Here is a 144,179-nt window from a genome sequence, read left to right as displayed (position 1 = left end):
CTTAAAAGAAAACTGTTGATCCTGTACGATGCGTTGTAGGCGCAGGACTACATGTTAGCCCTGCGAGCGTATGCGTTAAACTGACTATACGAACTCGAAATGCATGACCCGGCTAGGCTAGGCTAGGCCGGTTTGCTCGCTGGCTAACTGATAGAACTGCGACTGCAGCGCGAACGAGGGAGGATTTTTCGTTTCCTTTGCTGTCGCGCTGCTGCTTTATTGCTTACTTCTGTATTTTTTTGTTGCTTGAATGAGTATGTGCGCTGCGTGAGCCAATTAGACAAGTACGGAACGCGGTGGTAATGAAACGCTGCTGCTATATACATATGTGTATATTTGTAATTGTAGCAGGAATCGGAACAGAATTTGAGCCGCTAACCGGAAGCGGACGAACGTTAGCGCTAGAAAGCAGGCAGTCAGGCAGTCAGGCGAGTATGCAAGGTGTAAAGGTAAGCAAAAAACACAAAAAAAAAAATAAAATAAAGGCAGTCAAATAAAAAATCATATAAAGCTGGAAATTTTTGTTGTGTTATAATAGTTTTGTTGTTGTTATTATTATTACAGCAGTTCGCTAATGTTGTGTGTGTAATTTCCGTTGACGTCGTGGAGGCGAAACGAAAAAATTTCTAACGTTCGCTTTAAGCTGGAGTAAAATGCATGGCGGTATGCATGTGTATATAATATATGTATATATGTATGTATGTAATATATAATATATATGTATTTGTGTGGCTGTGTGCAATGATAGATTTGCTGCTATTGGCTTGTGACTTACTTTTAGCCTGCGCTGTCTACCGCACCTGTACAGGATCGTTGAAATTTTGAATTCTTCTCTCGATTTTCTTATTGCCGCCATATTCGTACTGCGCGTTTAGAGTAGCGCTGACGGCAATGACGTATGAGTGGGTGTGGCATCGTGCTTATCGCTGCTACTATTACATCCGTTACTAAGGTAGCCGCTAGCCGTTTCATATATAACGGTAAATATGTATGCATATATAGGTATATTAATGTTAAGGTAACGACATGTTTCTACATTTTGGCCGCTTATAACTGTAATACAAATTTTTTCGCTTTTTACTATTTTTTGTGTTTTGTTTTTTTTTCGTGTAACGGTAATTTGTGTAGTTGGTAGTATTTTGTATGTGTATGCATGTGGTCCGTTTTGATTTGGCTTTTCGGTAACTAAGACTACGCGAAGTTAATAATGACTGCGTGTCGGATTGGTGGCGCCTAACTAATTTCCCAACTTGCAAACGAAAAATCGAATATTTCACATACAAGCGAAAAACTAAAGTCGAATAAATGCGCAAAAACAAGAGCAACAACAGCACGAAATTATAGCGCAAAGTGCTGGCGCTAACGGCAAATACGATAAACGACGACGGAACGAAACGCACCGTATCCTTGACGACGAGTGACTAACTGAATTTTTATTTGCTAGCACAAAAACTTGAATAAAAAGCGCAAAATTACAAAGAAAATAAAAATGAAAATGAAAAAAAAACAGCAACAAAATCGTAAAAACAATTGGGAGTAAAACAGTAAAAAAAAAATTTAAAAAAAGAACAAAAAACAAACAGTGTGCGCACTATCCCTTGCCATTATCAACGAACCAACACTTTAAAGGCGACTACAAAAATATGTATACATATGTATGTATGTATTAAACATATGAGTATGTGCCTCTATATGTAAATTCAGTTTACCGCTGTTGTTGTTGGAATGACTAAAAAGAAGTAGAAAACGAAGAAGAAGCCAATAGCATTATAAGGTAACTGCTAACAAAGCGTTAGCGGTCAGCAAGTGGGGGGGTTGCACCAACACAAGTATACGATGACACACATACACAAGCGAAAATAAATAAATTGTTGAAAATACGCGGGCGTTGAACGCATTGGTATACAAATAACGCACACAAACAGATAAATATACATATGCACATGCATGCATACAAACACACATATATATATATATATTCATATATTTGTATGCATATTTACCATTTATTTGATCAAAGGTTGCGCCAACAATCGCACAAATATTGGTTAAGAAAACGTATGCCAATGTGGCATGCGGCATGTGGCATGAGCGAGTGACAACATGCAATCCTGCTGCCAACGCTGCATTAGCTGTTGTTGTTGCTGCTGCTGCTGTTGTTCGCGATAGCGCCAGCATTGGTGGTGGTGGTAAATAATAGTTGCACTGATAGTGCCAGCGCAGCCAATTATACCAACACTGCCACCGTGCTGTTGTTGCTGCTGTTGTTGTTGTTGACTGGTGGTGGTGGCGTAATTGCTGGAATTACCATCATCAGCTGCGAAGCTTACGCAGCAATGTAAAAATAAACCCATCAGGGCACTCATATACATTTATGAACATTGGCTATAGGGGTGCAAATGCTATGTTGTTGTTGTTGTTGTTTCTTACTTAGCTGTGTCAGGTGCGCGCAGGCCAGGTGAAAAGGCCGCGCTGATCGTTGCGCGACGATATGCATACCTATATATAGGTATGAATGTGCTTATTGCAACGCATGGAAGAGGGAGCGCGTGAGAGGATAAAAAGGGTCAGGAGTGATATGTGAGAATGTTCAGAAATTTGTTTGGAACTTTTGCATACTTAAAACCGTGTGAGTTACATTACGTTACATTAGGGTGTGTAGTCAACGACTTACGTAAGGCTTTAAAGCTTATTAGGCATCGCAGTTATTAGATAACATTTTTCAAATCTAAATAAAGGCTACACCGAGAATATTATACCCTTCACAGGTTAAATTTTTAAGGCATGAAAAGGTTTAAAATACGTTAATCGGTCAATATGTTTAGCTGATATATGCTATAGTGGTCTGATTTGAATAATATAATCCAAAAGTAGCGTAGCGTTGCCTTGAGCAAAAATCTGTGCCGAATTTCGTGAAGATAGCTCGTCAAATAAAAAAGTTTTCCATACCAAAAATTTATTTTGATCGATCAGTTTATATGGCAGCTACATGCTTTAGTAATCCGATCTCAACAATTTGTGTGTAATAATCTATGATAAATTTCGTAAAGATAGCTCGTATCTAAAATGAAAAACTAAGAAGGTCTGAACTTTATAGCTAGTGTCTTATGATAACTAAAATATCAGTAGGAAATGTTCTTCTGATATACCTAAAGTAGCTACTCTACTATTCCAAAGGTTCTTCAAACCCTACCTGCTCTATACTTTACTGTTATAATGAGGTTTCACATTGTCATATATGCCTTTAACAACATCGTGGTCAATTTTAGATATTTAGACTTTACACACTTAGCGATAATATCAAAACCCTACTCTAGTGCACCTTCGGATCGTGTTAGACGAACGACGTTGTTTACTTGATAACATCAACTGTCAAACTTATAGGCTGTAATTACTTATGATTCAATTATTTGTAACTGAATTGGAATAAAGTCGGCTCAGAAAACGTTTTTACACAGTAACAGTGTTGGCTGAGCCTTGAAAATTGTTTGAAAAGAAAAATATATAAATAATTAAAGCACTCCTATTCCTCCATACAGAAGAAAGAAATTATAACATAATTCATATCTTTCAATATTTGATCTTCAGTATGGCATATCATTTAGGGTAGAACTCAATCACACCATAACCCATGAATATCATCTCTATATACGAGAGTGTACCAGTAAGTAGTAAATCTAGATGACGACGGATATGTGAGCTGGTGCATTGTCATGGTGGAAGAGTACTTTTTTCTTCAACAAATGTTTCTAAAATTTGGTGTCGAAAGCCTAATAGTTTGGTAGAATAGATTCCTGTGACCCTTTTGCTCCTCCCCAGATAATCGATGTACCGCTCTGGTTGATTTTACTGCCAGATTTTCCTTCAAAAAAGAAAATACGAACCCATTTATTGTTTTTTGTTGTTTTTTTCCCTTTCTTTTGTCATGGGACGGTGAGTCTAAGTACTTATCGCACCACTTTCGTATAAGCCTATTTTGCATCCAAGTTACTAGTTATGAACTACCGCTACGAACGGCCTGTGACCGGCTACAGTTTCTGAGTGAAATTAAATATGTTAGGTCCAAACGCGAGCGCCTCTAAGCGGAAAACTATTTACCGATCAGTGCGTTTCTGATAGGATAAAGCCTCTCGGAAACGGTTTTTAATTTGTAGGATCCTTACTTTTTAACCTGAAGTATATTCTATGAATACAATAGTAGTGAAATTCCATCTAAACTGTCAAAAGCGTATGCCAAAATTGTATATATAATAAAAATTGAAAGGTTATCTCTTCGCTTAGCGTATTTTGAGCTCTTATTTTTTGTTATTGACATTTATACTTTATCTTAGTCGAGAAAATTATCCAAATATTAGATAATCCCTTTGTATCGCCTAATATTGTAAATATTTTTCTTTCTTCTTCCGACTCAGTTTGATTGTTAAACATATCTTCTATCTTGGATATTTATGGTAATGGACCTTGAGAAATCGAATGGCAATTCAGCATTCAGTGTTAGAGACATTTCACCCTCTCGAGATGGTTTGGCTTGACTTGAGATAAACCTGAATCTTTTTCGTTTACGAAGAGCCGATTATCGTGGTCATGGTACCAAACTTCATACTGTTTATTATTACCGGATAATTTTTATTGCGCTTAAACATCACAATCCGTTGCCAAGAGTATGCCACGGCAGCAGAGTATTTGTGAACTTTGATATGAAACTCATATAAGCCTGCTGTATTGTCTTCCATAAATAATTTTATTTCGCCAAATTTGACAGCAATATTTTTGTCAAACTTCAAACACAACTTCTTCAGCTGTGGAAAAGATTAATCAATACCCCGTTGTGTCAACGGTTTGAGCGGTACATTTGCTCAAGTTCACAGTGGTCGTGCCATGCCGTGTCTGTTGTGTGGCGCCAAATTGTGACACGATGGTTAGCTGTCGTCAAAGGAATTTGCAAATTCGCACAGTTGTTGTGGCTGCAAATATAATATAATAACTGCCACGATACAAAGTATAAAGTGAAATATAAATAAAGGAACTGGGATATTTTTAGTAAACTAAAAAAAGCAAATATTATATATAAACATATATTTACATATGTTATATAAAAAAGTAGTAAAAGAGTTTAAGTAGAAAATTGTAAAATGCGAATGTATATAGAATATTATAAGTAAAGTTAGTTAAATAGACAAAATAGTTCAAGCGAAATTGCTTGCTAGCCGAAAAACTGTGCCAATTACCAAAAATTTATGGCCTGAAGCGAAATTTCCCATTAACTTCCACACACTATTGTAGCAGAAGAATCATTGTCTAGCTGTAATCTGACAGTTGATAAAAATTTGTTAGTGTACGCTGCGTGTTTCTTCTATTGTTGTTGTTTGTTGGTAAGCGTATTCATTGTTATTGTTGTTGCTACCGTAACACGCATGAATGTCACACCTTACTCCTGGTAAAGACTCATGTGAATATATATATATATATATATATGTGTGCATACGTATATATATGTGGTATACATGCGAGTAGTACATTATATGTATGCATGTTGGCTAGTAGCGAGCCTTTTGCTCATTTATGTCCACCACCGGGCCACCAACACACACAATATTAAAATATTTTCAAGTCTAACGAAAATATTGCCACAAAGTTAAGAATTGTGCACTCCGCTTGCTGGTCACATTAGATGTTTCATCAAAAAGTGTTACAACATTTGAACACTATATTTTCCTTGCCACCACGAAATGGCAGTGAAAAGTTGGCAACGGCACAACAACAATGTGCTGTGTTTAATTTGTATGATTTTCGCTCTTTTACGTGGCGTTTGTGTGTTTTTGTTGTTTGCCTTGTATGTGGTTGTGTGTTCATATTCAATTCGTTAGTATATATTAGTGCATTAGTTGATTTTGTATTTGCTTTGGCTTTGTTTCTCCATACGCTTGTACAAACACAAAAGTGTAGCTTTATTGCGCAATGGGGTTCTGAATTATATAAGATTTTATTCCATTGATATCTAACACGACGCTGTTTACTTTCATATGCAAGAGACGTACATATATAGTCGAAAAACAATAATAAAATAGCGGTATATTGGATTTGTAATAAGCTAAAATCATTGTATGACGCTTGCCCTTTGTTAGAATATTGGTCGCGCTTCTCCTTCATTTTTTAAGTCACTCCGTTGTGCTTACTTCCTTTCGAGAATAATTGTGTAGACACTATGTTGGTGCCAATTTTACTCTACTGTTACGGATTCTCTCCATTTGGTATATTTTGTATCACGAAATATTATTTAGAAGTAATACAGAGTTGCATTTATGGCTTGAGGATTCCTAGGATCCATACTTAGGATAAATCTGGAAATATATCACCGAAACTATCAACTGATACTTGGTTATTCTTAGATGCCTACAGACTACATTTTCAGATCGCAGGCATATCATCATAATGCTAATCCCCGGGTCATCACCGAGATTTCAGTTTAAACAGCCGTCCTTTGCTATGCCAAAAAAGCTTTGGTGTGAGGGTCCTATGTATCAATGAAGAGCTTTAACCCTATGACAAATCTGTTTAGGCGGCTAATAGCGATTCCAGAAAATATGTTCGGTTCACCGAAGTTATTATATCTAAAAGTTTTAACTACAGTTTATCGAAAGCTGACCAGCGGAGATACTCTTCTCTCCAACGATGTCAATTTGAGAGCTCAGTTATAGTTATAGCGATCTTTTCGTTGCAAATTTGTAGCATAAAATCTTTATACGATCGCGTTCTAGATCTAGCAGATTGCCGAATCGTAAAATATTCACCAAATATTTTACAAATATTCTATTCAGTTTCCTAAATATGATCATATAGTTTTTATGTTAGTAAATTTTGACAATACTATCCTAGTATGAAAATTAATTTTGTTAATCTAATCTAGAAGCAAGGCTACCTTAAAAATGTGATAGAGAAGAAATTGGTAATATTAAAACTATTCTATAAATATTCATCGTGACAATCTTTCTTTTTTTTTATAGACAAAGCCTTCCTGTTTCGTCATCCTCGACAACCCGAACCGAGCTCAATATTTTCTTGGGTTTTTTATAGTCACAGCTTCCAGTTTCGTCGGAGTAGAAAAAGTTTGTTTACAACTACAGCCAAAGAGGTGAGTTCCACATTTCCTTGGAAAAATCATATAGGATCTATAATTTTTATTGAATCTTGAGTCAACGAAAAGTAAAATGAGATATCTGACAGAAAAAGAAGAAGTCTATTTGGGATGATGACGACTTTTTACATGGCAACCTGTAACTTAGTACCTTATACGAGTCAAAATAAGTTCTTAACTTCTCTTACCACCAAAAGAGTAACCACTGTGTACTCTTACTTATATTTAGATACACAACCTGCAGTTAGTTTGATCCTGTAAAATATAATTGTTAAACATAATGAATGCAATTTAAGGGATGTGGCGAGACGGCGCGTCAAGTGCAACGCGCCTACAGCTGTTAATTATTGTGGCGGAGACAAAGGCGAAGGCGTGAGCAAAGTGAAATGAAAAGGACTACGGCAAACCGGGAAAGCAAAGCAAAAGATGCATTGTAAACTACAAAAACATGCAACAACCACACTAAGGAATAAGCAGGCGACAAGTGGCTTGTACGGCACGGCTGCCACACTCACAAGAGTACATAAAAATATAAACACGTTGCATGTCGACCATATCCATGTTATCATATATATGTATGTACTGTAAGTAGTTTGCGGATGTAAGTAGTCGCTAAGCATGCTGTGTTTATTTTTGCTCTCGCTGCAGCCAGTCTGTCGGTCGGCGATCATTGAGGTCACTGTGGCGATCGGCGACAGCAGGTGGCAAGCAGAGAGGCGCTGTTGCAAATTAACTGGTGAAGAGATCATCAGCACGTGCCGGTTACAAGCTGTCGCAAGTAAACAATGAATTTATCAATATTTTCTATACTGTATATGAGATGTAATTTGAGCGGAACTTCTTCGAACGGCAGTAAATTTATTCGCTGTAATAGTTTAAACAGTAAACCGGGTTTCACACATAATCACACATGTTACTAAGGAACTAAGTCACTATTGGCAGTTATAAATTTGAAAAAGTGAAGGACTTTGTCTATTTTGGAACCAGCATAAATTCCACCAACAATGTTAGACTGAACATCAAGCGCAGAATAACTCGCCGAACAAAAATTATGCTCTATAAGTCTCTTATAATTCCCGTTCTCTTAACATATACGGCGCAGAAACAAGGACAGAACTATGATGAAAAATCACTTGAAGCATTGGAGAAAACTGTTCTTCGCATGGACTTTGGAGCCGTTCACGTAAGTGATAAGTATCAAAACAGATGGAACCACGAGTTGTATGAGCTCTTTGGCAACATGGATATAGGTTAAATAAAACGAACATGGGTGGACAACGGAAGCATGTGCGCCCACGCATCCAATGGGAGGACCAAGTGCATAGGGACCTGCCATGTGATTAATGTTAAGAATTACTACTCCGTTGGATAAGGTACAACCAAGTGTTCGGCTTTCGGCAGACAATGTCGAACCTTCCAGTGTCAATTTAGATGTGTTCATCTATCCGCCCGTTTGTCTGTATACACCCGAAGTTTTTGGGTTTTCATTCTAAAATTATGCACACGTCATTTTTTTTCAAGATGCTGCTCATTTCTCAGAACTGCCGCTGTCGGATCACTATAAGATTCGACTGCCATATAAACTGATCGAACAAAATCAAGTCCTTGTATGCAAAACTTTTTTATTTGACACGATATCTTCACAACATTTGGCACAGCTTATTTTCCAAGCCAGCGCTACAATTTCCGAATAAACTTCTCGAACCACTATAGCTGCCGTACAAACTGAAGGATCTAAATATGTTCTGTATGAAAAACTTTTTTCTTTGACAAGACATCTTCACGAAAATTAGCATATATTATTTGCTAAGGCAACCCTATAATCTCCGAACATATTGTTTGTATCGGACCACTATAGCATTTAGCGTCCGTCTCTTTAATTCAAGATAAAGATTTTTTTATACTCTTTTATGCTATAAAAAATGCACCTGTGAAGGGTAAGCTTCGGTACAACCGAAAATAAATGCTATACAGCGACCTTCGTAAGTTTGAAGCTCCCAATCGTCTTAATGTAATTGGCATGGCAATATCCAAGTTAATTATTGAGTATGACTATTTAAGAATGTCATTTAAGTGACAACAAAATGCCAAAGCAATTAATGCCTGCGTCTGCTGATGGGCAAGAAAACCATTAGATTAACTATTTGCCACCACAAAAGAAGACCAATAAAAGTGATTGCCACGATAGTGAACAACCAAACTATGTAAGATATGAAATTTTATTGTTTGCTTTCATTGTTGTTGTAGATCTAGTAGTTTAGTTTGTTGATTGAAAATGTCAAAGTAACGCCCACATAATTATGAAATGTCCACATTTGTGATTTGCATGTGTTGGTCTAATTGTCACACTCATATGTACGTGACTACAAATACGAATAAATTCAAATATTCTTATATACGAAATGTAAGTAATCAAAAGCGTTCGTAGTAAGTCGATAGACGGAGTATGAGGTACTGTTAAAACGATGAAAAGAACTACAGCAAGTCATCGACGCTTAGTTGGGAAAGTAGGTGGAGACAGGATTTGAGTGTAATGGAAGTTATAGGGTAGAAATTAGAAGTTATAAGGGTTTACCTAGAAACTCGTCGGTGTTCAGGTCGAGTAATTTAACGCTGTCGTGGCTCAGCGTCACAAGGAACCAATATTTTTTCGTGCAATAGGAATAACGCCTCAAATTATTTGTTGTTTTCGTGTTTGTCCATAAGCAAATGCAAATTGTTATACTTTGCTATAAGTGTGTGGGTGTAGATGTATGCATATGAAAGTAATTATTTACATGCATACTTCGTTAATTATTCAGCGTTGGCGACGATTGTTATGGGCGCCAATAACCACAAGCAAATCAAAAATTTATACACAAATTCCATGCATTTCCCTAATGGGTTTCAGAGCGGGGGTGTTTGTACTACCTACTTATATGAAGGGCGTTATGACGAAAATATTATTTGCTCATATATTTTCACAAACACACACACACACATATATAGATAGAGATATACCCGCACGGGTCTGAACTTGCCGTACGCATAAGAAATATTGGCACAGCCTAGGCGTTCTCGCACTCTGGGAAGGCAATTAGCCGGCGATTTGGTGCATGTGAGTTGTTGTAAAAATTGCATTTAATTGATTTTAGATTGAAGAGAAAATCAACAATAAAAATTGAATATGAAAATGTGCGTGTACGATATGATTGATTACCGTTAATGGTCGTCTTGTAAACTCAAATGCGCTGCGAATAAATTACTGCATTTTCATTGTAATTTAACTTACTTTAGAGCCCCTTTAGAGTTTTTGCTGTATGCAAGCTTCAATTGGTAGAACAGCCCTTTAATCATTATCCTAGTTCGACAGCAAATTTACGCCATAAATGAACACCTGCCGGTCGCAACACTTTAGTCTTCTCATGCCAAGTTTTCGAGTCATACTCGCCCTCACCTTTCGTTTGAACGCCGCTTAACCTCACGTGTAAGTGGGTGTATGCAATTGGTGATTAGTGAAGGCACGCATGGACTAGTTTCCAACTAGTAAAAAGTAAGTTCAATGATAGATAGCCCCATATACTGAAGTTCAATGCCCAGCTAAACCTTTTCAGTTTTGTTTTCCATTTCTATGTTAATCTTCAAAGGGCGGGTTTAAGGTTTGTGTTAATAGTATACTAGATCGAAAATAACTTCGTTTGTACGAAGACTTAAAAGATCTGCCTATAGTCAGGCGCTCAAATCTCTGTTAGACGCTTGTTTAGTCTGCTTTTCCATACTGTAGTAGACGTTTTGATAGCGTTTGAAAAATTCAGGTTGTCACAAGTTTTAAGCTGACTACCAAGTTGGGATCCCTATTAGAAAAACTGTTGTTGGTTCGAATAGCAATGGTATTCTGATGATGTATAGAAGTCGTTGGAGCCATTATTAGAAACAAGCTTCTTTTTGTAGTTATTCCGAACTGAGATCGAATTCTTATTATAAAAATTTGTCGCGCATATTTTTAACCTGTTCAAAATAGAGCTCATCCTCCTACTTCATACTATTTTTTTTATGACCGAAAACTTTAATCATTTTCACAGTCCAATTTGTAAAGCTTCCATGAGCTTAATGCTTTTGTAGCTTCTTCAACCACTTGGTTACATAAAAAGTCTATATTAGTAATCCTTTTACGATCTAAATTGGTTCGTATACTAATTTTCTACGTCAGTTGAGATTCGCTCACACAAACAACATTCTTGCACGATTATGAATGCGCCTTGACATGAAATCAATCATTCATTAACATAATAACACATGGACTTTGTGTCGAGCGGGTTTACGATTGCCACCGAATTGCTGGAATAAAGCCATTGGCCAACACATTTTTTAACAAATAATGGGTAAGTCCGCAGACCTATTTGTATGTGTGTATAGGAATCACCACCCCTACCATCACCTTGCCAAGGTTAAAATCGTTTTTTTATTTACCATGAGTCTTGTGGAAGCGTTGAAACGTTGGACACAATTCACCTTTGTATGAAAGTATATACAAACAATATACAAAAAAGTAATGACAATCTAAAACATGAAGCATGAATTACCGTTGGCCTGTCAAATATGTTAATATACGAGAACAATTGGACGGAAATATGTGTTAGGGGTGTTCAAAAACAGTTATAGGTATAACTTACACGAATTAAGAATGGGTTGCTTTGGACAGAAAAAGTGAACGACTTAAATTGCAGACGGAGCCAAATACGACTGAATATTATGTAAGCTCCGTAAAAGCTCTCTCTTAAGATGTTTTATGTGATGTCTTTAAAATAGCGCCGCAGATGGGAATACTTTTTTCTACAGGTACAAATTCATGAGATCTGGTCGAATTAGAAACGAATTGTGAAAGCTCGTTAAAAGCTCTTTCTTAAGGCTTTTCATCGTTTAAAATAGTATCTCCGCCACGGATATAAATTTTTGAAGAGATACCATATCCAATGTTTCTCATGCTTCCGGTAGATTTTATAAAACTAAATGCAGTTCATGTTCATATTCTTCAAAATCGGCTGAAAGAAACATATTAATGTTATTCAGTAACTCCGTTATGAACCCGTCGAACCGTCGCTGTTTTCCGGCGCTTTATTACTGGATGGTAGGTGCTTATGTGAGCTAGGTGAGCTGGTCAAATAGTAGCACTTGTGCGGACGCAATATTCTTCTTACCCGACCTAAAACGACTACTGAGCTCCTTGCCTTCAGCAACGTTCTTAGTTGTATTTTGGCTACCCCGAAGCGATCAACTTAAAATTTTCACACGATCCTCTTAACTACCATATATTTGTCAGGTATGGATGGAAGTAATACGATTTGGAGATTATTTTAAGCAGAAAAATCTGCCTCACAGATAAATATCTTTTTTCGGAGGTTCTCCTATGAGGTTAAGGCAATCCAATATTTTTCAAACCAAATCACCGATTTTTTAAGTACAAAATATTTTGTATATGTGTATTATTTTTCTATATTTGTTAAATAAAATGTCTCTTTAAAAAAATATAAAAAACGCGTGTTTTCGCACTTCCAAGTGAATATAACCCTTTAAATCATATTGGAATTGATGACGACTTCCTCTGAAGTGGATATAACACCTTAAATAGTCGTGATGCAAGATTCAAAAACGTTAAGTTCTCCTTGGAAGATATGAAAAGTAAATTTAAACCTTGGGTTAGCATAGCTCTAACAAAGAGAAAAAATTTGGTTGGAGAATTGTTTCGCTATCGTATAATCGAAATCGATGATGATGATTAATTAAGCATATGTTTTTTGTAGCTTTATACAGTTACTGGTAAGCCCACTTCGAAAAATAATAAATGCTGTAAAAACCTTATAGCGAGAATTAAAGTCAAATACCTGATTACCATCAGCGTTTTTACCGCCACTTGACGCGGCAACAGACTGTTAGCTCGTGCGGCAAACAGGTGCAGTAGATCAATGATCGCGACAAACTGCCAGACATCCCTATGCATGTATACGAGTAATATGAAAAGGCGCACAAAAATATACGATTAACGAGAGGTACAACAACCGTACAGCAGCACAGCGACAGTAGACAGCGCGGCAGGCAGTCGTGGCCGCTGCTGGAAACAGGTTGCGTTAGCCAAGGCAATTAAGACAACCTACATATGTACATTTATATGTATTTGTATGCAATTCGGCAGTTTCGCGCAGGCGCAATGCACTTGTCCTTTTGTGAGCGCGTTGAGCGCAGCGACGAGTCGCGCTGCTATTAAAGGTCGACTCACATAAATATTTGTAACGGCTGTAACGCGTTCTCCTCCGTTAACGAGGGTGCATATTTCTGCTTAATATATGTTTGTGTGTTGTTCAATGGCTAGAACCTGTTGTCGGTCGTTTAGTCTGCTGCCGCTTAAAGATTTCTACCCCTGCTTTGCGGTTGCTGACCTTAATTGTTTCAATAACTTGACTTGACTTATACTCATACATATATTTATGTATATTTATATAAAACGATCTACAAATTATATATATATAATATATGTACTACAATACATGTATATGTAATTGTAGAGAAGTGAATTTTTGAGAGATACGTTAAATTTTTGGCGGGATTGCAGTGGTCACATGTGCACTTGCGTGAATAATTTAAGGCCATAATGTGTACGGAAATGAAATGAAAATAAAAAAATTGAGACCACAGATGAAAAATAAATATTTTAAGTCAAAAAATTACAGTGTATTCGGACAGTTTATATCAAATTTGGGTAATGAAAAAAAATTTGAAGAATGTAGGAGACAAAAAAACGAAAACCTCAATTGTTTGAATTTTTCACATAAATTTTGAGGTTATGTGAAAAAGGTGTTAATACAGAAGTTGTAGATATTTTTATTCTCTACAACTTTGTCATTAAACTCCTTTCCATAAATCAAGATAAACCGTTTTTTATCCTTAAAAACTCAAACACGCCACTCCTTTCTACTCTCCGACCACAGATCGAACGTAAATTATTTTTTCTTTACTTTTTGGTGTATTGCTATATATACTATATATGAAATAATTAATTAAAAAATATCTTTTTTAGAATATTACCACAAAATTGTAAAGACTATATTTAAGTTAATAGTAATCAATTAAATAAAAAATTAAAAAGTATTTAAAAGTGTTAAGGACGATATTTTTCAGGAAAAAAAGTAAGTAAATTTATTATTAATTAATTTTTATCAAAGTATTGAATTTTTTAAATAATTTGTTTTTTTTTTAAATTCTATCATTTTTTAATCAATTAACTTTAATAAAATGTGTTTTTATTGTTTTAATTTTTAATTAATTAATTAACTTTTTTTTCGTCTCTAACATACTTGAATACAGTTATTTAATTATTATTACAGTTATTTATTTTTTGTTTTTTTGTCGAATATCACCATTCACATTGACGTATAAATATTTTTAGATATATTTTTTTTATTTTTGCAATATTTTTAAAGTCTGATAAAAATCATTCAGCCAGGATTTTTTATGTTATGAAAAATTTCCAGTTCATTTATTGTGTTTAAGCTAATGAAGATGAATATAAATATTTAAAAAAAAAATGTATAAAAAAACTTGATTATAAAAAAAAAAAAATTACTATTAGAAAATTTATTTTAACAAAAGTTTTTCAACTTATGTTTGTATAAAAATAAATATATAACTTTACAATAAAATATTATAGTATTAAAGATTAAATCAATTATTTAATTTAATTATTTAATATGTGAATTTTTTTATTTTATTATTAAATAAGTAAATAAAATAAATTAATAATTAAATATTAAATGAATTATAAAACTATTTAATTTAATAATTGAGCTACTATATAAATTTTACCAATATATTAAATGAAAGTCACAGTGCACTTCATTTTTATTGAGACGATTTTATTTTCCTCGTTTTAATTAATCATTCATATTTTTCAGTTTTATTTATTATTAATGTGTATTCTTTTGTAATTATGCCAAGCTTCTTTTCGGTTTTTTATTTACAAGTTTTATTAATTTTTTTTGCTGTTTTATTATATTTATTTTTAATATATGCATGATATACATACAAACTATTGAATCGATGAGAATTTTATTTGAAATTGAAATTGTTGTTAGCATTGCCTATATACTCGTAATTTTCACTAATTTAATTAATATCATTAAGTATTTTTTATGAAATTGCTTGCAAACATTTCGTTTTGCTGCGCTAATATTTTTGTTATTGGACTTAAAGTAATTTTTATAAACAATTTAATGGTAAATATTTGTGTTTATAAAATATGAATTTAACTAAAAGTATTTAACAAATGACAACGATGACTTGGTAAAAAATTTATGTAACAGTGTGTGTGTACACAATAACTTACTGTTGCCAGCGTTTTTGGGTAAAACTTAATTACTAACAGAATTGGTTTAAATTTAAATTTATTTATGCTTGCTTAGATAACTACTTTAGAATTTTAACAATGCGTAATTTTAAATAAAAATGCATTCATAATTAAAATTTGTTTAGTTATATTTTTTGTTCACGATAAATAGGTTAGGAAAAAAAAATATTTTTTATAATTATTCATGAATATATGTACGTGGTTTAAAAAAAATTCGACATTTGCAAAAAAATATTACAATTTATTTATTTATTTTTTTAATTATATAATAATATTTTATTAAATCTGCGCTATCTTATAATTGTGCATGTTAAATGACGTTGAAATATGCACGATTTCGTTAATAACAAATTGTTTTTAGTTTAATAATATATTAAAAAAGTTTTTTGTTCAGTTTTTGTCGCTACTGAGCTGAGTTTTTAGCGTGTTTTATTGATGTTTTACTGTATATGATTTATGTACAAATACAAGTTTTCATCTGCCGTTTTGTGTTAGCACGCAGCTTTCTATTAATTAAATTACTTATATTTTTTTTTTTGTTAATTAATCATACCATTAACCATCTTTAAACTAATTCATTTTCATATTTTAATTAAATTGAAATTGCCTGAAGCTCTGCTTTTATTATTTTTATTACACCTCTCTTTAGTTTCTCTTCTTCAACTTATACCAATTCGTTTCTGCATAAGCTATGTGCTTTGGTCTATGTGAGTTCGCTAATTTTTCAATTTTAATTAATTGAGTTCCATAATTGGTTTGTCTAAATTAATTTACGGTACTTTTAATAATTCATATAAAAGATTTATTAAATAAAAAGGCACTATTTTTAATGTGAATTAATTTTAGGCTTCTTTGGTTTATAAAAAATTATATTGATATCTCTCATATGTGTACTATAATCAGGTTTTCAATTAAAAAATTTTTTAAATTTTAAAAATTTTAATTCATAATTGAAAATTTATTTATTAATTTTAAACTTTTTTAATTAATTAAAAATAAAATTTTTATTTAAAATTTTTTCAATTAAAATCCAAAAAATATACATATTTTTTATAATATTTTATTAAATTTTGTATTTTAATTCCAATTTTTCAATTAAAAACTAAATTTTAAATTTTTAAACATGAAACTAAAAAGTCAAATTTACGAAAAAGCGAGATTTATTTGAAATGCAAAAAAAAACTGTTTAACAATTATATCCTGTATTGAATTATTCCGTTGCATTTGAATGCAACAGTTTGAAAGCACACAACTATAGTTTAAGAACTATTGTAAACATAAACAGTTTGAATAGCAGCGGTTTTACAATTACTGCATTGTTTACATTTTGTTTTCGCATATATCGCGTCGGTCGTTCAGAATTGTCGCAATTTCGTAAATAGTCCAATATAAATTCATAAAATCGACAAAAATTATGTTTATAATAATGTAGCGAGTGTGTGCAAACCATTTTCTACAATATTAACAGTGAATTACTGAAATAACTGTGTTTGTGTTGCTTGCACATGACAGCGCCATTGGTGCGCCGGGCGGCATTTTGAAACTAGTGAATAAAAAGCGTAAATCGCAGCAATAAATTGGAAATTAGCGAAAATTGGTATGTAATGAATGTGTGAAAATCGTTTTCTATAATAGTATGCAGTGAATTATTGAAGTATATGTTCATACTTGAGTGACAAATCATACATTAATTGTTAATAAATTAAGCAGCTGATTCCGCCATAATGCTTCGGGGCACTCATGATGGCACTTGCTTGATAATTTGTTACTGTTGAAAGTGTTTTCGCGTTTTAGTTAAAATTGTTACTATTTGGTTAATGATTAAAGACCAAAAACCAAAATATTTTAATAAAAATCTAATAAAGGTATGAAAGTTATATTAAATTTAAAAAGCGCTTGTGCAGTTGGTTGAACTACATTTACGGATTACGTTTTACAATTATTTTCTGCAACTTGGAGCATAACTTATGAGTAAATTTCGGTTGTAAACTAAATTGTAATGCAGTTGTTTTCTGCTAAAATACAAATATGAGTACGCGCTTACGATTTTTAAATAAAAAGTTATAAAAAAATATTTATATAATTTTTTTTTTATTGAACATTGCATCGTCATGCATAAAATTCGCCCTTTAATTATTATTTGTGCTGCCTAACACTCTAAAAGTATTCATAACATTCATATATATTTTTATTTGTATTCATATTAAATATTTTCAAATCCATTAACAAGGCTTTTCATACTAAAACTAAATAATCTTTAAAGCTTTTAATACTACGGGTTGGCAACTTGTGGATGTGTTTACTGAGTGAAGTGTTCCCAAAAAAAGTATTGTGTGTTTTGTGTGCTTAATCTTAATACAGGTGGAGTGTTATATAACAGGCTAGATGGTGTGTATGCTTGTGTTGGTGAGTTTTTTAAATTATTTCTTTTTATAATTTTCATTGTTTATTATCTATTTTTGGACGGGCCCAAAGGTGTAAAAAAAAATTTGAAATCCAAAATAACGAGCTGTACCCCCGAATAGGTCACTCCTCCGATTTGCTTCAAAATTATACAGATTGGCATAAAACAATTTCCTATGTGTCTTTTTGGGCAGAACTTTTTTACTTTCAAAAAAAAAAATTGTGAAATGTTGAATAAAAAATTTTGAACAAAGTTACTTTAAATAAATTTATATCCTATAAATAAATCAAAAAAAAATTAAAAATGAATTAAAATCTCCCAGTGCTAAAAAAAATGCTTAAAATTTTTTAAAAAGACACATACAATCGTTTTTGTGTACAATATTTTTTTTTTAACAATTTAAGAAACCCTCGTGTCAGTGTGGTTATTATGGTTATAATGAAGAAAACATAGTTTTTGTTTTAAGAAAAAAAAACTCGATTTTGTTTTCGATTTTTTTTTCAATTTCCGCCGAAAAAGACACATGGCGCCTTTTTCTAATGGCCTAAAAAACCTCTGTGTAAATTTTGAAGCAAATCATAGGCGCGACTTTGGACCGGAAGTATAGTCAAACAATTTTTCAACTATTTTATCATGGCTTAATAATTTGCAATATGTATGTATATATTTATTTTTATTATAGATTGTCTTTTCAGCAAAGTTTTGGTATTAAAGTAAATCGCTTTTATAAATACAGTTATACATAAATACATGTAAGAGATTTATATTTATAAAATTAATTATAAAAAAAAAAATAAATTGCAAACGCTTTTTTAACAAGTAGCGTAGCGTTAAAGTTGCATACATAAATATATTTATATAGAGTGTATAGCTAATATTTGCATATAATATATAAGTGCCACTCGAGTAGCGAAGTAAATAGTATTTAAAGGCATAAGTTCGTTCGAAAAAATATCATCGAAAGCAAAATATGCATAAATTTGTTTGTATTGTTGTACGGTGGCCAAAGGTTGTGTGCTTCTGCATATACATATGTACATACGTATATAACTGTAAGTGTACATATATACATACTTTTAAATGGATAAATTATATAGGTATACATTTGTATATCATTCGCGCCGATTTATCCATCTCATAGTCGATCAAAAAGCTCAAAATATTTGTTTTTTGTTTTGTTAATTATTAATATTTTTGCTTACGTGAGTGTGCAGCTATATTTCTATAATCTCATACAAACATTTATATTTGAAACATTTGTCAATATTATCATCAGCTTAAAATTACAGTTCGCTTATGTCACACAGTTTTTGTTCTTGAGTTTGTGGGTTCAATTTGACATGATTTTATATGCAAATGCAGTGATTATGTAACATTAATTGATGGCAGGAATCGAAAATTATATTCGAAGGCCTCCGGCCAGAACAAAATTTGAAAATAATTCATGCAAAAAATCCTTCATAAAATTCTTGCAGCTATTCAAGTAAGTTTTAGAACCTAAAGAGAAGGAGCGAGGCTGCCTTTAAAGCTATAAAATATTCGAATAAGCGAGTTTAAAACAGTCATCGCGGTCTCTCTGATTCAAGTAAATAACTTACACTCCTCAAACTGATTTATCACCTTAGCAACTGGTAGATCTTGTTGGTTCCATGCTTTTATCTCATGATCCAAGACCGACCCTTCCCCTATTTTGAATATTCTCAAATGTTTTTTCGTTCGTTGTTTTATTTTGCCCTGATGATCATGGCGGTTTCGCATATATAAGTAACTAACTAATAGTCCTCGAACTGACTTGTCACGATCCTTCCGCTATTTTGGGTATTCTCAGAACTTGTTTTTTCGTTCTTTGTGCTAGTTTTCATTGTGAAGTTCATTGTGATTTCTCATATTGTGCTAATTAACTAACATTCCTCGAACTGACTTCTCATCCTAGCAATTGCCAGATCTTTTGCTTTCTTGCTTTTATTTTCTTTCATATTTAGTATCATCAGTTCTACCTAAAATATTAAGCAGCCAATCAACGATCGCAACAATTAATTTTTTTCAAAAGAGGAACAAAAATAGGAAGTATAGAAGAGCAGTATTATTATCAAACTTCGTTTGTCTACTGAAATCAAATTATGCCCTCTCAATTGTGAAGAAAAACCGAAAATAGCTGATATAACGTTTGAAACGAAATCAAAAAAGTCTAGGAACACAAAGTTAACAACTTGTACACAAACAAAGAAAATAAAAAAAATTAAATGAAAATTGCCGTTTCCAACTCAGTATTATAAATAACCATAGCATTTTTAAAATGTGTTGAGTTCGTGTGACAAGCTTTTCTAAACTTTATAGCGTGATTTTATTCATTTATGTTATCTTTTTTATACAAATTTTTAGAATACTGTTTGCAATTTACATTTTGCCGTTGTTCATCGCATTATTTGACTCCTGCATGTTTATCCACTGCGAAGTACGCACATATTTCAAAAGTAAATTTTATAAAATTATGAGGCTTTGATATGTATTTGCATTTTTTTTGTTCCTATTCTCTTATTTTGTGTTTGCATTGTATTTTGTTTTTTTAAAATTACGGTATTCATAGCACTTATTTTTTTTATTACAGCGTTCTGAAAATGTGTGCTTCCGAAAAAAATAGGAAATCTAATGTAAAAAGTTATTATAAGCTATGGCTTACGCTTCGCTTAATTTCAACTCAAAAACTTAGAAAATTTCGCTTTTATTAGTCTTTGAAAATATTTAGTTCACATTTGACTTTGTCGAGAAACAATCCTGTTTTGTTTTTTTTCTGAATAATGATGAATCTTAAAAAGTTTTTAATTCTTGAGTTCCGCTCATTTGAGAGAGCAATATGTTTTATATATAAGCTGTAATTCACACTCAGTGAAGCTTGTGGGAGCCTGTAACTGTAGCGACAATAAGAGTTTGTTATAGAAGACGTCTAACTGCTTTTCTTGTATATACGACATGTGGGTCTACGGAAATGTAACGAACCGGTATACTTTTACGGCCAAGAGAATTGCTCAAAAAATGTCTGTTCTCAAAAGAGCTCATTTCATAGAACTTATTTGGAATCACATGAAACATTTTAAAGAAAATCTAAACTTTAGAGAAGCACCAACTCCTAGTAGCACCTAGTAGTCCTAGTACTCCTAGACAGCATAGTCTAATGCGCTGAAACTATACTAAATTTTAAAAAGGTGTTGTCTTCTCCGATTTGTTTTAAAACCATAAGGAGAATAATTTAATTTAAATAAAAAAATCTAGGTTGGATACTTCAGGCTCTTTGACTTAATATACACCGCGCATTGCAGGCTTAAGAGACACCTATATAATATGGATCTCGTCTCATCTGCAATGTATAGATGATGTGATATGGGGACTGAAACTCTGGAGCATCTGCTTCTAGCGTGAGTAGCAATCTGTAGACGCAGAGAACGCATCGACTCTCTAGCACCTAGCAGGATCCTTGAATTTATAAGGGTGTAATAGACGATAGGTCGCAGAGCTTATAACGAGTCTTCGTGAAAAAAGGAAGGCACAATAGACAATATGTCACAGTGCATACCTCAATAATTTTTTATTCTACCTTGAATACATAACACAAAAATTAGTAAAAATGATTTGTTGTTATATTTTGTGCAAAAAATTTTTTTTTTTTATACATTTAAGTCACTTTCCATTAGAATGAAATATTGATTATGCTCGTATTATTCCTCTGGAAAATTAAAAAAAATTAAGCGAAAACTAATCAATTATTGAAAAAACACGACAAAAAACCAAGCACACATTTTCATGTCATTTAAATTTATATTTTCTCATTTCATTAAGTTTTCGCTCTCAATCGTGACAATCCTAATTTTCACTGTACAGAGTTTATTTGCTCGGCGTTAAGTTTACTTCTATTTCCATTTATTGTTTTGAAGCAGTAAAGCTGAAAATAAATATATAGCTAGCTATATATTTACTTATTCATTGTACATAACTAAGTTTGTGTTTGCTTTTGTTTTTATAACGCTTTGTGATTTGCGCGCACAAAGTATGAATCTGAAGTAAATATTTTTATTTAGCTCATTGTTTTTGTTTTGCTTATTTTTTATTATATTAGTATTTTTGTTTTATTTTACTACTTAACAAAATCGTTTGCTTTTTTATTAGCAATTATTACATTAATAAAATTAAATATTTTTTTTTTATATAATAATTATCTTCTTTTTATTTATACATATATATGTTTGTTTTTAATTTAAAAAAGGCAGTCAAAACTTTAGTTTTATTTTTCTTGTATTGTTTTCTATTTTAATTACACAATGTACTTAATTTTTAATATAACGGGGTTTTAACTACATTTTACTTAGAGGTTTGGTTTTTAGCTTAATTTAGAATGTGAACTGAACATTTGTTTTGTTTACTATTTTTTTTGTTTGTTTTTTTGTTGTCAGACAAAATTTTCTATGCGGCTTTGAGTAATTATTAATTATTTTATGTTCGCTTAAATTTACATAAATATCTGTTCGTTTTTTTGCAGTTGCTTAGCGCTCCTTCGTTTATGGTTTTTATTTTTGTTTTTTCATTTGAGTTGAAATAAATTTATTTTGTCTGCTTGTATTCACTTATATCACTTTCTTTATTTGCTTGATTTGTTTTCAATGCCTGTTTTGAACTATTGAAAAACTATCGACTTTTCTCTGCACTTGTTAAAAGAATAAAAAAAAAATAATAAACTTAAGTGAAATAACATGACTTTAAATGAAATTAAAAGGGGCATACTTAAACTTTTTAAGAGAAGATTAGCTGTCTTCGATTTGCCAAGCGTTACTCTCCAGCAAACATGTCGTCTGACGCATGCGCAATGCTTACTCAGTGGAAAAATGTTTTTCTTTGGCGTTAAAAACGTTGCTGTAATCTTTCATTTTGGTTTTCTATAAATTATTATAATTGATTTTATTCTTAAGTTTTAAAAATACAAGAAAAAAAAAGAAATTTGTATTTTCATTAAACCATATTTTCATTTGAACCTTACACATTAATACAACTGATCTAAAATATGCAAAACAAAACTTGGCAGCACTGAAGATAGCGGCTACACTACATCAATTATGTATCCGCTTACTCTCTTGTACGAATTCACCACGCTAACGTTGTTGCTGCTTTTACATGTAATTTTTTTGACAAGAGAGCAAAAGCGAGCTGAGTAATGTCGAATCGAAGACAGCTATTGTTATCGAGAATTTTAAGTAATCATATATTTTCTGACTTTTAACTTCAGTCAGCTTTTTCATGTCAGACATCGGTTAAAAATTCCATATTTGAAATATTGACTTATTTTGACAAGAAACTTTAGTTGTAAGTCAAGTATTATCAAATCAGACATATACTCCCTCATAACTCATTATTCTCCCAAAAATTTTATTAATTTCTACTGTTATAAGTTGAAAGTATTCTTAATACCATATAAAAGAACAAAAGTTTGTAAGGCTTGGGTTTTAAAGTCATTCAAAATATTCGCAAAAAGTACTAGAATGACGTGAAGAAAGTCACTGCGAAGTGCAAAGTTTTTACCAGCATTATTTTTGGTTATACAAGTATATATGCCTCGTTATTGTTTTTTAAAGAACTGTATTTAGTGAAAATTGATGACCCTATATTATTACCAGAATAAGATCTCACAAGAAAAAGTCGTTCATTAGTAAAACAGACAACTGAGCTGTAGGATGGTATGGTTTTCGGTCTCTTTGGCTAAACAGCGCGAAACGGATTTTGGCGATTCGACTCAATGAGCGTACCAGCGGTTCATTTTGGAGAGAATTTTTTTTGCAAGATTGTTGCTTCCAATAAGCGACATTTGGAGTTGTAAAGACATTAATTTAAATTTGTTATCAGAAAATTATTGGAAATCCGACCTTTCGGCCAACATATGTATGTGATTTGTGAGCGATCTTTCTGTTTGAAAATTTCGACTAGCTGATTTTCGCATTTATTGATGGGTCAGGTTTTGGTATTAGAACGTGATCTATCTTGAAGTAACATTTTGACCATGTTTTTTCTTAGCTTAATATATCTGCTATGTAGCAGGAAAAGTTTTCAAAAAACAATTAACGTAAATAATGTATTGCAATAGCTAATATATAAGTAAATAAAAAAATAATGAAAATAAATTTAATACATATTTCTTTATTTACATTCATTTTTAGTCTTTTAAATCTATGCCTCTTCTTTGGTTTATTTCAATTAATCCCTCTCTCTAATCTCTTAATTCACCACCAACGTGGTGTGTTCTTTTGGCATTAATAAATTAAATATATCATAAATAAATAATGAAATTATATTTCTATTCAAATTTATATAATATTATTCTTTATCAGTGCGTCGATTTTTCGTATTTTTTATTACATATTTTATACATTTCAATATGTTTTTTTCATAAATTTTTAATAGCTTCACACAATTTCCTCTTGCCTTATATAATAGAATATCATTTAAGTGTGTGTACTTTTTTGTTGTTTGTGTTTTCAATAATGCTATGAACTTTTTTCGCTAATTAATTTTACTAATTAAATTTGCTAATTCGCTGTGGATTTATGTGTGTAAATATGTGAATTTTGTTGAATGTGTACATTTATGTATGTATATGTGAGAGTGTTTGTATGTGTGTATGTAAGTTTATCTTTAAGTTGTCTAAATGATTTCCATTGCACTAATTTTTATGAAAATCCCTTATAGTGTACGAAGAAAAATATTAGAAAAATTGCGTAGGCGGTTGGAAATGTAATTCGAGCGATGACATCGATTGTTTTTGCTATACGTATAGGATGTGGCGGTTCCTTTTTGCGCACTTGGACGAAGCAAGTCTGTAAAAAAGAGTGGTATAATATATATATATATTTTTGTTTTTTTTTTTTGTAAAAAGTCATAAGTTAATATTATTATAAGGGTTTTTAAAAAGTAACTGCGCTGAAGCGTTGTGGTTAGTTTGTTTTCTTTTGGGTAGTACTGGGTTCAGCAGCTCAATCTTGTATAAAATATATTGCGTTTTGGCTTAATCAGAGCGAAGTTGCTGTTGTGTTGTTATTTACTACTTACACATGATTCTCTACTTCGTGCGTCTTTTTTTTGTTTATCTGTCACTGAGTTTAAGCGGATTTATATTTATGTATTATATACATATATATAATATATATACATATATATAATACATTTCAATATCACTCGGGCAACCATGAAACTTGCCACATCAGACACGCGTGCTGTTTTGAACGCGTAAATATACATTTGTAGGTCAGATAGACTGCGGTAAATGAATAGTGGGGCATGATTTTATGCATATGACAAAAACGTGACCAAAATTTGCAGGCTCCCCACAAGTTTTCGCTTTTGTGCAGTGAATTTGCGCATATTTTTCATGGCGAAATTCGTTTTCAGGTTTGAGTGCCAAAAGCGATGAGGCACGTTGCCACCCGCAAGGAACTAATCGAATTTCGAATTTCCCGCACAAATTTGCAGCAGACTGCACACAACGTACGGTATAAAAATGCGAAAGGGCATAAAAGAAAGAACACAGCAGCAGACGTGTATGCGTCAGCTAAATTAACCCATATTTTAAAGCGCATAACCAACTTTTATAACTCGAACTTCTTTTTTGCTCTGTTGTCAACTTGCATAATCTTTGTTTGAACTTACAATACCGTTATTTTTATATGCTATGATTTGTTTTACCTCTGTTGCGCATCCGTTGTTGGCCGAGTGCGTGCACGGGCTGCTGCTGCCGCCACAAGTCGTACAGGCGACGATCTCGTTGGGGGCGCGAACATCGCGTCGCTTCTCACCCTGATAGATGGCGGTAAATTTGAAAAACTTTTTATGTTACAAATTTGGAATTTGGACAAATATTTGAGCAAATTTATTTTATTGATTTGGTTTTTAAATTTAACAGTTAAACAATCGAAAAGGGCGAATACCAAAATAATTTTCACAGAAATATGTCAAAATTCAAAGCAGGAAATTTTGTAATTCAATTCAAAATCAGTTAAAAATTGACAAACGCATAAACGAAGGAATCAAGTAGAACAGAGCAGCGAACGAGGAAATTAAGAGAAAAAAGGAATTGATTATTCAAAAATTCAAACTGTAATTGAATGGTTATTTAAAAAAATTAAAAGGTCAAGTGAACAGAGCTCTAGGCAACATAATTAGTAACTAAAAAAATAACGCACGTCTAAAATAAAATTATAAAAAAGAAAATCTTACCTAACTACTAAAATATTATATAATAAAAATAACACAAAATACAAAGTGGTTTAAAAAGTTATTTGCGCCTTAAAGTATACTACGGTGGCCATCTTCATTCATTATAGAAGCAAGAAGGATAGGTATAAAATAATTTTTGTTTAAAGAACTGTATAATTGTACCACTTAGTAAAGTGACCGTTTTTTCGTTAAACATGAGCTTTATACCATACATTGTGCTAAAGATCATGCTGATATCGATATTTTCTTTCGATAATTTTTGATAAATTAAAACTTAACTGTAACTGAAGCTTTTAGATGTAACAATAAATTTCATTATTAAATATTATCGATATATATAAATATTTCCTATCGATAATTATCGAATTATAGTAATAATTAATTTAAGTCGCTGTCATTTTGGTACACATCATCTTTGATATAACATATATTTTCCGATACACTTCGAGCTGTGCTCTTTTTGTAGTCTACTTTAAGGCGTAATAAGCGTTTTTACATCTCAAGCATACTACATAATGTGATATAATACTTTCCAATTCCATTCCATATACTTACCGGCTGTTTGTGCGTTTAATGTAAGCCGTTAGCGTTAAGAAAGTGAGAAATAGAGAGTTCATATATACATATATACATATATATATATATATACATATTGTATATAATTAAACAAATAAATTTTATATTTTTGTTGTAAATTTGTTTATTTGCCAATTTTTAGCATTGAGATTTGAAAGAAAAAATTCGTTTGGCAAACATATGCACATAAATATAGAGAAGTTTCGAATTCAAAATTATTAAATGAAAGCAAATTTATTTTCTTTAGTACGCTTTTAAATACAAATACTTTAACGAATTTGTTGGTATGAACTGAGCGGCGGCGGTGATGATTAGTTGGAAGGCGTTAGTACGCGATTTGGTTAAAATTTTGCAACAAACAACCAATTTTTTTTTTTTAATTATACTAGTTTTTGTATATATTTTTGGCGCAAAAAGCATTTAAAAAATTCAAAGTTAGGTGAGAGCGCATGTGTAGGCGCCGTGGTCGCATGACTTGATGATTGTTGATATGTTAGTGGGTGTCTAGTTGGGAGTGGTATGAAGTTTGTTATTTTTGTGTGAATGTGGCAACATTGTATGTATGTGGCTGGCAAAAGTTTTGGCAATGTGGCTCATTTTACTTGCTAGCTAATAAGTCTAATGCATTGTTGAGAAGCAGAAACTGTGTTTATTTTTTAACTAAAGCTGGAAGCACTTAAAAGTTTGGGTATACAAATGAAAGTAGAGAAAAATTGTTAGTGAAATGTATAAAATTTAGAAATAATTATGTTTTAAATGTTGAGTGGTTAAAAACAAAAATACAAAAGTTTTATATTGCAAAAATAATATTTTGAAGCAGAATTGGAAAACCAATAATTTTAATATACAAACTAACCGGAAATTATATTTTCTAAAACTAAACTAACTAAACAATGCTGGTAACATAACTACAAATTCTAGTTTAAAGTACTAAGTGTACGAATTGTTAAATTTTTTATAACACATACATATTTATTGTTCTACATGTTGAATAATGTTCGAAAAAATATGTTTTTGTAAACTTTTCTATTTTATAAAAAAAAAAAATAGTTTGAAAACTTGCAATAGTTTATTTTATTTTTGTAACTTCAGCTTAATATACAAAAATACTGTAAATATGCATTAAACCATCTATCCTCCATAAGTTAATTAAAAAATCTGTCTAAGCATACCTATGTTGGCTAAATCTGCCAAGTTCCAGACCTCGTACAAGAAAAAAAAACTTTTAAACGCCTTAGGCCTTCCCGGCTCTAAGTTAGCTTGTTCTGCCAAGCTCCAGACCTCGTACAACAACCAGTTTTAAACACCGTGAATGCTACAGGCTCTTCGTTATTTGATTCTATGTCCGTTTGACAGACAAAATCCAGTGTTAAAATAGATTTCCGATGTTCTCCAAAGTACACTGTATACAATTTTTTACTCAAACTCGTTGCATGTTTTAGTATGTAACTGTAGTGGCACCCTTACTTCAAAAACGAGTTCTATAAAACAGCTAGATTTGATAAAGTTTAAGCGAAAATTTAGACAATTGGACGTGGGTGGAAGTAGGTCCAACAGAAGAGGCCTAAGATCTACACAGCAGATTTCTTATTGCTTACTACCATTATAAATATATAATACAATTTTTATTTTCGAGTACTGTCGAGAAAGGGAGAGATCGAGCGCTGCTTACCTCTAAAGATTCGAAAAAACTCTTGTATCCAGAACTGTCTACGAAAGTAAACAAAGTATTTTAAATTTTTATAAGTAATATTTTGATATATCTTTTTAAGCATGGGTCTTTCAGGTATATGGCATATAATAACATCTGATTAAATTTTACCCGGATTGACAAAAAAAAAAAACATTTTGACACATTTTATTACAACACAAGAAATTTTGTTGCAACTGAGCCCCGCGATAAGGCTTCTATATACGCAGAGCTTGAGACATCAAAATCTACGTTTTTAGATTACAAATGCATTAGAAAGGATTTCTTTGAAAGATAAAGTATAGCGTCTTTTAATAGGAATGGCGTGATTTTGACAGTTCGTGGCGGCCATGTTTGTTTACGGAATTGTGTCAAATGTTGTAGTGTGTTCAGTGGGGTTTGCCATTTCATCATGTCACGTTTCATTTTGGTACAACGCTTGGCAATTGTTCAAGGTTATTACGCAAATTCACGTTCATCAGGGTGGTTACGTTAAGAGCTCTTCGCGCAAAATCGTCTCGATCGTCTCAGATGAGACCCATTAATGGCTTAATAGCTGCGTCAACAAAAATCTATTAGTAGGTAGTAGGTCTAATTAGGTGAGCCAAATTCACTTATTTTTCCGGAAACGCAATGCATCATCGGGCCTTAATCGACGTGAACGATCTCTATTTTTATTTCTTCTCGTTCCCACGACAGTCGGGTCTACGTAATCGGAACGGAACCGGATTTATTCCAGCCAGGGACTGTCAACTCGGCAGAATTCTGCCGCTACAACAACAACAACAACACCTCTAATAAGACGGTGCGCCGTCTCATGTTTCACGTCTAAACATAGACACATTGCCTCTAGATTATTTTCTCTTAAATCAAAGGTTTACGCCAATTAACCACGAACGCTCGAGGAGCTCGAAGAAATGCTGTATCGGGTTATCGAAAATTGGTGTAAACGGGTGGAGATATGCAAACGGAGCAGTGGTAGCCATTTGGCCAACATTTCGAATTGCGTTGATACTTAGTTGTTCTTTTTTGATATTTTTGGCGCTGCACTTAAGTTCTTGAGACTTCGTTTTTTGTTCAAAACCTACGCTTTCATATCGCAACTTGTCACTTGAACTTTTACTATTGCTTACAATAAGAATATTTTTTAATGCAGAGCTTTAATTTGTTATATAATGCTTTATTGTCTATATAAAAAAATATAAAAAAATAATAAAATCACTTGAGAGCTTTTTAATCAGCTAAATTGTTGTAATGAGTCACTACTTTTGTCATTAGCTTACCTGTACTGGTATATCCCAATCTTCTAAAGCTATTTTATGCTCAATTCTATTCTACATTTTTTACTTTCTCATAGTTTATATCCTTTTGTTTAGCGGATAAGCACTTAATATCCCTGCTTGAGCGTCATGAAAATCAACAAAAGCGCAGTTGGATTTAGTTGCTTTTCTTTTATACCACAAACACACATACAAATCGACTTTTGTGGCGGTTATTTGTGAAGGAACAAGGAGATAAAAGTAAAGCTCAAACTTTTTGATGAGCTGAGATTTTGTTGTATGTACCTACGTTCTTCGTTGGGTCTTTAAAGGGCTCAAATTAAGCGTCTTAACGCGGAAATTCGTTTCGGTTAGTACTTGAGAAACTTTTGGCATGCGCAAGTCGATGCTAAGTGCAAGAACACTTGACCTTTTTGTTTTTGGTTAATGGGAAATTCATATTTATAGTTACACTTACAGTTTCGGCATTCATAGCGCCCAAGCCATGACCATTGGCGGCTTCCGGCTGCGCCACCTGCTCATAAAAAGGTACCGGCGAACTGGAACGCGATTGCTTGCGGCGCGGTGGCTTCACCGGTAAATGGCCGCTGGCATCAGCCACACCTTGCGTATCCAACGTGGCGGACGTCTTTTCATCTTCCCCCGGCATTTGTAATGTCGCTGCGTCCGTATTCGCCATCGAAAGTTCGGCAATGCTGGAGGCATTTTCATCTTCTGCCTGCTTGCTGCCGCCACCGCTTAGTATCAGCGGCGGCGTGTTTGTTGAAATGGAACGACGCTGCTGTGTCGGCGCGGCTAAAGCTGGCAATGTGGACTCCACTTCAACCGTTACTGTAGTCTCAAGTTGCGGCATGTTCGCGCCCTCTGCGGTAGCAAAAGTTGGTTCCGTGTAGACTGGTTCGATGACAGTGGACATGGTGGTGGAGGGTGTTTTAGTGCGCCCAGCCTCTGTGTCCACGTAAGAGCTGGTCGCCGATGTTGCCGAGCTCGGTGAGCGCGTACGTCGACGTATGGAACGCGCACGTAAATTTTGCATTGCCACACCAATTATGCCGCCATGTTGTTCCTCCCAGCGTATACGCGGTGCATCAACGGTACTCATGCCGTATGACGTTGTTGGCACGGGTGGTGGCGATGGTGGTAACGGTGTTTGTGTGGTAGACGTTGATAGGTCCGTATGGTAGGGATGCATCGGTGTGGGCGTGACGGGTATGCTGGTGCCGGTTGTAGTGCTGCTGGCCGCACCCATTGTGGCCTTTTCAGACGACAAAGCAGCATGAAATTCTCGTTCGATTATACCCTACATTTTGGTACTATTACTTGGTACACGTACATATACAATTGGGATTTGGATTTGAATGGTTTTCATACAATTGATTGTGTGTCGAAATTTGAGTTCAATGACATAATAAAGCGGCGATTTTGGCTTTGTGGCTGCATGAATTTGCAAAACGCTCTGAAAACTGGGTAATATTGTTGGTGTAAATTTGTGGTAAGGCAGCAGAAGTTTTTGGTGGATTAAGAAGCTCTTCGAGTGGGCTGTGGTTTAAGTTATGGTCGGTGGGTGGTAATCGTTTATCGAGTTTTAATTATTTAGCAAGCATTAAATAGGGCGGCTAGAAATATTAGTGGTTCATCTGAACACAGGCTAAATATAGTTCGTTATTATTTGGATATCTGCTCTAATTGAAACAGGACAAGCACAGGATAAATGGCTTTTTTTTGTTAAGGTAATATGTCAACATTCGTTTCCAGTTGGGTATAGCTAAGTTCTTAATTGCGCTAGCAGCAAAAACAACAATATTAAAATCTTAAGATTGAACATAGTCAAGTCATTAAACAATTATCTTACAGAACTGTTTCATATTTATTAGTAAATATAATTCTAAATTCTATAATAATTCTTTATTAGTTCTATATAATTCTGTAAATTCAGTATTTAGATTTCAAGCTCAAATTTTTAAATTCATATCAAAAAAACAAAAAAAAATGTCAAAAATCTAAAATATTGTTGTCGCTTTTTGTGTTCATTTTATTATTCACAGTTTTGGACAATTTGGGTAAAAATATTTTCTTTAAAATTTATATCTTAGTACCTACATCTAAATACCTAATGTTTTGGACACTATTTCCGATATTCTCCCTAGACCAGACACGAAGACCTTTTCTTTCTGAGCATTGTTTCTGTTAAACTCATTCAACTACGGCTATTTGACATCACCTTAATTGAGTCAATTAACTAATTGCATACAATAAGATTTAGTGGTAAAATTTCTTATCAAATTAATTAAGGGTCAGTTCCACAAGTTCATATAAAGCTTAGTTTTCTTTAACTTAAAAAAATACTATCAAGCTTCTCAATAGAAAACTAAGTAAACATAATAAAGAGTTTGATGTAGACAAATTTACTATAAAATCAGTTAATTTTTATTAAATATTTGTAAAAAATAATAAATAAAAATATTTCGGCTGATTTATATCTACATTAAGAATTAACGTACTCACACATCTAAAAATTAGTTAACTAAATTTTTTGAAATCAACAAACTGATGTCTGCTATCAGAGATCGTGGGAGAGACTCAAATATGAAAATATTTTCTATTAACATTAATTTCAAACTAAATATTTTTATTATCATGATTCCAAAAATTTCTTGCCAATTAAATTTTTTGACTGCTAATACAATGAGCTTTATAGCGGAACCACGGCGCTCAATCGATAGTGAGAGATAAGAGAAAGCGAGAACAAACTCATTCGATCTTTTTTGTGATTAAACTGTTACTTTAAGTTTACCATAGCGTCCAAGCACCGAAAGGTTCCCATAAAAATATTGTAGTACAAATTTATCGACTTTATTTTCTGATGAAAATATGTCGATATATGTATATGAAATCATTGATTATGCACAAGGAATTGCCAACCCTAGTGAAAAGCATAGTGACCAATTCCTGAAAAGGTATGAAACAGATGTATTTAGTACAAATTTAACGTTTTCATATGAGTTTCTTCGAATTCAATGAATTTAGGGAAACATCGATATACAAATACAATCAATATTTTCGGATGAATATATATCGATATACATATATACGAAATCAGTGGTTATTCGTAAAGATTTGCCAAACCATTCACTCTTTTTTGTCGTTAAACTGATACCACATGCTATAGTTTTGACTACCATAGCGCCCAAGCCCTGAAAAGTTATCAATGGATATTTAAAAAAAAAAATGTATCAGCTTTGTATGATTTTTTACGAATTCAATTATTTTTGGGGAAAAATCGGTGTACAAAAAATCGATATTTTCAGATGAAAATATATCGATATATTCAAAATTATTCGCGATCGCCAAGAATTGTTAACCCATTTGACCATCATTCCGCCCAAGCCTTAAAAAGTTAGTGAATGGATGTTTTTTAACAAATTTATCGACTTTATACTTTATAGAGTTTCTTCAAAATCAATGATTTTGGAAGAAAAATCGGTATATAATTAATCGCTATTTTCGTATGAAAAGATATCGATATATTGGTAGTTATTTGCGATTGCCGAGAATTGCAAACCCATTCGACTACCATAGCTTCAAAGCCCCGAAAAGTTATTGAAAGTTACCAAACGGATAATTTAGAATAAACATAACGTCAGAAAAACTCGATATGCGAACAATCAATATTTACGGTTGAAAATATATCGGTATATGGGAAATAATTCGTTAAGAATTGCACACCAATTTGACTGCCATAGATCCCAAGCCATGAAAAGTTACCACACCGATGCTTTGGCATAAATTTATCTATTTTGTATACATTTGTCAATTTTATATAAGTTTCTTAGAACTTAATGATTTTAGAAGAAATATCGATGCTTAAGCCTTCCATATTTTGGACCAAAAATGTATCGTTAAATATGAAATCATAATTTTATCGACTTAATATAAGTTTTATCGAGTAAATTGCATAGTTATGATCCATAAGAACATCAATTTTTTCGAACTCACTTTTCAGGGAACTCACAGGTCAATCCTCTATTTTGGTTTTAAGCAAAATTTGACTTGTAACGAGTCGTACCATTTCGAATTGATAGAACACAGCAAACTCGCAATAATTATACAGAGTGCGAAACATATGAGTAAACAAATGAATATCTTTTCTGGGTCGTTATTTTCACCATTAACTTATTAGTATATATACATTTTTATGACTAAGAAAATAATGCTTTATAGAAATTTACAGCAATACATTTGCTTCGAAAACGATAACTGCTAATTGATACATAATCCATTTTTATCGTCTTATAATTAATATTTTTCACATTAAAAGCAGCTCCCACGATCTATCACTACTTAAAAACTACTATTTTTTCATACTACGTGTACTACATTTAAAAGCGTGTTATCACAGTATGCAAATTAAGTATGCAAACCGGCCATGAAATCAAGATTAGCAGCCAATTTCAACAATTCAAATATTATGACAAAAAAATATTACGAAAATATTATATCTAACGAAAAAACTTATGATCTATGAAGTAATTGAAAATAATCAAACGCGAATGTTTACAGTAATAATTAAAGTATTAAATTTTAATTATTAAACTTGTTTTTGGTATACTGTTATTGAAAAAATGTGGACTGAAGCACTTACTTGTTAGGAATTCGCAAATCAATTGATAATTCGAATTGTTTTTTTTTTATATACAAGACCTGGATCGGTAAGTCATATAAAAAGAGTGTGCACGCGCCTTACGTAAAAGCTAAAGAATTTCGACGCTTTTATTTTTATTGCACAGTTTCATAGGGGACTTCACAACAAAGCTAATACAAATCATAAGATAACACAGCAGTAATTATTGAAAATATTCTTAACTGAAAAAAAAATACGCAGCTAGAAATACAGTGGAAGCTAAAAAGCGTTGTTTCAGCAGTTTCGCAGACAACTCTTTCTCCACCTGCACCAATTTTTTGCAATATTTTATTTATTTTTTGTTTAAAATTTTTTCAATACATAACATTTTTCCCAATTATAAGTGACCTTAAAGTGTGTTTTTTTTCACCATTACGCTGTACTCAAGCCATATTTGAAGCGACTATTTAAATATCGATAAATATTTTTTAATTCATTTATAACCTATAAAATGCATTATTTAATGTGTGACACAAAAAGAAAAAAAGAACGAATTTGACAAATACATACAATTGTTTCAAAATTCAGACAGTTAAATGATCAGAAGTAATTAGTTTCGTAAATTAAAACCAAACATTGCCATAATCAAACCAAATAAAACAACTGTTTAAACGAATATCGGAGTATCGAAAACCGAAGCACAAAATCGATAGTACAAAATGCAACAATGTACAATGCCAGGCTAAAAATGTAAACTGAGAACAGAAGTAGAAGAAGCGCATAGCTGACATTGAAAGCGTGCAACTACGAGGTGTTTTTTCAAAATGTTGGAAACCAAAAGCGGAAAAGAAATAAAAAGAAAAAAAGATACTGGAACTTCCAGCGGCGAACTGAAGTATATTAATACGAAAACAAGATTTAAATTTTGTTTCTTTAATATTGAGAAATCAGTGGCGAAAATCACATGCCGTTTCAGTGGAGTGTTGTGGAGTATAGGAGAGTCTTTTGCACTGAGAAAGGATTTGGGAGAGAAGTGGCAAAATTGTTATGAATTTGGAAAATTTTGAGCGGTGTTATCGATACCAGTGTGTATGGGGAAATGAAGAGTGTGAGTGATATAGGAAAAGAGTGCAAATTATGGATAGTGTGAGTGATGGAGCAGAAGTGTATGAATTATAGAAAAAAAGTGTGTGAGTTATGGAAATTAGATGTTAAGAAAATTGACACTCGAACTGCTGTACTTTTGTTCACGAAATTAATGTTGACATGACATGATGGCCTCTGATGACTATGTGCATGATGAGTGTGATGAAAAGAATAATGATGCTCATGATGAGTATAATTATGATGATGCTGTGTTACAGGGATGTACAATTTTTACAGATGACATTGCTGTTGCTGTTCATGATAATAAAGCAATGAATGTTGCTGCAGTTGCAGGCAGTTTTTCGGATGTGGCGCTTGAAGAGAGAATTTAGATTTTGCCAAAAACACATAAACTTGAATTTGTTGTTGGGAAAAACAAAGCAACAAACTTTTTGTGAAAATTCCAATAGCTGCGGCGCCTTGTAATATTTACTGATGCAAATTGGAAAATAAACCAAATTTTTGTGAATACTTGTATTTCAAATATAAATTTTAACTATTGTGCCTTTTTTGAAAAACAAATATTTATTAATGCTGCCAGTTTGTTGTTGATTTGTTCATCTTTTGTTGTGTTACATTATCATTTTTTTTTGTGTGAGGTGCATGAATTTTTAATTTGTTGTTGTAGGTTTTGAATATTTTTTAAATATTTTTTTTTGTGTTTTTTTTTTTTTTTTGAAATAGCTTACCAAAGGACTTGCAAGAATTACTCCAATCCTGCTTAGAACCGCTGGAAGACGCTGGAAAAATTTACACAAAATAATTCTAGTATTCATACTAAAACACACTTTAAGTTTGTTTTGTTTAAAAATTGAATTGAGCTTGAATTGAAAATTGAAATTTCGGCATTTGGTAAAAAAAAAATTTTTTCTGTATGCAAAGCAAACCTTTAGTCAGTTTGTGAGCATTTTTAATGGGGATAATATTTTTATGTTTATTTTTTAGTTTTTTTGTTTAGTTTTTTAAGATATTTTTTTTAAATTTTAGTTTGTTTTTTCATTGCAAGCACACTGTGCAAAATGCAGCTTCTGCTTGTGGTTACTGAATGGTCGATTGTTTGCTTGATTAATTGTTTATTTGTTTGATCATGTCTTGTTGCGATTAATCACGAAAATTGGGAACAATGTTAGTTCTGCTTATAATATTTGCTATTTTCAATAAGTCATTTAATTTTTCAATTACTTTAAATGCTTATATTTTTGGCTTACACGTTTTTACTTTGAACTTCCATTCTTTCTAACGGAGCTGCCGTGCAACGTTACAATTTGGGGTATTATTAGTTTTGTTTTTGTTTGGGAGGGAACGCTGTACACAGTGGATAGTAAATAGTTTTTAGGTGGGCTATGTACCGCTGGATTTAAAAAAATCTGGTATATTTGTAAATTTCGATAGAAAAAATATAAAAAAACATGATTACTTGTAAAAAAAAAATTTTTGTTTTGGGAAGTAATTTTGTAATATATTTTTATTTTTATTTTAGTAATTCTTTTTTTTTAATTTTATTTAATTATAAAAATTAACAAAAAAATTTTTTTTTTAATATTTTATGAATATTATTTTTAATTTTTTTTTTAAATATTTTATTTATATTATTTTTTTATTATATAATTTTTTTTTTTAAATATTGTTTGTAATTTTTAACTTATAAATTGAGATACCAAATTGTTTACTATATTTTTTTTGCGTTACCTAAGGGGTGAGTAATGTAAATTTTATTAAGGACAATAGTACAAATTTTCTGTTTTTCCGAAAACACACATTTGGTTAAACTGTAATATAAACTTATAATAAATTTTATTAAAACATAATAAATGCAAACAGAAAAAAAATTAAGAAAAAATATTATAAAACACATAGCAATGGAATTTTGTAGGCCAAAATATTTTGGAGTTATGCAAACATGACATTTGATTAATAATTCGTACAAGACTGGCATTATCACATAAAATACACATACAAATAAACAGACGGAATATATATTTTTTGAGTTTAAGTGAATAAAGGTGTGGAATAAATTAGGAAATACAATGTAATGCATGAGTGTTACAAAAAAAAAAAAAATTCGGAATTTTAAGAAAACAAATAAATTTAAAAAAATATAAGTTCAAACAAAATCTTATAATCTTCACAAAGAAATTGTAAAAAGTTGTAGAACTAAAAGTTTTTAAATTTTTTTTTAAATTTAATTTTTAAAATAAATTTAAAAAAATTAAAATGAAATTAAAAAAAATTAAAATGCATTTTTTAACAACATTTATAAAATATTTTTTTATAATGTTTTTAAAAATATTTTTTAAATAAAAAAACGTAAGAGCATGTACCGTTTTCTTTAGATAAAAAAGATGAAATAGTTTAAAAAAATATGCCGAAGTCAAAAAAATAAAGACAGAGTTTTAGATATAAATGTTGAAATATTTTAAGATGATTTCATATGTTGAAATCAAAAAAAAGAAGATTGAAATATAATTTTAAATTGTAAAGCAAAAGGCTTGAAGAACAAGCCTATAGTAAAATACTAAGGCTGTCACTCATACCGTACGCATATTTTTAAAATGGACTGTCGATGATTTTTGTATGTTTTTATACTAAGCAACGGGTATGTGAAATATGGGCATACTTTTCAAGACATATTAATAGAGAAACAGGCGTTCGTAGCCAAGTTTAAATACGCTAATAAATATTACTTCGTTTAATTGGAAAAAGTATAGCAAGTGTTTTAGAAGAAAGTAGTAGATTAAGTGTTAGAAAGTGTCAAATTAAAATAGTAGGAAAATTAATAAAATATAAAATGATATTAGTTATTAAAGCGGAGAGTAAAGAATGGACGCTGCTTGGTATGGAATTTCGACTGTGATTGGGTTTTAAAAAATACATGTAATATCTCACTAAAATATATTAATATTTTGTTATAACTTTTATTGAAAAAAATTTATATATATTATTACACTAAAACCATTTAATTGTTCGCATAACAATTCGTTTTTACTGCATTTGTTAAAATTTCATAAATAATGTATTTCGTTAATAATGAAAAAGTTTTAATTCTCAGCCTGTTTTTGCTTTTTGCGCAAGTGTCATAGACAGAGATAGATATATGTACTGTTGCGCGTGGTGGCTTTTAATGAATGGTTAAATGTATAGAGAGTTAGAGAGATAGTGAGACAGTAATGGGACAGACAAACAATAAGGTTGTGTATGTATGGGTGTGTGTGTGTGTCGTATATGTATGAGATGTTGTTTTATTACCTGTGTGACAGGATTCTCGCCAGGTCGATAGACAGCATTATGTTGTGGCCGCTTGCGACCCATATAATTTACGCATACAAACTCCAGTAGCGAGGCGTAGATGAAGCACATGCAGACGCCATCCCAAACATTCATGGCGGTGAGATTGGAGACGACGGGCAGTGTGCTGCGGAAACCGTTGGATGTTGTAAAGAAATTCAACATTGTTGTTACACCTAGGTTTGGATGGTCCACCACACAAAAAACAAAAAAAAATAGAAATAAAGCAGTCAAAGTCAATTAATTTATAGAGTTAGGTACATATATGAGTTATACATATTTTATAGGGTAGGAAGTGGATATTTTCGGTAATGGGTTGTTAGTTATTTTGTATTTAATGTTGTGAGATCGTTATACCTGATATAGATGAGGAGTGGTGTGTTTTTAATATTTCAGCAAGTTAGGTGAGTTATTTAAGAAATGCTATTTAAGATCTGTGTGTATAAATAAGTATTAAGCATTCAGCGTTTGTATTAAGTGCATTTTTTGTTGCTATATGAGCTTGTTAAAAAATTAAAAAAAGTGTTTAATTTATTTTTAATGTAGTTTTCTGCTTTCTTTTAAATAAAATACTGTTTTTTGACTTACTTATATAATATATTGTCTAATCTAATCTATATTATAGCCTTATACAAAACTGCTGACTCTATTACTGATATTGATAGGTCAGTTTGTTTGACTGTTATATGCTATAGTGATCAGATTTGAATAATTTCTTCGGAGATTACAGCATTAGCTTAGGCAATAATCCATAAGAAATTTTTTGCGGATATCTTGTCAAATAAAAAATTTTTCCATACCAGAACTTGCTTTTGCTTGGCAATTTTGTATGGCAGCTATATGCTTTAGTGGTCCGATTTCAAACCTTTTGCACAAATAAATTTTTTTTTTAATTCAATCCCTCAATCTAAACATTTTGCTTTCTTCAGTAGTATTCGGAAATCTCCCAAAATATTTCACAACACTGCTCTTATCTACAGAGTCGTTAACTACTTGCCTTGCATATCATGTAATTTACCTAAATTTCTTAAATTTACGACTTAATGCACATTTTTCATTGCAGCTTCCTACAATAAGCTAACACTCACTCGTTTGCATCTTAATATATATTTATGCTTCAATTTGAGTACCGGCGGTGGCAGTGGCAGTTGTATATCGCACAACAAGTGCCTAACTAGTTACTAAAATGCATAATATGGTATAACGGCATTCAGCATATTTTGTCTCACTTTCTTACTTTATACGTTTTGTTCTTGCCATTCTCAATTTGCTTACCACTTATCACAGTGGTACAGCGCGAAGGTACTAGGAAACTATTAACTGTATTTTTGAATGGTTTAAAATTTAAAATTTTACAGAAAAAACGTGAACTTAGTCTGTTCCGAAAATATAATACCCTTCACAGGTGCATATTTTATAGCATAAAATGGTATAAAAAAACAACAAATATCCGCAGATTGTAGCGATGATTTGGGTAATAAGCTCTGCCAAATTTTATGAAGATACCTCGTCAAATGATGAAATTTTTCATACAAGCGCTTAATTTCGATCGTTCAATATGTATGGCAGCTATATGCTATAGTTATCCGATATCGGCGGATCCGACAAATGAGCAGCTTCTTTGGGAGATAAGGACGTGTGCAAAATTTTACATTGATATCTCAAAACCTGATGACTTTAAGTACATATTTCGCTACCAAACTCGTCTGTACATATACAAACTAACAGGCAAGCATGTATGGCATAAATTTAGAGTAGCCTTGACTAGGAATTCGCTGTATGTATGTATGTAGGTGGGCATATATATATGCGTTCATCATTCCTTCCCTACTTTTATGCAATGCCTACGCACAATAGCTTACATATATTCCATACATAAAATTATATACAATTATTAAGGCAAAATATCAGTGTACATAAATATAAAAAATGTATATTTAACAACTGTACTTTTATATTTGTATTATTTTATGTCAACATTAATACTTATCTCTCGACAATGAGCATTAAGTCTCCACAACAACAAAATGCTTACAAAATACACATCCGTCATTCATATAAATATTTACTTAGCTGTAGGTAATCAGTTAAATAAACCTTGTAAATGTCAGTATAAAAGAGTTCGCATCATTTACTTTGCTTTCTTCCTTTACTAAGCATCCTTCCGGTTCATTGCCATTTAGTTTAGTATATCTGGTATACTTTATAATATAATATATGCATGTATACAAGAGCTAAGTGCTCACATATTATTTTTCATATTTATCAATAAACTTACTACAAAATGTTGCAAGTTACGATGTCCGTTATTTTTTTATTGACAACGGATGTGCTAAACCGCTGCTCTGTTGCATGGTTACAAGTAAGTTCCGGCCGCAAATGGTTTGCTTTTTGCATAAGCCACAAATGGGCTTGCACTGCAATATACTTATATATTTGACCGGGGAAAAAAACACTGAGATCAAATAAAGAGTTACGTGTGCCATATCTGGTCGTAATAGTTAGAGTATTACTCTATACATACCGCGAGAAGTAGAGGCAAAATGTAGAATGAGCTATCTAAGCTCTTGTACGAAAGAAGATATAAGTATATACATAATTGCGATATACCCAATTTTGCTATTGGTAGTATAATTCAACGTTAGGGTTCTACAAAGCTTTAAGCACTCTGAATAGCTGAAAGTTTTTGTGAAAGTTGTATTTGTGTTTAGATTGGAGTACTTGTATATATATGTGTAATTTAATCTGCTGTTTTTGGCAGACCTCTTGATTTTATCCGGTAAAGGTAGAGTTCTACAAAGCTTTAAGCACTCTGAATAGCTGCCGGTTTTATGAAATTTATATTCGCGGCATATGAAGGAACTCTATTCTGCTATTGGTAGTATACTTCTTGTTGTTATCTAACCAAGGTGTAGTTCTACAAAGCTTTAACCTCTCTGAATGGGTAAAAGCTTTAATGAAAGCTGTATTCATAGTTAGTTTGAAGTGTGTGTGTAATTGATTTTGCTATTGGTAATATACCTCTTGTTGTTATCCAACAAAGCTTAAAGCTCTTCGAATGTCTGAAACTAAGAGAGTACAAGGAGACTATGTTTCTGATCCTAAAACTTTACTTTTTAATTGTCAGAAACTCTTTACTGAATACTGTACAAACCTATTCCTAAAATTTCATAGTTTTTGGTTTAATATACTAGTCCTCCACAAACTAGTTACAAATTGATTTAACTCTACCGGTTATGCTAACAAAATGTATTCCACTATTTTCCTATCCTTCTGTGATGTACAACAAATTATTAGCAATCAAGCAGGACAGTCAGTCGTCGGCAGTTATGTGTATGTAAAAATTGAATATCCTGCTGGTTTCCTGGTTGCCTTACCAAGGATAAAGCGGTGTCGCTATGCAGCAATATATAACATGTTTTTATTGCTTCAGTGCCAAAGTTTTGGGTTGTGCATGTATGTCTATAGTTGTTATTGGACAAAAATCTAAATTCCCAGTACTGACTCAATTTATTTCCGTAATAAATGGACCGTTATATATACAGAGAAAAAACTTAAACCACAAATGAGCGAGCACCTACTTAGTTGCTTGGAGCTTCCACTTAAGCTTACGAAAGCTAAATAAAAATGTTTCAGTGCATAATGTTGCCAAACACACGGCGGTGTCAGCATAAGAGGTAAACATAATTGGCTTTCTTTTCCACTTTTCTTCTTAAACAAAAAGCTCCATCTTGTTTGCGCATTATGATCCTTGGCTATTTAACTTAATTTCGGCTTGATTGCGCCAGCTAGTGCTAGTGACGTTTTGTGATAATTAAGCTACACTGGCAGCTCTGCTTAACTTTGCTGGTGCCAAATGCAAAAAGGCGCTGTAACCAAGTTTTAGCTCATTTGCGAGTGCTTAATTGTTCTAAAGTACGAGAGCACTTACAAACACACTTGCATGTAGGAATGCATGTGTGTATGTTGAGGTAAAAAGTAGTTAGGAAGTTGCCAATTGCAGTGAACATTAAGTGTTGTGCACTCAAAACACGTACGCGTTTTTGAAGCCTGTTCTTTTATTAAGGGTTCAAGGATTTGGGAGCGTAAATAAGCAAGGGATTTCCAAAAATTTTTTTTTAAACATTTTTTTTACAGAAATTCTGTGATTTGCTAGCTTGAAGCTTTAAAAGTTGTTCAGAATTGGTTTCTTTAAAGTACGAGCGTCCTGCCCTGCGAATATTGGCACTGTCGAATCATTTAAATTTGTTACTATTAGAGACCTTTTGCCGTTTTATATATAAGAGCACATAATTTTGTATGCTTCAAACAAATACTATCAGATGGAATACCAAATATTTTATTGATGTAGTGAAGTTGTGTAGTTCTGGAGATTTAATAATACCATCAAATTATTTAAAGTCAGTATGTCCATCTGCTTGAGATCGCTTGATCTTCTATTTTATCAAATGAGTTGAGAAATTGGGGTTTTTTTATCACAACATGGCAACACATCGTATCATATTATAGCAAATGGTTTAATGTCACATCACATAACATCAAGCGAACTCATATAATTTTTTTAAATATCAGAATACGTAATTTGATAGCAAAAAACCATCACTTCAAATTATCTTTAAAAAAAAAAAAACAGTTTTTAAAACATATTAAGATTTTGTACTTCATTCCATCTTTTCAAAGCCCTCGGTTACACATCAAATCATATAATGTTATACCTCATAATTTATTCACATATAACATACATGATTTCATATTACATACAATAATTTTATATTATAATACAAAACATCACATTATCAAATTATCTCATCAAATTATTTTTTGAAACATAATATGATTTCATATTACATTCCATAGCTCCTGATATCACATCAAATAATTCACATTATATCATATACCTCATGAAATCATTTATTGTCACATATATGATTTCACATTTCATATCACATTCTATAATTTTATATTATAGCGTATTATCATCACATTTTTTCATATCAAATCAGTTATTGATTTTATATCACATTCCATCATAACGAACCTGACATCACATCAGATCACATTAGGTATATCATATCACATCTTTTACATTATGTCCTTTCATATTATTTTACATCATTTTATTTCACTCATCACATGCCATTATATCACAATATAACCAACCACATGATATCAATATTATATAATCACATCGCCTTAAATGACCATTATTATTAGCTAATAGACTATATCCTACTTTACTAAAATCTTACGCTTATACAAAACATATGTTGGGACCATTTCAATATAAATATCATATTCTGCCCCAATTAAATGCATTCAATCGAATCCTTTAACATCATCCTTATAACAAATCACCTTTCGAATCATCACATCACACTACATCATATAGAGTCTGTAATAGAATAATAATTACTAATATTTTCAACAGTTTTATAGTTGATTTTGTTCCTATCTGAATGTATTATAATATTATGAGTTGACTTTCACCTAAATAACTGTTTCTCAGTGCAAACCAGAAGTCAGCATCTTCCTAAATTTGTTTTGGTAACTGCAATAAGAAAACTTATAAATTGTTTAATAAAATCTGTACGTTTCTACCTCTCTAACTTTGCGAAATTCCACATATAATTACAAATTTCTTTTTGCTTACGCCAAAGTGACAAGTTTTGGCAACCTGTCGCGACTAATAACAGACAGCTAGTTAGCGACTTAACGACGAAATTTATTTACGCTTGCAGGAAGGCATGCACGAGATGCTGTTGGCATAGTTCACGGTACCTCAGCGTTGCCTTCTACTCCAAACAAATGCTTTTTCTTCTACTATTATTTTCTTCTCTTCTCTCCACGACGCAAATGCATTTTTAATGCTTTTACTGCGTGTAGATGAGGTTTAACGATTACTTTGCGCGTTATTTGCAGCTTGATTGCTGATTTTGCTTTTACGCACTTTCTGTAACGTGTCACGTGGCTTTACAGTAAACGAAAAATTTCTTTTAGGGCATATAAGTGTGTGTGTGTGTATGTATGCAGGTGGTTGTGAAAATGCTGCAACTTTTGTTTTACGTGAAATACAAACGAGCGAACTTTGAATGTGGCAAAGTGATAAAATATTCTCCTATTTTATCAGCAACATGCCGCTGCTGCCTGCAACGTGTTACTACTAAGTTCCTTACAGTAGCCTTACGCACGTGCAATTTCGTCGCCGGTAGTCTTACGGTATATCGAGCTTTAATGCTCCAATTTGCGCACGGTGCATATTTTGTTGAAAGTTGTTGTTGTGGTAAACACTCTCACACGTTTTTATTGGTTTGTCGTGAGTAATAACGGTAATAAAGCAACATATAAAAAAGTTCAACTTTTAATTGTATTTTCTGTTGTGGTGTTTGTGGTTGAAATTTCCATTTTTTTTATACTTTTTATGTAAGTTTTTGTGATTAAAAATTTTTGTTTTTATAAATTTACATACTAAACTAGTTTTTATGCTTAAATATTACAAGTTAAAAGATGATATGTGTGCGTGTATATATATGTGTGTGTATTTTTCCAGTATATCCGCATATCGATTAGTTATAAGAGTAAATGCATAATATTTATTAAAAGCTTGAAAATTATGCATGCAAAATATGTGGTTGTGCTTATATATACCGTTATGTTGTTGTCATATATTGAAAGTAAAAATTACTAAAATAAATTAAATTGGGGATTTCACCAATTTTTGAATTACGGGCGTGGATTTTTCTTTACTAACTAAACAACTACGTACTCAATTGAATACTCAACATGATTAGCTCAAAATACTCGTACATACCTTTGGAATTAGTAACTACATTTATACTTAGAAAATTCCCATTAATCAATTACAAGTTGTTTACTAAAGATTTTGGAGATTTTAATAAATTTTCTCATTTAATTCAAAATATAAAAATTTATTCAAAATACTTTTTCTTATGATCGGAAAATATCAATTGCTAAAGTTATTACCATTTCATGATATGTATAGTTCTAAAGTCACCTAATCTGTCTACAAAATGTGTATATTTTTCTAAAGCTCCCAAGATATATAACTCGTTCCTTTTTTTATGGCTATATTATACTAATTTTGTTGATAAGACATTCAATTGCTTGACAGAGTACCAATGACTAACAGTAAAGGTAATACAAATAACCGTAGGCTTGGACCTTAAAGCTCAAAGCTTTTTTAGAAAGGCTTACGAATGCCTACTTTATATTTGTAAGTGAAAAGCAAATAATTTCGAACACTCATTTTTGAATTCAAAGTCAAATTTATTACATAGAAATAATTTAAAAAAAAAGCAGACCGACTACTTCAGTTAGGATGCCGCGAGAGCTTTAAGCAAGCCACTAAATAAAATTTTCAATCTAAATGTTGCTGCATAATCAATATATAGTCTTAAGTAAATCTGGTACAAACAAACGTAGGTTTGGAGCTTAAAGCTCAAAGCACAAAGCTCTTACGAATGTCCAAAGCTAAATTTATACCATAAAAAAAGGTTCCACAGAAAATAGATTGACCGTCCAGACGAAAGCTTTAAGTTTTGAAAAGCAATTTTTTGATACTTTAAATTTAAAATTTGCTGAGTAATTCATAATAATGAATATAGAGCTGTTTTATATCTATAAAACGCTTAGAATGACCTGACCATTCTGATGCATTGTGGCATAAGAACTATTCTTTCACAAGACTAGTAAAGCCTTGACGTTAAAAGAACCCAGGTAGGTATAATAATATATATAAAAATTGCTGAGATATACTGTTGCTTGTTTTTTGTAGAGGATTGAAGATATATTTTGCTAAAATTTGCGTTCAAAAACGAAAAAGATGCCAGCTACTTCACCAAAATCTCTGAGCTTTGCGTTTTTGTACTTTTCCCATTAATTTGAGCTTTTGCAGATAATATTATATTTATAACGGAAGAAATGAAACCTGAAGGTCGTAAATGCTAAGCAATTGAAAATTTATGCTTTCAATTATAAATACCAGACTTCAATATAATATTAAGGATCATTTATATATATTATGCATACACAATATGTTATCGAGCTTCAGCTGAATTAGAAAAAAAAAAAACAAAAAAAAAAACAATTTCCAATATACAAAAAAATATCACAAAGGTCTTTGTCAAGTTACAATTTTTCTGAACTAGATTGTTTATCTATATTTTCTGATGCTGCCTACTTACTTGAAGTTCCTTAATGATAAGTTCTATACTATACCTATATATTAATCTAAAATCATCTACTATATAGATAATAATCGAAATTTTAGACACTGCGCTAAAATATCAACCTACATTTGTCAGCACGCAGCTTTTTACACTTACACTACCCTCAAATTAATACGCCACTTTTCAGCCTACACATTTTTAAAAAAAATATATATTCTTTTTTATTTAACGAGTTTCTAACTAAACTTATTAGGATTTTTACATACCGATCATAACTCTGGCTGGCACAGCATTCCATTCCAGCCAAAATGTGATAAATGATGATGTCACCAATATAATGCCGGGTATAAAAACAGTGGTGAAATAATAAGCACGATCTCTGGTAAAAGTCAACTCGACTTCTAGGCAACTGTAATTACCTTTAGGAAAAAAATACACAATACAACATAATAGATAATGCGCCAACTCGGCTTTATGCAAAATTATTTCATATTTTACTATATTTAAACTATTCAGTTAGGTAGCTTGCATTCGCTTGATTCGTACATAACATAAATATAGTTATTTTATTTTTGACTAAAACTATTTGATATTTATATATCAGTGATATAGACGTAGAACATTTAGAACAAACTATGGACGCACTTACATTATATCATAGTATATTGTATGAGACGACGACAGACGAGACAAGTGACTTAAGTAACTGTACGAACACATATAAGTGACATTATATGGTATAAAAGAGTAGAAGTCGAATGCGAAAGTTATTTGCGCATTTAAGCTAAGCTAACTTTCATTGGTGAAAGCTCGTGTTATGTGAAAGCTTGTTTTCTCAACTTACTTTATTCTCATTGGTGAAAGCTCCTTTTAATTTGCCGATATTTTACTGTTTATTGCATTAATACTGAATCTATTTACTTTATTTGAAATAATCTTTTATAATGTACAATTCCATAGCGTATTTTTTATGTAAAATAAGTCATTAAAAAAACCTATTTACTAATCCGGCAAAAGCTTTCGATAATTTATATTATAAATCAAATATTTCTATACTATCTCATTTATCACCAACTATATATTATGTCTGCTACTAATTTTATATATAACTTAGAGGTAAGTTTTATGTCAGTGGCACTTTAAATACCTACTTACTACGTGCATATTTCCTATGAAGCTTTTAACTGCATACTTATTCACCTAAATATAAGTGAAAGCTTTGCTTGACAACTTTTTTACCTAAAAATCCGTGAAAGCTTTTTTTGGCATACTTATTCACCTAAGCATTCTTGAAAGCTTTTTTTGGCATATTTATTGACCTAAACAACCGTGAAAACTTTTTTGACATACTTATTGACCTAATTATCCATGGCAGCATCTTTTGGCATTCGGGATATTGGAAGATAATTAAAATTTTTTGGGTATGTGGAGTTTGCAAATTTTTTAAAAGTAACATTTTGTGTTTTCTACTCTAATTACAGATTTTTTTGCATGCAGTAAAACGCAAATATTTTTATTGTTTTCGTTTTTACTTGGTGTGAAAATGAGAATGCTAAATATAATAGCAAGGCACTATGTAAATACAATTTCATTTTGACTAATAAATATTTTTACGAAAATTTAAAAAAGGCTGGCGGAAAAATATGTATTCAATAAAAATGTTGCATAATGGCAATAAATAAGTATTTTACTTTCTCAGCAGCAAGAGCGTATATAAATTACATATATGTGAATAATTAAATGCTGCCAAGCAAATTAAGTATCTGTTGCAACATTTACTTCAAATCACGCGAGAAATGAATAAAAAAAAGTGGCAATGTATTGCAATAAATTTTATATGAATTATCAAAGGCTTAATAAAAAGGCATTTCTAGGTAAAAACGGTATTGGGCGAGCGCTAGAATGCAGATATGGCTAACGAGCGTTTGTAGAGCAGGCAGGGATATATTTGGTTGTGTTCGGGAGACGGTGATATTTTTGTTTTTTAATTTAATATATTTACTTTTTTCAAATAAATTGGTTTGAAGTATTTGCTAAATGAATTGCGCAACAATAAATTTAAGAAAATTACTTTTTCAAAATATTACAATAATTATGAAATTACTATAATGAAAATTCAATTAAATCGTAAAATAAAATACGCAAACTACAATATGTAATCAAAACGATTATTCGTATTGTACTGACATAGCACTAACCATTGGTGAATTGTTCTGTGTTGAAATTAAGGGTGAGCATGTATAGCAAATAACCAGTTCGAGCATTCAAAATTATAGCAAACAAATTTTGCATATACATACAAATGTCAAAGTTAGCTGGCATACTACATACAAATAAAATTTGTTTAAAGTTTCCTTATAAAAAATAAACAAATGTTTTGTAGTTGCATAGCTAATAAAAAAAATATCGTTTTATTTATTTGCATTTTTCTATGAATTGGTTGCGAATTATGGGATATTTTAAGGTTGTTTGTAGTTTTTGTTTCTGCTTAGTAAGTTGTGATTGGTTGTTGGCAATTTTGTTGTTGATTGTTTGTGGTTATTAATATTATATTTTTACCTATCATCGATCTAGCCGGAACTGCATTCCATTCTAGCCAGAATGTTATAAATGATGACGTCACCAGTATAATGCCGGGTATAAAAACGGTGGTGAAATAGAATGCACGATCTCTGGTAAATATTAAATCGACCCTAAGACAGCTGTAGTTCCCTACGTTGTTGTTTGGTTGTTTGATTGGTTGGTTGGTTGTTGGCATTCATATATATTTATATGGATAGTGGATTTTATTAATATAGTGTTTACGCTTGTTAAATAGAGATTATAGTATACTAACGGGCAAGACTATTTGTCTTTTCATATATATATTGCAAGCAAATTTTCTACTAACTTCAAGTTACGCAGGCATTTTTAACTAGCAATATGGTATAGTATAACTAAATAAGAGTATATGCATATGATAGCACTATGTAACAAATCAAGTCGGCAATTACAAACACATAATATATAGAAAACATGAAATGTAGTAACTAAGGCGATATGCTAAAAAAAAAAAAAAATAAGACTGCAAAATACTGCGATAAGTTTAAAAATATTTTTTTGTTTTAAATAAAGTAAAGAATTTATTATATAAGACACCTACTGTACCTTTTATAAATTTTATCTATTGTCTACAAAATGCATTTAATGCTAATTGACCTGTGACCTTTACGCTCGATATGTATACACGGATTTGTTTTCGACTTTGTTTAGGAGTAAATTTTTGGATTTGGTGAACTTTGGGTTGGTGGTTGAGGTATGCCCCGCGTCAAAGGCAGTGCAAAAACCCGTTGAAAAACGCGGCTAGTACCAGCAGGGGATGTTAAGCTAGTGAGAGTCGGTAGAAACTAGCCGACTGCAAATGTTGATGTCGATGATATAGGCGGCGGAATCGCCAGCATTAGCAGAGGAGCCACTACTAGGAGGGTACCCTTGCCTTAATTTCAACAGAGTGCCAACTAGTCGGCACAAGTGGTCTAACGTTGGATCTGTGGACATCCTCTGAGCTTAGAAAGCGTTGGTCAAAACCCAAAGTGGAACGCAAGAGCTCCCGCACGGTAGATGTTCTGGCTGTTTTGTTAGACGCAAATCAAAGCTGTATGACAGAGAGCGAGGTGGAATCATCTAGACACTTTCTTCTCCACTGTACAGATTTTGCCAAACTGAGCTTGAAACATCTCGGTAGACACACTTTATGCAAACCTAGCGAAGTTGCAACGACTTACGACTATATCGATTGTATTTCCTAACCTTCAACCACAATGAGCAACACGATGCTACTAAAGAACAATAACTACGCATTATAATAAAGTTAAAAGAAAGTTTTGTGACGTCTCATAAGACTACAGCCACCTGTAAGAAAGCCAATCAAATGATCGGTCAAAAATCTGTCAGCGTAGATACTTGCGTTTGACATTTATGGCCTTCACTTTGGCCTGTAATTAGTTTTTTTCAAATTTTCTTCAAATCTTAAAAATTCTCAAAAAGGTGAGGAGCTTTTTAAATAATATTTCTTTTTGACTAATATTCGGTTCTTGGCTATAAGTTTAAAATAATCTAATAACTATGTTATAATAATGAAAAAAAAAACAATAATAATAAAACTAAATATTATTAATACACAAAACGGACACTCAAACGCATAATTCCAATATTTGTATATATTTATGACAGACAAAAACAAAGAAACAATAAAGACACCACTATAAAAAAAAACTATTTTCAACGCCGTATAAATTTTGCAGCAACTACTTTTTCTTTAAACAAAAATTAATGTATGTTATACACATACATATATATTGGTTTTTATAATTAGTCTCGACTCACTCACCTCGCCAACTATTTTGGTCGCAGGGTGTTGTTTGATTTTTTATTAAATACGCATTTAATGTGGTTAGTGAAGGACTCTTACGCAGCGTGTCTTCGTCATTTTTCCAAACATACTTGATTTGCGCCTCCTCATAGGAAACTGTGAAGTAGAGAAAGTGATAGTAAATTGCTGGTGGCAAATAACTATATAAATATTTTATAATACATTATTAGCTGGCTTCAAGTAGAATATAAATATATCTTTTTCGAATAGGAATAGGATCTGAAGATACATATTTGAGCACTAATTTTCTCTGCCACGCCTAGTACGATAATTTCGAGATTGAAAATGCCACTGAAATTCTTTGAAAATAATAAGAAAGTGTACACAATTAGCAAGTTCGATTCTCACGACAGCCGTTTCTATGTTACCGGATTTTATTCGGCAAAGGGTAGCCTGTTTGAATCGAGAAGTATTGTATTAGTAGCACTCTCCAAGTAACACAACAAGGTTTCTTCCTACTAACTGCCAGTTGACATAAAACTTGCCAAACAAAATTTTCTAAAGCAACCCTTACCCCGTTTACCCTGAACTTAATATACTCTAAATTGGCCAGACGGAAATCTTGATGACTTTATAAAGTATATACATAAATGATCAGCGTGATGAGTTGAGTCGATTTAATCATTCTTCTGTCTGTACCTCTGGCTGCACATACGTAAGGCCCTCAGTTTTTGAGATATAGATTTCAAATTTTGCACACGTCTTTTTCTCGCCAAGAAGCTGCACGTCGTTGAAATCGTCGATATCGGGCCACTATAGCATATAGCTGCCATACAAACTGACCGATCAAAATTAAGAAAAATATATTTTTATACTATAAATATGCACCTGTGAAGGGTATTATAACAACCGAAGTTTTTTTTTTATTTTTATATGAAAAATTTGCATATTTTATATACTAAGACCAAACGTTTATATACTTCTGGACAAGAAAAACAGTGAGGTGGAAGGTTAAATCTTTAGGCAATGAAAATTAACTGGAACAAAAATATGTCGCGAATTTCCTTTTCTGCAGCTGCACGTTAGTGTATTTTGGAGCACTAAAGGCATTTCCAATTATAAGAAAACAACAGGATAACGACATTGACTCAGCACGATTTAGACTTTTTTTAAAACCTATATATTTTTAATTATGTATGAGTAACTACAAATCATTAAATGTCTCTCAGCTTAACATTAAGAAAGAAAACTACAAAACCATCACGAATAAACGAACACAATTCATTAATAAGCGCCTACGTCGAAGCAATGGAACGAGCGCCCACACAGTTGAATGGGAACGGCGAAACAATAGATGCGACTGCAGAATGCAGAACCGGTAAATAAAAGTAAGAAAATGCGAAAGAAGACGAACAAACATCAGGCATTATTATCCGTGTCGGTCGCTCGCCCATATACCCTAACAAAAACAAAGCGACAGACAAAAATATTTGCTGTTGGCAACGCGCGCAAACAAAAGCAATTCGCCTGTTGCCTCATCAGCCCTCAGCCAAAGTAGTTATTAAGCTGCAGCACACAATGAGAGTTCAGCTGAGTGATGGCAAAGTAGGTGGTGTGTGCGGGCGCAGCTGACGTGGCGCGCTGTCGGAAGCGCATAAATGTGAAAATGAATTATATTGCCATTCACAGTTCACCATTTAAATGCTGCTTTCAATTGATCCAGCTCTTTATTTGCGCTTATTTTCCCATTTTCCCTTTTTATTTCTTCCAATTATTTTTTTTTTTGTTTTTGCTTTTTACACAAAAGCTGGCAATTTACTATTTATTGCTGCGCTAATTTTAATTAATATCAAACAATACCTTGCTTTTACCTGAACGCACCAACCGTTTGCATTAAAAAGTAATATTGACATGTGCGTGTGTGTTGTTGTGGTAAATATGAAAAATTGCATTGACGAGCGCGTTAATGTTTTTATTGGTTTTCATTATTATGTGTAACGTTTATTTGTGCAATTTGTGTTGCGCTTGTTTGCCGCTTTAGTATTCATTATATTTTATAGGCGTGCTTATTTTCGCATATTTAATAATATTTACTTACTGCTTTCCATGGAGAAGGAGCACTTCGGATCATCGAACGGGAATATGTGTAGGCTACCTTGGCAGGATAAGATTAAGTGACGTCTGTAAATGCATAAAATGTGTGTTGTAAATTTATGCGGTGATATATTATTATTTATATTTTTTCTGTTTTAATTTTGCTTCAACAAAAAACTGCTTCACTTAGTATTTTTTTAAATCTCGAAATATTATATGTCAATTTAATGCTAGATTTTTCTGATAAAAAAAAATTGATCTTTTTTCATATTTAAAAAAAAATTTTTTTATTTTATCTAACTATTATTTCGTAGTAGCAAAAAAGCATGATTAAATAGTTTTTTTTTAGCTGTTTAGTGGTTTCTCGTTTTGCGTTTATTACCATTGCAATGTATATATTTTTAATACTATCAGAAAGAAGAGATTTCAGCAATCATAAAACCTACTCACATTAAAAAAAAAGGAATTTTGAATTGAGATTTTTTGATTTAAAATTAACGTTTTTCTCGATTGGTCTATGTAGGTATAAAAATAAATATTTTAAACAAAAAAAAAAATACAGTCTTTTTGTCACATAAAAAAGTAAGTTTACACCAAAATTCGTGAAGGAAATTGGTTTTTTGTACAAGTTAAAAATAAAAAACCTAACAACTTGGTTATTTGAATTTTTTCCTACAAGATGGCCATATAACTTTTTTCTAAAAGACTCGTACCACACCCCTCCCCATCCTTTTCTCGATCTTAGTTCGCATGTAAATTATTTTTCCCTTCATTTTTTTTCTTTCGTCTCCGATGCTTTATTTTTGTTTTAAAAAATTATCTACTCTGGTCTACTACTAAGTTTTGCAATGGTGATCACTCATGGTAAAATGTTACTCATACGACATGGTGCCTTTCAAATATGTTTATAAAACATATTATCGATTTGTGCTCTAATTCAAAAATTCTGTTATTTCTGAGAGAAAAAATGCTGCATAACATTAAGCTTAGTTTTTGCTTATTTTAAGGCCCGACCGAAGAAAATTCGTAAAGCCAAGTTATATGGAAGTGAGCTTAAAGCTTTTAAGAAAAACTGTTTCGCGAACAAAAACCAGACTTAGGCCGAGTGGGTTAAAAATCGCAAAATTAATGTGAAAAAAACCAATTATAAGCATATGCATTCAGGCGTATACCCGTTTTTTCAGTTAAGCAGATATTTAAAAAATTTTTACCCCACGACATTTTCGAGAAACCATAACATTCTGTGAAAAATATTTATAACTTATGAATTTATACTTTTCCTAGTCATATATACAAGCATTTCGCTCCTAAAAAAAAATCCGAAAATTATTCACTTTTCTTCAAAAAGTTTACCAACCTGCGTGTCGTTTATAAAGCATACTTACTTATAAATACGTAAACTTGCAACATCATGTTACGACAACAAACGTTGAGGTACGCCATAATGGACAGCTGTAACTAATGTCAACATTTGCATTTCTATACATATATAGGTGTATGTATAAACGCAAAGAAATTATTTATTCAAAATTTTCTGATGCGTGACTAAAAAATGTCGAGCTGCAAACAATAGACGAGTCAATGCTGCGCCAGTGGCATAGCGAGCGCAAAGCGTAGCGCATGCACTTGCCCACTGCGCATACTAATGAAATGGCGCAAGCTACAAGGTATTATTTTCATATTTTATATATAAATTGTTTTTTTTCTTATGCGTTTTTATTTTATAACATTTTTTTTCCTAGTCAAACTTGCAGTGTCGAAATTTGCATTTTTTAAACATTTTGTTGCGCGTTTTATGACGCCATTCAGGCGCCATTCGGAGCGAGAAAATGTCACTATAGAAATATTTCGTATTTTTTTTCTTATTAAAGAGCGATATTTAATGCGTAGTAAGTTTAAGTTTTACTTTTGTACTTAACGCACATACCGCCCATACACACCTCATTGCGTACGTAATGGTCCCGTTACGGTAGATTCTTAAAGCGAAATGCATTGGTATAATGGGATCCTTAAAGTCGCCGTGCATAATGAAATAGGTGTCCGGTGTCCAGATGCTGTCGTGATGATGTAATGCATTCAAAAAGTCATAATGCGATTTGTTGCCATATTGTAGACGCGGATCGTTCCACTGTTGATTTAGCAAGAATTCGACTTCGTATTTCTGTGGGTGGTGAAAGAGGCGTTGGATTGGTAATATACTACTGTTTCTACATTTTTATCACAATTTGCAACACAAATTTTTTGGATTTAAACTTCGAAAACTTACCAAACTACTCTCATCGGGTGAGGCCAAGCTGAGCAGCAACACATTCACATTCACCGTTAAAGTACCTGTGTTGGAATTATTTTTAGTTTTAAGTAACGTATTATATTAAAAATTGTATGCAAAAATTTTAATTTATAGCTCAAAATAAAATAGTTGTTAAAAATTTTGCATTTCTATTGAAAAGAAAATCCATAAATCTTTTGTATATTTTAATCATAGTTACAGCAAATCATATAAGTCAACGTAGCATAACCTCTAATAACTGAAATAATAGTAAAACCAGCATGTAATCGCCAATCTAAAAAAACACAAAATATCCAACCGATGCGCTTTTCAATACAACAACACAAGAGTTAAGTGCTTGAAAAAGTTCTAAATGTGCTTTTTTGAAAATATTTTTGTGAAATTCGGTGGAACAAACCGCGGTTATGTGGCCTCCTTGAGTTGCTAACTTTGGCCATATCCGGTGAAGATAAACCACAGCAAAAATCCTCATCTGTAAAATTTAAAAGCGTATAAATATTGACTGAACATATTTATTTTCGGTTTAGTTATTATTTTGAATTGCTTTATGTTTATAAATTTGAAGCAGCCTGCACAGAAGTAAACGTGTGTAAAGGTGCTTCCTTTTAAAGGAAATCTTTTTCAATAACCGTCTGTCTGTCCCTCAGTTTTTGAGATATTGATCTGAAATTTGCACATGTCTTTTTTCCTCGAAGAAGCCGCTCATTTGATGAAGCGCCTGCCAGCTCAACTGAACAATCGAAATCAAGTACTTGTTTGGAAAACTTTGCTGCCATATAAACTGGTCAATCATAATCAATATACATTTTTTTTACGCTTTTATGCTATAAAAATGCAGCTGTGAAGCGTATTATAGTTTCTGAGCTACAGAATTTGATTAACGTTGTCGTGTTGATATTGCTTTGCCGTATAAAAATCCGGATACGTTCCAGTTATGTATACCCTACTGTCGTGACCATGAATGCCCTGCAGCCTTGTTATTATGTTATGATAATTAAGAAAGCTATGAATAGAGGACTTCCTTGCATTTTTTTCATTACTCGCATATATATTGGATTCTTAAGTTCCAAAAAGGATTTTTGATCATTTGTGATATTTTCGAGGTTTGAATGCTTACCTATTAGTCACCTTAGACCTTATTACATATATAGGTACATACACATATTACAAACTGACTGTTTGATATCACAAATTTTTTTGAAACAATTATTCTCAATCAACTCACCTAACAAGGCAAGCTGATATTTATAACTAACCCAAACATAACCTAAGAATAAAAATGCTGACAAACTGCAGTTCTACCTTTTTTTTGCTGATATCACATATTTTTCCATATCACTGACGTCCTGCGAAAATTTGCTTCAATTCCAGCTGACAGCTACCGACGTTGCCGTTTGTTTTTTTTGTAATTTTTTTTACTTTTTTCTGTAATTTCCAACTTGATTCTTCATTTTTGCCATACCACTGCTCGCCAATGGTCATTTGTGCTGCACAGTTGCGCATTTTTCTACATGTGTTGCGGTTGTGGCAACAAAACCAACAAGTTACCCACAAGTGGGCTCTCATACACATCCGCCTTTAGACACTTTTGTGGATTTTGCACACACACACATGAAAAAAATTTAAAAAGGAACTTCACACACACACACACATACATATATATCGCACTAAAAATGATGTTTGCACAATTTTCCAGCTGAGTAAACGGGCACTGCAAAGTAACAGACATTCAAATACGCAGACATACACACACAACCACTTGCATATGCTTGTAAAATTCAAATATCTGCGCAGGACTCACCGTTAACTGGCGGGAGTAGACGTTTATCGTAACGTTTCTTTTCCAGCAACAAGTCTAAAATTTCCTTATCCGAGCTGGACTCGTCGAATCTGCGAATAGAAGAGTTGAAAGAGAGTGGAAGCGGAGAAAGAGCAAAATTTGAAACGAAAAAAAAAAATAAACGGTATAACTGTAATTTCAAGGTAATGGTTGCACTGAAAAAATGTTAAAATTTTATAACCTAAAATGTAGAAATTCCTTTATATAAAAGAGGCAAGTTAAGCAAAGAAGGTACTGCTGCTATGTATTCTATGTATATATGTATGTATATGTGAGTTTAATAGTGAGCTACAAATACAGCGCATATTATTATGTGGCTTTGATGTGTGCAAATGTAAATATGAAATTTTATTTTAGCTGATCTAGTAAAATGCTACGGTATGTGCCTCACGCATACAAAACCCTTAAGTAGTTCGGTATATTAAATAGCGCGGGTTCGCTATGGCTCAACTGTGGCGTACATTTGTGTGCGTCAGCATTACATTTCATTAAAATATTGTATACTCAAAATTAAATAGAAATGAAAAAAACGCTTTTAAAAATCATTTCAGCAAAACTTTTCATTACTATAGTCTACTTTTAGGGTCGTCTGCAGTTTTGTTAGTTGAATTGAGAACTTTCTTTAACGTGTACTGCCTTTAGACTTGTGGTTGTTTTTGTTAACGAAAAAAGCTTGCGACTGCGCTGCTGAGGTTGCGCTTAATTAATTAAATGCGTGATGTGCGTTTAAATGATTTTATTGTGTGTGAAAGTGAGTGCAATGCAAGTAGTTTTTGTACTCTGAATAATGTAGTTTGGGAAAATGCATTGATTTTCAGCTGCGGGATTTATTGTTTTACTACTTCTTCACTATAGGTTTTCTGTTCGAGATTTTGCATAGCGCTTAAGCCTCAGTGCCCAGTGAAACTTTCACGAAAATCAATTTGTATATATTTATCTAGGCGAAATGTATGTATATATATATATAGCTATACATACATGTATATAAAAAGTCTAGGTTTGGGTTATGATGGTGTAGGTTTCCGTTACTTCTAAGATATTGAAATTGTCTTATTTGTTTGACTCCTTTAACTAGGCTATACTTTTTTAGGGCTTATTCATAAACTTTGTTGAGTAAAAACATTTATAAGATCAAAAAGATTGTGACCTTTTATAATGTCTGCTAAGCGAATATTCCTCAATTCTGCAAGAAAAAAAAATATATATACAGACATATATGAGCCTAGGCTTTGTTTATGACATTGTTGATTCCGTTTACTTTTAAGAAATCGAAGTTGTCTGAAATGGCTTGACTCCTACAATTAGGCTATAATTTGGTGAAGCTTTTATCTAAGCTTTGTCGAGTGAAAGCTTTTATATGACCAACAATTTGTAGTTTGATATTTTCTTCTAAGGCGTATTCTTTTCTTCTTCCAAAACAAAATTATATACAAATCAAAGGTTTTGTTTATAACGAAATAGGCATATAATTGAATTATCATATTGGTAGTGGTTACAGCGACATCTTGTTGTAAAACTTTCACACTCATGATGTTTTTAAAGCTCTGACAACTAAATTTTTTCTCGGGCGAAACAAATGCTGTTGAAACTGATGAAAAACTGACTAATGAAGTTTAGTGAAATTTTCACCCATCAGTTTCAATTCAAAATTCGTTTAAGTTAGGCGAATATAACTACCCAGCACTTGCAGAGCGCAAGATAGTAAAATAATTCCATAGCATTTATTTTTCTGTTAGAACTAACTTTCTATTAATATGACTAAATTTTCATTGAATTTATCCTTCAAACCAAAAACAAGTCTTATAATTGCGCTACAAAGATATTTTTCAACGGCGACCAGCCAGCTGTGTTTTAATCCAAAGTCATTCTAGTAGTGGTTATCACCCACTCGAGAATCTAGTTTAAATTAGTCTTTAGCATTACATACATAATTTTCATTATGAAATAGTTATCTAGTAAATTCTAAAACCCTTTCAAATTATTTTTCAACACAAAAAACGAATGCCATAATTTGAAAGTGATGCGGTGAAAACAATTTAGCAAAAAAAAATATATATAATTTTAATTGCAGACTTTTTTTTATCGAAAAGCGTTTTGCAAAGCTGCTATTGTATTCTATGATTGTCTACAGCTACTTACTTAAGCGCGCAAGTACGTCGCCCACATCCATTGAAACGATGAGAACTGCGTCCAATTAAAATTATACCAGCGTTTGTTTGTTTTTGTTTGTGTTTGGATTTTAAGTTACAAGAAATTTAGCTGTAGTTTATATATTTATGTTTACAATTACCTAAGTATATTACATACTTTGAATTGCAAAGTTTGTAGAACTCAAGAAGAACACTGGAAAGCTAAAACTTCGTATATAACGAACGTAATGTAACGATGAAACGAACGCCAAAAATTTATGTATAAAAAGGCATATACAATTTATTTACATATAAGTTGGCTTTTTATAAAAATAAAATTGTCTAAGACATTGAAAGCGCCTGCGAAACGGACTAAATTTTAAAAAACTTCGACAAAATTAAAACTGTACACCATTCTTATCCATAATGGGCATCTGGAGACCTTTGTAATATATTTGCAAAACATCAAATGTTTATTCTATTTTTTTCTGCTGAAGGTAGGAGCTTAAACGACTTAGAAATTTTTGTTGCTGAATATAAACTGCTTTTTGCAGGTTAGGTGCTGCATTCAATTAGGGTTGATGTTAAGGGACTAGAATATTGTGTAGTTTTTCAGAAAAGTGAATGTGATTCCAGATAGCATAGAAATTGAATTTGAAATGAAAATGTTGCAATATTGCATTGAAGTTGCCATATAGGCGTTAAGCTCAAAGGCTAAAACACAGACAGGCAACAAATATACTATACTTTAATCGAACCATTCCGTATTATTGTTTACAAGTCTGCCACACACAGGTTTCCTTCCTTTAAAAACCTTTCTATAAAAACTCAAGTTTCTTTTTGAATTTTTAGCCTTAGTGCAAATTTATGTCAATACTGTTTACAATGTTGCCAGAACTATGTACAACAAGTGCTGAAACATTTTTGGGTCCAACTAAATTGTAATGCTACTGCAACACTTCGATATCGTTTAGATGTGATGAATCTTCAATACATATATTTGAGAATGTTATCTTAATTTCAGTGTTATATTTTTCCAGCGATTAAAATTTGAGTTTGGAAAAGAAAGCGCATGGGGAGAAATTTTTTATTCGTAGAGCGATCTCTCCATTAATTCATGACTGTTCTGCCCAATAATGACAACACTTAGTTATCGAAGAAATATATTGTCTAAAAGTATAGATTGTTGGGCGGAGTTAGCCGGCACCTATATTCATATCTCTAAACTGTTAATCATAAAACTATATATTTATTAAACAATTAGCAAAATTCCGTTCTAAGCTTTAACCGGTATGTATGTATATGGAATTTCGCTCTACTTAGTATATATATATGATTAAAGTATATTTTGGATTTTATATAGCAAAATCAAATATTGTTTTGCATATGTTATTTAAGCTTTGAAATAACTGTTTTTTTTTAATAACAAAAGCTAACATAACACCGTAAAATAAACACTAACATTTGACATGCAAATTTATGTAAAAGTTTTGCAGACAATGAAGTCTACAATTAGGCGTTAATTTATATAAAACTTTTGGAGACAATGTAGTCTACATGTAGGCGTTAGTTTACAAACACAAAGGTAAATATAATGAAGTCTACATTTAGGCGCTAACCAAAATGAATCAAAACTAAACGTTTTTATAACAAAAGGTATATTTTTGTTTAGTAGGCTTGTAAGCGTCGCGTTGGTTTAAAATTGTGAACTAAATAATTTTTTATATTCAGTTATTGAATTTGGCGTTAAATGCGCAATTTTGCTAAAAATTTTGAAGCATTAATTTGTTGTTATGTTAATTTAATTAATTTGTTCTTTCTTAAAACATTAAGCGTAATTCTAACTTTCTGATTGTTTTTGCTTTTGGAATAGCGCACTTACTTTGACCAATCGATGCTTTGACTGCAAGAAAGAAAAAATCAAAAGAAAAAATACATAAAACCAAAACTTGTAGAAATATTCAGTTAAAATAATTTTAATTATAAAACTACGCAAATATATATTTATTTTGGTAATAGTTATAGGCTAAGTAGAAAGCGTATACTTAAGGGCAAATTCATTAAGTTACAAAAGAGTTTCCAGAATTAAAAGAAAATAAAATAAAAGTAAAAAAAACATAATAATTATTAAAAAAAAATTAATTATAAAAAAAAATTATAAAATATTTATAATTAATTAAATAAAAAATAAAAACATGAAATTGTACCTAAAAACTAATAAATAACAGTAAAATCAAGTTGTGCCGCTTACGAAATGTCTGTGGAAGGAATTGAGAGTGACGTATGTAGTGCACATTTAGGCGTTAGAAAGTAGTTAAAATGGAATTACAATTGTGAATATATTAAATATTATTAAAAGAACTGTAAAATTGTGTCTCGTGGTGCCTTGCTTCATAAGTGTGTGCTTATGTGTGCGTATAACGTCAATATCCATGTGTATGTGTATATGTATGTATGTGTGCGTATGCGTAAACTTCAATATCCCTGTGCGTATGTGGGTGTGAACTCAACCGCTCAGCATTACATCATACGCTTTGCTATCTCCCAAGCCCACACTCTTGCGCCGCCCACCTCACTCCCTCTTCACTCTAACCCCCTCCCGCTTTTCACGCTACTTACATGGGATGCTTATCGAATGGCGCCTTTTCGGGCGAGTGCGCCGCTGCTGTTGTTGTAGTCAAATAGCAAAGCACCAATATAACACTGGAGGCGGCATAGAAACTAATCGAATTGCCCAGCAGATGATAGTAGTTGTGACCGATGTAGCTGAAGGCGCCGTAAGCGGCAGCGGCCACCGTCTGTATGCCGCGACGTAAGCGATGCCGTTGCTTTTGTTGCTGTTGCTGCTGCTGCTGCTGTTGTTTTTGTTGTTGTGCCGGCTGTGACTGCTTTTGTGCCAGCAACAATTTCTGTTGTTGCTGCTGTCTTTGTTGTGGGGAATGGTGTTGTTGTTGTTCTTTTGGTTGATTATTATGGTTTTTATTATTGACTGCGAGTTGTTGTTGCTGCAACTGCGCTTGCTGCTGCTTGTGATCGTGTTGTTGTAGCTGTTGTTTTTGTCTTTGGTGGTGGCAGTATGTCAGCACATTCCGCTGCGCTGCTAAGGGGCCTTTCAGTTCTCGCCGACACTGCTGCTGTTTCGCTTGCTGTCGCTCAACTGTTCGTTGTTTTATTTTTTGCTGTTGTTGTTCCACCTGTTGTGGCCGCTCCCGTCCGCGTTTGTATGCCATCTGCAGCGGTTGGCATTTACTCTGTAAAAGCTTCCGTTGTTTCAACTCTTGGTTAGATGGCTCGCGGCATACTTGCCGCTGCGTCCACATACCGGCGCCTAGCGATTTCCGCTTTTCCGCTGCGCGCTCATTCAACTCGTTTGTGCTGTAAAAGCCCATATTATCGCGCAGACAGCCTAGGCGCTCGTTTAGCGCGCTACATGCTTGTTGCAATAATTCTTGCAGACATTGCTTGTCTTCGCCGCGCACTGCTAGAGTCTTGGCGCCATAGCGGTCGCTGACAGACGCAGTCGTCCGCGCGGCCGTTTCCGTTGGCGGCGACAAACCGGCGCTTCTGGTGCGCCACAACTCATTTTCATCTGTCGTTTGTGTTTGCTCTTGTTGCTCGGCTGTTTCCGCTTGTGGCGGCAGCGCGACACGCGTCTGTGGCAGTTGTTCTCGCGATAGCTGTCGGTGGCAACAATTATTATTTCCGTCCTTCTTGCGGTGAAAGTTTGCACAAGCACCGCCCTCTTTGCCGCGTATATCTCTGCTGTTGCTGTTATCTTTGTTGCTACTGCTAGTGTCTAACGCTGTTCTCCACTTATTTACAAAAGCCGCACTCAATTTACAACGCGCGCCGTCTGTGCCTTGCGTTTCTTCAGACTCAACCGCAACCGCTTCCGTCTCAACGCCCTCGCTGTGGTTGCACTCAATTTGTATTTGCTTTGCAGTCTCTTCCGCTTCGATGCCGCTTTCTTCTTCCTCGTTTTCCTGTTTCGCGTTCCCTACGACCGTGTATCTCTTTTGTGTATTTTTGATTGCTATAACTCTCGTTGTGTAGTTTGTCTGTCGTCGCCACTTAGTCCCTTTTGTGATTGTCGCCTCCTCGTCGCTAACGGCGTTGCTTTGACAGATCACCTCTGAACTCAATAAACGCGAATTGCTACTGCCGTTACTTGTATAGTTGTTACAAATATTGTTTTTGGTGTTGTTGTTTTCTGTATGACGATTTGGGCTGCTTTTATTGCTTTGCTGTTTGTTGACGTTGTTGCTGCGGTGTGTCCTCGTTTTGGCAGCCTCAGAGGAATAGCCCATGTTATGGCATCTAGAATTGAAAAGAGAGAGGATAAAGGAGAAAGTCATTTATTTTTATTGTAGATATATTATTTTAGTAAAATTTAATAAATTTTCTAAGATAAAAGCTTATTGTTATATTTTATATACGCATCCGTTTTTATTTGTGTTATCTAGATATCTGGTACCAAATCTCCGCTCGAAGAATATTTTGCAATGTATTTCTTGGTTTCCTCATTTTGAAATTTGAAAGATACAAAATCAGAAGACACTCACTCTAGTCTCTCTAACCTATTGCTCAACTAATTTTGTTAAAGTTTGTGCTCAGCCCAGCTTCTCTTGGTTTATGTAATTTAAAAGCATTACGTGCTCAAGTTATCATATCTAAAATAATTGGTTGTTATGATTTTAGTTTGAAAATATTTAATTTATGTATTTTTCTTATTATATATAGATGACGAGAGATCATGTTTTTATTCTTGTTCGTATTATCTTTCATTATCTCTGTTTGACTTTCTCTGACACAATCTTTTACTCTTCTCTACCCTCTCCCCCTATCTCTGTCTCTCTATCTCTCTGTACATTATTATGGTATGTATGCCGCTCTTTCGCTGTCTTTATCTTACCCTCTCTGACTTAATCTCTTAATTTTCTCTCTTCCTATATCACTTTTTCTATCTCTCTCTCTCCCTTTATACATTATTATGTATTATCTCGCTTTTACTCTCACTGTCTTTGTCTTGTTCTCTTCAAAATTATTACAATCTAAAGCTGAGATTTGATATCTGAGATAAGCCTTAAGAAACCACTAATTAAAGCATAAACGCAAATTTGTAATCCTTTGGACTTTTTAAAACTTATTGAGCTCCAGACTGATGGAAGGCCGAAATGTCTAAATGTTCCAAGGCACTTCCTTGAAGTTGATATAATACTTCGTTCTCAACCCGCTGAATGCTCTCATATTGGATGCGACATCAGCATTCACGATAGTAATGGTTGACAGATGGAATATTTCAGATGGCTATGATTTTTTTGTAATAATGTATTTTGCTCTACCTATAAGTTTCATTGATGATCTGATAGTTTTCAATGCTTAAAGTGAGTACTCGTCAAAAGCTTAAGAGCGCCGTATTATTAAAGGGAGCATATATGTCTATAGACTAGTAACCTAGAGCTCGGAAAGAATATGAAAAAGTCTTAAACATCTTAATGTTACCATTTTATATTCAACTTTCTGAAACGGTTAATTTTGTATTGTCTGATAGAAAAATTATTGAGATCAATCGATTTGACAATTGTTGACATTTCGACTTGTTTTTGCTGTATTTGGATAACTTTATGCATATTTTTTAGGTGGATCTTTACGACTACCAAAATGGATAGTAAGATATTTATATGATCTCGCATTGGCAGACACTTGGTTGAAGGTTAGTGAGCTAGCTGAGACAGTATGTATCCCGATAAACCGTCTGACTGATATCCTGTATGAAATAGTGGATATGAGAAAGCTGTCCGCCTGATGGGTACCGGCTAAAGAAATGCAATCGTAAGATCACTTTACAGAAGCGTTTGAAGCTTTTTAACTGTAATCCGAAGAAGTTGTGTGCCCTGTCATGAACTTCGACGAAATATGGAACTACTGTTACAGACTAGCGGCCACGGAAAATTCGATACGGTGAATTTCACTTGGTGAACTATCTCTGCAAATGGCGATAACTTTCTTTTTATCCGCAAAAGTGATGACTATCGTTTTCTAAAATACGCAATAGTTCACAAATTGGACGGATTGCCTGGAAAAGAGGAAAACGGTTACTGGACGCTGCTATGCCGAACTATATGCTTATTCGATGCTAAATTGCAGAAAAAAAATTCGCATTTGTCGAGTAAAAGTATTAAGCCTTCCTTGCAGACCTCCGAAAAACCCTAACACAAAAGCTTTCTTCTCATTGAAAATGTATATCATGTTTTCTTTTCTTTCTCTAAAATCTGTTAAAACAACGTAACTAAATCGTATTTAAAGACATTCCACACTTATCTCTTTTTCCAACACATAAAGTGCTGACAATTACATTACAGACTCTTCAAACTCAAAGCAAACATTTTGTCACACACACACAGATACATATTAAAGAGTCATAATTATCCTTGCACAAATTTCATAACAAAAAGTCAAAGTGAAATATAAATTTGGCACACAAAGTGCTTATTTGAGCCACTACAACTACAACAACAGCAGACTATATAGTACGCGCATAAATTGCAAGGGGTGTTAAAATGACACAAGGGTAACATAATGAGTTAAGCAAAAGTTGTTGGTAATTATTTTTCGTAACATGACGAGTACAAGCACAAGCGCTGACGCGGGGGAGTCGCAACGCGCAAATAAAAACAAATGGGACTACAACAATTGCAGCGGCTACATAAGCAATAACTAGTTGAATAACTAGTCACAGAGCAACCACATTAAGAACAACAAAAACAGCAACAACAACAGCAAATGAGAAGAGCAAAAATGTTAATAACATTGATAAAAATACAACACGAAAACTTTTTGCTCGTCTGACAAAATTGAATTACGTCAAGTCCGTGGGTGGGTGGCTCGGCAAGGCGTTGATGTCGACCGGACGGGGTGTGTAAAGTGAAAATGAAAACTTGAACTTTGCGAGTGATGAGGAAAATATTGTAGCGGGATAGAGAAGAGCCTTGACAGTTAGGTGTATGTGTGTGTCAGTAAAGGAAAATGAGATGAAGCGCTGCAAAGGATAAAAAAGTGGGCAAAAAATAGACAGACAGCGCGCTAGCGCTAGTCAAGCGAGCAGCATCAAATTGAGGGTGAAATATGAAATACGAAAACTTTTGGCGCAGTCAAACTGTATATGACTAACGCTCGGCGAAAGGCTGCGCTTTCACGCTACGAGTAATACAAAAATAAATGAATTTTTAGTCGCTGATACAGTTGGCAAAACAACATAGTGTTCGTGGAAGTATGTTCGGAAGATCATTTGAAAAAGGCTTTGAAAGTTTGGAGAACATAAGCCAACGGCAATTGGAGAAAATTCGCGCGTAGTTCTGTTCTCAACTCATTGAGCGCTAAGTTAATTTGAGGAAAGTGGAACAAACCGCGAACCAAGCGCGCGGTGGGCAATAAATGTGGGATGACAGTAAAATGAATGATGTTCTCTGTCATGTATATATGTATGTACGATTGTTGCTTAAATTAGTATTTTTGCTATATACGAGTTCTCGTAAGTGGTTGCTTTAAATAAGCATTTGGTTGAGTCTGAAATGCTCTTTTCGAAAATTATAGATTAATTTAATACTTTATAAAATTGAAACTACTGCAAAAAATGTACAGTAATTCTTCAATTACGCCAATAACATTATACCAATACAATATACAATTTTTCAGTCAGTAATTTATGTATAAATTTAAATTTTTTTATTTATTTCCCGGTACTTAAACTATTTTTTTAATTTCTAAATTTTTTTCCGAGATTATTAATAGTCATAAGTAACATCCAGTTGTGGTTAATCCACTTTTTTAGTTAAAGCACTTAACTCATACTGACATCTGTAAATGTTTTGGCTCAATTTTGTTTAGTAAACCGCAACTTTCAAATTTGCTATCCACTGCTTTTCTGACCAACCTACAACGCAACTCTTTACTTCTTAATTCGCTCTTTACCGCAACCCCACGTGCTCAGCGTACGGCTGAAACTGTTAAATGCAAAGGCACTTGAGTTTTCAAAATTAAAAAATATTACTGTTTTCATGTCTGAATGTTCGACCGAGCCGACAAGTTTTATTTTCCTTTTCGCTAGTTCACCATTTTTATAGTCATCCCATTTATATACATATAATATGTATGTAATATGTGACGTTGTGCTGCATATGACAGCTGGACAGCTGGAGTGATGAACTAAATAAGACTTACACGTAGTTGAACGTTGAGCCAGGACGTCAGGTCAGGCCGGATATTCGTGCCCACCAGAGCGTGTTTGTCAATATGTAAATGCATAAATGAGTTATAGGTGTACACAGGGAAGCCTGTCATGTGCCATGGCTATGGCGAGTGGCGAGTACAGGACCAATATAGAGAAGGTGAGATTATTTCGTTCTCGGCTACCGCAGCGCACATTCCTTCTTATCCCTTATGCACTTAATTATACAAGTTATTGATGCTGTGTGGAGACAGCAGTCAGTTGATAGCCAAAGTTTGTGTTGATTTTGCCGCAATAAGCGAGAACTGTTTCATTGAGAAACTGAGGTCACGCATACAGGAAGCAATTTAAATAATTTCTTGTTAAATCGAAATGCATTTCTGTTATTTATGCGCTGCTATTTTGCTGTCGACTATTCTATTAATACACATTTATTGCTCAACATCTCTACAAATTAGCTTTAATTGATTTGTTCAACGACTGTATCCCTTACGGTTAACCTCGAAACTTGTTATTGTCGTCTGTCCAGCTGGACTGCTGCCATTAAGCTGTGGCAAAATGATTAATGGCCCAGACATGGTAAATAGCCATAAGACATGGCAAATAATGTTTAAGTACGATAATTTCTTGCACTAAGACGAGGATGAAGTATTATGTAGATAGAGAATTTATAATGTGGTATTTCTATCTTGGTAAAAAGATTCTAAGAAAATTTTACTTAAACAGATTATAATTTGATAATTTGAATATCTCGGTAGTAAATATCTCACCTATTCAGACTGTATTTTCAAATAGCTGTGAAGTGTTTAAACATTTTTTTTTACCGAGGTTTACCTCAAGCTTAAACCTGGCAGGGACTGGTCGATAATAACTGTGCGCGAAAACGGAATCGTTAAATAATTTTTCCCATCTCTCATGGTCGTGAAGTTAGCGCAAGTCAACTTGTCTCATGCGAGTCCTCCAACCACCTCTAGTCACTAATAACATCGAACAAGTTATAGAAACAGTGCTCGAAAATCATCGTGTTGGTATCAGAGAGATAGCAGAGGATTTCAACATCTCTTACGGATCGACTTATTACATTTTAGTTAACATTTTGGGTAATGTTAGACTCATACCGAAGGACCTGAATCTTTTGTAAAATCGGCATCGAGTATAGGTCGCAGAAGTGATGTTTGATAACGTAGCTGAGGACCTTACATTCACTAAACACTTTATTACTGATGATCTGAACGATCGAAATCAAGTACTTGTGCGGAAAACTTTTTCATTAGACGGTATATCTTGACTAAATTTGGAATGGTTTATTGTCTACAACAATTGTGCTATCTTCGAAGAATTTGTCCAGATCGAATCACTGAAGCATATAGCTGTCATACAAACTGACCGATCAAAATCATTCTAATCTTAATATATAATTTTTTTATATTTAAATATCTAACTTTTTAAACTTTAAATAAATATTTTTTAAAAGAAAAAGTTTAGCTTATTGCATTTATTTCTTCAAATTATTTTTTTATAACATTTTTCATCATGGCGCGGACTCAAAGAAATCTATTGCTAAAAAACGTCACCCGATATTTTTTAATGGAAAGAAAATTAAAAAAAAGTCTCTCACTGTGTAAGTATTACTTTTTTGTAGTTTGTTATCATTTTTCAATGCTTAATAATCATTGCTTTTCACTTTTAATAGTAAATAATTTCATACCAACGTTGTAGTTGTAAACTTTTATGAATCCATATTTAACTTTCACTATAATTATGCAATCGAGTGCCATAATACGGTAAACTGTATTGGTCGAAGCATTTATGTATATATCGATTATTTAAGTAATTAAATATATTTATCTTTAAGTATATAAAAACGATTGCAGCTGTTATATATTCACTTTCGTTTAAAGGACGACAGATCGCCGTATTAATCATATGACAACAATTTGATTGGTTTGTGTGATTGCGCACAACTGTGCTCGTTAATACTACATCCGCACACTCTCGCAGTCGCTGTCACTCTCGCTGTCACTGTTCGGTTTGTTGTGGCAATAAAAAGTGCACTGAAGCCACAGCGAACACAAAACAACAATGAATAAAATAAAATAAACTTCGAAATGAAAGTTCAATTACTCAGTTGATTTGCTGTGTGTGTCCTTGTATTTGTATGTTTGTGTCTATGTATTTATATGTTTTTGTCTATGTATTTATATGTTTTTGTTTTTGTATGCGTGTTTAGATTTGTGTGGATGTGTGACCAAAGTTTTGCTGCTCTACTTTATTTTAGTGGATTGAATGTCGGTTTATAACTCAATTTAGTGAATTTGCGCTTGCAAATAAATTGCAATTTTCATAAACTTCAGCACTTTCGTGTATATATACCGTACATATACAAACATGTGTATTTATATGCCATACAGCCACTCGGCTTATGCAAATACTTGCTGTTTCGAAAGAGATTAGGTTATATATTTTAAAACAATTAAATAGGATTTTATAAATACATACATGCTTAGCTACAACAGCTACATCTTAACCACATAGAGTGTTAATGAATAAAATTTAAAGTCCATTAAAAAAATATTTAAGCAATTTAGTAATCTGTAGCTTATAAGTGCGATATTTTAACAAAATTTGTTAATTATTTGGGTTTCTGTTTTCATGCTCAAATTCTGATTCTAGACACTGAAAAACACTGGAATTTCTATTTTTAGCTTAAAGTTTGCTTTTGCCTGATACGAAAAAAAGTTCAACAAAAGTAAACTTAATTAATAAAAAAATTTTCCTCATTATTTTTTGGTGTAGGTGAAGCTGAAATTTAACATGCAGAAGACACACTCAAAAATTGTGTCGACTGGTGTAAGATTTCGTACTAAAAATACGCAGTTTAGGTCTCATTCATTAATTTCTTTTTGATAGTTTTTGTGGTAGAATTGTGCTCACCGCCCAAACGGTGGTCAAGCCAGATTGTCTAGTTAGATCGGCGAGATTGGCCTCTTAGCAAAGTAAAGTAGTTTGAAGAACCTCTTACAGTTCACTCTTGTCCAGTAGGATCTTGCAGCCGCACAAGGTCTGTTTGCTTGCTGAGCTCACTAGTTGTCTTTAGCTATAACGCCAGAATGCAAGAGTACATCGGAAAACCGACTCACTTCCAGTCGGATGAAATTGGCGAAAGGGTGTCCTCCCTAGCAAGCGCAACGACTTTACAGTTTACGACGATTCCGCTGTGACCGGAAACGATTGTCCTTCGAGTAAAATTATATAATGAAATGATATAAATATCAGAAGAAGCAAGCACAGCGCAAGCAATTTTTAAAGAAAACAATCAGAGAGATATGGATAATAATAACAATAAAATACTAAGTCATTGTTATACTTTAATAAAAGTTTAGCTGCGAAGGGCTGTCCCGTCTTCAAAAGTAATAAAAATAAAATGAAGGGAATGGAAGCACGAGCTAACGACGTAATGCTTGTTGGAAGCTACAATGGCAGTGAAAATTATAAACAATTACTTTACAAAGAAATATACAGATATAAAGAGCGTTTACACAAACAAGGCGTGACAGTTGAAATATAAAATGGTGACCCAAATTGGAATTTTTAAAAGAGAATTTTGGAAATTGAAAGAACAACGACATTGTGGTTATTTACATAAACACATTGCAAAAAATTCACAAATATTTCTTATATTTATATATTATTGCTTGCGGTAGATAAGAGAGAAAAGAAAGAGCAACAAAAACGAAAACACAACAAACTAATATGAAAAAAGATTTACCAAAAATGTGCTAAAATTATAGAAACAAACTGGCAGCGTGTGTGCCGGGGCGTATGAGTACTGTCATAGCATATTTGTATACGAGTTCTGTGTCATGTATGGTGTGTAGAATAATAGCTTTTGATAGTAAGCACCACTTTGCGCGCATCAACACAACATATGGTTTTTGCTATTGCTGCTTGCTGAGAATCGTTTAAAGGACATACAAGCATGCAAAGAGCGGACAACAATGAACAACTGTAATGCACACACAATGAGCACTTCAACTGCATGTGCAGAATGGTGGTGGAGTAGGCAAAAGATGGGATAAGTATGTGTCAAGTTAAGGTAGCAGAGCTAAGAAAAGTCGAAATATTTTAAAAGTGCTAACTGGTGTTCTATGCAGCAGTGAAAAGGGACTTAAGCAGAATTTATAATAATAAGTATAATGTGATGTGTGAAAATATGTATTTTATAGGATAAAACAGAGACTTATACATTTAAATAAGTGACTTTTACGCAGACACTGACGTAACGCCTTAGACAATTGAAATGTATGAGAAAGTACAGAAAATATAATAAAATATGAAACAGTGAGATGAAAAGAGTAGTATATAGCTGAAGGAATAAAAATATAAAAGCTTTAGTGATATAAAGATATTTAACAATTTTTTAAACGTAATCAATTCACCACTCGTTTGCATAGCTGCAATGTAAACCGATTTTCTTTCGCTTACATTATTTTTTTTTCATTTAGTCATTGCTTCTAGTGTAATAAAGGCATGTAAGTTTCTATACATTTTTTTAACTGTCACAGAGCTTATTTCAACACCAAGGTTGGCTGTATTAAAGCATTTATTCTACTCTTGCAACATGTTTTGTTTTTTTTTTTTTAATATCAAAGTGTTTGACAGCTCTTCAAATTACTCGACTTTTTTTGTTGTTGTTAGATATAACAACATATAAATTTTAAACGCTCAATTCGAATTTCATACCAGAAATCGTTTTAAAAATATTTACTCAAAGTTATAGTTAATCTTACTGAGAGGTTGCGTATACGCACTGTCATCCATGTCATTACTCTATGTTAGATACATTAACAGCAAGCGTATGCTGTATTTTTAGTGTTTTTTTTTAATGCCAGAAAGGCTATATTATTTAATTGAAGCATAAAATGAAGGGAAGTTTAGACAAAAGTTTATAAAATTTAAGAGAAATTTAAATGCTTGTGACAATTTTAATATGAAATACAAAATATTTGCAAAGTGATGCGTTCGTATTAGTCTCATTGGAGTTAATACAGGCGTACAATCTGTTAAAAAATTTTATATACACTCGATCACTATATTTTTTGGTTTTTTCAACAAATTTCTTTTTATGGTCTCAATAGTATTATTATCTTTTCCACACCTGCATGAAGATTCCTGCTTCAGTTTAGGAAACTAAAGCAAAATTGGGATTGGTGTGAGTTTTATGTGTATTTATTTTGTTAAACGTTACTTATTTTCCTCTGAAAATTTAGAACTTAGAGAGTAACACAACCTAATGAAACTTGAGACTAAGAAGCAGTGATCAGTTGCACGAAGATTCATTTTGCCACAATTTTGCTTGAACTTTTTAAAATTTGTTCGAACTTCTTTAGTTGAAACAAGAAAAACCGTTAATTTCGGCTGCACTAAAGCAAATAAAAAAGTTTTTCATACAAGAACTTGATTTTGTTAGTACAGTTTGTATGGTAGCTATAAGCTATAGTAGTCCGATAACAACAATTTCTTCAGCTATCGTAGTATTCGCTTAGACAATAATCTATGCCAAATTTCTTAAAGTTATATTGTCAAATAAAAATGTTTTCTATATAAGGAATTTTTTGATTTTTATCGACCGGTTTGTATGGTAGCTATGTCTAATAGTGGTCCGATATCGGCGGTTCAGTGCAATGATTTTTGAATAAAAAAGGACGTGTGAAAAATTTCAGATCGTTATCTCGTGCTGATCATTTATATATATATATATTTTATGGAATCTCGGATAATTCCTTTTAGGTGTTATAGACATAGTGGCAAATTTAATATACCCAGTTTAGGGGTAAATATCACTCATACGCCACGTCTATCCTTCATTTAAGTGCTTCATTAGCAATGCTGTTAGTGCGCGTGTGTGCCTGTGAGCTACTAAAAATAAAACGCAAATCTCAACTCATTTAATACCTTCACCTTTATACAATTTCCCTTTTACCAAGTCTCACTCTCATTGTTTTTTAGCCCAATCTCACATACTTAATTGTCTTTGTGAGCAGAAACACGTATACGTATACAAAAAGCAAAACTTGCAACAACTCTCGCAGCCGCAAACTCGATTTGCATTTGTGGTCACCAGTGGCAATTGAGTTTTGGTTTAGAGTGTGTGTGTGTCGAGTGTGCAGGGTTGCTACCGCTCAGAGCCCAGAGGAAGATACAACTTTGAAGCCCTTGCATTAGCTAACAAAACTGCTGCGTGTGTTGCATGTAAGAAGCAGTTAACAGCGTGTCCAACTATGTGTTAGCCAACTTAACTGGTCTGCATAAGTGAAGTAGGACTTACGAGGAGTCAAGCAGTATCTATGCCAAATTAAGTTATACACTATTTATATTTATATGCTTCGGCTTTGTTATGTCTACTTGTGCTTTGAAGCAGGCTAAACAACCTGAGGCAATGCAGCATAACAACTTTTTTTCTCATTTGCTAAATGCATGCCTTGGTAGGGAGCAGACTTAGCAACAAGGAGGGTGACAATTTTCAAGTCGCTGTGACCGACTTCTCAATTGTACCGTTCAACGGCAAGAAATGTGCTCAAGCACACTCGCAGAACAGTAAGCACAGCTACTTGTAATGTACGAGTATATTTGTTTGTTAAGTATATGTGAGTGTGCGTACTTCTTAACGCCCTTAGGCATTTATGTAAAGCTAACACAAATCTAGCCAGACATATTCTCTTATCTTTTTTTGTTTATACATAAACATATGCAAGTGTATGTGAGTGGAAAATGGCTTCCCAGTTCTTATTATGTATACTCTACATTTGCACCATATCCTGGTGCCAATCTCTGGGGGCCCAACTTGAGCTACCTTTTTTACTACGTTAGTGCTGCGCTCTCGGTAATTGGGCAAAAATGCTAAAGTTGAGAATGTGACTGTGTAGGGTATCTTATTTTAAAATGCTGTCAAGTGTTGCTGCTGCGCTTTAGATTTATTCTACATCCCCATTGTATCAAAATTATGGTATATACGAATAGATGGATGGTTAAGAACAGCAAAGAGAGGAAAGAAAAGTATAATAGCGAATATCTCATGATTCCTAGTTAGGTTATAACAACTTTTATTTTCGTACTTATGGATAAATCCAAAAGTATATAGAAAAAAAATCGATAAGTTAAACAATTAATAATCGATTGTTGAAAAAGTCTTCGGCACGGTATTTCACGGCACAAGAGCTAAACACAATAGCTGTGAAATTTATCTTAAGCGTTAAATTCTGGCTATACCGTTTTGGCTAGTATACCGTTATTTAAAGTTGTCGATATGTACAAAACCGTATCGAATAATGAAAAAAATCGATAAGTTATAAAATCGATAAATTTAAACAATCGATTATTGAAATATAATCGATATTATTTTAAATGAAAAAATATGTCGTCTTCTAATCGCACGTCTAAGGGTCAATTAACTTCGCTAAACTGCCTGATAACTGTATTATCGAAGTTCTCATTTGTCTTTTGCTTAATAAAAAGTGTACGAGGTTTAAAAAATTGCTTCGAAGAATGCAAAAGTCGATAAAATAAAAATCGATAAAATAAAAATCGTTAAATGAAAAAAAAGGTTATTGAAAAATAATCGATATTGAATTAAAAGTAACTAACTAACGTTGAAAATGTCAGATAACCTGATTAACGAATCTATCGTGTATCGGCATGGGTAATATCTGTTAAGATTCTAAATCAAATAACGTAAAAAATGGCATCACCAGCAGCATTTTCATTGAAAATTGATGTGATAACGTTACTTTTCCGTATTTGCACCCCTTCCTCCGTGTTTGTAGGTTATTTGTAGCACCTTCTGAAAAATTTCACTGTCCATTCTATTAATTGTGTTTCTGCAATGGCTTCGTAAATTGTGTGAAACTTTTTACAGTCAGCAATGTACAAGTACTCGAATTTTCACCGTATTGCAGAAAATATTTACTATTTTGTAAAAAAAATATTTCTCTCCGCCATATACCACTTGTAACATAGTATTTCAAGTTTTGTGCATCAAAACAGAATTTCTATTTTCTTGCGGTTGTATCTTCTCCTCAGTTTCATTTTACTCATATCCAATTTTTTTATAAAACTTTCTTTAATGCAAAATACCGTCTAAGATGCAATGAAAAAATTTGTCAATTAAAAGTTTACTTTATCAAAGTTTGCTAGTCTCTTGCACTTTGCAGCACAATTTGCATTTGATTTTAACGCGCTCTACTAAACCTTATTTACATTCATGGAAAATCAATATAAATATCAAGAGACGCGCCAAAATGCAATGCAAAGCCAGTAAGGACAAGGAAATACAGGTGAGCGCATTTTATGCAGGTCAGTTTGCAACTTTAGTAGGCGTATATAAATGTTGCGTATACGCCCCAGTGCACACTGTTTAAACTAAGAAATGCAGTCTTCAACATTTCAACACTTTTCAGTGCAAAGCTTTATTTTGAAAATGCAAGTTTTATGCAGATATTTTTCATTATTTATAAAGCTACTGAAGTTCGCTAAAATTTTGGTGGTAATTAAGTTGGCGCGTTAGACGTGCGTAGAAGAGATATGAAGACCCATGGGATGGTAATGTAAGATTATGCCTGAAATATGCATTATTTCTTACTAGCAGCTAAATTTTGATGAAATTATGCTGTTTTTAGCGTGTAATACTTTTAATGTATTATTCATGATTTTAGTTCTCTTTGCTGCAATAAAAAATAAGTTTTAAAAGCAATATTGCGATGGACGTATGTATGTATGCATAATAAAATATTATATTTTGGCGTTTTTGAGCTTCATTTGCAGTGCGAAATTTTTGGCGATTTGCTTTTACGTATTTTTCTCTATATTTTAGTTGGAAGGAAGATAGAAATTCCATTGAACTTTTGTTGAAGATTTAAGTAGGTTAAAACTGAGAGGATAAAGTTATCATTACATTCTTAATGGAAGTGCAATACATACAAATAAGTTATAGTAAAATATTTATGTTTCAAAAATTGTAAGAAAATAAATTGAGTTAAATTTTTTGTAATATATATAAGCTAGATTTACAATATAAAATCTTAAATATCTCTATTGCTCTGATATTAAGACATTGTTTGTTAAGATTGATATACATACAAGGAAGAATCAAAACAATAATAGTATTTCTATGCGTTTGCTAAAGCATCAGTGTTCTTAAGGAGTTAAGGAGTACTTGTATATCCAAATGCCACACAGAAGAAATGCGTTTTTTGTCTGAGATTTTTCGAAGAGACTTTTTATTTAATAAATAAATGAAAGTATTGTAAATTTATAGAATTAAATGCGCTGTAATGATCATTTATTCGTTTTAAAAAAATTTGGACTGTCATGATTCCGTGGTGTTGGTGAGAGGAAGATTTTTGTGCTAAAAATTTTCTCGAATCCATAAAAAAAAATAAAATTGATTATTATATTTTATATATAAACAGTTAAATGAAAAAGAAAATAATCGTTGGATTTTCAAAATTTTTATTTTTTTATTTTTACTTTCCTAACCGACTTTCAAAACATTTTCGAGAAAAACGCATTTATGGTTTTGGAAATAAATTATTTTAAGAATTCTTACAAATACGTGCATGTCTCCAACACTATTTGCCAGATGAACTCATTTGATATACTCGTATGTGAAAGTCGATTTTTTGAAATTCACAGTGTAAGCCCTTAATACAATATTCGAGGATAAAATACGAAAGAAATTTACTACTCAGGTATTGTTTTTTTTTTTTTTAAGAGGCATGTACAATAATAGCGTGCTATTTATTAAAGGTCTATTTGATTATATCAGTTTCAATCAGTTATACCAGTTGAGTGTTCGATTCGTCTACCCTTGTGAAAATGCTTTTGGCACATATTAGCCGGGTTAGTTGATACGTATGTAATTATTTCAATATATTTGCAACTTGGAGCGTCTCAGTATATTCAAGGGCGATATACATTTTACTTTAAGATACCAATTCTTTTTTTCAGCGTTGCATTTTGGTGAGTTTTCATGTATAAAAAGAAGGTTGTGGCTAGATCTAACTGTGGTTATAAACAATAAGTAAAACATAATAATGGTTTCAAGATTCTGAAGCTGAAATCTCTTGACAAGAAGTCGACTCTGTCGCACCTGCAGTGGTGTATTAAAGAACGCGTTAAACACAGAGTTTTGAAAAAATAGTTATTTTTACGATATCCAGGTTTAGGAGTTAAATTATAAATTAAAAAAAAAAATTAAAAATTGTGTAAATATCATTAGTAGTTTTTTTTTTAATTTTACGCAAAACCAGACCCGAAGTTTGAGTGCCAAGGTAGGCGACCTCACTAACTGAAGTTACACGATTTTGGCTTACGATGGTCTTCTACACACCTTTTAAAACTTTTATATGCCTAAAACTGTTTTAAGACCGAAAAAATTAATTAATATTAAAATTAATATAAGCTTTTAAAAAAATATTTTTATAAATATATATTGTAGAATACTATTGGCTATATTGGTCAACGTCTTGTAATAAATTTAAAAAATCTGAAATATAATTTAATCACATTTATTTGTCTAATTAATAAAAACTCATTTAATCATAATTGCCTGCATAATTATTATTAAAAGATAACTATCTATTTAAATTACATTTTGTTTGTGCAGTTAATGCTAGAGAAAACACATACTTGTGGCTTTCAGCAAAACACATTTCAGGCCAACAAGCTGCTCGGTGCAGGCGAGTGTGACAAGCTATGTAAATAAGCGTTGTTTTTGCGCAACGTAATGCGAACATTTGAAAACCAAATACCACACACACATATACAGATATATATAAATACTAGCTACTAATGTTTTTGTGCGTAATTACTTCATTTGCATATTTTTGTCAGTGTCATACGTGTTGTTGCACAGCGCTGTTAAGCAAATAAATACTATAAATATAATATATAAATAAATAAATGAAGGCATTAGTGTATATATTTAAGTATATAATATGCATACACGCATTTGAATATTTACTGCAAATTTAAAGTCAACACTCGTGCGCATTAAATCGAGCCATCGAGTATGAGGCATTAATTAAATGAGGCAATTTAATGCCTCAAGGCCAGAAAATCGGTCAAGCACTCAATTAATGTAAGAGTGAATGTGTATATGTGTGCGTGTGTGTGTATTATTATGAATGCAAATGACAATATCTCAGCAGTGCTTATGAATAGAATGTATATGTAAGTATGCTTAAACGTGTTATGAATATGAGTCGCATACATATATATTCTTTCAGAGCACTTACAATTGAAATCTTTAATTTTGGGTACTTTGTTCAAAAATTATAAGCGAAGCGTTGATATTTGTACCAATATATATTGAATAACCTGGAAAAAATTTATTAACAAAACTCGTATAAACATATTTTTATCATTATTTAAACATCTTAAACATAAAACTGGGTATAAAGTTATTACTACAATCTTGGTAGGGCTAGAAATCGAGAAAAGATTTGAGCATTGTTGCCACCTGGTTCAAATTATTTACTTTGATGCAACAATTACTGCAGTAGAATGAAGTTAAGGATGCTCAAGAAAGATTCCAGCTTAATATATTTTAATAGAAGGAATGTCAAAACTTAAAATGGAAAAAATTTGGTGCAGAGTTGATACCTTGTTACAATTATTTTAGTTTTTATGTAACGATTACTGCAGTAACATCAAATGAAGAAGGCTTATGAAAGATTGCTGCTTAAAACATGTTATGAAAAGGGTTGCCATCTTAAAGTTTCAAATATTTAAAAAATTTATGTGACATAGTAACAGTACAAATTGAAATTACTTTACAAAGCTTGTAAATGAAAATAGTTGGTTAATTAAATTATTTTAGTAAAGATTGCCAACTTTTAATAATGAAAAAAAAAAACAGATGTAAAACTAAATTCTTAACATCTCTGTAATAAGTGAAAAAGGTTGAAGGTGTTTTGAAATCAAGATTAATTTGCGTATAGTTGCCACGTGATTGACAGTTTTTATTCAATTTTATTGGTAAAGACTAACAATTAAATATTACAGTAATACAGTAAATAATATTTAAGTGGATTATATTGTTTATGCCGAAAATATTTTACTGAAAGGGTTGCCATTTATTTGAAAATTTCAAATGGTTCAAAAATGCATGTGATCGAAGAACACTACAAACTGAAAACACTTATGTTAACAAATTTTGTAAATATTATAACAATTGTATTCATGTAATTAGTTTAGTAAGGGTTGCCAGCTTGTGGAAACAAACATAAAAAACATAAATTAAGAGCGTTTAAAGGTTTTGAAATCTAAAATCTTTTGATAATGGTTATATATTTTATATATTTAGAAGAGTTGCCACCTGTTGACAGAAAATTAAAATAGTTTAAAAATTCAAAAATCCGTCTGAGAAAAGCATACTAAAAACAGACATGACTTCAGAAAGTGGGCTGTTGAAAATAATTGAATTATTTAATTAATTTCTTAAAGAATGCCACCTAACAAATAGCTAAAAAATTTGACAAAATATATACTATTACTTATAGTATTTCAAACAACCTTATGGCTGAGAAAGATTAATGCTATTGAAAGTAATTTTATTTAAAGTAAACCGAAACAGTCGGTTGTTTATACCCTGAACGAGGTATATAAAGTTCGCCACGATGTTTGCTACACCCCACAGGAATGTCAGAGATCTTATAAAAGATATCATATATGTTATTATATAAAAGCTCAGCGCGACGACCTGAGTCGATTTTACCATGTCCGTCTTTATATACGCGAACTACACTCTCAGTTTCTCGGATATCGGTCCGAAATTTTGCACAGGTCCTCTTCACACCAAGAAGCTGCTTATTTGTCGAAACCGCCTATATCGGACCATAATGACATGTAGCTGTCATACAACTGAACGATCAAACTCTAGAGCTTGTTTGGAAAACTTTTTGATTTACCAATGTATCTTCACGAAATCTGGTGTGGATTATTATCCAAAGCATTGCTGTAATCTACAAAGAAATTGTTCAGATCGGACCACTATAGCTTATAGCTACCGCTCAAATAACCGAGTAAAATCGGAATAAAGATATTTTAATACCCTTTCATGCTATACAAAATGTAATTATATTTCTTCAGGTTTGAGATTTTTCTCCTCTTTATTTTATACATTGATCTGATATAGTAATTCAAAACCTACTCAAATCTTCCAAAAATCTTTTCACATTCAATCCTATTTCGCCGAAATATTTAATGCCAACACATAAGCGTTTAAATATTTCTTCTTATTGTTATTAGCTCAAGTTATCCGCATATTATTTCTTGTTCTCCAAAATATACACACATTTGAGCTACTCAACAGAAAAAGATAAAAAAAAACTCCACTCCCCCAGGTGTACTTAACGCAACGACACATGTACGGCAAGTAATTTAAAACCCAGCTAAGCAACTCACCTTGGCCAGTTGACCTAAAAACTAGAGCTTAATTATTTCAACGCACAAAAAAAAAAAAAAAAAAAAAAAAAAAATGGCAACAAAAAGGTGGCGCAAGCGTCTGCTTATTTCATTTCCGCCCATTCTTAGAAAAACATTTGGCAGCATACTGCTTTAATGTCACGCACTTAAGTATTGTGTAATGAAGTAAATATAATACAGGTAATGCAATAGCGGGAAATGTGCAATTACAGCGCACTTTCACAATAACTTTAAGTGTCTCATTTGTGGTAGCAGTGCTATGGTAGCCAATATAAACATCTACAATAAACACACACCTATACCATATACACGCCGACTTGCAAGTGTGCCGCATTGTTGCTGCAGGTACTTATGTGATCTGCGAAGCAACTAGTTCACTTGCATTTAGCGCTCATCATTAATTCAATATGGCAAATGCACGTCGCACTCAATTCGCCGCCTTACATTTGTGCCCCCAACAACAACAACAACAACAACACCAACTAAAGTGGCGAATACATACGCGGCTTGCAATTGCAATTGACATTTGCCAATCAGCAGGCGATTCATCGATTGCGCTGCCGCCACTAAGATTGCGCAGTTGCCACCTGTCGACTGTAATGGTATACACACACACATATATACATTTTTATACCCTGTTCAGAGGATATTAAGTTAGCAAACAAGAAGTTTGTAACACCTAAACGGAAACGTATATGACTGTTGTCTATACGTGAACTAGTCTCTCAATTTTCGAGATATTGATCTTGAAAATATTGAAATTTTGCTCATGTTCTTTTTATATTTTTTTTATCTATAATTAAATCGGACAACTATAGCCCGTAGCTGCCATACAAACTGCTTGGTCAAAATCAAATTTTTGTTTGGAAAGCTTTTTTATTTGACAAGATATCTTCACTAAATTTGGCACATATTATTGTTCAAAGCATCGCTACAATTTCCGAAAAAATTTTTGAGGTCGGAGAACTATAGCCTATAGCTGCCATACAAAACCCAACTCAACGATTAAAATCAAGTTCTTGTATGTAAAAATTTTTATTTGTGAATGCCATTATACTTGTAGCTTCGGTGCAATCGCAGTTAACGGGTTTTCTTGTTTCATCTATGTATGCGTGTGTGTCACACTATAGGCAGAAAGGGTGGCAGCGACTTTATTAGGCATCAACAGTTGCCGCATATCGATTTCAATTACCGCTGCTGCCACCATTACCACTCACAATCGCTGAGTGCCGTTGTATGTGCGCCGCCACAATTTCTCATTTGACAAGCGCAAAATGTTAATTTTCATTTCTAAAACCACTAAAGCTTTTCAATGGATTAAGCAGCGTGGGTGGGTGATTGTGTGAATATAAAGTTGACTATTGATTTCTGCCACTTGCAATGCGACGGCTATGAAAATTCCCAACTTCTGCGCGTATTCACCGGTATTCTACATTTCAATTTCACTCACGTGAGCCACCTCCGCGCTGGCAGCTGTCCACTTTCACACAAGTGTCACTAGCACTGCCGCACGTCATGCTCACCTAATTCACCGTTGCATGCATACACACTTGTATGTATACACGCACGCATTTGTAATGCATTCAAACTGCCCACTAAGCCATATGCTAAATCGCCATATTAGTTGGCAATCAAGCTGCCACAATGACCATTAGACACGGAAATGTCCACCATTGCTGGTCATTTTCATGTTTCGTTACGCTGACCTGGGCTCGTACTTAATTCGGCTCAAATTGTGAGTGCATGCAAAATTTGTCGCCATTAAGTGTTTTGTGGGGGAAAACGACAATGAGTTGCCATTAATTCCTTGTTTGTGGTTTTCTTGCTTCTTGTTTGCATTTGACCCATATAAGTAAGTGACCGGAAGATATTTTTTTTTCTTGTCTAAGGAAAGGTTTCGAGTTTTACAAAAGCCGAAAATAATATACACTGTGCAAGGTATAAAAAAAGGTGTGAAAAATAGAAATGGAACTCCCAAGAGTGTGTACAAATGGCTGCAAGGAGTAAAAGAGGTCTACAAAAATGAAGAAGGGACAATAGTACTGAGTTTCTAATATAGATACAACAGCCATGTGCGATGATTTAAGAAACGATTATCTAACAGATATCTTATGGTGTGATCGTAATATATTATATATGGCATAAAGTCAACGGAAGGTTTATAAACCTGTACATTCGGTTTATGGGGGCTAGAGGAAATATTCACCCAATTACCTCTACCTATTATGGGCGTATCCTTCTGCCTGTTACTAGAAAGAACTCAATTGCAGTCAACCGGAAGTTTAAAAACCCTTGTATTAGGTATATGGCGGCGATTTTATCCATTTTTGACACAAGAAGAAATTTTTGGAAGAAAAAAATTCTCTCTGAATTTCAATAATACATCCTACAAAGTGAACGATATTTTTTATAGAAAGTCAGCCATAGGCACTAAGCTCCCCGATATACGTTTTCTGGGGTACTAAAAAGTTGCGATCTGATATCGACCATTTTAAAATGCCTGGCAATACTTGTGCGATGTTATATTCCGTTATCTTCATTGTTACGTAATTTAATCTAAACTAAAGTCAAAGAATCCGTTGAAGTTAAACATTGTTTTGTGGAAAGTGCGCGTAGTAGTAGTTTGACGAAAAGCTCAGAAGGTTCATTTTACGACATTTCATTATACCCTAAACAGTGTACGAGTATATTATGTTTGCCGCGAAATTTGTAACAGCTAGAAGGAAACCTGTAGATCCTGTAAAAATATATATATGTAAATATATATAAGCATGATGAGCTGAGTCAATTAACCATGTCCGTCTGTCTGTCCGTCTTTCCGCCTGTATATAGGCAAATTACTTCCTAAGTTTTTGATACATCGATATGAAGCTTTGCAAACATCTTTTTCTCTTTAAGTAGTTGCTCATTTGACGGAACCGCCGATATCGAACCATTATAAGCTGCCATACAAGCTGAACGATCGGAATCAAGTGCTTGTATGGAAAACTTTCTTATTTTTTGAGATACCTTTACGAAATTTGGCATGGATTATTTTCTTAAATTATACTTTGAAGAAATTGTTCAGATGGGATCACTAAAGCCTATAGCTGCCATACACGCTGAACGATAGGAATTAAATTTTTATTTTATATCAAAATACATTCGGAGCTGTCATTGCTTATATGAGTGTCCTTTCATGCTTTCTACTTCTTTGGTTAGATACTAATACAAATAAATAAAATACAGTTATTGAAGATACTTAAAAATAATTTCTAGAATAAAATTGATGATGATACGCAGGCTCTTATTTCGTTTCGTGAGATTTCTAAGAATACTATTTGCTTAAGACTTTCAGATGTCCTAGATACAGCATTTTCATTTGAACACCATACTAGTATTATCTGTGGCGCATATACATGACAATTACTATTTTAGTGTAACTGTAATACAATCTGTTAAATTCTCTTACGTCCATATCCATAAAATATGTATACAATTTCGTGCATGCTAATAATCACACTAGACACACGTGCTAATTGCCATAAGGTCATTAGCAAGTTTGGCAAATATATATATATATATGTATATCAAGTAATAAATTTAAAGAGCAATGCAATTAATCACGTCCAAGCAGAATGTGAAACCAAAGCATTTGACTCGAAGCACTAAAATATTAAGCAGAGCAGAGTCATAAAGTAGAAAGGCCAAAGAGCAAAAGTGCAATCGAGTTTCGGACTAAGCTAATAGACATTAGATAAATACAAATAAATGTGGGTGTAGTGCAAGTACGAGCGGAAATGGTAGCTAATTTATTTGCACAAATATATATTTGTGTATATTTGTGCGCTAACACGGAGTGAAATGTCAATGCAAAGAGACAAACGGGCAGACCGATAGGGAGACAGACGTATAACCGCTGATATTTGCCACAAAATGGCGTAAACACAATTACAGCCAAACCTATATATACATACAAGCAATTCGCATTAAACGCGCGCATAAATAGCGTTGTCATAGCGCCACTTTGGGATTTGCATACATTTAGGCGTACAGCGTGCTGTATGTGCGCATTTGTGGTTTTATAGCTATCCTTCGGTGCTGGTATTTTGAGCAAACGTACAAATGTTGTATAAGGCTTGTATGTGCTTGCGCTTGCCTGTTTTATCGTCGTCATGTCACTACAGCTTTGGTAACGGATTAATTATTTGCTTTGGAATGTGTTAAAATCAAATTAATGGCTCACATTCGAGCTGATAAATTAATAAATATAAAATGAGCGTACCTTTGGGGAAATGTCCATATATGCGTTTCTATAACGGATATATATTTAAAAATATATCAATAATTGCCATTATATTATTGTATTTCAAAAACAATATGCCGCAGCGCCCAAGTGTATGCTACACAATATAATTAATTCCAGTCAACGCATGTTGTTTGTTATTTTCACACAAACATATACACATACATAACCATACACCTATCTATATAGAATATACATATATATTAGGGCGAAACATTTTTTGTTTTGCTTTTTGCTTAGCCTGAGCGTCAAATTTGTATAATATAAAAAAAAAAGTCAAGTTTCGAGCTAAAATTTTTATTTCGTTAAAAATTTTTGAGAAGTGTTCTAGAAGCTGTGGAGAGTCCTTTTTCTGGCCAATTAAAAGTTATGAAGTTGAAAAAATTTATTGTGGTCAGTATTGGAGTTTTAACAAAAAGTCTTAAGCAACAACATGCTTTTCTTAAGTGTTAAAATAAATTTTGAGTCAAAACCCGTCAAAGTCGGTAATTTTCATTTTCATTTCAGAGTTTAAACCAAAAAAATTTTTTTTTGTCCAAAAAAAATTTTAACTCAAAATTTATTTTAAAAGTGAGATGTTAAAAAAAGACTTTTTGTTTTCAGAAATTTTCTGGTTTTATAATCTACAAGTTTTACCTTCAGGCTAAGCAAAATAAATTTTTTTTTTTTCGTTCCACCCTAAAATATATATATATAATATTGCTGTGTAAGCCTGCCACATTCCAGCGGTTTATATTTAATTTATATTTCCTGCTTCTACAAATTCATCGATTTATCGATTAAACCACGCTGATATGCCTGTTTTATTTTTAATTAGTGACAGGCTGATTGCGTGCAGCTCGTGTATATTAGTTCAAATATAGTACACTATTTAACTATGTATGTGTGTGTTTGCTGTTAGATTCTACTCACCGAAGTGGCCGCACAGCCCGGTTAGGTCACGCAATTTAAATTGGTTTTAAGGATACGCTGCAGCAGACATGTGTATTATGTTTTTTTTTGCACCGTTTAAGTATAGTTTAACTGTAAAATACATAAAATAAATATTTAATATAAATTAAATTTTGGCTTGATTGCTAATAATTAATAATTTATGTTTTTCAAATATTTTTGACTCAGTTTCTTCACTTTTAACTAATATCTATAATACATTAAATAATAATTTAATAAAAACTGTGAAAATCGTACTGCAAATGTACGAGCCCTTAGATATAGGGACCTCAGTTCATAATGCGAACTTTTTATTGAAAAAAAACGGTAATTTTATTGAAATTAGGAGAGTATAATATGCCTGCATTTCAAAAATGGTTTACATCGAGTCACTATTTCCCTTAGCCCCCCTAAGTCCAATAGAAAGATTTTCGAACTTCCGGCTGACTTTATACCAAATATGGCTGCCGATATATGAGTTATCTTAAAACTGAGAGTGCATGTTTTTCTAATTACGGTGTATCTTTGTGCATAAAGAGGATACAATTATATGAAAGCTTGCCCGAGCCTTCATACAATACGAACATCCAAATGTTTTATGTCTGGTTTACGCTAGAGCTGGGCATTCACCGAGAAGAAGCTGTGATAAATATTGTTATGGTGCAGAATCATTTTTAGCGCACTCGTCTTGAGACGTCGCTGCTGACTTGTTTAACACGTCTGCTGTTTCGTTGCCGAAAATATTCTTGTGAGCAGCAACCCAGATTATGAGCAAGTGGTGTTGACCTGCTGTAAGCCTTCCTACAATGATTGACTACGCTGAAATCATTCTTTGGCGACGACAAGGCCAGCAATCTTTGAAAGCAACTGAATACAGAATATAAACGACTTGTGGTGCCTGGTTGGAATTCAAAAATGTATGAGCCTATACCAATATGCATATTGCAACGTTACTAGTATTCGAGTATTCCCTATGCTCTCTATGTATATGCTTTTGCTTTCATTGACTAGTCATGTTGCTTCTTACTACTATTCCTTGCACATTTTGTTGCCAAACTTTTGTTTACTCCTTACGAATGCTCCGACTGATATGCTTCATCGCTATATTTGAGCAAGATGCTTTGAGATATGCACAAGTCTATGATCTGTCGTTGGTTTGTCATGCTCGACTGTTTGTCGGTTTGTCAGTTGTGCACAATCGCTTACCGTGTCGCATGTGCTTCAGCGCTAGCTCACTTGCATTGAGTTGACAGCTGATAGCTAAAGGCACTAGCAAACAGTTGACTCTCCCAAATGATTTCTTTGTGCATAAATCACGAAATTGCATCTTAGTGCGCTTGAGATGACAAGGCGCATTGCTGCGCATAGTACATGCATATACATACATATATATGTGTGAGTCTGTGCTTATGTGTGCATTGCTGCTTATTTGTATTTGTTATTGTTTACTGGTTCGTCGCAATGAGAATTCATACGAATTTGAGTTGCAGTAAAACAGAAATTTTCAAGAATTCGAATTTCGCATAGAAAATATTTTGGATTTCTATTAAAGCCTTAGTGTTGTAGCAAATTAATTGATTTGTGCATGGTAATTTGTCCGTTGGCATTTCATGAATTTAATTGTTTTTAATGCATTTGAGGGATATATTTTGTAAAATAATGTTTACGCATCAACAGCTTCCGCAAGAAATATGCCCAGATTAATTAATTATTATAAATTTATAACTGAGTCAACTGAAATATGTTTATATTCGGTTCAGCAAGCAATAATTTGCGAAGAATGCGAGAAAAACAAAAATTAGTTACTCAGTATTTAAGTATAAATATTTAATATACTCGTACATACACTATACATAAAAAGTCACTCATACGCCACCACACACCCGTCAGCCCGTCTTTATTAGCTCGTTTCTCATCAATCGTTGACGTGAAAGAAAACGGCAAACAAAAAAAAAAAAAAGAAATCTAATTAATGTGTTAACTGGACAATAATAGCAATAGTGGGTGAAGTTGAAATTTTCGGCGCTGGTTTGTAAGAAGTGATGTACTTGTATGAGTGAGAATTTAAAACTACTAATGAAAAGATAAATAGCGAATATATATTAAGTAAAATTATATATTTTAGACTATTTTTCTTTTCATACGATCTTTTATGTAAAGAGAATATGACAGAAGACCTAAAATGCGTAAAATCAAAAATTCCAATGTCCAAATCTGGTCATATATATATGAGCTTATATATTATATGTATTAAGACAATGGCTGATAGTTTGTCAATTCATCTCATAAACATCTGTTAGATGATGTTTCATTACTTGCACACTCATCAATTGACATAATGCGCCATCACAAGTTCGAAAGTTTGATGACGGCATTACTAAATGCATGCGGAATGACAGCTTTTGGCACGCTTTGGGATAAATACCTTTTAAATTTGAATTTTAAACTTCTTCTGAGGCTTTCTATAAAATATTTCCATACAATATTAGTCCTTTATAGAAACTTAGCCTGGAAATACCCAATTTCCTGAGCTTAGTTCTAGATATTAATAACTGGTCCAGGGGTAGAGCTAGAATGAAAAAAGGACAGACTATCTAGGTGCAGATAGACTTCATTAGGAATGTAGAAATATTTTTAGCATAGAATTCGCAGTTGCCACTCTTCATATCAGCTGTAGGTTCTAAAAACCGAAAATCCTATCCAGATTCTAGCAATGAAATAATTTTTATCGCAATAGTACAAACAGTGAATATAAATATAAGCATCTAGCATCAACATTTATATTATAAGAGTAGGTGCATACGAGTATATGTATACACATACCAATAGCACACTAACATATAGTTCACCTATTCGAAATCATCTACTCTCGACCATTTTAATTAAACATGCTGCTCGTAATCATACAAATATTTGAGAAATTCAACAAACAATAGAAATAGATTAAAAACATTTGAAATCAAACAGTAGAATAGCGAATATGGACAAAAGCAAAATGGGAGAGTAAAAATGCTTTAATTTTAGCAAGTGAAAGGAATGCAGAAAATTTATAGGAGCGAATAAAATGCAAAGGCGTTGAAGCACAAGTAACTTTTATGTTATATATATGTATAAAAAAACTAAAAAAGTAAATATCCAAAAAAAAAAAATTCATATCTTTGCAGATAGTTATGTTGCCATCACCAAAAAAAAAAACAAAAAAACACAATATTCAAAAATATTAAAAATTATGTAAAAATAAATATAATAAAAATTATTGTATATTAATATTTTTGAAGATAATTGTGGCTAATAGAAAGTTAGGAACATACCACTAATGTTGACATATTGTAAACCATAAAACAGAAAAATAAAAAATATAAAAGTATAGAAATTATAATCATATTTTAAAAGTTAACTACATATAGCCTTACGGCCAAGAATATACAACTAATGTTATAATACCTTATTGTTACAAAAAAAAAATAAAAAAAAATAAAAATAAATAAATAAATTTAAAAAAAAATGATTAAATACCTAAAAAAAAAATTAAAAATTTAAATAAAACATAAAAAATAAATAATAAGCAAAAAAAAATAATAATAATATAATGATGCTAATTATGACCTTACAGCCAAGAACTAGCCACTAATGTTGAGTTGAAATATTGTAAACAAAAAAAGCAAAAAATAAATAAATAATAAAAAGATGTATGTATATAACTAAAAAATAAAAAAATTAATTAAAACTAAAAAATAAAACAAAGAAAGAAACATTAAAAATAAAGTTAAAAAAAAGATATTAAATTATAACATTATTATTTTTGGTAACTATGACCTTTTAGCCAAGCAAATACTTCTTATGTTGTCATACTACAAATAAACAAAAAATTAAATTGAAAAGAAATAATATATAGAAAGTAAAAAAACTAATTAATAATTAAAAAATTAAAATTATTGTAAAATTATTATTTGAAATATAATTGTAGCCTTAAAGCCAAGAAACAACCAATAATGCTGCCATATTGTAAAGAAAAAAAAAAAGTATTATAAAATTTTTTTTAGAGGTAACTATAACTTTATAGCCAAGAACATATCATAGTTTGTGTGTGTGTATATGTTATGTTGCCATATTGAATTTTTATTATGCATTAAAATATGTTTACACTCTATATCAAATTATATAACTATTATATTACTTTTTTGTAAAAAGCTTATTTGCCCAGTTTTTCAATTTAAGAGCTTACTAGAGTTATAATGAAAATGACAATAAAACCTTACATAAATATTTAACCACTGATAAACCTACACCGCCCAAACTTATTTTAATACTTGTATAATGATTATTTGTTGTTCTAAGAATATATTTTTTTTTGTGTGCCGTCAAGACACTCGCTCCTTTCGTACTAACTAATCTACAACATATTGCTATTAATATGGTAAACTTTGTTTCTGAAAATATATATTAATGCAACTAAATACACACACCTGCATATTGTTCCGCATTACTTCGGTGAAACCCTAACATTTCTATAAATACTAATTTCCGGCCGCAAAATGCTATCATGAATAATACATACTAATTGCGACTGATTGACGTTGTTTCTAGGTACGCTTGCTCTTAGTCAAACCTTTCCACCACAAACCTCAACTCACATATAACACAATGTTGCAATATGTAGTTGAGATAAATGCTTAAGTAATTGCTTTGTATGCATAAACGCACACTCAGACGCATGTGTACTAAAATATATTTATTAAATATGTAGAAATATGCCTGTGCATAAATATAATTTTATATTTTTCTTAACCTTTTATGCTTATATCAATCGTTCTGCTGTGCTTCCAGGTACAACGGTGCGTATACGTGACCGGTATGGAAATGGCTGTGCTTCGGTTCAACCAGCAATAATCGACCAGACACGTGTATTTATTACGTATGTAAGTATTTTTGTGAATATTTATGTATATAAGTTTCTCTTTCAATTTTTATATTGTATTTTCGTACTTGCTGGTATGTAGATTAGTATTCAGAGCACCGTAATTTTATTTAACAGAATATCGGTATATGACTTAGCTATTATTTATATGACAATTTTCTTGAAAGGCAGCACAATTTATTTTAGTTTTGCGGAAATGTTTATCATAAAATTTCTTTTATCTTATTTTAAGCAAAGAATGCATGAACTTTGTACTATCTGATATAGAAGATTTAGCTACATAGAAGGCTATGCATAAAATGTGCTTTAAAAAATACAGCTGATTGACGAAGGAGTCCCAATTTAACAAAAAAAAATCTCAAAAATACGTTTCGAAAAAAAAAAAAAAAATTTGTCTTAAAATAGTCAAATTTCAACCGTTAATATATTTTTAAATGAAAAAATCGCATTCAATCCCTTACAAAATTCACAAAACGAAATAATTTTTCTAGTTGAAAGAGAGATATGCATGCTTCTATTAGATAAAAAGAAAAATATTGAGAACTATAAAGCGGAGGATCTTCCCGTTACAATTAAGGGCTCATACTTGCAGAAACTTTCGTATAGGTGTCTATTAACCTAGTGCCAAGCGAAAAAACAACATTCGTTTATTTTTGCATATATAAAAAATTTAAAATAAATGGAATTTTTAAAAAGCCATTGCATATTTTATTGTTGTCTATTAATACTTTTAACAAAATATTATCAAAAATTAAATACATAGATAAAAAATTTACAATAAATGGAGTTCTTAAAAGTCTTTGCATATTTTAAGGCGCAAATATATTACTCGACGTTATTTTATTTGTGTTTTTTATTGATAATATTTTACCAAATTACTAGTAAAAATTGTGTACAAATAAAAAAATTGAAAATTTTTTAAAATCGTTGCATACTTCAAGGAGCAAATATGTTTTTTCAACGTCCTTTATAATTTTCTGACTATACTACTAGCAAAATATTACTAAAAATGAAATTCATATATAAAAACTTAAAATAATAGCGTTTCTAAAAAGGTGTTGCATACTTCAAGGCGCAACGTAATTTTTTCGACGTTTTTTGTATTGATTTGAAAATACTGCTCGTAAATTGTACTAAACTAAGGATCCAGATCTTTTTAGCCTTTTAGGGAGTGCATTTAAATTAATTTAATTTGTGTTTTCGGCTTTTTGGAATATTGAAAAAAGTTGAGATAAAAAAAATATTATATATAAAATGTTAAACAAAATTTTACTAAAACTATTAAATAAATTTGTATTAAATTTATTAAAATATGTTGTCTTTTCATATGCAGGTTATACTATTCTTAAGTTTATCGAAAACCAATTTTGAAAACACTTCGAGCTCAATATAAGTCACAAAAGAATTAATAGCAAAATTAACTAGAAAATATAAAGTAAGACGGCAGTAATCAGCGAAGCTTAACTCTCACATACATCATTTAAAAGTCTTATCTCATGTTTGCTTTTACTTCTCGTCCATAAAGACTGAAGTGCCGCTGAAGCCTTACCACATTAACACTTCTGTATGCGTTGCATTGTCTTTGCGCGATAATCACTCATAATTCATTCTACTTATCTCGGCACGCGCGCACGCCTGGTTATCTGTGTGCGATTTCACATTAGCACATATACGCACTGCTGCACAGTTGATAATCATTATTCATTCGTTGCGTATAGTGTTTTACGCCTGCGTTTGCTACATACACATATGGTAAACTACAGTTGACAATAATAATTTCTGCTTTATGTTACTCATACGCCATGGCGGTGGCTTTCTTCAAATTATCGCGTCATTTATCACTTACGAGAGGAAGATAGAAAGTTCAAGGGTTTTCGTTTAGTTTTTGTATACTATTGGTCATATACATATATTAATTTTTCGATAATGCGATTGATGTCATACTCTTGGATAGTGGAGCAGAATGTGGGAAGAGGCGTGAAATGTTAGGGTGTGAATAGGGTATTTTAAGTTTGCCACGAAGCTTCTAACACCCAAAAGGAAACGTCGAAGACCCTATAATATATATAAATATAAACTACTATAAATCACTATAGCATATAACTGCTATACAAACTGAACTATCAAAATCAAGTTCTTGTATGGAATTTTTTTTTATTTATGTAATGTATTATAGCTGGGGAGCTATCAAAGTTAACTTTTTACTACATATTTAAAATTTGTTATTTATATAATATATATTAAACCTAATATACACCAATATATACTACAGTCACCTTGTTTTCTCCACTAGTTGTGACACTTTGCAGCTAAAGCTTGCGCATTTCGAATTGGTGTCAATTTAAGTAATCATTCTAATTCCTCATGCGCACAAAAACCAACACACTCACAGACAATCGCTCACACGACTGTGGGTACATACATACCCACCAGCACTTCTGCAGACCCGAATCAATTGCACTTTGCAGCGGTTTATGCTCAATGTTGGCATTAACTGTCACCTGCGGTCGTTGGCTCAATTAATTGCTCGCAAGTAGGGATTACGGACAACGTTTCGTAGGCGAATATAGCAAAGCGTAGCAAGAAAAATGTAAGCGCAGATTTAATTTAAGCGATTTGTTTTACATGCATTACGGTGTGTAGTGAAATGGTGACAAGTGGTTTTCTTGCGTTAGATTTGCCAAGGTTGGCGATTTAAAATGCAACTTTGATGTCAAATTATTTTAGCGCGCTTAAACTGTTACATTGTGGTAATATATTTAATTGCTCTCTTTTGATTTATTAGTTTTTTTTAACTAATTGTCACAATATTTGGCACATTGCTATGAAGATATTGGAACTTTTTTATATCATGCATTCTACTCGCTTAATGCCTATAATGAATGGATGGCTAAAATGGAACTTCACTTATTTTGCGTTTTTCAAATATTTTTATTTTCATTTTCCAAAGCAATATCTTGAGGAAAAATTCTCCGAATTTGTTTTTTGCACCGTCTTATTGGAACCAAAGAATGCATAATCGTTCACCCCTCATCCTCCAAATCAGGCTCAAAAAAGTCATTAATCATGGCCTTTATAGCGTTCCCCATTGGCTGTAACACTATGGTTGGCGCTATTTAAAAAAAATATGAACCAATTATTCACTTTGATTTTTTGAGGATGTAATGGCGTTTCAGCAATGGCTTGTGCATTGTCTACACTCCAAATGCCACAATTTCATTTACTAAGATACCCATTTAACCAAAAGTGAGCTTCGCGTGAACCGAAGCATTATTTTGGTAATAAATTTGCACGTTTTGCAAATATTGTTTCTAAGTCTGTTCATTATGAAATGACAAACCAAACTGTATATATAAATCAAGCTGTCAAAAAGCACGGCTACCAGTATTGCTTCATTGAAAACTAGTATGCAGGGCATAGACTCTCTTATATTAACTACTCAACTGTTGCTAAGCCCATAAAATTACAAAACTTCCAACACTTTCCGTATTTGCAATACAAATGCACTTAAAGATATGCTAATCATACATATTCATTTTGATGCTTGCTTATTATGCACGCTTATGAACTAATTTCTTAGTTGAAAAGTGAATATTTCAAATAACTTTAGCTTTATTTCATATACCTTTGAATTATATATACTTAATATTCTCTACATTGTGTCATGTAGACTTCAGTCAAGTCAACAAAACACACACATTTTTGTATATAATCTCACCTACATATATAAATATATATATATATATATATATTTGCATAGAGTGCTCATAATGAATTTAATTACACATTTTTCTCCAACACCTGCCATACCGAATTGAAATATGTACACAAGCAGTGCTATAAGTGCACGCACTCACAGAAATGTTCATTATTCCAATTTATAAGTACATATGTATGTCCCGGCTTGCCTGGCTTCAGAAACTAACTTTGCTTAGCAGTTTTATTCTCCGCGCCGCACGAGAGCTTTACGGTATGCGGCATACACACACAAAATTTAGCGAGAAAAAAAAAGCCAACGCTATTTACAGCAATACTGCATTACGAATGTTTTCACACCAGCCTTTCCAGCGTGCAACTCGTGCAACAAGCGCATCGTAGCAAGTAGGCGTTCATATATATTTAGTGTGTATGTATGTGTGCGTGTAATTGCGCAAGTGTTCGTATTTTCTTGTGCACCTACTGCGCGTGGCTTGCTTGGGGAAGCTGTTATCGCTGCTGCTGCCACTCCTGCTGTTCTTGCTGCTGTTGTTGCAACGCCTTTCATTTATTTATGTTTACACCCTTTTACGATGTGTCATGCTGTTGTTGCCAGTTCGCCGTGGCGGATGTGTAGCCAAGGTGTTCATGTGTTCTAAAATTATACGATTTAACGCTAACACCCTACAGCTGTTGGCAGTTCCCATTTTGTCGCTTACAATTCGCACGTATGCCTTGTTGAAAGTTTGCTTTTGTTGCAACTACACATCTACATACGTATGGTTTTATTAATGTATTTGTTGTTATTTTTAGCAATTCTTCACATTTCTCATATTGTCGAGTCATAACTGTAGCTGCAAGCGACGGGATGCCAGCAATTTTCCAACACGTCACTCATACGCTACGTAGCACCGCCGGTTGATTGCTGATTAGCTGTGGGCTCTGTCGTGCATCGGGGATTAACTATATTTGCGGTTGATTGGTTGATGTGTTGTTGTTATTGTTAGTTATGTTTGTTATTAAAGGCTTAATTATGTGTTTATGTTATCCTTGAAAATTTTTCTTAATTTCGCTAAAATACGCCTTCATATGTTTCACTTGCATGTTCTTTGTGTTTGTGTGTTTTGTAATTGAAATTTTAACTTTTATAATTTATATTTTGTGTTCTATTTTACTCGCTCATATTCATATTTTTTCACTTTTTTTCAGTTAATAACTTCTCTACAAGTCCGTGCAAACTTTGCAACTTTTTCAATTTCATTACCATTAATTGCCGTGCATCCTAGAGCACAATATCGCATGTACTGCCGCATGTTCAAGAAAAAGTCATTGCTATTACATACATAATATCGTTTTGGTGTGTGTAGAGCGAAACTTTTGTATAATAAGTTCCTCGTGCTTCAGTTCATTCTTAATGAGCGCTTTGTTTAGCTTTGATTTGTTTCCATATAATGTTTCTGTCTCACTTTCCTCACTTGAAGGTTTATTTTCTCTAACTTGCACTCTTTTTTTTAAGAAAAAACTAAAAAAAATGTTAATTTTTCGGTGGCACGGTGCTATAATATCTTTCAAAGGTCTATTTTTTAAAGCGTAAAAAAGTAAACAATTTTTTTAACTTCATTTCAATTAATCGGTTTCTATGACAGTTGTATAATAATCCGATCTACACGATTTGTACGAAGATTGTACTGTTGCCTTGGAAAATAATCTATGCCAAATTTCGTAAAGATATCTTATCAAGTGAAAAAGTTTCCTATACAAGAACTTGATTTGGATCGTTCGGTTTCTATGGCAGCTATATGATATAGTAGTCCGATCTGAACAATATATTCGGAAATTGTAGCGTTATTTTGTATAATACTCGTAATCTGTAGTAAATTGACATTGACATTGACGATACCTTGTAACATAAAAAAGTTTTCCATACAAGGAGTTCGATGGGTCAGTTTGTATAGCAGCTATATGCTGTAGTCGTCCGAATTAAATAATTTCTTCTGAGATTGTAGTGATGCCTTGTCAAAGTGCGTGACAATACCTTGTCAAATAAAAACGTTTTTCTTTTTATACAAGAATTTGATTGGTTTCAACCAGTTTTTATGGCAGCTTTATGCTACAATGGTCCGCTACCAGCGATGCGATTACTAAATCCGTAGATCAGTATCTCAAAAACTATTTTCCATATATACAGACAAATACACATGATTATATCGAGTCATATCGTCAGGTTGCTTATTTACATATGCACATATATATAATTTAAAGGTCATGCGACGTTTTATTTTGTTTAAAATTGCATAACAATTGCATATACGCTGTTCAGGATATAATAAATAATTATGAATATATACGCGAAGATGGAAGCTGAAATATTTATTAGTATAATATTATTTTTCTTGTGTGGTTGCTTTAACCAAAATTTCATATGATTGGTAGTGGTTGGTGTCTTTGCTATATCTGCCTAAGTGTATACTTCATTTTATTTTATTGATTGCCTTAAAGCGTTGCCTACTTTTAGGGTGTATTGGCATATGAGAGAGTTAAGACATTGAAAAACATTAGAATTTTACAGTTGTCGGTTTAAACAATTTGTTTTATAGATATTTTATAAATAAAAGTAAAGACTGTCTACATTAAGGCTTCATACTTGTATATCGAACAAGTAAGAAATAAGCGAATATAACAAATTAAGGAAGATTCAGTTAAAGGTAGCCTCCACATTTTTTAAGGGGTATAGACAGCGACTTCGAGGAATGCACCGGTTAAATGTTGTTAAATATATTTGTGCAAAACTTTTTCTTTCTTGTGAATTTTTATTCACATACAAATTGCGGTTTTTCGCCAGCTGCAAATTATATTTCTATAATTTTTTATTGAGTGGACACTGCTATTTCTATCCACAAGATATTTTTAAAAAAATATTTAATGTGGCTGGACCCATTCTCAGCTCAAATATGTACATATATTGCTACTTTAAAAACGCGTGATTTTTCGAAAACGAATCATCAATTCAGCTGGCATATTTCACATAAGAAGATCTAGAAAACAAAAAATAAAACTTGGAAACATCGAAAAAAGTTGATTCAAAAACTGTTCAATGCGCCGAAAATGCAAGGTAGTTGCATACGGCTTTTGTTTTTGTGCGTAGCAATTGCGCAACAGGCAAAAACGCTGCAATGCTTGCATTTCCCACGCTCATTCAAATCCTGCCAACGCAGGCAAAAACAAAGCGCAGATACGAATAGCAATGCGCATAGCAGCAGCTCAAGCTGCCTCCAAAGCGAAATAACAGCTGCACTGCATAAAACCAAAAAACACAAAAACAATAAAAAAACGAAATAAACGAAGGAAACGCAAGGCGATTTTCCACACAGCAACACTGAGTGTAAGGAAAACAAAAACATATTGCACGCAATCGCCAATCGCTTTAGCGTGAATGCCGTCATCAGCTATTGCCTTTTATTGCCGATTTCGTCATTCTTGCATTTTGCCATAGCGCTTGCTATTTTTATTGTTATTTTTGCTGTTGTTATGTTCTAGCAAATGTGCTTGTTGTGCAGATAAACATCTGTAGCCTCTCAATTGGTTACTGTCTTAGTTTGACGCGCTACAACGGCACTTAAATTTTATCGGATAACCATTTGTCACTTCTAGACATTTCTATGCATTTGTGTGTGCTATAAATGTTTGAGTATAATAGAGATTTCATATCATATGCTTGCATTTTCTCGTTCAGATTTCTGTTATTTCTCAGAATGGTTTTGATGTGCTCAATTTAAGTTTTGATTAAAAATGTATTTATATTTTATAATATTTCTATTTTTTGTGAATATTTTATGCAATATTTTATTTTTTTATAGCTTAAAAAGAGTATATTAAGATTTCCAGGATATAACACCCAGAAGGAAGCGCCGGAGCTCTTATAAAATATATACATAAAATAGCAGCGTGATGAGCTGAGTCGATTCAGACATGTCCGTCTGCCTGTCTGTATATATGCAAACTAGTCAATGAGTTTTTAAAATATCGATCTGAAAAGTTACACACGTTCTTTTCTCATGCGGATTATAAAAATCTCGCTCCCCCATTCGGGGTATAAAAATCCTCATATTATTACTAAGCTGCTTAAAATCAGTCTGCTCTTTGTCTTCACTGCCGTCACCAATAAAAATATGTTTATCTCTCCACTATACAGCGATTTAATCGAAATCTGTTGCTTAACATAATATTTGTTTCCAACTTAACCTCAATCTATTAAGTCCCATGCAGTCATTATGCAATAGTATGCGCTTTTCAAATTCGTCAATTATCATTCTACGCTGCCAGCAATTCGATAATGATGTCTTAATATTCAACGAAATTTCCAGCCATAATCACAACTGAGTGAACAGTGGAATTACGAGGGTATTACGCCACAAATCCGCTGCATTTGTAAATATTTACGCTTTCGCGAAATTGCCAAAGCCAGATTATACAACAGCTACAATAACACACACACACAAATATTGCAGTGAAGCACAAATGAGGGAGGGAGAAGTAGGGGGTGAGGGAGATAAAAAAGTTTGCACAAAAGTTGGCAAATTCAGCAGTGGAAATTGAGTAGCAAATTAAGGCCATCAAATTATCAAGGCAAATCGATGAAAGACAACGCAAGTGACAAATATTGAGGCAGGCGAACGATTGTGAGTATTCATGAAAAAAGTAAGCCCAAATCTTGCAAACGGAAATAAACGCGGCGCAACAAAAGTGGTGGTGGTAGCAAGTCAAGTGAAAATGCTGCATCGGAAACGAAAGGCAGTTAGTGTTGCATTTAAAGAGGAAGTTTTGGAAATTTCGTAAGCATTGGCGGAAGTGAAAAACGATAACAGTGGAAACGTAAAAAGAAATGTAAAAAAACAACAGCAAGACAAAACTGATTGCGTTGAATTTTATGAAAGCCGACCGCTAACAAATTTGCGTACAAACGACACGAAGTTGTCAATATTACAACAGCTATACAGTAGTTGTGCTGTGGGTAGGTGCAAGAGGCAAAGAAGCGAAGTGGCAAGAAAGTTTGCACATAAAAAAGCAAAAATGCTGCCAACTAAACGGCAATAAAACTGGGAAACTATTAGCGATAAAGAAAAAAAATATAAATAAAAAAAATAAAGAAAAAATAAAGAAACTGGCTACTCAACAGCTAAAAATCAATAAATCAACGAAAAGTGTTGGTTGTTGTGACATGCAACGCTTGGAAATCAAATCCGCATTCAACTGTGTTATTGATATTTGTTGGGAGCGCCCGCTTTGGCCACAAAGTTAATGTTAACTGAAAGTTAAAAAATTAAAAAAAAAAACGAAATATAGCGCTGCCTGCTACACGTTAAGTTGAAACCAATGCTTGCAATCAAAAAATAGGTCATCGGTAAACTGTTATTTGGTCAAGATTTTGTGACTACGATTTGTTTGCCTTTTTCTTGCTGAAATTAACATTTTAATGTTTGCTGCTAAGTCTTGGCGGGTTGCAAGCGCTAGTAGCGCTGACAAATTTGCACACTCAGTATGTTAAATGCTTTGTGAGTTGTTGGTATAATGGTTGCTCATAAAATAGCAAATGGTCTTTTGGCTGGCCGGAAATGAATGGTATTTCCTTGTTAGTGGTTGACGTTTATGGTTTGGGGTGTTTCATATGACTTCATCGTTGATATCCATTAAGTTTAGGAAAGTGCTAATTTTAGTGGTAGCTACACTGACTCAATACAGAAATAGTTTAAGATATACCTATATAACTGGTTTCGCTGCAGTTACATGCACTTGGAGCACATCTCCTTAGCTAAGTTCGTTAAAATTCCGCTAAAAACAATTCATTGGTTACCAGTTCAATTTCAAATTTTCGGAGACTATTCTCAGATATAAATTACATATGTGCATGCGATAAATAAGAAAAACTAAAATCTTTTTCTTTTTGTTTTTTTTATTTTATTTAATTTACAAGGTGATATAGCCCCCAAATATAACCTTCCATTTCACCGCTGATATTTGCACTCTATTTGATTTAATAGTGTTATTGCGTATTTGTGATATTGTAATCCCTATTTACATATATCGCACTTTAAGTTAACGTTGTTCAAGAACAGCCAATAAAGCAGCATAAAATTGTTGAAAAACAACAATAACAAAAGCTTATCTCTTGGCTCTTAGCTGAAATTGTAGCAATGCTGTATATGACATTTCCCTGAGATAAAAAGTGAAAGTAATTCCGCAGGTTTACAACTACAAAAAGACGCAAAGAGAGTGAGCAGAAAGTGACAAAGCAATTTAAAAAAATATCATTGAAGTTGTTAAACTTGTAGCTGCAGTTAAGTAAATTGCAAAGGTGCATTGAGACGCGATGCTGTGGTAAAAATGCATATTGCTTATGTGTAAAATGTGTATATATAGACTTGTGTATATATATATATATATACATATAGTTATATTAGGAAGGTACTTAAATATGTGTCACATTTTAAAAAATAATATTTTTAGCGACGAGTTTCAATCGATTTCTTTTGCATGTATTTTAAAATATTCTAAAAAAAATTAAAAGTTGCACCGACAAATAGTTTCGGAGATATGAGCAAATTTCTAAGAATTTTTAAATTTTTTAAGAATATAAAATGGTAATAAAATTGCGTTTTTCTCGAAAATAATTTCAAATAATTTGAAATTGAAACGACCTTCTGTGATATATTTGTCAGGTAATGCTCGAAGGAACAACATTTTTAATAATAATTTCGTTTTTTAAGCCACTCTAAGTAATTTTTTTATGATTTTTGTCAAAAAGAGGAATTGTGACTAGTCCTTCGATCATTATCTGTATTCATCTTTAGTAACAAACATTTTTTGTTTGTTTTTGATCTTGTAATAATTTATGCAAAAAAATGTCTCTCGCCGCCAGCCGACTTTTTTCAGCGGTCCCACTGGAGATTAGCTACGGCATTAAATAAATTTAAGTTTTTTCCAAACGAATCGCCAAATATTAAAGTAAATTAAATTCTGCAACAGCACTGATTTTCTATTTATTGGTTAAATAAAACGCCTGTAAAATAAAAAATTCACAAATACGCTTTTTTTCTGACATGCTTAAAATCGCCAAAATTCGTTTCAATCCAGATCTTTATCCTCGATTACTAACGAATCACTAAGTGCTGTGGCAAAAATGTTCATTTTGTAATAACCCACCTAATATACATACAAGTATATACGGTGCATACATATATGGCAAATATTTAATCGCCAACGCTCGCACACATGCAGTAAAAAATAAACACACCAACAAATACGCTACACTGCTTCATACGTATTCTTTACTGAAAAAAAAAACAAAAATAAAAAAAATTATATGTCAACTTTCAATTGCATTGTTGATTTCAACATATTTGCATACCGTTGCGATATTTGTAAAAGTCACAAATAAAAATTGCAACTGTCAAAGCTATACATTGGCTAAAACGTTAACAATTTCCTTTGCTTTGCGCTGCGATTTCCCATGCACGAGCTTAGAACAGCATATTCCCCCTAACGGTTTTCTACCTCAAAAGCTCAATATTTCACTAGCCTTTTCTTTCGCCTGCACCCGCTCATCTTTTCCCATTCACCCGCTCTCTATCTCTCGCTTTACTTCTCTCTCTGCCAGCCCTCATTCGAAAAAGCGCACAATTTTGCATTCAAATAACGAGGGAATTCACTTTGAATTGGGCCATCAAAGTGGCGGTGATTTAGTCAAAATTGGCCAACTCGTTGTAAATTTTTTATTGCCTGTCATTTTCTCTGTTATTTAGTTAGCTTGCAGCGTTTTCGTTTAGTTTTTTTTACAACGTGCTTTTTCCGTTCCAGTTAGTTGGTAGGCGAGTAATTGAAGCGGAAGCATTTTGACAGGTGCAAAGGGCAGAAATTGACAGTTTCGTTTCAGCAGAGAGAAATAGATGTTTATTGCTGCTATTGTTTATAATTTCTTAAAGCGCTAATTTAAAGAAAATTTTATTTCTACTTTTTTTCAACATTCAGTATATGTAAAAATCCTTTATTGTGTTAATTTTAATACGGAATTCTTACAAAAGTGTTAAATATATAATTACTCAACATTACCACCAAATATTTCCCACATGACGTCACGCTACTCATTTTGTCGCACACACATACTCACATGCTTGTCCTTGACCATCTCACACGCGATATAATATGCATTTATACACACATACATAGAAGTTTGATGCATATTTTATTTACGAGTGCATTTAGTACATATATAAATAACCCAACACTGCAGCTAAAATTTCATTCTGTTAAACGTATGTGTGCAAAATTTACCTGCAGCTTATTAAGGCAACATTAGAGCGCCTTTGTGCGCGTGCATAGCAAATTACATTTTGTTGTCGTGTTAATGATATTATAATCACATGAAGTTTTCCCACTAAACAGCAAGTAATAATTAAATAAATGACTCACAAAAACCTCGTTTAATGGCAGGGAGACATGAGTGCCACATATATTGATGACGTGAGTTTAATATTAGATCTGCTGTACATCCAACTGCTAGATAATAAGTTTTTAAACACACATATTATGATCGCAGAGGCGGGACACCTGTGGGCTGAAAATTTTTAAATGCATATATCGCACAAATCTATAAAGCTATAACAAACACGCTTTCTGTGGATGATTGTTTTTGGTCACTCCTAAAACAGTGTAAAACTATTTAAAATCGGTTAGTAACCAAGCGCACTCCCCATATAACGGTTATGTTGAAAACTACTAAAAGTGCGATAACTCATTGAATAAATGAGCCACAAGCATTAGATTTCACAACCAAGATGCTGGGGAAAAGCTTTATAGGAGCAATTGTAAAATTTGGACACTAGGCGTGTTACCACTCGCCTTTAGCTGAAGTCATATACCTCAAAAACTATTCGACTCGTTTCAATAAAATCTGTGATGTTACACAACCATTAAATCTAAAAAACTACTCGACAATTTTCAACAAAATTCGGTGTGTGAGGTTACCCAATCATGCCTATCATACATTGTGAAAATGGCGGAAATCGCATGACAACAACGCTTACTTCCCATACAAGTATAACACTACTTTAAATTCCATCTGATTCTTTCATTTTCAGTATACAAATTAAACACCAATAAATATATCGGTATACAATTTCACACAAATAGTGCTCACAAAGTCTTTAAATCTTACTTTTGAAGGACCCAGACACCAAATATCTGTACCATTGTACATATGGCTAATTTTTTACCGCACAATCGGTCAATTTCTGAGGTCTAGTAATGAAATTCGTTGAGAATATTTTTTTGTTGACAACGTGCTCTTGTGCTAAAAAATAAGTAAAATCGGGTCAACACTGTTCGTAACCACCATATACCTAATATAAATAAGTTTTCGAACTTGCGGTTGACTTTATACCGCATTTATCGGTTAATATGTAAGAAATTTTATATAAATTCAGAAACAAACTTTTTCTAATAATAGTGTATCCTTTTGTCCGAAATTGATGAAATCAGGGCAATACTTCCACTAGTTAAATTTATAGTTTTGCCAACAACTGAAAGTACTTGCTCGGTTTTGAGCCTTGCAAAACTGTAAAATGCGATGTTATACCCGAACTTAGCGCTTACTCACTTGTTTTAGTAGAAGTGGTAACATTTTTATAAAGTTATATCACTTAATAAAAAAAGGTTTGAGTTAAATAGCAGATTCCACTAAACCGCTTCAGTTTGATTTGTATCTACAGCAGCTAAGTATTCTAAACTGGTGCAGTCATTTCAAAATATTTGAAAAATAAAATTATAAGTAAATTACTATCCACAAAAATCATAGCTCCTTAGAACCTTAACGTATATTTTTTTTGCATAATACATATTAACAATCATTTGGACGCGCTGTTTCAACATAATTTATTCAATATTTATATAAAAGTTATAAAAATATCTTTAACGCAAATCCTAAATATAAGTCACCCCAAGATGAGAAAAACTTTTATTAATCCATAAGCGCATATGAGGAAAATAAATCAACGACCAAAGCGCGCGATTGACCTTCACATCGATTGTCATGCGCTTCTATGCGCTTGTGTGTGCTATTCTCTGCTGCTCTTGCACACTTCCACACAATCCACAATCCCCATTGTAATAAAAGAAAACTAAATAAATGAAGTAACTTTGCCATTGTAATTGCATGACGTTGGGGTGACAAAAAGTTTGATGCGGAAAGCTGCAACAACACTAACAAACTAGCGCAAAGTGCAACAATTGTATATGTTTGACAAAAACAAAGAAAAAAGCAGAAGATAACTGCAGTTGCAAATGCACAAAAACTGAAAGCATGGATTACTAGTGGTTATGTAAATAGCGCAGAGTGTGTCGCGTGTAGTGAAGAGCAACTGGGTGACGAGAGAGTGTTGAAAAAGCTGCAACAAGCGCTGCCACAGCATGAAATTTATGGCGTACATGTCGTATGAGTAATATATGTATATGAGTACATATAATATGTATTTGCGCATATGATGGATGACTGGACAAACAAACTTTCCAGCAACAGCAGAGCAATAACAACAACACATTGACAAGCGCTTACATGAAGGGAAATCGAAATGTGCAACGCGTACGCCAATGGAGTGAAATAATGGCGGAAAAGTAATACTGCTGCTAAATTCACATTGGCGCCACAGTAATAACCGTTACAGCGGCAACTGGGTTTAGGGCTAATACCAGCATTGCAATCACTGCCACGAACTACTGTGACGCTTTCACCAATCAACAGCGTCGACGAGTTTTGCTTCAATGCCATGGCATGCTTGGCCATCTTACTATTTCCTTTTGTTGCTAAAAATAATACAGTTATGTCCTAGAAACCGCTACAGCTCTGGCAAAGTCAGCGTGTGTTGCAGCTTGAGCTGAGGTTGGCAAGTGAAACATTTAGTGGCACAACAACAGCAGAAATAAGCTAGTTGTCAGTGCAACAGCTAAAAAGTTGGTGGCAGTAGAACAAGCAGCAAAAGAAGCGGGTTATGAAGGAGGTGCAGAGAGAGAGCTGAAAAAGCAGTTAAAAAGAAGCATAAAGGGTAGGGGACGCAGTAAAAAAAAGTGCATGGTGTACGTCATAGCAGCAACCTTCAGGTTGAACTCGTACACTCATGCAAAAAATATACGAAGTATATATCCACATTTGCATAGGTACATACTGGTACATATGTATAAGCGTGTGTTTTACACGTAAAGTTTTGCATTTGGCAGTAGATGAAGGAAGCAATTTAAAACTTTTAATTCTTTCAACGGTTTGTAATTTCTGTTGGCTTTTGTTTCTTTTCTGTCATTCTTTTGATTTCAGCGGGGGGAATAAAAACGTGGTTAGATAAAGGATATACCTTTTGAAGACCGCATAATGGCAAACAATTTATATATAATATATTTTTACCATAGATTATGGCTAGAGAAGTTTTCATTACTCAATTTATTGGTAGAAGTTTCCTCTTAAGCTAAAAGGGTAGGATTTTTTATAGTATTATATATATTTTTTTATAGTTTTGCTTTGTGTAAGCTCTAAAGAAATATATATGAAAAGTTATCAAAAATAGTTGAGTTGAGTTGAGTTGAGTTAAGTTCAGTTGAGTTCAGTTGAATTGAGTTGTGTTGAGTTGAGGTGAGTTCACTTCAGTTCGGTTCGGTTGTCTTGAGTTATGTGTTGTTCAGTTGAGTTCAGTTCGGTTGAGTTGAGTTGAATGGAGTAAAGTTCTATGTAAATGAAGTTAAGTTGAATTGAGTAAATATTTTATACGGGTGCATAATCATGGAATTTTTTGTGAAATAATATCAGTTTTGCAATCAAATAAAATCTTTCTCAAAATATTAATTGCCGTCAATATTTCTATACCTAATCTGTTCATGTAAGAATCGTGATAATAAAAAGGCTGCATGTGACTCGAGTATCGAAAGTATGGTTCAGCTCTCATTTCTTATATATACTCTCTTATTGCTCTCAACACAATAATGCCTGAAGTTAAACATAATAATATGGGTAAATTGTCCTACATTTATAACGTTAACGAAATAGCATCAATACTGTATAATTTTCTTCAAAATTAAAATAATTTTGAAATACTAAATCTTAAAATACTAAAAACTCTTAAAATTAAAAAAAAGTCTGAAGTTATAAAATAATATTTTGAGTAAGTTATTAAGAACTACTCCGTTCTCTTCTATATAATTGCTAAATTGACGTCACTAAAATTCTACTCTCAATATTTTCACTGAAAAATTCAACATCATCTCACTACGAAGTATACATTTTTCATAATTTGCTTTTTTTTACTGATATTCTAACACAACTTCTTCATCTATATTCCCCCAACAATCGCTTTACCTTTTACCTTTAAGCAAAAGTAACTCTCAGCGTTTAAAGTCGCGCGCAGTTGGAAAAGTTTTCAAAATCCTTGAAGTGCCATAAGCTCAAAAGTGCTGTGTAAAAGTTTTTTATGCGCGATTTTTTTTTCGCGCGTATTTCGGGTATGTCTGTAAGTGTTAAAGCGCATTACGTTTTACGCGCTGCTTTGAATTTTTAAAGCAAATAACAAAAAAGTAAGAAAAAGAGATGTTTACTTGCATTGTGGCGCCAGCGACCGCTATAAATCTGTTATCTATATGAGTTTGGTATGAAAAGCACAAAGTTCGGTTAATAAATTGAAAACGGCGTTAAGCGCAAAGAACAAAGCGAAGTTGTTGCCGCAATTAAGCTAATTGTGTGCACTGAGTGAGATTTAGTGAAAGAAAAAAAAAAAAAGTGGGAAAGATAAAGTGTTGTACTAAATGAAGAAACTTGAGCGGAGCTGCTCTTAGTTGTTGTAAGTTGGCAGTGCACATTTCTTCGTACTGCTCGAAAATGTGTTTTGCTTTGCTATCACTGCAGTGGTATCTAAATTACTGCAGGAAACTGGCGTTGTAAAAAGTGCTTTTGCGAATTCTTTTTGTGAATCAGGCTCATGAAAATATTGCTAGTAAAAAGAAAACAATTGCTAAAGATGTGTTGTATGCCTTATCAAGTGATGTTATGCTAAGTGTAATTTCGAAGCTTCAGCTATATGGAATGGTCCACAGCGTATTACACAGGATAAGAAAATTGACACAACTCCGAAAAAATCGGTCTTTTGTTAAGACCCAACATAAATTAGTTAAACTTTTATATGTACTAGTATTTGATAAGCAGTCAGTACCATTCACGGGGTTGGTTTGTTTTGTTGCGACAGTGCGTATACGTCACATGTGTTGGTTCAGGCTTCTTGTAAGAAAACTTGTAACTGTGAAGAGTACTCTTATTATAATATAATATATAGATTTTTTGCAACCGAAACTAACGTATTTTCTTGTTTTACTAGCACAAATCACAAAATAGAATAAAAAATAATTTTTTTCCTGCATACTCTATAGAAAACTTAATAGTTTCGCTTTCTAAAATTACTTATTTGCATCTGCAAACTCTTTTATGAACTTCAATAGCTATTTCTGCAAAATTCTACACATAAAACGACTACCTCACTTGGATTGCCAATAAATTAAATATAATTACTAATTCATTGACAAATTCTACATATACTTTGCATTTGAAAATAAAAGAAATATTAATGTTTTGAACAAGAACACTGCATAGTCCACAACATAAATATATTAAAACAGCCGTATTTGTATATAAATCACATATGTATATGTTTGGTAGCATATAAATCTTTGCATCAACACAAAGGCATGGCAGGCGCCGTGCCAACAATCATGCAGCGGCTGCAGTACCGCCATGCCGCCAACTATATAAAAACTCAAAGCATTTTGTATTTTTCACGGCAAATGAAGCGACTGACATTTGCCTTGTCGCAAATAAACACGAGTTAACTGCAAATTAAACAATTTCGCGATTTTACGCACCTACTTAGGTATATATGGTATGTGACCGGGAAAATATGGGTTAATGCAAATGTTTACCTACAGCGCACAGAAGTAAATGTTTAATATGTTATATTAGGTTTCACTGATGAAAAATATTTAGTAATTAATGCTTATCTATATTTTTTTTAATAATATACCTTTATTAATTTGATTATTGTATTAAGAGAGGTGTAAGATTCTAGCACTTTAGTTGAGCTCTATAACATATCTGTAGGTTGCTCCTGTAGTACCTATAGTTCGGCTTTTGATAGCAAGCTTCCACAAATAAGCATTTTTATACCCTGAACAGGATGTATTAAGTTTGCTATGAATTTTGTAATATCCAGAACGAAACGTTTCAGACCCTATAAGACTAATACAATATATAAATGATCCGCATGACTAGCTGAGTCGATTTAACCAGGTCCCTCTGTCCGTATATCTATATATAAGCGAACTAGTCTCTCAGTTTTTGAGATATCGTTCTGAACATTTTTGCACACCTTCTCTTCTCCCCAAGAAGCTGCTCATGTTTTGTTTCATTTGTCGGAGTCGCCAATGTCGGACCACCATAGCTTATAGCTGCCATACAAACTGAACGATCCGAATCAAGTGCTTGTATGGAATATATTGTATTTGTGAAGGGTATTATAGTATATATATTATACATATAAATGCTAACTTATATGCCACTCATATGCTTCTTTGCATTTACTACAAATGTGAACCTTTGTTGTACAACGAATAACTAAATAACTGTGTACAAATATTTGACTAACAAATGGCATTGTTGACTATGACATTGGCGACACAGCAATTCCTGCTTGAGGGTGGCTGAAATTCTTGCTGCTTCTGCTTGCAACAAAAAATCATATACACATATAGATGACAACAAAATTCAAGATAAATGGTGTTGCAGGCGTTGGCGCATCGTAAATTTGGCGCATACAGGAAGTGTATTAGAAATATATGGTATATATGTATATATGTATATATATATGTATAATGTATATGTGTATATCTGCAAAGCATTATCTCATGTGCATACATTTGCATATCTGCATTCGTTTGCTCGCCTCACAAATCGCTAATGACATACTGAATTTGTTGGCACTCGTGGATGCTTTTAGCGCGCTCCAACAACAAAGTATATTTAGCAAAGCAATAAGAAAACATATTTACAAGCGACATATCACACGCTTTGATTTTGCCTTTAAGCACTAATATAGTAGATTTAGTAAACAACAGCAACAACAGTATTTCCACTAATAGTAACGACACTTCTTCGCATTCGCTTCTTTTTGCTGAATGAAATTAGCTGCCTTCTGCCATTCGGTAGCTAGTCTGACAAAGTCAAGCAACAAATTATTGCTTGTAGATACACATGTTTTGTTGTTGCTGTTTTGGTTTTGGTTTTATTTTAATTTTTTTAATACTATCCATGTATTCAAGTGCACATTTGCTTAACACTGTCATTTCTAGTATGCCGAGAATTCACTTCCTATTTAGTGGCTACAAGCGCAGCAGCTGTGGTCGACACATAACAGCAATTTCATAAATATATATTTTGTTTATCTAAATATTATAGTGTTATTTAGCCGTTTTTGATTTTGTATCACATTTTAGTGATTCTAAACAATTTTGAATAAAATTTCTGTCGTGCCTTTTGTTTTGTGAGATATATTTTGTAAGGCTTGAGGTAGCTTAGACGTTAAATTGTTATTGACTTCTTTTTCGCTAGAAAATTATATTTTTTAGACATTGTTGAAAATATTGCGGTATGCAAATTCTTTTTTCAACATACAGGGGTGTTATCACAAACAATAAAATTAATTAAATTTGACGAAAAAAAATAATTAAATTAAATAGATTTAAATAAAATGTAATCAAAACCTATATATAAAATTAATATATTATATAATAATTGGCGAAAATTAAAAACAGAATATTAAATAAATTATAAAAATAACAAAATGAAAATTAAGTAAATTAAAGGAAATTAAAATAAAATAATAATAATAATTTATTGTAATGAAAAGGTAATTAAAAAATTAATAAAATTTAAGAAAATTAAATAAAATTAAAAATTTTTTTTTATAGTATTTAATATTTTTAACCGTTTAATATTACTTAAAATTAAAAAAAAATTAAAAATTTAATTATATTGGTTTAGTTTTTGGTTTTTACTTTTATAAATATTTTCTGTTCTCACTCGCAATCAAATTATGTCAACAAATCATTTTTAAATATAGGCATTATGTCATATATGCATATGCGATTTATTGTTGCAAATTTTTTTTCGGTGTGTAAATTCATTTTCCAACATATACGGGTGCGTTTCCGAAGAAAAATGAATTAAATTTAAGTAAATTTAAAAAAAAATTAATTGAACTAAAGAACATCGAAACCAAAAAGTAGTAAATTAAATAAATTAAAATAAAATTTATTCAAAACTAATTAAAAATTTAATTTAATTTAAAAAAAATTACTAAATTGAAAAACGATTTAAAAAATTATTGATTGCGTATAATACTAATTAGTTAAATATTTTATTTTATGAATTATTATTAATATTAATAAATTAAATTAAGCAAAATAAAAAATATTAATTATTATTAATTATTAATCATTTTTTATTTTTTTCTTTTATAAACATTTTCTAATTATTAACATATTTGTTTTTACTTTTATAAATCTTTTCTGTTCTCACTCACAAGTAAAATATGGCAACAAATCATTTTTATATGTATGCATCCAGATGCAGCCACATGTCAAATATTTAATTGCAACGCCGACTTCAATAGAATTTGTAGTGTTAATGTGACGCTTGATTGATTTACAACAATTTTTCTATTTTATAATAGCCGTCGATTTGCATTTAAGGCACGCAAATGCTTCGCACGGATTTTTGCAACTATACAGATTTATATGTTTACATATACAAGTACACTGAATATCATATGCATTCGTATTTCTATTGTAGTTATGTAAATATTATTATTTTTAGCTATTTCAATTCTTCCATATATTATTCATGTTATACTTTCATGTCACGCTATTAAAACAATTTTGATAGTGAAATAAATAATTTTAAATATAAATTAGTTTTTTTTTTAAATTTTATTGAAATTTACTAAGCTGGAGTAGTGAGGCTGATTTTTGGTTATAACGGAAATAAATTCGAACAATTTACTTTGTAGTTTTTCTTGTATAAAATAGCACAAAACTAAACTTCCATTATTGCAATATTCTTCCTTCATCCCGTATGCCTTTATGAAGCATATATTTATTATTTTGCATGTTCCCACATTTTGTAGATATTTTGCTAAATTAATTTGCTCTCAAGATAGCAACTGAACGGAAACTTTTCTATCATCTTTGAACCCCATTTTTCATTTTTGAATAGGTGGCAACTTTGTTTCAGACTGTATTCATATTAAACAATAATCCAAATACTTTCTTCAAATATAATTCATTTTCCACAATTTTTCGTTTGACTTAATGTGGCAACACTGTTTTAAAATATTATAAATTTAAATTAAAGACCTGCCAAAATATATTTTAGTACTCTTCCTTTAGCCATTTACGTTTGAAACTCAATTCATAATATTTTGCATAGTTTTAAATTTTTTAATAGGTGGCAACTTTGTTCCAAAGTAGATCTCAAAACTTATTCGGAAAACTTTCCCACACAATTTTTTCTCCTTTTATTACTTTGACACTTATTTGCAATATTTTGCTATTTTTTTAAGTTTTCGATAGGTGGCAACTTATATCAACTTCCAAAATATGCTTGAATTAAAAGTGAGTTCTCAGAAGCTTCGTTTAACTCTTTCAGCTTCATTATTGTGTAATATTGTGATCAATTTCAAAAGTTTTTATGGCAACTCTATCAAAAAATATGTCTACAAAAATTATATTAATCTCGAATACTCTCCAAAATAATTTTAATTTATATATACTCAGACAATTTTTATACAATTTATCCCAGTTAAAACTGTTTCGACCAGTGGCAAGTTTTTTTTTTGGAAATAAGATTGATTCAAAGTTCTCCCCAATCGTCTTTTGTCTGGATAGTTTTTGTTATAATTTCTTATTTTTTAACAGGTGGCATCTCTATTAAAAAAATTGACTAGATGACTTTTCGGAATAGTTTCCATATATGGTATATAACTGATATCCGGAATGTCATCATTTTCCTTTCTTATCATTCTTATCATCATCATCTATTCGGCTGCAATACCTATCAATTCTTTAAATTACGATAAAAATCCTCATGAAGCAAATCTTCGCCTTTTTGGACGAAAGTAATTTCTTATGAGAATAATTTTGTCATCATGCAAAAAGCACACAATGAAGGCAAATAAAAAACCGAAAAGGTCTTAGTGGTGTTGTAAATTGCTTACACGCAGACTTTGCTTGAAAAGTATTTATTTTTATACCCTGAACAGAGTATATTTAGTTTGCCACGATATTTCTTATACCCAGAAGAAAACGTTGGAGACCATGTAAGATATATTAATAAATGATTAGATGAAGAGCTGAGTTTATTTAGCCATGTCCGGCTATATATAGGCGAACTAGTCGCTGAGTTTTCAGATATCGCTCTGAAATTTTGCACACGTCCTTTTCTCACCAAGTAGCTGCTCCTTTGTCGGAACCCTCGATATCGGACCACTAAAGCATATAGCTGCCATACAATGTGGACTATCGGAATCAAGTCCTTGTATGTAAAGCCTTTTCATTAGACGAGATATCTTTACGAAATTTAGTATGGGTCATTGTCTAAGGCAATCGTGTAATATTCGAAGAAATTGTTCAGATCGAATCACTATAGTATATAGCTGCCATACAAACTGAATAATCAAACTTAAGTCCTTATATGAAAAACTTTTTTATTTGTCGCGGTACTTTCACGAAATTCGGCATAGATTATTAGACAAGGCAGCGCTACTATCTCCGAAGAAATTGTTTAGATTGGACCACTATAACGTATAGCTGCCATACAAACTGAATGTTCAAAATCAAGTTTTTGTGGTGAGTATTTTGTACTTGTGAAGGGTATTCTAGCTACGGTGCAACCAAAGTTAACTTTTTTTCTTATTGCTATTGTTTTTGTAGACAAATATCTATAAGTGTGCCAATTTAAGAGCTTTTGGCACACGCCACTCAATTGTGGCCCGCTGTTACACAAACCGTTACATATATACATACTATGATATGTACTTAGAGAGATACCGGCTTTCTCAACCATTTGTTTGCTTGTAAATATTTCGGAACACATTTGGGTTTATGTTCCAACCTAATAAACACATTGCTCGCTATTGCCATGAATATCTCAAGTCTATGAAGCTTGTGTGTATGTATTACACACATAGATAACAGTATTTATATATCTCTTTGCGCCATAACGCCACGTCGGGGGATCATGCTTTTATGTCCTTGTGTTTTTGCCAAATGCGTGTGCGGAGTATTATGTTGTCCTTTCTGTCGTGCACTGTCGTCATTTTTTTCTCCGTTTCAACTTTTTATGAAAGAATTTGTTTTTGCTTGTAAACATATTTACGATTTACCCAAGTTCGGTTGTGATTTTCTATGTTTTCTGTACGGTGGTGTGAATTCTTCGCGGCACATGTTTTGTGTGATAAGCACTTTGGTGAGGCAAGCCATAAATTCTATTTCATTAGTTGTGGGTGCGTGCTGCAATAAAATCGGTTGCAACAACAAAAATACCAAAAAAACGAAATATCTCTCTTATTTCACATGCGACGATTAAGCGAAGAGTACGTCATATGTAAGAAATGTATGTCTTAAGTAAGCTGCGAAAAGCGATTAGCACATAAAACGATTGCGGAAGCGCTAATTTGTTTTATGATATTTAATGTTGATGCACCAAAAAAATGAGGTTTATAAAAATACATAGACTTCTTACCTATTATTTATCATACCCTATCTCTAATCTATTGCCAATTAGCTATATTCTACTATATACTATCTATCATATTTCTCTCTCTATCTTCTGTACTGCCAATTATCTGTAAAATTACTTTTAATCTCTAATCTATTACATATTACCCATCTATTTTTCATCTTTTGTCTGTTGCCAATTGCCAAAAATCTATTATCTAATACCTATTGTCAATAATCTTTTACATTGTATCGATTCTAATGTGTTTGTTTTCTATGATCTATCAACTAATATAAATTTTTAATTATCTATTACGTTATCCATTATATTTTATTTACTTTCGGACAGATATTATCTATTATCTATGATCTGCTGTAAATTATCTAGTTGTTCTTATCTATCATCTATTTCCGTTTTCTTTTTTCTTCTATGATAATAACTACCTTCAGAAATCGTATTTCTTTGTTAGGTGAAATAAAAATATAAGGAATCTTTTAACTCATACTTGTATATATAATATTATATATTATCTACTGTAAATTATTATTTTGTCCTATTTTTCCAAATATCTATCATCCATTTTCAAAAACATTTTTACTATGATAATACAAACCTTTTAAAATCATACTGCTTTGTTAGGTAAATTAAAAATATAAAGGATCTTTTATCTCATATACATACATATATAGTCTACTGCTTTTTATCTTTCATCTAAGATATTTTATCTACTCTTGACTATCTATTTTCTATCTTCTATAATCTGTTGCCTATTATCTATATATTGTGAATTATTTATTTCCTATTATCTATTATCCATTATCTGTTATCTATCAATACATCACTTTCCCAGTTCTGTTTTTTTATTTGGAAAAATATTAAGTATAATATCTATTATCTATTGCTTACTACCATCTATTATCTCTTACAAATTACCGAATATCTACTATAAATTATCTATTAACCCTGCGAAAAATTCATCTATTACTTTTTATCTATTGTTACTTATCTATTGCTTGTTAGCTAAAATCGAATAACAATTATCTATTGTCGATTATCTAGCTTCTAGTATCTACTATTATCTATCGCCTCTTAACAAGTATTTATTAGTCTATTACATACTTCGAAAGATCTCTTATCTGTACTAAATTGATCACCTGTCTTTTATAACTCATTATTTCATATCTATTGTCAATTATGTTGAACCTAATTCAATTTATATCTCATCCTGCATTTATTTCTGACTGTTCATTATACAATATCGCACTATTATCTTTTGTCTAACTATATTATACATTTGAAAAATACTAGGAAAATATTTCGGTTAACGAGCAAAGTCGACAAAATCAAAGAAAAACATACAAGCTACTATCATAAAACTACAACTATATATCATACATATGTAGTATACATATAGTACACCATGTCGTATGAGTAACACATAATTTATAAGGCACTTGTAGAATGACAATTACCTTTGATACATAACGTTAAGTGCGTATAACTTTTAAAATAATGGCTTTATGAAAAAAAATATCAACACCTTTTTTGTAGATCTGAAAATTTTGCATCAAAATATCATTACCTCAAAGTTGCAGCTACATTTGCTTTTGAGATAAAAAATTAAAGGCAAAAGATCAAAACATCTTGTTTACGTTGAATAATTTATCTTAGACTAAAAACTGAAACTTCAGTGGGTGTCTGCAAAACAAAAAAAAAACTCAACTTGGGAAATAACGGATACCCTAAAATATAAGATATGTACTTGTATATATTCTAAGTTGCAACTGTCAATAGATTCATCAAAAAGCATTTAACTGAAACTGCATAAAGTGTAAAAATAAATATAAACAGCATACATTTATGTTCATGATATTTATTTCACAAATAAATGCACTAAGACTACTCTGCTTTGTGTCGGCCAGTCGCTCGTCCACTCATCTAATTACGACAAAGTCCATACAAACTCAATGCAGCGCAAGTTGTCTGAAGGAAATTAATTCAAAAGTATTTTAAAACCAGAAAGTAGGTCAAGAACATTGAAATGCTAAACGGGGGGAAGATATAATTTTAATAGAACACGCATACACACACAACTGCAAAGATATTTTTATAGCTATAAAAGCTATATGAAAATAGCACAGACGCTAATGGAGAGCACAGTGCATTTCAAACGGTGGATTACAGTTAACTTCTACAACTGCTATGCACAGAAATTGCACGCAATGCTTGTTTAAATGAACTTCCAAATGAATGTGTATTTGTATGCATGTGTATATATGTGCACATATTATTATCACGCTAGACGGAAGTAGTGTGTCACAGCTTCCGTTAAAAGTTTAACGAGAATTTCAACAATGACTGCCAGCGACAGCTTTAATAGATAATAAATTCTATACGACAGCAATCGAAAATACCAATGAGTGTGACGACGGAAAGGCGCGCGCAACTACGTATATATATATATATATATATCTATATACATATGTGTTGGTGATAATGTACTTTATGAGCAGTAGAGGAAGGGTTCCTGGCGCTTTTCGAATCAGTTATAATATTGCTTACGTGAAATGAGCGCTGAGAACATTAAAGACTAGATGTAGTAGAGTAGATCTCTTTTTAATAAAGTTTAGGGAACCGAATTTCTTAGTTAAATCTTAGTAGAAAGTTTTTTGCTAGCTAAGCATTGCTTTCAGTGTTAGAAACCAAAACAATCCCTACCAAGAACGTTCCATTTCAACCACTTGATTTATATTTATGCATACATAACACTTGCATGCATACATAAATATATGTATAGCTTGGTTGTTGTCACGCTAAGTGCACGCTTGACTACTTCAGCATCACTATGTGCATCATGAATAATTAATATGACCGCATAAGAGCGGCGTTACTGTCGATCGCAGTCCAGCCGAAGCACCAACTCATCGATATGTATTTAATGCAAATGTGTGTATGTGTTTGTGTGTGTGAAAATGTATGGTCTCTGCTCCGACGTTTAATGCCGTTAAAGCTGCTTGTGAATAGCCGTCGCTATCTGCCCGCTATTGCGCTTGCGGCTTGTGAACAAGTGTCGTGCCATTAAATATTGAATGCCTGTCGCAGTGAGTGCTATGGAATGTTATTACTAAAGCATACAAGTATATATCTCTAAGGACTTACGCCTACTAATAGGTACAAGGAAGCTGCTTTGATGCATGTGTGCTGCACTTGTGTGAGAACTACTATACTTGCATACCATAATTTAGTGACATCTTAATATTAGTGTTATAATACGCAGCCGCCGTTGTTGGGACACTATTGAAGATAACTGCCTACAAACTGACCGTTCCAATTCAAGTTCTTGTATGGAAAACTTTTTTATTTGTTTAGAAATCTTCACGAAATTTGGCATGAATAATTATCCAAGACAACGTTATAATCTCCGAAAAAATTGTTGAGATCGGGCTACTATAGCATAAAGCCATAAGCAGTGACCCATTAAAACTAAGATAAGAATACTTTTTGCCATTTTTTGCTTTAAGAAATACACCTGTAGCCGAAATTAACGTTTTTTTCTTTTTTGAAATAAAGTGAGGACCTTCTAAGTTTATTCCGTGTCGAATTTTATATTTTTTGTTAAAAATGCATACTGGTGAATGCCTTTCGACAAAAAGGCTTTGCTTTCTGAAAGTAACATTTCGCTGATTTGCATAAGTTGCTGACTGGAAAGATAGCTCAACTGGGCATTTTTATTCAAAAACTTATAGGTAAAAATTACCAATTTCTTTGTACGATTAATTTTATAAAAAAGCTGCTTATCAAAATGCATGAAAATTGGCATATTTCACAGAAAGTTATTATCGCAAGCTTATGCAATTCCAGTACCACTTGCTAGGCAATTGCCTATGATCCAACCATGCCGCCACATAAATTATAAATTTTTTCTAAGAAAACTCTATGATTTACTTAGCGAGCACCATGTCGTATACGTAACAAATTTTCAGCATTTACACAACTCACACGCTTGCCAACTAACTAACACAGTGTTTGCCAAAGCAATGGCCTAGTGCCTTAATGGCAAATTACTACAAATTGTTACAACTGCAATCCAAAGCTGATATTAAATCACATAAATAGAGCAAGTCACCGGGCAAAGGCGAGCGAAAAACGGAGTCTGCAATGACTACTTAATTTTAGGCGCAAAACCTACAAGCAACCCACTGAATATACACAATGTGTTGCAGCAGCAATGCTGGCCATTAAGCTTTCATATCTGCTGTGCATCTTTATTCCACTTGCAATTTATTCCAGTTGAAGGCACAAGCAATATTTGTACTATAAGTGTGGCAAGATGCAGAGCTGCGCCGAGTCTAGCCAGCAGAGCATATTAAGTGAAGCGTATGAAAATGTGAGCGAACCGCAACCACCATAAAATTGCTGGTATGCAGGTGTGTGTGTGCATGTATATAGTTATTTATTTTATCACACATACATACATAGTTTCACTCACACAAACAATCGCATTAACTCAACGGCATACAGGTCAGCCAATAGCAATTGTGTGGTGGTAGCAGCGCATACAAGCGTCATATTTTATGACACGACACGCAGCGCCGTTGTAACAACCAAACACACCACATATGCGTGTGCAGCTGCAGCCAGTGAACTTTTGCGGCGTGTGACACTTTTTGCTTGTGGCGCCGCCATCTCAGTCATGCCGATAAGGCAGGAAAACTGTAATTTTACGGTAAATCTGTGCTGCCACCTCTGCTGCTTTTCTCCATTATGCAGGTTTCGTGCGTGTTTGTGGAATTTTGTCTTTCTATTTGCGTTGTGTGGTAGAAATTTGTGGTATGCGCGCCTTAAGTCTCATATTTGAGGTTACTCATACGTCGTGTCGCACGTGGAGTTGTACACTTTATCGATATTTGTAAGTAAATGTGACGCTTTCGTAAAGATTTATTTTTGAAATTTTATTTAAAACATGCGCTAGCTTGCAAGTTTTGATGAAGCACTGAGTTTTTTAATCACGCCATAAGCTACAGCAATTTCGTTGTAGAAGGAATCAAGATGGCTTTATATTTCATAACTATAGTTGATTTAAAGAACTCAACAACTTTGCAAGCATACTGTTTATAAAAGAAATATCCAAAATCAGCCCAAGTAGCTTTATATTTCGAAAATAAAAGGGAGCTCGGCTGTAAGTTTTTCTAATGGTGTACTTCAGACTCTGTTCACTGCTCTATTTTACACATAGATTTTGAAGTAAGAAGTTTGTCAGCTAGTTTCCCGTTGATATTCATTCATTTTCCTTTGTATTTCTTTCAGTTTTGATCGAAAGAACTCTGAATTCCCATATATTTTTCAAACCTTGGACTCATATGCTTTAAAATATAATAAATTAAAAAGGTTTCCACACAAGGACTTAAATTGGATCGGACAGTTTATATGACAGCTACATGCTATAGTTATCGGATCTGCACAATGTATTCGGAGTTTATAGCAACGCTTTGGTTAGTAATATACACCAAATTTTGTGAAGATATCTCTTCAAATATAAAAGTTTTGCATATAAAGACTTTAGTTATATCGGTCAGTTTATATGGCAGCTATACGAAATAGTGGTTCGATTTGAACAGTTCCTTCGAATATTACACTGCTGCCTTGGACAGTAGTTTGTGCCAAATTTTGTCAAAATACCTCGTCAAATACAACAGTTTTCAGTACAAGGACTGGAGTTGGATCGTTCAGCTTGTATGGCAGCTATATGTTACAGTAGTCCCATATCGGCGGTTCCGACAAACGAGCAGTTTTTTGGCGAGAAAATGACTTGTGTCAAATTGCAAGTCGATGTCTGAAAAACTGAGGGACTGCTTCCCATATGTACAGAGGGACAGACAGATGGACATGTCTTAATCGAAACAGCGCGTCACGCTAATCTTTTACATATTTAAAGTAAATAAATAGGGTCTTCAACGTTTCTTTTTGGGTATTACAAACCTCAGTGCAGGATATTAAAATAATCATACGCGAAATTCAGTGCCCGTTAGCGTGTATCCATGTGCATGTGGCTTGCCAACGAAAACATAAAATTATGTTTTTTTGATAATAGAAAACATTTCGAAGCTCCTATTAAAGCTGTTTAATCGATATTCGGCCAATTTTGGAGGTTTCACAGTTCTACTAGAGTGCTTGAAGTGACAAGAACTTGCACATATGTATATCCATTCAAAGTTTGACCAAATCACAGTTATCTAACTACAGCTTTACATCCAGCCAATCACTTTGTCACACTCACCACCTTCAAAATAATTTTCTTCCATTTTTGCGCAATTTCCAAAACTAAATCAACAGTACCATAAATAAAGACAGCGAAAAATTGCAATTTAAAAAGAAAAATCCTCAAAAATGAAAGACCGTACAAATAACTAAAAATAATGTGTCTTAGCAGCTAGCAATAAGCAGCGCATTTCTTACAGTCCTGTTTCTCATATCAGCGAATTGCAGTCATAAAAAAAAAATCACAAAAAATACGTCGCCCTGCGCCTAGGCTTACGTGTTTGTAGGTTGTCATAGCTCGGTTCAACAAATCACCAATTCACTAGTTCATATTTGTTTGTTTATTTGTTTTTGTTGCTACTCGTTTGTTTTCATTTGCCCCTTGGCATACTTTGAGGCGTTATGCAGCGCATATATAACATTTGCACAGGCAATACGCCCCCGAAAGCGCTGAAAGTCGTCGGAGTTGTGTGTGGCATAGCGCAATTTTCACATAATCGCAGCACACACGGCGTTGGCGTTAACGTTGACGCTGGAGATGGCGCAGTCAACGTCTGCAGTTGCTTCTGCTAATATTTGCACTTTTGGCGACCCGCTTTTGCTCTGCAACACATATGGCACCTGCGATTGTGTCAGTTTATGGCATCGCCCATAAGCTACGCTCGCGTGTATTTGTTGAGTTGTTTGTGTGTAAATCTAAGCAATTTGCAGTTCATACGTTACAGCGCCTAAAATTATGCTTGCAGCTGTGTTGCCGCCGAAAAAACACCGAAATTGTGTGAAACTTTTTTCGAATATTTTCACTTTCACGCTGCTTTGACGTCACCCCAAGCGCCATAGTCGCATGTACCGCATATCAGCGCTCTGCAGTCACCTATGTGGTTTGCTTTTATTAGCTGTACACATGAATGCATAGTGACGAGCACATACTAGGCACGGCTCTGTTGATGACATTTTCAAAATTGCCAAAATAGAAATTGAGTACTCGTGTTTGTTGAACGGTTCAAAGGTTTCATATTTTTGTTATTAATAGCGTGATCTCGCATGCAGTTAGGAAATTAAATACGTTCGTTTATATTCAGCTTTTATTCGTGTTAAAAGTTGTCGCTTGAAAGTAAAATGCGGTGCGCACCATTAAAAGCTGTTGGTGCTTAAATTATCAGCAAAATTTCTATTAATTGCTTAGCAGGAAGTTTTGTGGTAGATTATCTGCTTACCTTTCTTCTTAAAGCGTTTGTTGTAACGTTTGTTTAAACTAATTTATATAGTGTTTTTTTTCAAACATACTATAGAAACAGAATTCTGAAGGCTACTGAGCTCACAGATTCCCTCGGTATTTCAAAAACATTAAAATGGATTAAACAAAATTTTATAAAATATTCGTATTTGTTGATTATGTGTCACAGAAAATAAGTATGAACTTTCACGATCAGAATTTCTGTTTGCTATTACCCTTTTCGGAGTAGGTTTTCGTCGCCTTGGGTGGTGGCGTCCCTCCCGAAAGATTATCCAATTGAAGTCGGTTCCGACCTTCTTTTTCTCTCGTCCTTATTCAATTTTATATCGTAATTATTGTTTATGTTGTGAGTATTCCCACTCATAGCCTTTATCCACCTTCTGGAAAGTTAGTCGCCATATACAGTTCCAACGTTATCTCGGTTACAAGGCCAAGAAATTGATTTACGCACACCTTATGAGGCAGTTTGTTTAGGGCCGACCAGCGTAAAAAAGCTTTTATCTCAACTTATATCTATCTACCGCAGAGGAGCGTACTCCAAGGCCTGCCAGGGTTTTAACGGTATAAAGGCAGCCTTGGTATTAACCCGTTAGCTTTTTCTATATGGTGACAGAATACTTTGACCATCAGCTCTACATTCAAACCTATCCATCTAATAATCCATAGCAAGGTTCGTGTCTAGCAAAGGCTTTAACGCTCGTAGAAGTCTAAAGACCGTAGGGTCGCAGGTCCAAGGATGCACCGCACAAAATTATGTTGAAATTTACAAATAATAAATTTAATCTTTAAACCATTGAAGTTGTCTGTAATCGTAAGCATCCTCAATTTGGACAACGCAACCGGAATTTTTTCTGTAAATTTTTTCAATAAAGTGTCATTTTGCTGAATTTTCATTTTGTTCTACTTATTTGATATTCTTATGGTTGCTTAAGAAATTACATACTATTTTTGTTACAATGAAAATTTATTGGCTATTACTGAGCGGTTTTAACTTCTCGCTAAACTAACTAACCAGGGTTGCATGTCACGCAATTTAATTAACAATAAAGTTTGATTGGTATTTAATGTGCAATTAATAAATTGAGTTTATATACGTAAGATTGCTGTATATTATAATTGATAGTACTGAAACTGTATTAATTGGCTATTATATGCCTTTTTGAACATAAAATAAACTTTGCTTGAAATTATTAGATATTTCGAAGAACATCGTTGCATTCAGTTGAACCAGAGTGATGGTAGTTTGAATATTTTTGACTGATGCTAGGCTAATTATTAAATATAACAGTGATCGCAGAACATTAATAAAGAGGAAAAAATTGTAAGATTTGCTCAGAGCGATGAGGCTTTAGAAGTATAATAAAAATCTTTTATCACAAAACTAATTTTTGTATCATAAATCATTTTAAAGAAGCGTGTCAAACAATAAAAGCCCATAAACATTTTATACCCAGCACGCGTAGCACAAAGAGCAAATCGTAAATGTCTCGACCATTTGCCAATTGGTAAAACAACCATTTCTATTTATATTTCTACACAGTTGGTTAGAGATGCCAAAGAATATAAAAACACTAAACTAAAAACAAAACAGCGAAGCGACAGCCAGACTGAAGGCCAAACGAATCGACCAACTTATCGGCAGACAATTGGACGCGCTGAAAAGGTGGCAGTAAAATAGAATAGCGGCAAATAAATCTTAACAGCATGACAACAGAGCGATAATTATGTGCGTACTTGCAATTGATTTGTTTGGGAGCCAATTTTTGGATACTTTAATACATACATACATAAGTAGTTTTATATATTTTCCGGCGGCTGTTGATCTAATGAAGTGTTTGAGCTTAAGTTATGTTGCAAAGTTGTTAGGCGATTAACTGATATTAGCTAATATGACATTAATGCTCAATTAAGGAGTTTTAAACACTTTAAGCACTAATTGTGACCAATTTCAAATATAATAGAGCAATTAGCAGGTTTCAATTACTAGCTGATTTAAATTATTAATTGTTTAGTTAAGGAAATTTACACAATTTAAGCAATAATTGTGCTCAGTTTTATAATATAATAGAGCAATAAGCTTACACAATAAATATTGAATTACTACAGAACCAGAGAGTATATCCAGTTACTCCCATAGCAATATAGATGGGTGCTAAATGTTGCAATAATTTGGTATCAACAAGTAATTTTTTCTTCGTAAGATTACAGTCAAACCTCTGTTAACTCGCACCAAAACTTCATTGCTTTATTTATTCCTTTTGTTTTTTAATTTAAAGGAAATACAAAATAGCTCAAATACCAAATTAGCTAAATTAAGTTAATTAAAATCTTGATTGCCTCACATAATTAAATAGTTTAATGAAATATCAAAAAAAAATTTATTTTTAAGTTTAATTGAGTCAGTTGAAATCTTAATTGTTCCAACTAACTGAATAGTTTATGGCTATTTGAACAAAAAGTGATTGTTTAAGCTAAATGAAGTCAATCAAAATCTTAATTGCCTCAGTTAATTGAATAGTATAATGGTATATAAACAGAAGTTAATTATTTAAGCTAAATTGTGAAAATTGTAAGCATAATTGCCTCAATTAATTAAATAGTTTACTGCAATATGAACTAAAGTTAATTGTTTAAGCAAAATTGAGTTAATTAAAATCCTAAATGCCGCAACTAATTGAAAAGTCGAATGGAATATGAACAAAAGTTAATTGTTTAAGATAAATGCAGTCAACTAAAATTTTAATTGCCTCAGTTAATTGAATAGTTTAATGGCATATGAACAAAAGGTTATTGTTTAAGCTAAATTGTGAAAATTGAAATTCTAATTGTCTCAATTAATTTTATAGTTTAAAGGCATATGAACAATAGTTATGTAGAGTGAATTTGAAGCACATTAAAGAATGTATGTGTCTAAAAGGATTCTAAATCCATAAAATACCATTAGCATTCCAACAAATTATAAAGCATTAGCAGTGCCCAAATTGCTTCCAACAGCTGATGAAGTACACGACTAAAGAAATGAAAATCCAGAAAATACAAAAAAGAAAAGAAAATATATCTTTATATACCATGAACTTGGCTAACAGCACACATATTAAATTGTCAGATAATTTAGAACATTTTAACGACATATATTTTTCGTGCTATTTTTTTTTAGTGCATAATATGTGTATATTTACTATATATTATATATAATCCATTACGTAGCGCATTTCAGACATTAATAAATATTTTTATAATCTTTCTGCATAGTGAATACGGAATACTATACAAGTATATGTTTTATATATCATATACATATTTGTATATATATTCAAATGTGCCAAATACAGCATAAGAGCTTTCAAGTGCTTTGCTAAAAGCCGGTCATAGCTTTCACGTTACATTTAGAATTTTTTTTTTCGTTTTGAATGGCACTCACAGCTACGTATATAGGTATATGTATGTAGGCATAATCTGTATATATGTACATATGTTATAAGCACATAAAAACGTTGATCTTTCGCTGTGAATTATTTGAGAATAATGACGTGATTTGTTGGCACTTTCTTTTGGAAGCAAACAATTTTCATGGGAACCAAAAAAAAAATAATAATAAAATAAGTAGAATAAGTTGAAAGCAAGAGATATTATTTAATGCTGAAAATTTTTGCTTTAATACGAAAAGCTTTTTGGATTCTTAAAACACACCCGATTACACTCTGAATTGGAGAAAGTTTCCAAAATTATTGGTATTTTAGTTATGTTAATTTTACTTATATTGTTCAAAGATAATTTTATTTAATTTTTGTAGTATTATTATTTATATATTTTTATTAATTATTATTATTGTTGTATTTTTTTACAATTTAAAATAAATTCTGTAGCATCTGCATAATTTTTAACTTTCATGATGTCTTTAAACCGCAATAGCTAATAAACAGTATAGTATATCGCAATTGGTCAATTAGCTGAGACAATTAAGTCTTAAATTAAGTCAGTAGAGTGTGCATATACTCAATTACTGTGAATATACTGTTATTGAATTTATTTATTACATAAAATGTCTCTCTTCAAAAAAATACAAAATCATAAGGCAGGTGGTTTTTCTGGCTTGCAAGTGTATATAATCACTGTAGTCGACGGATGATATGAATATAAGTTTTGTAAAAAACTAAAAGCCATCAGATACTAAGTCCGGTTTATTTATATAGAGGGTTCTTCTTTTTGGTTTTAGATAGTCTCCGACATGTGTAAAAATCAAAACAAATCACGGAAGACTGAAGGTTAATAAGAAGGAATCTGCCGATTTGCATCATGATATTGTAATTGAATTGCTTTACATTACAGTAATTGCGGCAATTAAAGTAATTGCTGGATTTTCAAGGTGCTAGTACTATAATTAAAAAAAAAAATGTATACCTACAAAAAATTTTATAAAAATAAATGTAGGAAAAACGTAAATATGTTGTCCTTCAACAGTCCCTGCAGTTGCTGTAATTTTATATAATTAAGCGTAAATTAAAATATTTATTTACATACCTGCAATTGTTTTTGGTTTGCAGTTGTTTGCCGCAACGGATTTCAACAGCTGCCGCCTTGAATTAATAGTTAGCAGTTACGGTATATTGGCAGTTGACACGCGCTTGTATAATTCCAGCGTTGTAAGCTAATTTCAAAGCCAATGTTATATGATATATGTGCGGATGTAGACGCGTGACAACACACACACGCACACGTAAAGCTGTCACACACAGACACACAATATTGTGTTTGAGTCACCTAGCTAGTGAAGCTGCTGTTAAGGCCACTGTGTCGAGCCGTTCGAGCGAGGTTAGTTGGACACTAGAGCTGAGCGTGCAAGGGCTTAATGTCCTGCAGCAGCAAAACACTTCACTACACAGTTTACCTCTAACCTCTACTTCAGCTGCTGCACAGGTCGCCTACTTTGACTATTGTTACATATTATTATTTACAAAAAAAATTCCATGCAATAATTTTTTTATTGTTTTTGTTGCTGTTACACTATTTAAAATACGTGTTAAGTTGTTTTTGTTGCAGTCGTATTGTTAGTTGACTCAATTTGCCTGCAGCTATTCGCCACACGCGTGACTATATATTATACAATACGTTGTGTCGCATACAAAGAAGCATACACAAGCAAACACGAATGAACACGAGCTGTCGCACTGACGTCGTTGATGTTGTTATGTCCTTTCGTATAAAGGACACTTGACAACAACAGCAGCGTTTAACATATAAATATAAACAATTTCAATGAGTTCAGTTGCGTTGAGTTGAGTTGAAAAATGCGCTTTGACAGCTGGTTGTTTGTATGGTCCTTATGTATAGTTGTATATTTATATACATTGACCGCTCACACGCTATAAAGCGAAATGTTGTTTATATGCCGTTATATACATACATGTGTACATGTTTGGTATATGCGTGCATGTCATATACCGTTTTATTTTCTGTATTTCTTTCTTGTCATAAAACGTTTTCTTGGCTTGCTTGTTGGTCTCCACCTTTTTGGGGTAATAACTATTTTACACTTTTCGTCGTTGTTTTGAAGGATATTCTTTAGCACTTCATTTCGCTATTTTCAATTCAATGTCCACTGCTTCATTGCTCACACATATCTTTCTGCACAATTCATTTTTCACTTTTTCCGATTTGCTTTTATGTTGTCGGTTGCTTCACTGACTCACTCGACGGCATACTTAAGTAAGCATAAATATTTATTTACGGCATTTTTGTTGAACTACATACCTATATGGAGGCATTTTTATATTATTTATATATCCAAATAAAATTTTTATTTTTTTTTTCTCAAAATTTATTTAAAATTACTAAAATTAAATTTTTTACTTCAAGATATTTTTTTGGTCTCTCAAAACTGACTTTAAATAATTAAAATTAATTTTTTATTCCAAAATTACTAAAATAAAAATTTTTACTAGAAAATATTTTTTCTTTTCGAAATTTACTTAAAAATTATTAAAATAAAGTTTTTCAAATTAAAATTTTTGTTTTTAAATTTGCTTCAAAATAAGAATAATTAAATATTTACTTAAAATTTTTACTTAATTTTTTTTACTTCAAAATATTTTTGCTATTAAAATTTACTTTAAAATTACTGAAATTAAATTTTTTGCTTAAAATGTTTTGCTTAAATTTTTTTATTTAAATTTTATGTTCTCGACAATTACTTTAAAATTAAATTTTTTACTTCAAAATAAATGTTTTACTTAAAAATTCTGTTCTTTTGCAAAATTTATTTTAAAATTAGTAAAATAAAATGTTTTACTCTAACATTTCTCTTTCCAAATTTTAATTTAAAAAAAATATATATAAATTTTTTTACTTAAACAGTTTTTTTCTTTCTCAAAATTTACTTTAAAAAAATTAAAATTTTATAATATTATGCTTAAAATTTTTTTGTTTTTCAAAATTTCTAACTATACATTTTTGACTTCAAAAAAATTTTTTTTTTCAAAACTTGTTTTAAAATAATTTTAAGTTACTTTAAAATAACTCTGTTAAAATTTTAAACTTAAAATACTTTGTATTTTTAAAACCCGTTAAGTGAATATATTTTCTGGTGACTTATCGAAGTAATTTGGTTGATTGGTTAGTTGTTGTTGCATTTTAAACGTATAATTTTAATATCTGTACTGATAAAAGTTGACGCTCCTGGAAGGTAGAAGGGGCTTTGCATATTTTCAAAGCTTTAACCATAACTTCATTTAATTTTATTATTCGTTTTGTAACCCTCCAAGAGGGTCGGCTGTCAAATCAGCTGTCAGTGTAAAAATATTTTCAAACGCAGTAAACTTTTGGCAAATGTCATTGCAGTCACTTACATTGAAAGAACTTCTAAAAATCATAGAAAATTTTTTGCAAAACTCACGTTCTGTGTGACAGCTTTGACAAATGTAGGCCAACATGGCTAGATTAGCAAATATTTTGTACAAAAATACATATATCAAATATACAAGTGATTTTAGGTATTTTTTTGGTAGAGTTACTGATCCCCTGCATTTTAGTGCGTTGTTGACTCTCTAGTTCCTTTATTCTTCAATCTTTATCAAATATTTCTCGTTAAAACGTAAAAAATATCGTTTAAATGAAAAATATAAAAAGTAACATTTCTATTGTTTCAACAATGGAATTCTAGTCAAGTTATAGTACAAACATACATGCGTATGCATATATATTTTTGTGCAAATTTGTATCTGAAGAGCCCTAGTGTTTGCACTTAAATGTGTATTTTTCCGTTAGTGGCCCATAAAAATATTTGGAACCACAGTATAATCTCAAACAATTGAATTGTGGCCAGACTACATAACATTTTTTAATAAAAACAATGTGAATTCAAAATCGAGGCAAAAAAATTTCAAAAGCAAACACCACAATAAAAAAAATTTGAAAGCGAGTCGAGAAAGTATATGGTTCTTAACAAGTTTTCATAATAGATTAGTGACAAAAGGGAAAAACAAAAAGAAAATAAGAAAAAAAGTTGACTTCAGTACCTTAGAATACCCTTCACAAATTACGGAGTTTCCATAAAGTAATTTTGATCGCACAGTTTGCATGACAGCTATATGATATAGTAGTCCGATCTCAAAAATTTCCTCAGTTATTGTAGCGTTGCCTAAAAGAATAATCTGTGCCAAATTTCGTAAACGCGTCTCGTCAAAAAAACATTTTTCGTTTCACGAGCTGGGTTTTGATCGCTCAGTTTGTATGAGAGCTATAAGTTGTGGTAGTCAAAACTGAAAAAATTTTGCTGCTATTGTAGCGTTGCCTTAAAAAATAATCTATTTAAAGTTTTGTGAAGTTTTTTGCTGGAGGACATTTGCATTAACTGGAAGACCTCAGACGCAAGCAAGAAAAAGGCAAAGAGTTATATTCAGGTATAGAGTACATGCATATGTAGATGTGTATATGCATGCATATATGTTAACACCCTAACAACTACAAGAAAGCGGCAAAGCAAGGCGAAAACAAATGGCGTTTGGTCGAAATGTTGGCGCGCCGTGACGTTGCACGCTGCCATTGACGCCTTGACAGACAACCACGGCACAAATGCCGCGCTATACAAACACAACCAAGACAAGGCAAACACAGCGAATAGCCAGCGAAGAAATTAGACAGAGTAATTCGACAAAAAAACGAGGAGGAAGCAGAAAAATAAATAGAAGAAAGACAACAACAAATCACGAAATTGAGCTAAACACACAACGCGGTGGTTTGTCTTCTGTTATGCTGAATATATGTATATTGCATTTGTTGTTGTTTATATTGTTTTAGTCGCCAAATCGCCAAATTAAAATAGTGATGGGCGCGGCAGTTGGCGGTAGCTTGGCTGCGGTTGATGACAACAGAGCATGCAGGTGGCAGACCGCTAGCGCGCTTTTCAGCATGCGCGTGTGTGTGTGCTTCTGTGTTACACCATGCCTCGCGGGACTCATGTCGTTTATATACATGTTTCTTTTTTTTTGTTTTAATTTCTTTGTTGATATGTGAACGAATATTTGCTTTTAGCAGCAAACAACTGCACCATAAAAAAACATAACGCAGCTATGCTAAGCGTGAGAGCGTATAGAAAGCAGTGTGTTAGCCTAAGAGCTCAAATATGTGCGCGCTCTTATGCGCGAAAAATAATGCTTGCGTTTATGTGTGTGTTTGTATTTTTAATTATCTTTTTTTTCAGCTTTGTTATGTACAGGTTGTTGGCGCCCCATTGCTGCCGCCATAGTTGTTCACAGCGGCGCACTACAAGGCATTATCTCATCAGCTGATCGGTCTTTATAGCGCTACTATGTACTTGTCCATAGGCTACCGGCTGAAAAATCAACATTTGCTCATGCAAGCCAGCACAATGTGGCGTGAAAACACAAATTGTTTCGCTGGTCTCTGCTTTCTTCTCATTTTAGACATTTTGGTTTTACTTTTCGGCAATCCCTAGGCGCCCACGGCTACTCATTTGTGAAATCGCAATTGTTTTTCACGAATTTTACTTGAATTGCCTTTAATATGATACAATTCGCTTAGAAACAATTTATTTGAAAAATTGGTGTTGTTGTTTACTGTTCTTTTTTTTGGTTATTGAAAAAGATAATATTATATATATATACAAAAGTAATTTTCTTGTTTTACCTCATTTGGCTTGCATAATTTATCTTACATCGTACCACATATAATCAGAATGTTAATTTGTTCGTGCCCTAAGCACTGTGCAAGGATAAAGTAATGCATAGAAATGGATAAAGTGGTACAATATAATAATTTATACGCTAAAGGTTTTATATTAAAATATTGGAGTCTAAAATTTGTCTTTGGGATATAAAAGGTTTTCCGTATTATGTCTCTATAGGGCCAATAAAGTTTATTTATTTGCTATTGATTTTTCTATATGTATATAGTTTGATAGATTGAACATAAAATATTTATTTTGATAAATTAACTAATCTCATAATATTAGCTCATTCCTCATTCTTTACATTTGTAAACAATGTTGCAAGACATATCAAATATTTGTACATATTTTATATAAAATATACATGTACACGCCACAATTCAGCTAAGCCCCATCGTACCTGTAGCTATTTCTGTAACAGCGCTTAGTCATAGTTTGTCTGAGTATATATTGTGGCATTTCATTGTTGCATCTCATATTTAGCTACACATGATTACAACTACGTGTAACTGTTACTATGTGGCTGAAGAAAGAAAATTGTTTTATTGATCTAATTGTGGTCGCAGCTGAATTATTGCTTGTTAAGCAAACATTTATCTTGTCCCGTGCAAATAAAATATAGACTTCATTAGATTTATGTATTTATTTAACATACCCACACTCAATAATTTTAACTGTTGTAAGAAGAGATCGAATATTTGCTTATATAGACACTACTGATTATTGGTAGTTCCTTGCAGAAACTTCTTACCTACGGACAGTTTGGTAAGATTTCTACATAAAATAATTTAAGCGCCATTCAACGAAGTACATCTATGTTATATCTTAAATTAGTGGTCTTCTATAGCTAAACGTATAATGCAATATAAACCTCAAGAAGTTATGTAGAGATGTAAGAATTAGACCTTTAGTATCACAATTTAAATGCTTTAATTTAATAAAAACCCTGTCATCTTGTCAAATTTATCACAATAAATTTTCTCCACCTTCAACTTTATGGTTCCTTGAAGCTCTTTAGTTTAATGGCAAAGCTTTTAAGATAAAAAACTTTCGATAATAATCATTATTCATAAACTTTTATATACTGTTTGGCTTATAATTAGTCAAGAATTAATATTTTTATAAAATGGTACGGAAATAACTCTTTAAAAGTCAGCAATCCTGCCACAACTTACTTAAAACTATATTCCTTAAATATTCTCGGTTTGATAACCATATTATTAAATTTCGGTTAACATTTAAAATTTTGTTGAAAAAAAATGTTGTGAATAGTTGGCAACTCTTCTCTAAAAATAATTTCAGCTATCATCTTTCTTAGACAACATTTTGAAAACCATAAATTCCATTATTTTATATTTTTTTTTTATTTTTGTAATAGTTGGCAAGCTATCTAAAAATAATTGCAACTAACCTTTTACAATTTATAATAATAATTTCAGGCATCATCTTACTTAGATCACTGTGTGGTATCTATATATTTAATAACCCTATACATCAATTTTTTTTAAATAAAGTTTTGTAAATAGTTGGCAACCCTGAACTAAAACTAACTTTAATATTTTCTTGCGTAGGCCTCAAGCTGATATCGATATATTCGCTTCACTTCTTATTATTATTTTTTTTTAAATTCGATTTTTTATAGGTGCAAGATTGCCTAAAAATATTTTCAACTGCAAGCGTTCTTTAATTAATTTTAAATTAATTTAAGCGTTTTTCAAAGATAATTTGAAATGTCATTATCATCATGACTATTTAAAAAAAAAAAATATTTATAAGTGGTATAAGTTTCAGAAATATTTCCAACTGTAAGCATGCTTCTGATGTCTTAATTTTCAAAACTTGAATTGCTAACAAATTTATTATGACTTAAATTTACTAAGCAAGCGGTAGCATTCTACCTTTATTAATTTTCTGTATAATTTCTAATTTCGAATTCAACAATTTGATATTCAATTTATGCACTACCATTAGTTTGCATTTTAATAAGCAACCGCTCAAAACTCTTACTTGGTATATTAGAATATTCATTTCGTACTATAAAAATTCATATACCGTTATCGTTGCAGCCGTTGGCCGCCAACTTGACTGGCGCCTTTTGTATTACATACAACAATAATGTCAGCCAATATGCATGGTCAAAGAGCAGCGAGTCAATTGTTGTTAGCAACGCAGCAATGATGGCACACCGCAGGCTGGCTCGCATACGTATATATATATACCCAAACACGCATACACATACAATGTTAACTGAAAAGGGTGACAGTGGGCGTATCTTTCCAAAGCAAGCAACCGAGTAAATATTTCGAGTCGCGCGTTTTCCACTCACATCATTTTAGTTTTGTGCCATGTGTTTGTGGTGCTGCAACCTGCCCTGCTGTTAACCACGCGCCTACAGTTATTTTAATTTCTGTTGTTCGCATTGTACGAACCCTTTGCCATTCTCTACTTTGGTTGTGTCGTTGTTTATAATTTTCTAATTTTTTTTGTGGTTTTCCTTTTTTTTTTTCTTTGCAAACGAAACATTTGCGGCGAACGCATGCAAAGCGCGCGTGTAATTCGTAATTTTTCGTAGTAATATAGGTCTCACAGTAACTACACAAAAAAAAAATAACTATACCAACAATAGCAACAAACAGCATGAAGCACCATGTATTAGTTGTGGCTTGCCATGAACTCGGCAAACCGTCGCAGGCAACTGCAAAGTAACGCGTCACGACATCAGCACAAACACACCCTCGTACATAGCAAAGTTGCCGTCGCTGCCGCTCAACAGTCAGTCAGTTACTGTGGCAAGCCAGCACACACTCGTGTTGCTCATTAGTAACTCATACGCCTAGTGGCTTCATGTGCTTGGCATGCACACAGACGTGCAGTGGCAGCAAATGCTAGCGGAGGCACTCATACTTAAACTTAGATATATATATATTTTTTTACATTTTATTTTAACTTTTACATATTACCGCTACGTAGCTTAGTTGCGTTTTTGATACTAATACCTTGCACTCTGAGCGCACATGGCGTTTTTTCCAGTTGTGCCACTCAAATTAGAATTGGTGTCGATTTTCTGCCGAGATAATGATGTTGAAATTAGAATTTGCTAGTTTCCAGTCAAGTGAAAACCGACTAGCGGTGGCATCAGATAAAAATTTAATTGAAATTTTAGCGCGCATAGCCATTTTAGATATGAAAAACATTAAAAAAAGCGCCAACCTGCTCGCAAATTGATTTAAAATAATAAAATAAAATAAGTATTATTAATGTAATGCAATTGCAGCACATAGAAAATAACGTCAGACTCACAAGCAGCATATAAAATCTATAGTATATAGCATAAAATGAAAACTCTTTAAGTTCACCCTGGCGTATGAGTAACATTTATTTCATTCATTCAATATTACTAATGCAGGGTGCTTATATGCTGATTTTTTTAAATCATCTGTTATATCAACTTAAACTCTTTTGCGCTAAAAATTATCTTATAAAAAGTTGTACTCAACGAGCTGGCTGAGACTTAACGCCGTTAAGCATTTTCGCTTTGCATGCTGAAAGACTAATATTATACGAAAATCCATTTCCTTTCAGTCATTATGTGAATAGCGAAAGTATTTTCTTAGAAAACTTAGCTAGACTTAATTTTTCAAAGTAAATAAATTTTAAACAGTTATTTTTACCATAAATCAAAATCTCCTGATATAAATAAATGTTATCAAATAAATTTTTCTTTAAAATTAAGAAAAAAAAAATGATTTTACATACATAGTCAAAATTTGATTATGACAGATATAAAATGGAAAATCTATGAACTTTTGTACATATGGATAGTTATAAAGTTCTTCTTCTATGAATATATTTCTCAAGTCGACAATCGGACTTTACATCACAACATCAAAATTTATTATAGAGACTTAGAGAGATAAGTTGTTTTATCAAAAAGCAGAACATATTTTCTGAACATTGGCAAAAAATATTCATTGCTCATAATGAAAATCTTAATTTTTTTTTTTGCGATTTTTTGTTAACGAAGAGTAGTTTACAAACAAGAAATAAGTGCTTTTGACGATGGTTCGCATATAAAAAAATATTTTTTTTTAGAAAAGTATGCAAGCAGTTACAAACTTCTTTAGGTAATGATTACTATGGAAACAAAGGCATTATTGTCTGGATTAATTATACATACGAGTATAATTGTGAACTGCACTGAAGATGGTAAATATGTGAGAAGCTTTACCAATATATGATATTTTTTGAAAGTCTTATATTTGTTGTTCTTAGAATTTTATCTTCAAAAATAATTTCCGGTACCCTAGTTAGAAGTTATCAAAAATTATTATGGCTACTCATCATGATTTCATCTTTTCGGTTCAATAATAGGCAAAAAATACTACATTTTGTAAAAGAATTTTTTCCCAAAAAAAAACCTTATTCTGAAAAATCACTAAACTCTTGCCTTTTCTCACCTAACAGCTGCTCATTTTCTCTGAACCGCCGATGTGAGACCATCTTAGTATATAGCTGCCATACATACTGAACGATCAAAATGAAGTCCATGTAGGGAAACTTTTTTGTTTGAAAAGATATTTTCAAGAGTCTTGGCAGGAAGTATTAGCCAAGGCAACGCTATAATCTCCGAATAAATTTTTCAGATCGGTTTACTATAGCATTTAGCTGCTATACAAACTGACCGATCAAAATCAAATTTTTGTATGGCAACTATTATATTTGTGAAGGGTATTCTAGCTTCGGTGCAACCGATGTCAACGTTTCATCTTGTGTTTTCATTTCAAATACTTATTGCTTCATTTAAATATTTATGATGTTCTTACATCATTTAACACCCATCCTTTAAAAAAATACTAAAAGTTTCAGCGAGTTCAAGGTCATTCAATAAATCGGCGAAAAATGCAAATTCTAGTACAACAAAAAAATCTACAAGTACTTATATAAAAATCTGCTATTGTTAAGAAATATTTAATTTAGAAGCGATTGGAGTCTATATGTCTATATATCAAAGTATACTTTGTAATTTTCATGAAAAATCTAAATTTTAAAAATTTTTAGGCATTGAATCGACACAAAAAGAGCTATTTTACTAGATTGATTATTTAAGTTCATTTATTTTTTGATAAAGCTGTGCTTAAGAGTGTATTTACAGATTTATTGCTTTCTTTTTTATTTCAATTTTCACTTCGTTGCCATTATTATTGTTTTTGTTTTTTATCTACGAATATTTAGTCCAGTTACAATATTCATAAATATTACTTTACACATCTTACAAAAAAAAAAAATAAACATCGCACACATGTTCCACCAAATCACAGCGTCCTAGCATACCTAGTCAGTCACTTCACGAAAACACACATTTGTACACGCTTTCTACTAGTCGGACTCATTACAGTCGCGTACTTTGACACACATTGAGAAATTTGATTTCAAATTTTAGTTGTATTGCGTTTTTTAGTTGCAAATACATATTTATATACAAACACACAGACACAAGTGCGTTTACAGTGGCACATGCATGCACTTCACCTTGACACAATTTTTTTCGATTTGATTTTTTGTTGCCTTTTTTATGAAATTTCGCCATAGGTGCACATATAAAGTACACAAAAAAAGAATTAAAAAATAATCACAAATCACCGCACTGCACAGTGCGCGCTAAAAATAAGCACATGTTTCTAATTTTCAAATTCTTGTTATTTTCGTAGACGAAATTTCGTGCCGCTGCAAATTTTATAGCTTCACTATTGCACTACCAGACACACGCACACACACATAAACATAAGTGCTTTTAAGTGTGTTTGCTTGTAGCGCTAACACGTCTTATTGTAATTTTTGTTGTTTTTTCGGTTTTGGTTGTACTTTGATTTTTTTGGCAACTTGACTCAAGTACCTTGCGGGGCTCTCGCTGGCTGCGTATGAATTGCTGCAATTTGCACTTGTACACATTGTTTTGAAAGTCGAAACGAATTGTTGTAATTTGTAGGTAATTGCAAGCGCAGGAAATGCGGAGGAGCGTGGCTGTGCGAAACACATATGGGCGATGTTGCATTTCTTGTTTGGTTGCTGATTTTATTTTTAGTTGTTCGACCAAATGAATGAAGACGTTGTTTGTAGAAATAAAGGTTGCTTTTTCGTGCTTTTAGGTTGTTTTTTCTTTTTTGGTGTGGAAAACAAAGATAAGAAATAAATTATCTTATTAAAAGTTAATTATTTTATTTGTATTTTATTTATTAACTTCATATGACTGATTAACAAACATATGTATATAACTTCGAGATTCTTGAACGAAATTTAACTCAATAATCGTTATAGAAGCAGTAGAGAGCCAGTACTGCTCTCCATCAAGAGTATAGTAGAAAAAAATCTAAACATTTCACAAAAGAAGGGTTGAATATAACACAGCAGAGATGAAACACAAATATTCGATAAGAAAAGAGTAAAGCGAGGGTTAAAAATTAAGATTTTTGAAATAATTAGTAACTAACTCGACTCAAGAGAAGCTTAAAACCAAGCTTTGTTATTCAGTAGTCCATACAAATATGTAGGAAATATTAATGATAACTTTGTCTAAGCATTTATACGCTTAAGTTATAAGATCGGCAAAACAAATACTTCTATTAAAAGATAGGACAATAACTCAACTCTTCTGGAAAGTTCTATATATTTAACTTGAGCTATAAATGCGGATTAAATTATAAATATTAGTAGCACTATTATTCTCCAGTTGTTGTATCAAATATGTTTTTCATTCCATAGCAGTTGCATAGGTTTGTGACTTCGGTGAAAAAAATTGTAATTTGATCATGAGCCAAAATACCGGCTATGAAAACATAATACAGTCATGAGCCAAAATGTAGACTACAAAAACACAATTGCCATAGAACAGCCTATATTAAGGATGATACTTTTAAGCATAGCAAATAAAAAAGAAAAGTCTTGTAAGAGAGGTAGGCGAATCAATTTTTAAAGCAATAATTTTGAAAAAAATCATGAGAAAAGTATGCATATGTATAAAAGATATTTTAAAATTTTTATTGAGGTATAAAATGAGGTATAAAATTTTAAAGTCTTTGCTTTTGCTTAAAGATCATTTGTAAAAATAATTAACTGAAAGATGTACTTCTATTTATATAATGAAATAAAAATCAAATAAAAAAGAAAAAAATTAAATTAAATAAAAATTCAATAAAATAAAATAAAATCATACACAATAATAAAAAAAAAAAATTTTTAATTAACATAAAATAAAATTACATTTAAGTAAATTAAATGAAAATAATTAAAATATAAAAAAATTATATTAAATTCAATACAATCAAATTAAATAAAAAAATACAATAAAATAAAATAGAAATGAAATAAAAGAAAAAAATTAAATAAAAGAATAAAAATAAAATAATATGAAAAAAAATAACAAATTATCAAAAATAAATTATGATAAAACATAATAAGACAATAATAAAAAAGTATAAGAAATAAAAAGAAACTAAAAACTTAAACAAATAATAATTAAATTAAATTAAATACAATAAAATAAATTAATTATTTAAAATACAAGAAAATTAAATTAAATTAAACTAAATAAAATCATATACAATAAAATAAAATAATATTAAATAAAATAAAACAAAAAAATAAAATAAAATAATAAAAATAAAAATAAAATAATATCAAATAAAATATCAAATTATCAAAAATAAAATTTGATAAAACATAATAAGACAAAAATAAAAAAAATACTAGAAATAAAAAGCAACTAAAAGAACTGAGCATATCTCGAAAATGAGACTTTTGTTTACAATTCTAACATTTGGTCGATGTAGGCAAAATAGTGTTTTTGAGGAATCGATTTGAAATTTGGCATACGTCCTTTTCACCCCCTAAGAAGCTGCTCATTTATCGGAACCGTCGATATCGGAACACTATAGCATATTGCTGTCATACAAACTGAACGATCGGAATGAAGTTTATGTATGGAAAACTTTTTCATGTGACAAGATACATATATTCACAAAATTTGGCGTGTTATTATAGCATACATATAGCTGCCATAAAAACTGACCATTCAAAAACGAGTTCTTGTAATCTTTTGAATTTGCGAAGAGGGTATTATAACATAGCTTCGGAGCGACCGAAGTAAACGATTTTTTTGAACAATAACTTACTAAAAAATTGTTTATTTTTAATTATACGCTTTCATTTTGTATTGTATTTTTTCTGTGTTAAAAAATAAAAATTTTTTGGAAAACTTTTTTAAACATGTATAGCTTTTTTGCGCTTGTTTTTATATTGTACTTCTATTATGATCTTTAATATTATTTATAAGGACAATGCAGGTAATGCAGTTTTCAAAAAATTATATCATGTCATTTATTTCTTACTATTATGTTATATTTATTTTATTTCGAAGCTCTTGCAATTTGCTGTACTTAAATAATTTTTTTTGTGTTTTTTTATTTTGTTGCTGTTATATTGCTTGCATTCGAAGTCACTTGTCAGCCTTGTGCCTGGCCGCTTGCTTAGTAATCAACTTCGATTTTCGCATTTTACATAACCAGCCAGCGCCTGCATATCACTCCAATGCGCTGCGCTACTAATACAAGCCAATAAAAGTAGCTCACACTACAGTTTTGTTGGCACAATGCGCCTTGCGTTTTGTCGAGCTGACTCAATTTCCATGAATTGACATTGCCAAGTCGCGTAACGACACAAGGAAGAGAGTTGCTTGTAGTTTTCAAATATATCTTTATAAAAATCACTTTTTTTTTAAACTTAAGTTAAGTTTTTGAAAAGCAACTTTATAAATAGAGTTTTTCTTTTCTTGAGAAAATTATTTACTTTGTGTTTTCGGAGTACGATTTTCATTATAGATTTTAAATATTTCTTCTCGAAACTAATTTTGCAACATTTTTTGTTTCATATTTCTTCAGAAAATATATTTTTGTTTTGCTTTTTCACTTCTTTACTGCATTTCTTCATGCCGGAACAACCTTAGTGTGTTTCTGCAGTTATTACAAAATCACAAAATTTAATGCTTCTTCACCTCATATAGTATATAGTATTCAAAAAAGTTTTATAACGCTGCAACAACTTCCAACCAACTTCATTTTAAAACCATAATTATATTCACTTATTTGTCAACGAAGAAAGAATTTGCACTAAAAAATAATTTACCTATTTTTTATATATTTATTTTTAATAAATATTTTCAGCTCTTGAGGCGTATCTAGTATAGGCGCCTGCTTTCTGCTTGTCTGCCTCAGAGCTATTCGTATATTTCACTTTGTTGCCTTGGCCGCCGCCGTTGCTAACAAAATTATTTCACACGCAAACACACACACACACACGCTTTCTTGGCCGATATTTTTGTTTCAAATATAATATATATATTATTTATTATTCAAATATATATATATATATATATATACATATTTGTATACATTAACTAACTATTTGACTATTTGGTGTATTGTGACACGCGCTATTCACTGTGTACCGTTTCAGTCAGTGCTGTTAAATTGCAAACCCGTCTCGAACTGAACACTCAAATGACAGAATATTCTTTTTCATGCACTAAACACCGCCGTCGTCGCAGCCAAAACGAAGATGACGACAGTTTCGTCGATGACAGCGACGAGGCGCGACGACGATTCGCCAACAAACATCAGTTGGCAAATTTGATTTCGTGACTTCCATCTGCTCTGCGAGCTTTTTCGGACTACGAAAATTTGAAAATTTCAACCGTTAGCCGTACAGGGGGCGGCAAAAAGCTGCTGTGAAAACTATGCGTCATCCGCAGTTCCTCTGCTAGCTAGCTGTGCGCGGTCGAACGTGTGGTATGTGGAACTTTTTAATGCAACAAATGCCACAGGCAATCAGGAGCAGGAAAGCTACGTGGAGGTATGAGTGTTGTTGCGAGAGAGCGAGTGTAATTTTTAAGTTTCAGAGTGTGCGCTGCTTTGATTGACTCGGCATATTCGCATGGCACGCATGTTGCGCGAGCACAACAAACGGCCGATAAATGTGGCATAGCGCGAATGCGAAAATGGAAATGTCAACAAATCGTTTTATTTTGGTTTTATTTGTTAGAACGGACGAATGTCGCGGTTAAGGGTAATGCTTGAAAACGCCGGTGTAAATTTGTCTAGAGCGGCGGTGTCTTTAAAAATGTTATGTGTTGGATTGTGGAAATATAAATATAAATATAAATATATATATAAATATAAATATAAATATAAATATAAATATAAATATAAATATAAATATAAATATAAATATAAATATAAATATAAATATAAATATAAATATAAATATAAATATAAATATAAATATAAATATAAATATAAATATAAATATAAATATAAATATAAATATAAATATAAATATAAATATAAATATAAATATAAATATAAATATAAATATAAATATAAATATAAATATAAATATAAATATAAATATAAATATGTGTGGCAGCTATATGCTAAAACGGTCCGATCTGAACAATGTTTTCGAAGATTAAACCGTTGATTTGGTAATATTCCTTGCCATATTTCGTAAAGATAACTTGACAAATACAAAAGTTTTCTGTACAGGAACTTGAGCTTAATCGTTTCTTTTGTATAGCAGCTATATGCTTAGTAATCCCATTTGAACCATTTCTTAGAAGATTATAGCGATGTCTCGGGTAATAGTATGTGTCAAATTTTTTGAAGACATCTCGTCAACTAAAAAGCAGTTCATACAGACCCTTGATATTGATATCTCAAAAACCTAGGGACTAGTTCGAGTATATACAGTAAGACAGACGAATATAGCTAACATAAATCGACTCAGCTCGCCTCGCTGTTCATTTATACATAAACTCTGTAGGGTCTCCGACATTTCCTTCTGTATTTTCAAACTACGTGGCAAACTTAATATACGCTGTTCAGGGTATAAAAAGCAAATATCATGTGTAATATAATATCAAGCTAATCGGCAAATATCGAAGAATAAAAGCTCTGTACAATACTTCGGAAAATATTATAGAAATTCAAAAATACAATTTTATTTATCAGTCGTTCTCTTGGTTTAGCCTACTTCACAAATATATACCCCTAATTGTTTTCCTTTTTGTCTCGCTGTAAATTCTTTCGTATTTTTAGTATCAACATTCCGCACTCAGCAACTGTCAAAAAATTGTTTTGGAGGCAAGTTTGTGCATATTCGTTGTGCGCTACTTTTATCCATCAGCTGTCAGTCACTGCCAGACAGCTGTTTGTCTGAAATGTTAAAAAAATTTACCCACTAACTTATTTAACCTGCTATTAAATAAAATTATTTAAATTTTATGAGGTATTATTTATTGTTTCCGTATATATTTCACTTTTAAGCAACAAGTGATACATATGCTGTTAATTTTTTTTTGATGTACTAATAAATTACAATCTCTACCTGCATTTTATATAGTACTAAAATAGTAACTGGTACCCAACTAGTAAGAAGTAATCCACTATGCACTAGTTAACGACTATAAACCAAACAAATAATTAATTAAAACGCACTTTTAATATTTGTAATTATTTTTATTTATAATTAGACTTCTCTTATCCACCTCATTTAATCATTATTCAATATCAATTAATATGTATCAATATTAGTATTATTATTATTATTATTATTTGTGTCACGTTTCGCAAACAATATGAATATTTTGTAATTTGCTTTAACCTAATAACAAATATGCCTTACGAAATATAATAGTAAGTACTTACACACATACAAAATATCATTGGTACTGTTGTAAGTAAAACAAATACAAACATAATTGAAATACTTAGAAACCGGAGTGAGCTTAGAAAATACGCAAAATCAACATTAATTACACAGCACAATGCTATTACTTCCAACCATTACCACACAATGCAATTTCGGTTAGTAATTGTAAAAGTAATCATTACAGTAATTAAGCATTACTATAAGTTAATGATTACTTATAGTACCATTACCATAATTAGCATACTTTTTTGTAATCATTTCATAATAAAGCCATTAAATAATTTCCATTTTCTTTTTACAGTCTACAATACTTTCGCGTGTTGTAATTATATTTTGTATTGTAATTAATTAATACTTTGTATGAGACGTCATTACATCGTTCAATTATAATAAATAATACATTACATGCTTAGCACTCATGTAATGTTTCTATGTGCTACTTTCACTGGGGTTACTATATGCTGTTATTAGGAAGCAGTCAACTAACTGCTTGCGTTAAATATACTACATAATATAGTTTTCTTAAGGGCGGGAACAGCATTGAAGGGTGCATTAGTATATAAAAAGTTTTTTTTTTTTGTATTTTTAAGATACCTACATAGTAAAATCAAAGTCGTAAACTATATATAATGCAAAAAAAGATTTATTTAGTGGGTGAGTCCCTTAAAAAGTATGGCTTAATTCAGCAAAGAGCTA

General features: G+C 32.3%; 2 protein-coding genes across 22 annotated transcripts in view; both read right to left on the bottom strand.

Moving 5' to 3' along the window:
- meru overlaps positions 1-74 on the bottom strand; it is a 12,050-nt gene extending 11,976 nt beyond the window's left edge. The window contains exon 1 of the mRNA XM_036358199.2: positions 1-74. This exon is cut by the window's left edge and continues 223 nt beyond it. The gene's annotated coding sequence lies outside the window, so the exon portion shown is untranslated.
- Positions 75-24,073: 23,999 nt separating this feature from the next.
- Positions 24,074-141,342, bottom strand: pHCl-1 (pH-sensitive chloride channel 1). Of its 21 annotated transcripts, none has more exons than XM_036358107.2 (18): positions 140,901-141,335; positions 127,061-128,290; positions 86,564-86,674; positions 62,274-63,971; positions 61,537-61,557; positions 57,487-57,575; positions 56,083-56,157; positions 55,662-55,726; positions 55,336-55,556; positions 53,400-53,482; positions 51,320-51,457; positions 49,510-49,662; positions 47,217-47,369; positions 38,726-38,940; positions 36,169-36,219; positions 30,170-31,012; positions 25,636-25,746; positions 24,074-24,770 (listed from the first exon to the last, which is right to left on the bottom strand). In XM_036358107.2, the coding sequence occupies exons 4-18, from the start codon at positions 63,959-63,961 to the stop codon at positions 24,624-24,626; spliced, it is 4,053 nt and encodes a 1,350-aa protein (XP_036214000.2). In that variant the 5' UTR covers positions 63,962-63,971; positions 86,564-86,674; positions 127,061-128,290; positions 140,901-141,335; the 3' UTR covers positions 24,074-24,623. The 21 variants fall into 21 exon arrangements, with proteins under 21 accessions (XP_036214000.2, XP_036214006.2, XP_069968351.1 ...); XM_036358113.2 differs by having other exon boundaries at positions 30,170-30,967; XM_070112250.1 differs by having other exon boundaries at positions 127,061-128,282.
- Positions 141,343-144,179: the final 2,837 nt, after the last annotated feature.

This window comes from Bactrocera oleae, chromosome 6, assembly GCF_042242935.1.
Source record: "Bactrocera oleae isolate idBacOlea1 chromosome 6, idBacOlea1, whole genome shotgun sequence".
Taxonomy (NCBI): Eukaryota; Metazoa; Arthropoda; class Insecta; order Diptera; family Tephritidae; genus Bactrocera; species Bactrocera oleae.
This window is presented reverse-complemented; position numbering and strand designations above follow the sequence as displayed.

Coding starts and splice junctions, on each gene's coding strand:
- pHCl-1 (XM_036358111.2), bottom strand. CDS start 63,961: ATGGGCTATTCCTCTGAGGCTGCCAAAACGAGGACACACCGCAGCAAC. Junction 38,941..47,216: donor GCCAGCCAGAGTTATGATCG/GTATGTAAAAAT, acceptor ATCCAAACCTAG/GTGTAACAACAATGTTGAAT. Junction 25,747..30,169: donor GCGCTATGAATGCCGAAACT/GTAAGTGTAACT, acceptor GCCATCTATCAG/GGTGAGAAGCGACGCGATGT.